This window comes from Tetrao urogallus (assembly GCF_951394365.1).
Source record: "Tetrao urogallus genome assembly, chromosome: 4".
Taxonomy (NCBI): domain Eukaryota; kingdom Metazoa; phylum Chordata; class Aves; order Galliformes; family Phasianidae; genus Tetrao; species Tetrao urogallus.
In genome coordinates this window covers 36,282,180-36,426,358 of record NC_136817.1, presented here as the reverse complement: position 1 = coordinate 36,426,358, position 144,179 = coordinate 36,282,180, and the positions used below count along the sequence as shown (strand labels likewise).

The 144,179-nt window shown below is 39.8% G+C and overlaps 2 protein-coding genes across 2 annotated transcripts in view; one reads left to right on the top strand and one right to left on the bottom strand.

The window, feature by feature from the left end:
• Window positions 1-846, top strand: part of UGT8 (UDP glycosyltransferase 8) — a gene marked incomplete at both ends in the record, with an annotated part of 25,129 nt that extends 24,283 nt beyond the window's left edge. The window contains one exon of the mRNA XM_079535050.1: window positions 495-846. Within this exon, the coding sequence (XP_079391176.1) occupies window positions 495-846 (352 nt within the window). The remainder of the gene's footprint in view (window positions 1-494) is intronic.
• Window positions 847-54,827: 53,981 nt separating this feature from the next.
• On the bottom strand, window positions 54,828-138,883 carry LOC306945533 (bifunctional heparan sulfate N-deacetylase/N-sulfotransferase 4; the record flags this gene model as incomplete). Its single annotated transcript, XM_079534255.1, has 13 exons — window positions 54,828-54,947; window positions 55,266-55,368; window positions 59,331-59,440; window positions 62,803-62,973; window positions 64,060-64,234; window positions 66,146-66,269; window positions 67,988-68,084; window positions 70,416-70,598; window positions 94,848-94,976; window positions 96,936-97,121; window positions 104,945-105,099; window positions 110,098-110,185; window positions 137,903-138,883. The coding sequence occupies 13 exons, from the start codon at window positions 138,881-138,883 to the stop codon at window positions 54,828-54,830; spliced, it is 2,622 nt and encodes an 873-aa protein (XP_079390381.1).
• Window positions 138,884-144,179: the final 5,296 nt, after the last annotated feature.

The window sequence follows — 144,179 nt, the reverse complement described above, 5'->3', positions numbered from 1 at the left end:
GTGATCCTCTGCTGGAGGTAACCCATTATGAAAAATCAGTTTTAGGCTGAACTCTGGGCCAAAGAGTTAGTATAAAACTGAGTTTCTCTAATAACTTAGTTGCACAATAGCGTGAGTGGCCTGTTGGAGTATGTTGCCACTGTGAGCAGGAAAGGCAAATCCATTCACTTGGGATTAGATACGATTCCAGCCTGAGAGCAGATGGAATGGACACTTTATCCCTTCTACTGGCCTGCTGTTGAAGGGTGGATTTCAGCCTTCAGTCACCCGTGGTTTTGTACTTTTGATAATTCTTTGTCAATGAGCTGTAATGACAGATGTAAAGAGATTATGCCTTGTATATATTCTTCTGTAGGACGTTTAATGGGACAGTCCTGCACTAGAAGGACACCTTTTGATCTCCTGTGTGCATTTATATGTTTACAAAGACTTGCATTGCTCAGCACTGGCTATGGTTTTTACCTTATTCCATTTTCTTCATCTCTTTCATACAGCTACAGGCAACGGGCTCAGAGGCTGTCTGAAATTCACAAAGACCAACCTGGTCATCCTGTTAACCGGACTGTGTACTGGATTAACTACATCCTCCGTCACAATGGAGCGCAACATCTACGTGCTGCTGTTTACAGCATCTCTCTATATCAGTATTTCTTACTGGATATTGCCTTTGTTGTATTAGTGGGTGCTGCCTTATTTTATTATATTTTGGCCAAGCTAACAAAATTTATCCGCAAACAAAGCAAACATATTTGGTCAAATGATGAACATAGCACTGTTAATGGACATTACCAGAACGGGATACCAAATGGCAAGCATAGAAGAAATGGCCACATTAAGCATGAATAAAAGGTGAAATGAGCCAACCCCTCATGTAAAGTAATTGAGTTTTATCGCTGTAACTTAGTCTAACAAGTACTTAAAACATCAATAAGCAGTTCTAACACTCCCCTTCAGTATGTAATAATATGTGACAAAATTCTGTGGAACTAAGGAACGTATTTAAAAAAAAAAATGAAAAAAAAACCAAGCACAACCTAAAACAGAAATATTTTATTCTTAATACCGATGCAGAAAGGTTATTTTGGCACTGAAGTTTTTAGAAGCCTTAATCCTCTAAAGTTATATAATGATCATATTTATGACTTTTCAGTTTTTTAAAGCTAAATGTGTGTGTCCCAAATGAGGAAAGGTCTCTTTTTATTTGCAGAGGTTTTTTTCCCTTTTATTTTTTTATTATTATATCCATCTTTAGATGAGAGAACTTAGTGCTAGCTCTGTGTTTCATATGTTGAAGGTTCAATATGTGTAAGAATGCTCTTTAAAAAAAAAAAATTCCCGATGCTTGTGCAAGAAATAGGAAATTGCAAATTGAGAACACAGACGTTAAAAAAAAATTCTTAAAATAAGCACTGAAGAAAAATGGCAAAAATATATACTGTGTTTTCTGGTAAGCTGCATGACTCTTCTGCTCACTACCAGTGCTTTAGAGAAACGAGTACTGAGCAAGTCTACAATAAGTCTTAATTTTTAATTTATACAAAATTGTATTTGTTGCCTTTCTCTACATATGTAATTTATGCCATGAAAATGTTAGGGAATTCTATTTCAGTTTAAATATGGCTGTGTGGGAAGTAGATTTGCATAAGTAAAATAAATGAAACAAAGCAAAAAAAATATCCACCCCTGTGCTTAATGCAGAAGGTTTTGTAGTGGCCTGAAGCAGGGCAGAATCAAACTGCTATTTGGGATTTAAGAAACAAACAAGAAGATGCTAAAAGTTGAATGTCTTTCCTATAAATTCTCATTATTTTTCTGTGGATTTTTTTTTTTTTTTTTCTAATTCACAATGTTGTAGACGTTCTCTTTCAATGGTTGTATCTGAGAAACTATTACTTTCTCTTAGCGTGGGCCGCGCAATCCGTATTTCCCATAGTTGCCAACGTCCCTTCTGAGACCGCGGGGCAGGAGGCTGCCTGCTGGGAGGCACCAACCTCCAGCTTAAGGCTCAGCGGGAGGCACGACATGGAGTGCAGCTGAGCCAGTGCAAAGTGTGGGGCAGCTGTGCCTCCTGTCCCCAGCTCCGGACCCTCCCTGCAACAATCTCTTTCAATCACTGCAGCTGACACGGAACCCTGTGGTGGTGCAGTGCTAACCCAGGGCAGGGAGGCAGGGCACCTAGTGGCAAAATCAGCGTGGCCCTGCCAAACCGGAGTTGGCAACTATCCATTTATTTCCATGTCATTCTGTTTACTTGGAATTTGCACTACACACGTTGTGAGTGTATGCTTTATTTATTTGTAGTTTGAAATCCCATGCCTGGAAGAGGAAGGAAGGAAACCCATTTTACTTAGTGTTGTTCACTAACATGGGAAGAGTTGTGACAGTAACAGAGTGCTGAGATCATCCTCATACACAGTGATGCAATATTTCATTACCATTCCATCATGAGCCTCTATCCTATAGCAATAAATAACAGTACAGATATCTTTCTAATACGTGGTACAGTTACTTGTACTGCATTCTGAATACTTGAAGAAAATGGTGTTATAAATAAGCCTATTAGCTAGACCTTTTTACAATCTTACAGTTTGTGTCAACTAAAGGAACACAAGGAGGCGATGAATGGTGGGATGGTAGTAAGACTTCGAGTGTATGAATGACTTGGTTTAAATGTTGGTTTTTTTTTTTGCATTGAAGAAGGTACAAAAGCACTGACCGGATGATTAAGCGTAATTTAATCTCCACTGTGATAAAACTTAAGCAATAAACATGAATTTAATAGAGAAAATCTGTTGTTGGAAGTATATTTTTATTCACATGGATGGTATTTTGAAGTACCCAGTGCATGTATGTGTGCATATGTGAATAACTATGAAGATTTCTTGTTTTCAGTATATGCAGCGACGCATGGCGTGTATTTGAAGTCAAACATTATTATCTGCAGAACTTAGATGTATTTCCTCTGGGACTCTTGCATCAATTGGAAGAGAGTAAGTGCTTACCCAGAGTTCTTTAGGTCAGTTTGCATGTGAATTTTTCTGTGTTGTACATGTTAGATTTGTTTCCTAGGAAGCAAAACAAAAAAGCAGTGATACAAGAGATGAGATGGTTGTTTCTAAAATACTCTCTCTGAACACATTTCAATTCATTTGCATGAGGAAGAATTTCCCGCGCTATCAGTTTCATTACCGAAGTCCTAGATAGGTCTAATCCACCCAAACTGTAGAAGTACCTGTTCTGTTCTAATGTACTTTCTTCTAAGCTGTAATATCATCTAGTGCTGTGGTTACGATTCGTAATACAGGAAGCTGTGTTAGAAGAAGTAGATGGCTGATGGCAATTATTTGGGAGGAATGCTGCCATAAATGTGTCTGAGAGGAGAGTATAACTGCTGCCAAATCATTTCCTAGGGTGTGTTGAAGTCACTGTGTGGAATGGCAGAGCTATATAATGGATAGCCCTTGCACTGCTTTCTTGAGTTTCTTGCTTTCCCAAATAGGCACTTCATAGCGTGCAGTAAGGTAATTGGGAGAAAATGAAATAAAATATTATGTGGGCAAAACCAGCAGCCAAGAAATAGCCACAATAAGCAGTGAAGCAGACATAGGTCACTTCCATAAAGGTTTTCAGAGGTGCTTGAGACTTGGGCACTCGCCATAGACCTTAATATTCTATTTTTTTACTTCCTCTGAATATCTCAACCGTTAAGGAATAAAGCAGCCTTAAAAACAAGATCATTTATTTACCATCTGCAGAAACGGGTTCTGGAGATGGTTATCATATATTCATAGTTTAGGGAAATTAATAAATGTGCCACCATTTTTTTTTTCTTACTCCCTGGTTCACATGAAGGACCAAGTTTTTAATAATACTGTGTTAATTTTTTTTTATATTCTTGAAAGGTACTACTTTTCATGTAACCAATTGCTTACTCAGTCTATGGCAAGGTAAGAGCTCAGCATTTGCTATAGGTAGCCTGATCTGTTACAGCAGAGACAGAGTTAAAATACTGTTGCATATCTTTACGTAAGCAAAATTACAACCCTGTTATCTCCAGGCTGCTATTTTTTCCCCTTTAATTTGTGTGGGTCTACAAGTGAGTTTATTTGTATATTAATACAATGCACATTTGTATTAGTAAGAAACAGAAGAAGAGCATTTAATTCTATTCTGAAAGTGAGCTGTGCTTCATTTTTTCTGGTGGTTTTTGAAAGACTTGAAAACCTTCAATAAATTTTGGGTGTCTTCAGTGTCTTGACAAGTGGCTCCCACCTTCCTTGCTGTACAACACTTAAGGCAGCTAGTGGCCAGCAAATATGGGATATGATTCTGCTTTCACGTGACAATTTTCAACATGCTGTAATTTTTTCCTGCAATGAAGTTACTTGTTTTTCTTTGAAAGATGTTTCTATTCATGGGAGGGGAGATGGAAGACATAGCTGATATATACACTAAATCCAGTTCTATATAAGAAATAGTGCATTGGGATACACAGAATGCATGTGTGCATGCTTGCAAAAAGAAAAAAAAAAAAAAAAAAAGTGGGCTGTAGCTCTTTCAAATACTTCTGGGATTTCCTGGTGTAGTAAAATTCTCTTATTTCCAAGAAGGAAGGCAGCAATTTTTATGTGAAGATTCCATTACAAGAACATGGGAGAAAAGTCTTTGAAATCACATTCCTACTCTTTGTGGTTTATGGATGTCAGGAAAAGGATGTGAAAACTACCCTGCTGCTGCACTTGGGTCTTGAAGAGCAGTACTCTTTTTTTTTTATATATTCGTAAATAGGATGGAAGGATTGGGATGAAGATCATCTGAGGGGAAGAAAGGGTAAGAGAAATGAATTTTCCTTAGAAATGTCGTGCTGGTTTTCTATCAATTGTTCCATTGCAGAGCTGTAAAGAAACTCCAGTAATGTTTTCTATTTTCTCCTGCAGCAGTGGTAGGAGAGATTTAGCTATATTCAAGAAGACTGTAACTTGACTTCCTTTCATTTGGATAATTATTTTACTCAGGAAATACAGAAACTGCATTCCAGCACATTCCTGTTTGAGGGTGAGCTTAATATTGTCAATGACAGCACAAGGTCATCCGAAGGAAGCTGTACGTGCTCCATGGACTGGCTCACACTTAACAGCAAAAAACTCCACCCTGTATTTTTTGATACATATTCCAAATCTGCATTGTAGACAAATGGGGAGTGGGGGGAAACCACTTTGCCATAGCAAGCAAATGTTTCTGTATTTTGAGGCAGAAGAAATCCATGAGTGTTTGGTATCAGCTTTCAGTCCGAATTTCAAACAGTCGTTGTTTAAGTAGTGTTAAATGTGCAATTGTGGACTGCACACCAAGTGATGTTACTAAATCTGAGATTCTGGTAGTCTACTTAACCAACATTGTTGGTTAGTATTAAAACAGAGAAAATAGAGGAGGGAAAACCGAAAACCAACAACGATCTTTTGAGATAGCCTTTTGTCAGTGATCAGTTTGGCAAATACCAGGGCTGAGAGGAAGGTTATTTTATCCTGATGAAAATTACTCCTGTCAGTTGTATAAAAGTGCTACCTCTAGTTCTTTTCTTATTTTAAACAAAACTCCTATATTTGACTTACATCAGATAAAGTAACAGGAATAAGATTGTGTCATGCATTTCTATCTTGGTCTTCTCCGTTACTCTGTAATGGAACAAATTGGTTACTAAAGCAAAAAACAAGAAGGGTAGTTAACTTTTTGCAAATGAGCATGCGGGTTTCTGGCAGTCAAAGTATCCAGTACTCTCTCATTAGTATCTTTAAATTGGATGTTTGCATCCTTCTGCTCAAGTGCAGGATGTTTCCATAATGGCAATTTTAACACTAACAGAACTGACTTGTGGGCAATTCTCAGTAGAGAGCCCAAATGCACAACTGTTCCTCTATGGCTGTGTCTGATGCAGTGCTCCCAGGCCTGACCTTGTGTCCTCTCTCCAAGAACATCAACTTTCCTCACAAAAGGAATCGCGCTGTGGCCCCTGGAGGAGACAATGTGGTGCTGGAGCTGAAGAGCTCAGTATTCATTCCTGAGCTATGTGACATTCTGCTCCTTCCTGGCCACTGTCAGTTGGCTGTGCTCCTTATCCTCACGTAAGATCATCCTACTGTGATGATGCAGGAGGTGAAGAGAAAGCTACCCTTTTGTGCTTCTACTTATGGAGGCAAGGAAAATAGATTTATCTCATTTTATTTGTGATAGGTAATTGATTTCTGCACGACAAAGTCAAGCCTTATTAGAGTACTGTGGAAATACACATTTTACTACATTCCTGCATCCTTAAGAATCATATGGGACAAGTTTAGTGTCAAAATCTTATGTTCCTATAGGCTACAAAAAATATGTTACCAGTTCTCATAAAATGGAAATTACTTGGGCGGGCTGTGAGGTAGTGTAGCTGAATATGTAGGAATAGCCAGATTCTTCCTATTAGAGAAATATTTCACGTGGAAAGCAAATGGTTGAAGCAGAGATTAGCAAAGCAAGTATGTTGGTATGAACTGTTAGCTGGAAATCAGGGAGGATTCCTTATCTTATTTTACCTTACAGTATTGCAGTGATTGGGCTGTGCAGCGTAATAATTAACCTGTGAGAGAGATAAGAAGTGTTTCATGTCTTTATCTGTTCTGGTGGTACAAGAAAATGCACAATTACAACAATTGTTCAAAACTGGGAATGATAAAGGTCATGTAGGAACTGCTGATCCAGCTTAGTAATTTGGGCACAAAGGTAAAGCATGAGAAAGAAAACTTTGAAGCAGTGGTTGGTTCAAAATTAGCTGCAACTAGTGAGTAAAACAAGCTTCAGCATACATCTTTATGTATGCATCAGCCCAGTGCCCAGGGATAAACATATAGGATTAAACTGATGATTTTCTCTGATCCCTTGGTTTTGGGCTACTTTCAACAAATAGAATGGGCAAAAGACAGTTTGTGGAATATTCAAAGAGAGGAGTGGAAGACATCCAGCCTGAGGAAAAACAAGAGGATGAAAAACGATCGTTACCTGATTTGTACTACCCCAGCATGAAGCGGGAGTAACCACTGCCACAACAGAACTGTAACCTTACAAAGGTGATGTATTAAAAGGATCTAAAACGAGACGGGGAAGCAAAACTGAACTGACTTACATGCCTTTCCCAATGACAACTCAGAAAAACTAAAGAGCATCCCATTTAAAAATGATTCAAGAAGATAAAATGCTATGTTGCATAATATGAAATTAATGTAAGCTATTGCCATGTTGTCTGTTAATACAAGGCTTCGGCAAGAGCCGTGAGTGTTGTAGATAACATGGTCAGTAAATACACTGAGATTCTTGCTGAGGTTAGAAGGTGGCAGATTTCCCTATCTGCTCAAGACTTAAGAAGAGCAATAGTGAGGCAGAACTGGGAAATAAGTTCCCCCTTTGTCCCTTTCCTTAGTGTCTCAGGTATCTCTTACTTGGAAGACAAATCATTAGCTTTGGCCTATAAACTTTCAGTTATGGGCTGAATCTGGAGTGATGGTGTATCAGAATTTAAAAACCATTAATTGGACTTGGTTTGACAAGTTTGGCCTAAATAATAAACCCACATAGAGTGAAGGAAGAAGTGATAGATCTCTGCTTTAGATGCTCAAGTTCTTTTATAGCATGGGTTTTCAGTTATCTGTACTTTTCATAGCACTGCTAAAACTTAATGGTCATTCCCAAAATTCATTGTGAATGTTCAGTGAATTCCTCTCACAGATATACAGAAAGAAAACGTTACCATCTTTCAAAACACAAACAACTTGTTTACTTCTGGAAACTAAATATTACATACGTGATTATCTTAGATACAGGCTTTGAATAAATTCCTTTCTTTGACTCACGAGATTTAGAGCTAGAAAATTATTCTGAACTCTAGGAGATGCCCACTGAGAAAACTCTTTGTAAATAAAACAAACACAAAGAAAACATGGAGTTCTCGAGGAATTACAGCATTTGCCCTATATTTACGTTGTTCTTCTCTGCTGTGCCTTGCTTTTCTAGTTTCAACCTTGCTTTCCTGCTTCCTTTTCTACATGTTTCTGTATATTCTCTTTTTAGTGCAACAACTTTTCTTACAAAGGTGTTTGTATATGATTTTTTGTATATTCAGCATTTTTTTTTACTTTACTAAGGCTCCTTGGCATTTAGCAGTCCACCCGACACTACTTTCTTGGTAGTAATGTAATTGCCAGAAGCTGTACCAGCAGCCCCATCCTAATTCTGCATGTACAGAAAGCTTATGTACATCTTACTCACTGCTTGCATCTAGGCTGGACTCCGCTGGCTTTCTGGTCAAGTGGAGCTCTTGCTCTGAAAGGTGTTTTCAAGCTCAAATCTAAGTAAGTTTGGTTTCATTGCAGGTAATGCCTTTCAACACCATGAGGCTCATCTTTAAGCGTGCTGATGACAGAAGAGTTTATTTTGCCTTTCTGTGGCTTCTGTCTGATGTTACAGAAGGAAGTATGATGTTGAGTTTTTCGGTGACACCTAACATAACATGATAACAAATCTGTCAATTATAGAAGGCATGTTAAAGTTCTGTGTTGCTTTACTAAAAATATAATGCCAACATATTTGTTTTTTTATGTCTTAAATTAAAATCCCATTGAATTTGTAGTGTGAGTGATCACCGGGAACAGGAAAGGTACCAGCTTTTTGTTTCCAGGATCACAGCAAGGTGCAAGAGCTTTCTACATTCTTTCTTTCTTTCCTAAGAAATCCTTGCCATGAAGTACAGCATGCTCTCTTATTGGTGCAGAGACACTCTTCCTTTTTTTCTCTTTTGGTTGGGGGAGGTTGAGGGGTGGGTGCTGCACCATGACTTTAATCACTAAAAAGATTAAGGTTAAAAATAACCCTACAGAAATAAAACCTAGGTCATTTCCCTGTTTGTTTCTTTTTTCTGAGCAGTTTTACAGAATTCCTATTAGAGTAACAGATGGAGCAGTGAAGAATGCAATGTGTAAGACATGACATGTAATGAAGGGCAAGGACCGTATGATGATGCTTTTGCCAAAAATGCAAATGCATCCACACCTGTGATTGGCACTTCAATTCTAGAAAGACTCACCGGCTTCCTTTTCTATATAAAAATACATAGTTAATGGATAAGAGAGGAGCATCTCAAGCCAACAACAGGAAATATTCTAGCCTGTCTGTGGGATCACTCATGGGACTACTGTAAGATATTTTTAAGTGAGTGAATTAAAAAAAAAAAAAAAAGGTTTTAGCTAAGAAGGCTAAAGTAATGTTTTGTCAAGGCATCCCTTCAAATGATAAACAAATTGTCATCACTGATCAGTGATCTTGTAAAAAGCTGAGGCTTGCCATTATCTGGAGAATTTCTAGGAAGAATTCTGGAGAAAGAATTGAAGAGTTTCAGGAGTCACAAACTGCACCTCCTGCACTGTATCTGGTTTCCCTAGATTTATGGATTAGTTGCTCCCTATATTTCTGTAGCTTCCTCTAGGATAGGTTATTCACAGACCTGTGACCGACTTCTTTGCCACTAGCTTCTTTCATAAATACCCAGCCCTCAGGAAACATCCCATTCTTGGTTTTCAGGGTCTTAAGAAAATTTGAAGAATCTCAGTGGGTAACTTCTTATACCTGGAGACATGGAACCAGACCAGGCAAGAGTTTCACAGCCCACTGCGTTTTGACCTCTGGGCAGTTTCAGAGCAAAGAGCAGCTATTTAGCCATGACTGGTTCTGCTTTTATGCTTGCCTTTCATCACACTGTCTAGACAGGCCACGGTGGCCAGATGTCGATGTCTTCTGGTGAGTAGGACAAGTGAGCACTTGTTCTTCTCAAAATATTGATCAACCTTCTCCATGACTTCTTCCATCTGTTGTTTTATGGGTGAAAGGGAAAATACATAGCCCAGGACTGCTCATGTGCTGATAAGATCAGCCACAGCTGCTGGAAATCAGCTCCCCTCCACAGAAATACTGCTCCTTCATTAGCCTGGAAAACAATGTGCAAAACAGACTCAAGAGTTTTAATACAGAGCTGATCCACCTGGATCCTGATGATAGTTCATCCTCATCACCTCTGCTCCGTTGGGATGTTTATTTGAGTGTGGCCTGTATAACTTGCTGTCCTGGAAAGTATTTTGAGGAGCTTCTCAACTGATTCAGAAGGGTGGTGCTGGTGGCAGCAGTGGCGGTGGGAGGCAGCTGAGGCTCCCTCTCAGGGCAGAGAGGAGAGAAGCCCTTTCCTTCTGGATATAAACCCAAGTAGCTTCACCAGCTCTTTTCTCAAGGACAGTTTCTGGGCAGTCCTACTCTCCTGGGTGTGGGAGGAAAAGGCTAAGCTGATGGCAAACTTTGATGCTTTTAGTTTGTAATATAAGCCAACTCACATGCATCTGTGTGGCTTCTCATGTTGAGGACACACCTTGGTGTAAGAGCAATGCTGTTATTGCTGTAAGAGAAGAACAGAGATCATTTTCAGCAGAGGTATGAACCTGTGGCCTTCTCTACTCTGCTCTTCCATCTTACAGCGTGATAAGCATGATTGTGTGGGCTTACAGGACTTCAGGCCTTTGGCTATCCCATTTTTCCCATTCTGGTACTGGAAAAATGGGCTATTTCTAACGTACACCAGTTGCTCTTGGGCACTTTTATGTTCTGTGTACAACATACTCACAAATTCCACTTGTGTCCTCTTATAGCTTACCCCTTCACTGCCTTTTGCTTCTGACTGACACCTAAATTTTGCTAACGATGCTCCTGACTGCCATTCTTGAGCTATTTACTGAGTTTTAGACCTGCACTCTTCTGTTCAACATCTTTTTTTTTTTGGTATGTACCTGCAACATATCAGCTTGCCGCCCCACCCATATTAAACATGATCTTTCAGTGCAGTCCCTTGCAGGATGCACAATTTCTGGAAATTAGTGACTTACTCATTTAGTTACGCTATCATGAAATAGCTCCACACTGCTCCATTTCTCTACCAAAGGTGAGAACTGAGGAGTTCTGCGCCATGCAAGAGTCCCTGAGCACTGGGTAAGTGACGAGGATGATCTGGGAGCTGGGGCAGCAGCACTGCAATTGTCTGCAGTCTCATGGAGAGGTGTTGGAGGGTTTTGGACAGCTCTGCCAAAAACCCAGCACTGCTAGAAGGAGAGAGCCCTTTTTATTTCTGATAGTTGGGAACATTGGTGAAATTGCAGAATGTGTGTAAGCATGACCAGAGGTTGCCCTGCTGGTCATGTCGCACTAAAAGGAAAATATCATCGTTCAGGCTGAAGTAATTCAGGAGTATACTTTAATATTTAAGCAGCAAATCATTTCTGACACTTTCTTTCAGATTCATTTCCCAAGCTTTTAACCCTTTGACTATAAACTATCAGTTTAAAAGATATACTAGACTGATACACCTGAAATCACCGTGACTCATAAAAGGAAGGCAAAGCTTTAGGTCCATCTGCAGTTTCCACTGAAGATATGCATGTGCAGATACAGGTCTTTTAAGCCTCCCATTTCTGTATGGTTTAAAAATTGCTCAACACAGTACTTGATTCTCAAGCTGGGAGATCTGCAAGAACATTGTGTGCAGTCACTGCCCAATACAGGGCCACAAACAGGTATGTCACGTGCTGTGGGAGAGAAACCATTATCGATTCAAAGATAGCAGTCATGCAAAGCAAACTGGTGTAGTGCTTATTTAGTTTGTGTGTGTGTCCAGCTAAAAAGAAAAATCCCACAAAGCCAAACAGGAGTATATTTCTTCTCCTGAGCACATCGAAGACGTCTGAAATGCTCCAGTGCACGTGGAATCCATGTGTAATTCAGCCCTGTTCAGTTCAGCTGAGCCAAATGCAAATATTCCTACAAACACTGAAGCACTGCTGCCCTCTCCCTCTGCTTGTTGCCTTTATTTGCGTTTTCTTCCTCATAGTTGACCTCACTGTGGCCTCCATAAGAAAGCTGGATAAATAGTGGCCTCCCAGAAAAGTTTCTGCTAACTGGAAGCTCACCTCGACCTCACCAGCACCTAGGATGTTAAATATGTAAATTGACCACACAGAGAGGTTACACTGGTGGGAAAAGGGAGAAAGGGTGCTGCCTCTATGTTAGGTTGTGCAATGAGATATTAAATAATGAGTACATCTTTTGTGCTGCTTTGTGATTAGGTTGCTACAGCTTGTGTTCAGTCTCTGCTTACCAAACTTCAGACAAGATTAGTAGCTGAGCAATTACTTGGCAAATATCCAGCCCTGCAAGAGAAGTGAAGTGGCTAGTGGCATGAGGTGAAATCCGCAGTTCTGCCGGACTTTGTGAGAAAGAAGCTGTCAGGAAATAAGTCCTGAAATCCCCAGTGACCAGAGGTGAAGTGGGCCACATGATCCAAGGGCAATTGCTGGGGACTTGTGCTATTTGAGGCAGACGAGGTGTGGTCTCGAAAAAGATCTTATATAAGAAGATGAGTTGGGTGGCAGCGTAGCTATTACTAAAGCAGAAGAGGTCGTGCCTGCCTTCCATTTGGTTCAGGGTGGTGTTGCTTCACACAGCTGTGCAGGTCACCTGGGTGGCCTTTGCTTTTTACTCTGGGTATTGACAAAACCCTGCATCCAGTGAATAAACAGCCTTAAAGCTAGTGATCTAGGGGACTCTGCCAGAGCTGCTCCCGTACCCATGTGTTGTGTGGGAGCTTTCCAGCAGGAAGAAGCATCCCGAGGCCTCGGTGTTGTGACCTCAGCCCTCTCTACGCGGCCTGCGCGGGGCCCTCAGCCAGGGCAGGCCCTGGCCCGGCCTCACACAGCTTTCCAAAAACGGAGCTGGCCCCGAGCTTGCAAGCAAATGTTTCTCAAAATGAAAAAGAAAAAAAAAAAAAAAGAAGAAAAAAAAAAAGAACTCGTTGATGTTTAAGGTATTTATGAGGAAATGTCAGTCTCGGGAAAGGAGAGACCGGTTCCCAGGAAGGAACGCGGGGTTCAGCTGAGCCTGCCTCACCTCAGCACGAAGGAGAGGAGGAGCCGCGGTTCTCCAGCAGCGCGGCACACACAGGGCTCGGGGCCGCGTTACGGCCAGGGAATGGCGTGCAGGGAACGCAGGTGGACAGGAGCTGGCCGGCAGAGAGCGTAAGTCGGTCGTTTTTTAGTTTTAGTGCGTGGGTCCGGGACGGCCCTCTAGGGGCAGTGACGGGAGAAGAACGCTCTGGGCATCCCTGCAGAGCTCGGGCCTTGCCGGGCCTTTCTGGCCCTGCTACCGGTAGCCATTTCTGGCGTTGGAAATGGAAATGATCCGGAGAAAAGGATTTCACTTTAAAGTGAATCCGCGTCTATATTTTCAAGTGGAACTTTTATCTCTGTTACCTATTTCGAAGGATGGTTGTGTTTGGAAATGAGTGCAATCTGCCTTATAAAAAGACATTTTACAAGGTTTAAACCTAACCAAAGCTTGTGGCAAAGAAGGAGAGGGTATGGCTGGGGCGAGAGGACCCCAAAAGGTCAGCTTTTTATCCCACTTCCGAGCTGCTTCCCCCACGCAGACCTGCGGCTTTTCCTTCCCTGCCTGCACCGCCGTGGCCGGGGCTGCGCTGCCATCTGGCGGCGGCCGCCTTCCCTGCGGTAACAGAACGCACGGCAGAAGGAAATAAAGCATTAACGTAACACGTAAAAATAAAATAAACAAAACTGCGGGAAATGAGAAGTAAAAGCATCATAAAACAAAACACACACCAAAAAAAAAAAAAGCAAAAAAAAAAAAATGAAGCAAGGCTGGGAAATTTCCTCATTTGCAGGAGATTTTTATTAGATGTAATTATTAGATGTAATTATTAATCCTTTACTGTATATTACATATCTAATAAGATTGATCAGCTGGGATTTGAGCAGTGCTGCAGTGTCCTGTCCCTGCCCCTACCCATGTCCCTCTCCGTATCCCTATTCCTATGTGAGTCAGTGCGCTGCAGGTTTGGGGGGGGCCCGGTTTTGGATGCCTGTGTTGGCTGCAGATAGCCCTGCTTTGGTTCTGCTACTGGCAAACATGATGCCTTGCGGTCACTGCTACTTTGGGCCAGTAATGTTTTCTATATTGCTGATATGTTTGTGAAATAATTATAAAATTCCATATAGACTATAAGAACAAATAATTTAAGTGGAACTGTCTCTGTTATGTCCATGTTTTTATTACCTTTCTACCAAAGAATGCGTGTGACTCAGAAGACTGACTTTCTCACTAATTTCACATATTCAAATTAACTGTGTTGTGTGAGTCTCTGAGACTTACAGAATTAGGCCTTTGCTGACAGATGTAAAAATCACCACGGTTAATATGCCTGACTTTGGAGTTGAAGGCTGCTGAAAGTTGAGGATAATATTTATTTTTCCATAGTGAAATATGCAGTGACTCTCTTTTACAAATCTTGTAAACCTTGAGAATTCCAGCTTCTGGCTTCAGCTCTTGCTGGTTTCTGGGATGGTGCCACATCTCCAATGGGTGAACAAACCTTTTGCTGCCTGAGAAATCCTCACTGGGCTGTGCTCCTGAAAAATCCCAGCTCAGGGTGAACTCTAGGCCAGAAGGATGCAGCACAACCATCCTTAGGCAGCGAAAACTCTAGCTATTGCTCCTGTTTCCAGACTGCTTCACCCCAAATGTTCAGTGGGAGTCAGCCCTGCGCCTGACACCGATGACCAAGATATACTTGGTCACGTTGTAGTTTCCAGTGAGAGATCCGGCTGCTGCAAGGGAAGTTTAGGTCTAAATAATGCTGACTGAAGTCCTGCAAAATTAAAAAGCAAACATTTCTCTCTCCTCCAGCCCTGCCTGGCTTTTCTTCCTGGTGTGCTGGGGATATGCTCACAGATGCCTTTTTGCTAAAAGCCAGATAATACTGAGTGCTGTCTGTGACTGAGTACAAGGCAGCAATTCAGGCGGATGTTTCTGTTGCTGCCATGGAGCACAAAAGCACAATTCAAGTGGAGCAGCCGAGTCTCAGAGATGAAATTGCAGCCCTTGTATTGTGCTGAGTATGGGGTCTTGTTTTGCTAATCTATTACAGCTCTGGAGCGCTTTCAGTTTTAAATACACAGAAAAGAAGATCTGGATGTAAATGCAGTGTGAGCAGGGTTACTCATGACAAAGAAATGTGATACAAAAAGGTAGCCAGGCAGAGGTTTATTTTGTATAGGAGAGTCGCGTCCATTCCTGCATGCACAGAGGCAAACCTCCTATTTCTCTCAGTCTTAATCTGAGTGTGGTGCTGCCTCCTCCGGTAGGGTTGATGTAAAGGTACACAGGGTTGTGTCTCACCCCTTAGTTATGCTGGATTCTCACTCTAAGAGGTGTGTATGTGTTAAGCTGTATTGCCACCCTCCTCTTTTTTTTTTTCTTTTTTTTTCTTCTTTTTTTTCTGTTGAGGAATTTCTCAGCTTCCTAGGTGAGAAACAAGCATATTTTTTCGTTGTATTTTCTCTTGTGATCAGATGCAAAACAGAGTAGGCACTATTGAGAAGATAGTAAAATTGTGTGCAAAGTACTGAAGGATGGTCTCTGTTTCAAGGCTTTCATGCATTCCTTTCCTATGCCCTTACTTAGGAAAGATGCAAATGAGCTGTAGATTGGAAATCACTGTATGCTGCAAATAATATTTTGCTCCCGATAAATTAATACCCTAACCTCCTCAGGGTGGTTTTGAAGGTTGTTCAAAGCACTGCTGGCATTGTTGAATTGCTTTTCTGTGACATTAATCTCCAATCCTAAAAGATTCTGAGTTTAAAAAAGAAAAAAGTGAGCAGTACTTTAAAGGCTCAAGAAGAAATCTGTTTAGCTGGACCTTGCTCATGGTAAAGTCTTCAATCACAGAATGGCGTGGGTTGGAGGGGACTTTACAGACTGCCTAGTCCCAACCCTCTGCTATGGGTTTGTTGTCCCCCCACCAGCTCAGGCTGCCCAAGACCATCCAGCCTGGTCCTGAATACCTGCAGGGATGGGGCAGCCATAACCCCTCTGGGCAGCTGTGCCAGGACCTCACCACCTTCTGAGTAAAACATATCTTCATAACACTTAACCTAAATCTCCCCTCTTGTAGTTTAAAGTCATTCACCCTTGTCCTATCTCTGTCAGACCATGTGAATGTTGATCCCAGTCCTTGACAGCTCCCTTCGAGCACTGGAAGGCCACAGTGATATCTCCTCAGAGCCTTCTCTTCTCCAAGCTGAACAAGCCCACCTCCCTCAACCCGTGAGTATCGGTGAACACTTTATTTCTTAGACACACCCTCATCAAGAGCTATTATTTTGCACCAAAACATAGCTGCTCCAGTGTAGGGAATCAGCTGTGGGTGCTGACATGGACACAGCTTGCTCCATCTCTGCAGGCTGAGCAACATGGAGTGACTGCTGCTCTGCACATCTGGCAGGGCCAGACTGGGGCTGCCACACCTGGTGGCTCAGTCAGGTTCAGGCAGAAGCCGCGCTCCGTGCCTGGATCACAGCAGCCAGGATTGAGAGAGACTCTGTGAAATGGAGAGAATCTGCCATGAATAATCATTCTTCTGAGATTTCAGATGCATGTAAAGCCACAAAGCAGGGGCACAGTATTGCAGGTTTTATAGCTTAAACAGCACCTCAGGTCTCTTAACAGCAGAAATGAATCAGACGGTCACAGAAGTGAGGGATTTTAATTCTGTGTTCTTATTTTGATTTAACCCATGTACAAACCATCCTGCCATATCAGTGTGGTTTGTTTTGCGACAATTCCTGTGGCAGATGAGATTCCCCCAGAACACATTTCCTCCTAATTTTGTTTGCAAATGCATACTTTTGCTCTAGCATCGCTTTTTGTTTCAAACTTCATTAATACCGTGAGGTGCTAACCCATACCAGACTGTGCTACTCGACTGTAAAAGGAAAAATTATTGCAGAGAAGATTAAAACACATCCTAGGTACAGCCTGAGGTAGCTGGGGCTAGTTTCTATTCAGAAGAGTAGACAGCATAGAGGAAGAACAGCTTTGAGAAAATGCAGGCCCTAATTCTCCTGTGCAGCACTGTCCTGATGGCCTTGCTGGAGATATTCCTGCATTATAGCAGAGAAATCTGGGACTTTCTGAAGCAAAGTTGAGCTTCAAATTGTTTAGGTGTGGATGCTGTCTGTGCTTAATAAGTCTCAGCTCCTGAACTTTGTTACCTGCAGTGAAGATGCACAATGCCAGGCAACTGGTGTCTAAGTTTTTAAAAACTTTTAATAAATTTTGCATCGTCAGTTGGCATTTTAATAGGCTTTGGGCTGAAAAGCTTTTGGGCTGAAAGCTTGGACTGTAAAAGTGTAGAGGGGCTGATGGGTATAAATTGCAGAACGAAAGGCCTGTGAGGCTGGAGGATGCAGGAGAGACATTTCCATCGTCTATTCTGAGGAACTGGACTGTGAAATTAAGCATATGTTTTTGCAGCCCTGTTATTTTGCCTTTCATTTCTTGGAGCTCCATTGCTGTGGACATATTCAATTTATGAAGACACTCAAATAAATACAAAATCCTCAGTGACAAAGACAAAAAGCCAACAAGCAAACAAAAATGCTGTAGGAAGGAGGTTAGAGAGCACAAAAGTCTGGTATCGCTTTAGAAAAGCCCCCTCAAGAAATACAGATGTTATCCAAATGACATATAGAGTACTGCATCCTTTTCATCTTCAGGAAGGATAAATGTATGAAATATCCTCTTCTTAAATACAACGCAGGAAATGTTCCTCAACACATGTCAAATCTCATAGCTCAGTGTAATCCTACATGTACGGTGTTAGATTGAGTTGTGCCCCATTTTCTCAAGTTGTTCTGAGATACTGGCTTAAAGATTCTCTCCTTGGCTCTCTGTGGAGCTCTTTATCTCCTTCCTTGGCCTCAGACTTTTGTTGTTGCATGATGTAGGATCTGACAAAATTTTCCACGTGGGAAAAAGCATTGCTTTCACTGCACTCTACGAGCAGTGGAAGAGCTGGAAATGCAGCAGTGTGTTACCATTCCAGCCCCACTGCAAGGATGCTTACTGGGCTGCAGCACTGCCTGCCTCCCATCCTTCCCATCTGCAGCCTTCCTGCCCCTCCACCTGCAGGTTGTCCCTAGGGTCCCTTCCAGGGTGATCCACAGGGTTGAGTGAGGAATAATAGGCTTAATTTGCTGTAGGAGAGTCTGGCTAGGATACTGCATATTGACAAGGACATCAAGGCACTTCCGAGTCTTGCAGGGCTCTGGTGTCAGCAATTGCCTTCAGTTATTCAAGACAAATGGGTCAGGCACCTTTCTGTAGTGCCATGGTTGCAGTTGAACTTGGTCTGGGTCAAGAGGATGGACTAGGTGAACTTTTGCACTCCTTTTAAGCTTTTTTCTTTATTTCCTTGATGATGAGAGGAGGGATTCTATCTTCATGAAGTTCCTGCTAGAAGCTACTGTGCATCCCAATATCAAAGTTACTACATCTTCTGTAGTAAGGTACATGTCTGTAGCTTTCCCCTGCACAGGTGAGTTTCAAGTCTTTTCATTATTATCTCACTATATTAATGAGGAAACAATCTACTGTGTTTTTCTAATTATTCTATAAGCAAACAAAACAAAAATAATCTTGTTCTGCATTGCTTGTGACCCTTAGTTTTGATAACAGATAATCAAGATCCACAGTTCTAACTGAAGGAAGGCAAGGGGATAGCATGGGCAGAAGATAAGTGGACAGAGATCAATAAGATGCATTGCAGTTTGAGGAAGTCAGTCATGTATACTGAAGTAATGTAATTGTGGTGTTTTGTGGCTGTTGGTGTCCACAGAAAGCTAAACACTGTCAGGATGGCCAAATTTCTGCCTTGCCCTGCCAAGGTTATACTGTACCTTCTCAAATACTTCAGATGAGCAAACTTTGCTATCCTCTCTAGGAAAACGTGCCCTGTACAGGCTCTGAACTTTGGTTTAGTATTAATGTTGTATCAAAGTAAATGAGGTGTATAATAAACAGTGATGCGTGGAGGCTTTTCTGGTCATTACTCTCAGCTAGGAGAACAGTCTGCCTTACGCTACCTGCCTGAAACCCTGATGGCTTACATAAACTTCCTGGCTGAAGGATGTGAAAAGAAAAAAAAGTCAAATTTCTGATTATGGCAAAGAGGTAAAATAGTCAGCACTTACACATTACAGGAGTAATTTCAATCACTCTTCTTCTACAAAATGAGCAGTCAAAAAGACAGTTGACGTATAATTAAATAAAAAAAAATCCACAAAACCTCAGATTTCATGTTTCTTGTGAAACAGAACCTTGTGGCACTCACAGCAGAGGCACATGGGGGGGAATAAAGAAATTTTCTGACTTTTTTTTTATAATATCCCAATGCACAAGATGTTCTGCCCCATCTTGGAGATGAACCAAGTAGATTATAAAGAAAAGGTTCATTTACTCTGGATGGATGGCACTTTCTAAAATAAAATGTCATCAGATAGATTTTCTCTGACACAGAAGCTGCCTTGTAGACAAGGTCTTCAGGATGGATGAATCTGGAGCTCTAAGCCCGAGCAATTTGGCAGGTCTCCCAAGATGACTGGAATTGCGCACACTGTGGCTATTTTCTTTGTGTTTTGTGTGTAGTGCAGCTGTGCTGCATGAGCATGTATGCAACATGAGTTTGCTCCTGGGGCCTGGTGGTCTTGGGGTCTGTTTGGGGCAATTTGCTGAAGATGTGGTCTTGTAGAGATAATGCTAAACTTCCAAACTCTGTGGAAGTTTGGGTAGTATTCTTGCAGCTGACCGTGACTGGTGGCACTGCACTGCAGGTCAATGGAGGGCTCATCAAGAAAAGGCCAGAGCACTGGAAAAGGGTTAGTTGGGTGGCATTTATTGCAACTTTAGTTCTATTAATGACTAAGAGAAAAACTAACAACTCCCTTTTTTTGGGGGGGGGGAGGGGAGGGAAGGGGGGCGGGGAGTAAAGGAATGGAGACTGAGGGGGAAGGGGCTATTCCAGTGGTACTTCCTTAATAATCCCATCCTCAGTTATGCACTGAATGAAAACCCCAAGAAAGTGCAGAAGATATGTGCACTTGTGAATCTGTAAGACATTTAAAGACCAAATGATGAAGGAAGATAAGGTGGAAATAGAGTGGGAATAGAGCACAACTGACGAAGAATGAACTTGACCAAAATCATAGACTCATTTGAGCCGGAAGGGCGCTGTAAAGGTCATCCAGTCCCACTCCCTTGCAATAAACAGGGACCCTTGCAGCTCCATCAGGTGCTCAGAACCCCTCCAGCCTGACCTCGAGTGTCTCCAGGGATGGGGCATCCACCACCTCTCTGGGCAATTGAAACCATTTCCCCTTGTCCTGTCACAGCAGACCCTGCTAAAGACTCTGTCTCCTTCTTTCTTATTGCCTGCCTTCATATCCTGAAAGGAAAATGTCTTTTCAGGAGCAAAACTTCTAAGCTTGTTTAAGATTTATGTGAGTTCTGAGTTGTTGTTGTTTTAAAAAAGGCATTGCACACTGCTGGGATTTAAACTGACTATCTGATTGACAATAAGGAGTGACATCTGGTGAGTGAGTTTAGTCAGTGGCTTTATTCACAGAGAAATTAAGCCCTCAAAAACATGAGTCAAAATTCATACGTATAAATGAGGATGCACGTGCTCAGTGCACCGACCACCTCACGGTTCATTCCCCAGCTTGCCACTATCTGCTGGAGTGCCATCAGATGCATCCTGCTCTCCTGAATCATTGCCTACAAAATGGAGACACTTCTGATATGGATAATAAACCCATATGGAAGATCTGGGGATTTGCTGTCAGACAAAAATAGGCCGATGCCAATAGTGGGGAGTGAAAGCTGTACTTTTCATCTGATTCTTGATTCCACAGAGACAGCTGACAGAATGGTGATAGAAAGATGACAGTTTTTGTTATTGCAAGGGGCTACTGCTCTGCAGCAAGCCAGAAAAATGAAAAATGCAAAGTGAGCAAGAGATTGTCTGCAGGACGTTTCCTACTGTTTTCACTTTATGGCATGTTTACTTGTCAAGAGCCCCACAGGTGGTATAATGAAACCTTGTCAAATTATTCTTCTGTAGTAGCTGGGGACATGGAAGCAAGAATGCCCTAATTGCAGAAATCACTTCTCATGGCAGAAGCCTGGCTAATACCTGTGAAAGTGCTCCCACAGCTCTAGGAACAGCAAGCACCAACCAGGCCACCCTGGTACAAATCTGACGAGAGCTGACAGATTTGTTATGCTTGTTAACCTGAAGCTGGTCATCTGAACTGCTAAGGACATTTGCAACCAGATCGTGACCCAAATTCTTAACATCCTTCTTGGAGCTAACAGAAGAGAACATTATGGCTCCAAAGAGCAAATAGGTTGTTCAGTCATGCATTATGAAGATAAATGGGGCCGGAGGGGTGAACCTATGAAATCACCAACCAGAGGATGCTGTTTCATATAAACTGAGCACATGGGATTGCTCTGGCCAGACCTGGTGCCTGATTCCCAGTAGAAGAGTTGAAGTATCTTCTTTCACTATTCCAGCTCTGAAGAGGGATACAAATTTGATTTTTTTTTTTAAACTGTGTCTGCACAGGTAGAGGAATCAACAATTTATTTTTCTAATGGATCACCAAATCACTATTTGCACAAATAAATATTTACAGAAATTATCTAACAGATAATTACAAAACACATGCTAAATGTAAAATAAAATGTATAAATATTTGCAAAACGAATTCCTGTGGATTGCCAGTGTAGCAGATGCAAAAATTTGTTAAAATGTTTTTTTTTCATTTCTCTCTCTCTATATATATAATGAACATATTGAAATGCTTAACTTAGGTTACTTTTTCTTTCTTTTCTTTGCCTGTGTGTCTTAAGATTTAAATCAGAATCAATCTTTGTATTTGAATGCAATCCCAAAGAAGCATAATACTAAGTAGGCTTGGATCTGCATTATGGAAAACATGTTTAAAGTCACATATTTTGAAAAATTACCTAACTTTTATGAAAAGAATGAATAACCTTGTTTATTCATTGTCTGAAGCATAATATAGCGACAGAGAGATTTATAATAAAGTACACAGGCAGCTATACAGTATTACACTCTCAGTCCAGTTTAAATATGAAGCTACATTAGTTTGCTTTGTTGATCTTTGAACTGCACTGTAGAAAACTAGGCAGGTGGGAAGGAAACATTGCATGGTCTGTGATGGCCAGAAGAACTTGTGGCATCTGCAGTGAGTTCATAGTCACTTGACAATGGATGCAAAGAGAAGCAAATCCGCTTGTCATCAAGTAGTTTATGGGAATTAGGGAACAAAACCCATTTTTGCAGATTAGTCATGTGGGGAAGAAATAACCTGAAATAAGATTAAGGAGTCAATTGCCAAAAACCCAATTCATCCAGCTGTGGCTGAGAGATGCACTTGCCACCAGAGGACTGTCCTCTGAGTTTGCAGAGAGTTCAGCCTGGCCTAGCAATTGATAGAAGGCATCTAACTTCACAAGGGCAATCTGCAGAGCTATGGTGAAGTAAGGTCCCTCTGCTTCTTCTGCCTTTTTGTACTGGAAGAGGCAAAGTGGGCACCCATGAATGAAACCCTGGCATTTCTTATTCTCCAGAGGTTATGGGACTTCTTTGATCTCTACATACCTCTGGGTTCCTCACCCTGAGCTGGTCTGGGTCCCAGGAGCCGTCTCACATATCCATCCTGGGTGCTGTGGAGCCCACAGTGAGTGATGGGGACACATAAGCAGGATGGAGAGCTCAACTCTTTCCAAAACTAAATTCCTTTCCAAAATACAGATTGAAACTGGATGTTGTATGGGGTTTGCATTCCTGTTCTCTGCAGACCGTGTGACACACACTGTACATGTCTATGAGGAGTGGCTGGCTGGGCAACTCACTAATATTATGACTTTGAAGCTATCATTTTGTTTTCCGCTGCTGATGTTCTCTTGCTCTGAGGAAGTCCCATGGTGGCAGAATCAGAGCTGATCAGATGCTGTTGAAGCTTTGTTAGGTTTAACCCGTGTTCTTCTGTGCTACTGAGATTTCACTGGATTTCTTTTCAAGGTTTAGTTTATCATTCTGTAGAAAATGCACAGATGTCCTTTCTTAAGAGTTTCTGGGTAATGATCTGCTGTATAGATTTAATACTCTTAACAGTTAGATGAAGACTACAAAAAAGGGAAAAAAAAAATATGTCTTGCCTAAACCTAGGAAGATTTCCTACAATGCTTTACAGGCAGTGTATTAGTCCATTTCTGATACTAAAGCCTTGCAAAAAACAAAACAAAACAAAAAAACAAAACAAAACAAAACAAAAAAAAGCAACCAGTATTTCTCCTGGGTGGCCATGAATGGCAGTAAAGGGAACAACCCTCACTCTCAGTCTTGTGATGTGGCTCAGAGACCGCATGTCAGCTGTATTCTCATCCCCACACAGTCCTAAGCATTTCTTCCCTTTCTGGAGCAGGACCTACGTTCCTATGGACACTAGAGAGCCCTACCTTTCAGAAGCAATAGGATTGAAATAGAGTTTGTGCCAATCACCCAATGGAGTACTGTTTTTGCCCTGCTCAGGGAACTCTCCTACTTAGTTCTGGCTGAACCTCATAAACTCTGGAAGATGACTGGAAACTGGCATGGCTGTGGGTTTTGTACCTTCTGTAAATGCAGTGAAGGAACGAAGTGTGTTAAATCCATGGGGCTGTAATTCTGAGCATCTGTCGCTGATCTCCTTGTGATTTCACAGCTCTGTAAAGCCTTCAGTTAGCCTCTAAATAGCCTCACTTTGGTTTAGGCTGATCCTTTACTATGAATCGTTCTAAAAAAGATGGAAAACAAAAGCCAGAGGAAAAAAAGAGGCAAAGAACAATGTGATTCTCCTTGAGAAGAACTTCAAAATGTATCTTAAATTAATGGAGGAATTCCAGCAAGGATCGACACCTCATCTGATTACACAACCTGCACTGATGCCATTTATCTGCCTCAGTATGAGAACTCTTTATGTTAGAAGAGTAATTTTGCCAGTGCAGTCACTGAAGTCTCTTACATAAAATGACAAATACTTTTATATCTCTCATGCCTGTACCTCTGCTGTAGAAGTCTTCATTTCACCACACAAACTGAAATTAGGAAAAGCCATGGCTTTACCTGATAAGTGAAGCTTTTGAGTTTGTGTCTCTCTCTGCTTTTTATTTCCACATCCTCCTGGAGGGGCTGTTCTATCTATAAAAGGAAATTGCTTAATGTGTTTCAAATAATCTCCAAATTAGAAGCTGAGTGGGAAATGTTCCTGCAAATGTTCCTTGGAATTCGTGAAATCTGGACATCAAAAATTATGAAATTATTTGAGGTTTTTGTCTCTGCAGCTAGAACAACACAAGATAAACCAGAGAAAACAACATAATGTCTTCCAAGTGTGTGGATCCAAAGCTTTTGCGATTCTATTTGCATCTGTATACCAGAGACCATCTCTACTTCCCTTTCATTCATATGCAGATTTTTCTCTCAGTACGCTGAGAAACTAACACATCTGATATTTAGCGAGTAAACATTTACAGAACAAAGAAACATAGTTCCCAAAATAATTCAAAAATTGGCCTGGCTGCAAATTACTTTGAGTGATGATCACCTGCCATCCCGACTGGATGCAATCAATGTACCCCAAAGTCAGTGGCGCAGTGAGCAGCAGGGCTGGGCAAGGAGCTGATCCCTTGCAAGCAGCATCCATTTGGAAGCAGCATCCATTTGAGAGCATTGCCTCTTTTGGAAGCAGAGCCCATTGGGGAGTGGCGTCCACTTGGGATGGTGGTGGCTGGATTTGTTGCTCAGGAAGCAGCTGCTTGATAAACTGGAAACAACATAGATAAGAGACAAAGCGTTTGTCATTGGAAGTGGTGATATCAGTTCTGTTTAGAGTTATTCAAGAGACAGTGTGCCCTTCCATCTTAATAGCTACCCTCCCAGACAGCTATGATGTGAGGATGTGAGAGTCTGCTCCCATTAACTGCAAACAGCAATGGCCAGTTTTTGCCAATCACAAAGCAAGGTAACTTTACTTTTGAGTAATTTAGGCTTTTGTTTCTGAAACATAGTTCAGTTATTTTCAGACTTTCGTAACTTTTCCTTGCTGGAATGTTACTGGAATGAAACGATAAGGTTGGCTATTCAGTGTTCTCTGCTGGTGGAGACTTTGGCAAAAATAAGATTTCAATAGTTTATATCAGGGTTCTGAAATCCCCCAGATTAAGGAAGCCCAATTAGAAATTAAGAAGCCTCTTTTTAAGGGAGGGTTTTATGAGGTGGCAGGATATTTATGAGTATAGTGGATGCTAAGCTGTTCTCCTAAGCCATGGCAAAGGCAGATGGTGTTTGGATCAGGATGGAAGCCGGGAGCCCTGGGGCTGTGTGGACGGTTCTGTTTTGGCTGTAAATCTCTCAGTGCTTGTCTTCATGCTATCACTCCTATAATTCACATGTACTGCTAGGCTGTCAGTACATTTCTTCTTGTTAATAATAAGTCTAAAAGGGGTTTTATTTTTCATTTCTCAGAGTGGAAGATTGCAGATGATGATAAAAAAACAGGTCGTGACATTTTCCTCACAGGACACCAGACATTGTAATTTTGTATTACAGAGACACATAAGGGGAGAGAGAATTAATTACAAGGAAATTAACTGTGAAAACACGTATCTTTTTAAGAAAGTCATCTTTATTTTCCATATGAGACCAAGATTCAGGTAGGCATTTAACCATCTGTCCAAAATTTAAGGTCAGGAACATTCCAGTGTCACATATTGTCTTGCTGTAAGCTATACATGTCCTTCTATGTGCCTTGTTTTGCAAAATGGAGCTAAAACTTATATGGCTGACTGTGCACAGACAAAAAGGTCAGGTTGAAGATGTAAGGCCAAAGCCAAGCTTAGGACTCACTGATCTCAAGAGAAAATGTGCTCCCCTGTAACGGTGAACAGTTGGGCTCTTTCTAGAAGAGCCATCTTCAACAAGAGAAAAGAGTAGTAGTGTGCCCAGGTTTCTTGCAAACTACCATCCCAAACTGAAGGCAAAATTCTGCTTAGAAATCTCGTTTTTCAAATGGACCCTTCATGGGTTCACTTTCTTTTAAGAGAGCAATGCCCATTCAGCAGTACAAACGCATTCCTGAAAATTGCTTGGACTGGGCTGTATGGCAGCAGCTGCTTGGGACAGAGAAGTCATGGCACCCACCAGCACACTGCTGTGTGCTCTGAGAACTGCTGCCACCTGTGGGAATTGGTACAGGGAACTGTGAGGGGTGTGAAGCTCATAACTCACAGAAGAAAGGAAGGAAAAAAAAAAAAAAAAAAAGGAGCAGTAGAGTTCAGGGCAATTCTGTTGACCACTTATTAAGTTACATCCATTGTATGATTTGAAAGGATTCCTCCTTTTATCTGGACAGCCATCAGGATCGAAACAGTAATAAAACTCTGCTGACAAGTGACACAAAGGTGACTTTGTTTCCACAGCCTCTCTTAAATTTTGGCTTGAGCAGAGAACAATTAAACCCCATGAGGTTCTCACTGAGCAATTTTAGGAAAAGAAGAGTGTTCATTTTAGTTTTGGCTGAAACTCTGCTGGAAGACAAAGGTGGTGCTTTAATAGCAGATTATGTGTATATGTTAAGTCTGTGAGAGACAGAAGTTGAGGCGGAGAGGGTGATGTACTGGTGACAACTTCATGCAGATGACTCACAGGCTCAGGCTGTTCAGCTGGTGCTGTTGAACTCTACTGTTATTTATGCTTCCTTGGGCAAACAACATCAAATTCCTAGTGGGGCATGTGGGTGTGGGAGTGCTGCCTGAAGCCAAGTGAATGCCAAGCAGAGAAGAGGAACAGCCCTGTTCACTCCCTGCCCAGCCCTGATGGCAGAAGGCACTGTGATTGCACTAGGAAATGCAGTCTTCATGGGCGTTTTTGGGTAAGCATAACAGGACTTCAGGAGGCTGTGCATGAGAGTGTACTTCTTCTCCCATCTCTGTGGGGAGGGAAGATGGTCTTATTCCAGAGCCTGAGGCTCAGCCCACTGTGATGGCTGCAGTGCCACGAAAACACATAGAATCATACAATCCTTAGAGTTGGAAGGGCCCTTAAAAAGACACCTAGTCCAACTTCCCTGCAATGAACAGGGACACCTACTGCACCACCAGGTGCTCAGAGCCCCTCCAGCCCGACCTTGAATGTCTCCAGGGATAGGGCATCCACCACCTCTCTGGGCAATCTGTTCCAGTGCCTCGCCACCCTTATTGTAAAACAACTTCTCCCTGATACCAGCCTAACCATTTTCCCTTGTCCTATCACAACAGACCCTGCTAAAGAATCTGTCCCGTTCTTTCTTACAGTCCCTCTTTAGATACTGATAAATGCCCTCTCTATGGCTGGATGAAGTCATTGGATAGTTCATCACATTTTTGGACTCAGTACAAAATATTTTATAACCAGACTGGTAGGTGGCTCTACAAGAGCAAACCCTCCCACCTGGCAGCTTGTAATTAATACATAAAAAATAAAGCCAAGTTCTCTCTATGGCAGCTTGTAAGTATTCTAGGCATCACAGTGTTAAATGCTTTATGACAGCTTTGATCTTAAGGAATAAAAAATCCATGTTCAAGAATTTAATTTGAAGCATTTAGAGATCATAAACATCCAGAGTGGGGTTTTCTGATTTCTTGTGCAGTGTCTGCCAGAAGCAGATCTCTGTCCCTGCCTGCCCTCAATGCATGGGGATGAATGCCCACCTCCAAATTAGGGCCTGAATTCAGATTAATTAGTGTAAATGTAGAATAAGTACAGACACACCAGGAGAAGAGCAGGACAACCAAGCTCTGCAGTTTTATGCAACACAATGGGAAAGGTCTGCCAGGCACCGGGAGAAGGGTCCTGACTGTGATGATTGCAGCACCAGAAGATTTCCTAGGTCAGTGGCTTCCTGAACTGCCTTTGAAAACTTCCCACTGGAAGGCCCAGTGTGACCTTTTGTGACAGTTTTGCAGGGAGGAAGTTCTATCATCCCATTCCTACACGGTTGGTCACCAGCCAGGGATCCAGGCCTGTGCACGCAGGAGGTTGCTGTGAGTCAGTAGGTGCCAACAACAGAAATTTCACTTGGATTTATGCCTTAACATTGAATGATTGTTTTTTTCTCCTTTTTAATGCTGACTCCTACATATTTGGAGCAGAGATTTGGCTGAAGATTTGGAGTGGTCACAGATGGCCCTGTCTCCCCTACTCTTGACACAGATCTGTGTAAAGGGTGTTTTAATGGCTGGGCTTTGGTAGGGCTCTACGCAGCTCTCCAAACCAACCTAACTAGTAACCTGTGGTAGCTCCACACCAAGACATGAGATGCTCTACTGTACTGCACTGGCTTGCTGGAAAAGATTGAGAATTTTCAGACACAAAGCTTTAGAAATTGAACACATTGGACTGAAGACGTGTGATTCCCTGTGCAGATCAGAGCTAGCTCTTACCCTTGTAAGCTCTGTGAGTTATATGTTTATTTGTTAACCACAAACCACCAGTAAAACAAGGCAAGATTTTATTGCTCAATTTGTGGGTAGATAATGAGTACATGGATACATTTGTAGTCCTCAGGACATGTACTAAGAGCTCTTAACTATCCTGAAGTTCACAAATTTAACACCATATTAAATTTATTAAATAAGTTTCAAGATTTTATGACCTTCCGACTTGTGGAATTTTTTTAAAGGGCATAAAAAAGATAGCAATCTTCTCTAGCATTGCCCCAGAGGGCTGACCTTCCTGTAAAGAGAGCAGTCTTTCAGAGGGAAATGTTTGGGCATGTTTCTCCTGCCCTTCAAATTGATTCTGTTCAGCACATCCTTGCAGTCTCAAAGCAAGAACAGATTGTTGCTATTAACCTCATGATGAAACTTGATATTAACACATGTATAAGTAGTATATAAATGATTAACAGATGTTAGAAGTCTGTAGTGCCTACAGAGTCTGGAATATATGCACACTGTGGCATATATTTGGAAATCAATTTGGCTGGCCAGCCTGCTAAAAGGACCAGGCACAGCACTGTGCTGGTATTACCAGTCAGCCATCCTTACTACTGGGAGCTCCCGATCCTGTTACTTATCCTGAAACCATCCCCTCTGTGCATTTGTGAGACTTTTTATTTAGCTCAGCATACATTTCCTGGCCCGGGGGAATTGTATTTATCAAGGCCTTTACTTCATCATGCCACACATGCTAGTTTGTTGTTTTGCACCTGCTCACAATTTGTCAAAGTCCCTTTTAAATGAATTGGAAGGTGTGAAAGGCAGAAGCTGTTTAGCACCTTCTGGATAATCGGAGGTATGTCAGGCACCTAATAATAATGTATGCACCACATTCCTCAGTGTGATTTGCAATGCAAACTGCAAGTGTAAGGGCAATTTTCCAGAGTGATTCAAAAATTTATGAATTCGTTCAGTGCTTTTGTCAGCCTGAGCAGCCAGTACAATGGCTGTACACACATTGAGTGTGAGGAGTAACAGCACTGCTGCCCCCATGCTCCTGTGTTTCCCCAAATCCAGGTTGGTGATGTTTATGTTTTCCTATCCTATTCTTCCACTGGGAGCTCCCTGCTAGATGTGCCACAATAAGCTCTGCCACTGACACAAACAGGACAGGTAGAAAATGGCAGCCCTCTCTACCAGTAAACCAGAAATGCATTGCAGAAGTTACAGAAACTTTAGTTATCAGTGCACTGACCATTTGATTCATATGTGTATTTATTCTACATGGATGCAACATATGTTAAAAAATAGTGGAGATTAACAAGTCCTGCGCTGGAAACCTTATCTGGAATGCTGTGTCCAGATGTGGAGTCCTCAGTACAAAAGAGACATGGACCTGTTGGAGCATGTCCAGAGAAGGGCTACAAAAACAGGGAGAGCCAAGGGATTAAACACCTCTATGAGGATAGGCTGAGAGAGCTGGGACTCTTTCTGCTTGGAGAAGAGAAGGCTCCGAGGAGACCTGAGAGCAGCCTTTCAGTATCTAAAGGGGAGCTGTAAGAAAGAACGGGACAGATTCTTTAGCAGGGTCTGTTGTGATAGGACAAGGGAAAATGGTTTCAAACTAAAAGAGAGAAGATTTAGGCTGGGTATCAGGGAGGGGTTGTTCTACAATAAGGGGAGGCATTGGAACAGATTGCCCAGAGAGGTGGTGGATGCCCTATCCCTGGAGACATTCAAGGTCGGGCTGGAGGGGCTCTGAGCACCTGGTGGTGCAGTAGGTGTCCCTGTTCATTGCAGGGAAGTTGGACTAGGTGTCTTTTTAAGGGCCATTCCAACTCTAAGGATTGTATGATTCTAAGTCAAAAAAGAGAACTGAGGAAGTTTGGGATCAAAAGTTACTGACCAATGTGTGGTGGTTTCCTTACTGATTGCATGGTGTTCAATGAAGATTTCACTGTAGGGCTTTTATCCTGACATCTCCAGTGCCCTGAAGGAACAGGGCCCCTCACCTGGGTGCCTGTGTCCATTTGCTGGAAACAGAATTATTTCCCTGGAGGCTTCCCTGTGCTGTATGTACTCCAATGTGCAACACTGCACTATGCTAACTGAAGTGCCACAGAAGTATGCGAGTTCTCTCACAAGTAACTTGTGCTTTATATACTAACAACTTCTATTTTACAGAAGCTATTATTATTTCCTACAAATGGGTAAGAAATCAAGTCAGAATGGGCTGATTCATTCTGAATACCAAGCAGGGGTTTCGTTTTCTAGAGTATTTTCCTTCATGCATCTCCCTCCATAATTCACGAAGATCTGCAGGTGCTCATGCTGCAGGAAAGGCTCAGAGGTGGGCCACTGGGCTAGGAGAGAAGACAGGGAGAAGACAGCTCAGAGCAAGGTGCTCTAAAGCTGCAATAGGGACATCAACCCTTCCATCTGAACAAAGATGCAAATTGCAATGGTAATTCACAGTTTTTGTGAATAGAATGACTACAGCATTTATTTCAAACATCTCTCCTCCCACTGCGAACGAGTTTTGGATAAAAGCCTGCTGGGGAAAATTTCTATGCTAATGCAAAAGCCTGGTGACCTCCTCTATATGCCACCCCTCTAGCCCTACCTGTAATAAAGAATATAACCAATGTTGTTGCTCTTCTGGCTGGATTAGGAAGGATATTCCAATTTGAGATATTCTGTGATTCTATGAGTCTATAATATCATCACAGGAATAATAACTAAGACAATGGGCATTTCTGCTTTGATTACAACCCCTTTCTAAAGCTGCTATTCACACTGTCAGAAATAGCATAAGATTTTACTTCCAAAGCCCTCCATACTTCATGTTGTAGTTTTTAGTAAAAGCTTTTGTAGAAGCTATATATATATTTCTGTTCATTATTTTGATTTGGAATTAGTTGACTCCAGATCTGAAGGTATATTGCTGGGTATCTCAAATTTGCAATTAGAAATGTTAAGAAGACTGTCATGGTTCTATGTTTTTTTGTTGTTGTTGTTTTTGATTTTTGTTTTTGGGTTTCAGTATTCCACATCAAAACATCATGTAGTGTACGGGGCATTAAAGTGTCACTGCCCCAATTCCAAGTACCTATCCCTGTACATTACAGCAGTCACGGGATCTGACCCTTCCGGGTGGGGGGGGCGCTCTCTTACTGCCTTGCAGTGGGTGCTGGAGGGTGCTTTCCTAGCCGTTCCAAGCTTTTCAGGTTTGAATCGGTCCCGGGAACTCTCTCTCTCTCATCTTGTCTGATTTATTAATCTCAATTTCAATTAAATTGTATATATTGTGTTATTTTGTATTCTGATATTATAGTAAAATAAGTTTTCCTCCATAGATTGTTGCCGCTGCTCTTTTCCTCCCTTCCTTCCTTCCCATTTTTGTGGGACTGGGGTGGGGGGGGGGAGGGCAGAGGCCTGTCGCCCCTGTCACGGACATAGATTGATCTGGTCAACTCTGTGACAAAGACATGTTTATTTTTTACTGAAAGTGTTGTAGTTTGGAGTTCAAGTTCAGAGTCTGCTTTTAAGATATAAAGAGTGGTGTATGGATGCAAATTTTGTGATCACACGCGTATAGGTGCAAGAAATTTTATTACAGAATTTACCTTTCAGCTTTAGGGGTTTTTTTTGGTAATGATAAATGTTTTATAAGGGTTGAGGGTTCTTTTTCTTCCTAAGGTGTAACAGAGTCAGGCAAACATGGAAAATTTTGCTGATATTTGAAATGAAACTGCAAAGTGACACCAACAGCTTCAGAGAAGGCTCATGGAAAGCTTTCCACATGGAAAGCAAGTTGTTAGCACCCCACAGAGCGACAGTGCTATGTTGATCTCTTTTGTATTAAGTTCTGAATACCCAAATTAGGGTGTGAGGTTTTGTTCACCATTCAGATTGCTCTAATGCATAGATGATACTGACAACATTATTTTTCCCCCTTTCTATCTGCTGAAATGCTGCATATGTGATATTTAAAATTAATAAGGCTGGAAATTCTGAATACCAGACAAGACATATGCAAGCGCTATGACCACTGCTTCTTTCATAGCCATGAAAACAATACCCTGACCTTACAATTGCTGTGTATTTTCTTGTGTCTTGAAATAATGAGCAAAGAGGTCAACAGTGGTGTTGTGCATGATTTCATGTGCCAGATCATATGCTGTGGTGAAGGTTTAAACAAAGTCTGGAGGTCCATGCAAAGGTGATGGCCTTGCTTGTGTGACTGGTGGAGAATTTGGAAAATAAGCATGCATTCCTGCTATGCATCACTGCAGTGCTTGGTGCAGGCAGAAAACGCATTTCACTGGAGGCTGACAAAGTTAACTTTGGACACTGTCACCATCCCCTTCTACCCTCCAAAGCCTTATCCAATCCCATGTGATTATTTGAACCCAAAATAGTGGTTTTTTCTTTCTTACCATTCCCCACAAGATGGGATTGACGTGAAGGGGGATGCTGTCCTGCTGGCAGCCATACTGCCCATCTCCATCACTGATCTGAGGCCAGAGAGCCATTGCATTAAACAAATGGAAAAAAAAAAGAAAATCCATGTAATTGCAACTTTAAATTACAAGTCTGAATCAGTAGATCTTGCCCACTCTTCTTAAGCTTGAGGTTACCCTTATTTGAAACTTGGCATAGACTCTACCCTGAGTAGATAACCCTGCTGCTTCATGCCCTACAAAACACACAGCAGACATAGATCTCATCCCCAGAAATTCTAGATAGTGAAAGAGGTGCAAAACACCAAGGGTCTTATTTGGCCAGTGAGGAAGTTGATGACTGGGCTGGTTTTCTTTTTGTCTTGGCAACCCCAGCTTAATTTATATCTGAAGATAAACCCTTTGCCCCTCTGCAGCTTTAATTCTGGCTGCCTGCTGTTCCTGAATCACATCAAGAATGGCTATGAACAGCATGGGATGTCAGTTAAAACTTGAGGTATGCCAGGACCAGTGACAACAAATGTATGAAGGCAATAGCATGGAGAGTGCACTCTTGAAACTTAAAGCTTAAATTGGTTGTCCTGTTGGTTTTCCTCAGTGTGGCTGGGATATCAAGATTAGAAAGATTTAGAAATGATTGAGAGGGAAAAGTTGGAGAAAATGAATTGATTTTGTCAGGCAAGGGGCAAAGAGCTGGGTGAAAGGAGAAAGCTGGAAGGGGTAACACTATGCAAAAAACTACAATAAAATGGGAAAGAAATCAGCTGTTTTCCACAGATGCTAGAGATCACTAAGATGTCATGAGCTCATTTACTGAGAAATGAACTGGTGGCACAGGGCTAACAGGCCAGGTCAGAGCCATGGAGCACCAAGAGCAATAAGGCAGGGAGAGGGCTGCTGAGCTTCCTTGCAGGAGGCTTAAAAGAGAAGGATCGGACTGACCTCCGCTAGTATAAACCTGTGTAGTCCTGCTGCTGCTTCTCTGATCACATGTGTGAAGGCTCAGTGACATTTTAATAGGTTTTTTTTTGTTCTGCAGTGCATACTGCTCCCCCATTAAGCTATTTGTAATATCTGTATTATTGTTTTCCATGGCCCCACTCTAAATGTGAGTGGTGTTGTCTCTCACGTCTCTGTATTGCTGAAAACCCATGCTAGGCAATTCTGGATATGTTAATATGTAAGAGCTGAAATGAAATTGTTACTAGGAGTCCCATATAAAACCGGGGAATTCAATGAATATAATAAATGCTGCACTCAATAAATCCAGTAAGCTCCACTGTGCTGTTTCTGCTCATAAATGCCATACTGAATAGGTATTTGGAGCGCTGCTGAATTATACATCACTGCTTCAGCATCCTGCACAGAGCTCTGATGCAGCTCCTCGTGGGCATGGCTTTGTGTTTCTGTGCAAACTGGACCTAAATCCTGCACCACTCTCCTGTGACACCTTGGAAATTTGTCTTTTTCCGTATTCTTTATAAGAATGAATAACACAGCTTGACTTGTAATTACTTCAGTGTCCTGTTTTACTTTGCTGGGTTTCAATGTTAAATTAGTTGCTGTTTCCACTTCCCAGGTTTTCATGCAGCTTATGGCTGCAGGTAGAGACAGTCAGAGCAAAGGAAGCTTTGCAGACTGTGGGGAGGTGGGCTGTGTAACACAAGTCCATGAACCACCACATCTCACACCTAGAAAGGACACGGAGCCTACCCAAAAAGATTTTAGGTCACAAACTGTGCTGCTCTCCCCTGTTCCTTCAATGGATAGAAACACCATACTTTGCAGGTCTTGGAAGAGTCTCCTTTGTATTTCTTCCCTCTCTTCTCACAGGTCAACACAGCTGAAAAAAATATGTGTGCCTGTAAAAAGGGACATAATTAGCTGATTGTAGCATCTGAAGAAGAATTTGTAATACTGGGACAGCTCCTAGTTCGTTCCTAATTCGTTCCCTGATTTGGAGATTGTGGTCTGCAGTAGGGTTGGTTGCTACTGGAAAGGAAACTGTTGTTTTTGTTTTTTATATAATATGGAGAATGAAGAATGCATGAAGAAAATACAGGTGTTATTTGAAAGGCATGGTTGTTTCTGAAGGTTGCTGCAACTACTCTAGGAAGGGTAGATCCCATTTAGAGTTTAAGAGAGTGGAGCTGTGTATTCAGGGTGCTTCTAGGGGAAAGTAAGACAGATCAGCCAACAGAAGCTGTAGCAAGGGTTGAACAATAGCAATGTTATTAAGAGGATCATTAATAAGAGAGTTAGTGTTGTATGAGTCTACTGCTACAGAGTGCTGCAGGCACCCTCCGAAATGATGAAGATTTAGCTAACTGAAAGCCCATAGATTTAAAAAGGAGCAAAGCTTTTCTATCAGTGTTGTGTTGCTTATATCATGTGTGTAGATACTTATAATTAAGACATCAAAAGGAAAAGGATGACATCGCATTGCCTTCTGCTAGGGTGGTTCTTATATACATATTGGCTAAAGGCAAAGTGGAATACAGCGCCTACAGAAAGCTTACAAGCTCATGGAAAACAGCAGCAGGCACTTCCATAAATAATATGGGGATAAGCAGTGTGCTTGGACAGCAGTGCAGGCACACAGTGAAACCTGAGCAAAACACTTGGTACTTCATGATGCACAGGCCTGTGTGGATTTATGTAAGCTTGCACTAGGTGCTTTCATGCTGCACTGTTATTGTGGTGGAGTCTTCTGCAGCAAAGATGAGTGCATTGGTTTCCAAGGGTTCTAATATATGTTTTATCTTATGCAGATTTTGAAGGAAGAAGTCCAGGTAACATCTGCATACTCACGAATGAACCACGTCTTTTAGTACAGAACTGTCAGTATTATTCTGTGGGGAGAAGAGAGGGTTTTTTATTCCCCACTGTCAGAGACAGAATGAATCTCACCATCCAAACAAAGCTTGAGAGAGCTGACTGAATACCAAACAGATTTTTTCTAAAATGAGCCATGCTATTTATTCCCAGGCTGTGTTCTCCCTAAATATCAGACCCCTGTAGTTATCAAAGGTTCTTCCAACTAAGGAATCGTGCCTTTGACATAAACAAAGGACAGGCACCAAGAGATCATTCTTCTGAAACAGTTTTATAGCTAGTTAATCAATACATCGCCACAGACATATCGCCTTTCATTTTCTGTTTATACACCACCCTAGATCCTTGTATATAGTGTTGATGCTAGCACAAGGATACACAACCTTAGAGATCAATATGCAACCCTTCCTCAGATATATTGATTGCCAGCTGCTATGAGAAGGATGATGAAGAATTCCTGTGGATTTCCTTTCTGCCCATTAAACCTTCATCCCATAACTGAGCTGTGACAGATGCTTATGCCCACAGTAGCACTACCCAAGGACATAGTAGGTGGTGTGGAACCAGAAGCAGGGGCTTCACATGCCCCCAGGAACTCACCTCTCCTGCTTGCTGAAAGGTTTAGGAACAACTTTGAGACTGGCAGCTTCTTGGTGTGAGAATCTGGGCTCTGAAGGGTGATGCTGCTGGGCAATTCCTAAGCAGGTGTTCTCAGGGAATGTCCCTGGGTAGGTGGGTTCAGCTGGCTTGGGGACATCACCCTGTCCTTCTTAACACCATAAATACCTAAATAATGTAATTACTTTTTCCACACTCCCTGTGCAGGAGGGAGGATGAATCAGCACAAACACCCATACTGGTTAGCTGAGGATGGCTAGCTCTGTGCTGTGTCCCGGACGCTTGGCAATTGTCCCTATCACTGTATTCTGACTCTGCAGGCAAGCATCCAATTAATCACAGTCTGATCACAGTGGGACAAGGATCTCACTGCTCAAATAACAGTGAGGCAATGCTATGCTGGTGGTGTAAATTATGCAGTCCAATCTCAGGAAGGCTGCAGGAAAGACAGTCTATCAAAATGCCATTACGTGGTGTGCACAACTTGCCGCCGGTGTCTGGGCAGGCAGGTAGCAGTGGACTCTGTTTAATGACAAATTTAATGATGGACTCCTGAAGAATTACTGTCGATTACTCTTCTCATATACATTCAGCCTTTCTCCCTGTGGACACACAGTGAATGCATTTCAAATTGCCCTCCCTGGCCCTGTGAACAACTCTGAGTGCCAGCTGGGAGTGGTCAGATGTGGCTCTGAGGAAAAAATCTGTATTTCAAGGGCACAGATCCTCCTGCAGGAGGTAGGGGTGCATATGGGCTGCAAGGTGGGCTAAGAACACCTGGGGGGTATAGAGGCGAACGTTGTCACTCTGAGCCCTGGTGCCCTGACTGGGAATACCACCAGGAGACTTCACTATTCTGAGATGGTCACTTCGGATCTCTACCCTGTATGGAGGAGAAGCTGCTGTGCCAAAACCCCACATCTTTGTTCCAAGTACTCTGCTTATCAAGCAGTCCCTCAACTTGTCTTTGCAGAAACACAGCTCTTGGTGGTAGTCTTGGCCTAGGCTCTCATCCAAAGTATGCATGTGAGTGAGACTGCTGGCTTGGAGGGACACCAGGCCATTTGTTTGGTTCTGGATATGTAATAAAGAAGCTCCTATATGCGAGTATGTGAGATAATGGCATCCACAGAATCATGTCCACGAGAGAAAGATGAACTTGTGCCATTATGCTTTATATGGCTAAAAACTAAAGCTCTGTTGAACTCTTCAGAATAGCAAATATTTTTCCATCTCATTGGAGAATCTTCTCCAAAAGCTGAATGAGGGTTCTGTCTGCTTTGTGCTTTATATGGGGACAGCATTTGGTGAGAAATGAACAGCAATAGAACCTTAACCTTAACTTTTTCTCACTCCCTTGCAAAAAAAAAAAGGGATATAAAAATGTGTATTTTGTCAAGATAGTAAGATTAGAAAAGGAGCTGGATCTGCAGTGCAGACCACTTGAAATAACATTATCTTGTATCATGGATGCCTCCTTGAAACTTTATTATCTCTGTTCCCAGTGCAGTGTGTTGCTCTTTCATGGCCTCTTCGTATTCCCCAATCTGACCAATTCAGCAACTAAAAATAAATTGTCTGTTTTATCAGGGAATAAAAGCAGCTGAAGTATCCTGGGAGCTGTTTCTGCTCAGAAAAGCATAAAGTTAGAAACTACCTTTTTACAGACATTCATATTTTTGTTACAATGCATTTTGGACTATGTATTCATTAATCTTTTTCCAGCAGTGGCCATAATTAAACTTTACAGTCAAAGTAGTCTCAGGAAAAAGATCATGACTATGTTTCCTCAAAAAGTAAAAGTAGACAATAAAAGGTGAACACAAGGAAATAATATTCAAATTTAATCCCCGTGGTCTGTGCACTAACCTTTACCTTATCTCTGTACTATGCAGTATTAGCTATTCCTTTTTTATTTTGGTTCCCTGGTTCTATTAGCTGATAACTGTATCACAAGGCTGAAGATATGTGAGTTGAATGTTTGTGACTGACTGTGAGATGGTTTCATGCATGGCTTATTGAAGACAAAGATGTTCTTACACAGAATCTGGCCCATACTGGTGCCCACTGCAATGATAGTAGCCTCTTGGAAGCAGAGGAGGCAAAACATTTATGCAGGGGTGGTCAGGAAGACGAGTGAAATTATGGTGGATCCTAATTGGTGTTGCAGATCACGGCAGTACTAAAACACGTGCATGAACCTGTCTCTCCTGTTTAACTGTATTTTAAGACTGACTGCAAGTCCTAAGAGTATCTGTAAGTAGTGGAATGGGGGACGGGGTGGGAACGTTTGAGATGGAGGGCTGTAATCACTTTCTCACAGAAGTCTAACTCAGGATGTGGAAGGGCAGAGCTGGACATGAAAAGGATTCATGGTGGGTTTGACCCAGTGTCAGCAGTTTTATTGACTTAAAGCAGACTTTGAATGAGGTCTGGGAGCCTACATGTCACTGAATCAGGCCAATCAGAATGATTTGTAAATGGAGATGAATGAATTCAAGCAAAGTTGTGCTTCTTTCTTCTGTTCTCTAATGCTGGTACACTGAGATTATTAAAACACACATACAAATATAGATTTAAAAATAGTATCTTCATGAATGCTGTCAGATTTTGCATTTTTTTATGTGTGAGGAACAGGCTTTTGCTCTAATGTTCATTTATAGTTTTTTTTATAGATTTTTTTGCTCACTTTTTATTTTCTTAATGATTTACGAATGGCTTTGTAATCATTTCATTCCTTCTCAAAAAGCTTTTCTTTTTTTGAAGAAGCTGCAGTGTGTCAGATTAAAGTGCAAATACCCACTTGAAGACTCTTAGTGTCACAGAACTTGTTAGAGCCTTTGATTTCTGCATTTAATTATGTCTCATTGGATTATAATAATCTTATTCCTCCTTGTTTCTTGAACTCAGTTTTCCATACTTGTCTTGCACTTAATTAAAAGTGCCTCCTTTACTGCTAGGCTGGTAGTGAGATTAAGGCTGACACTCGAGGGAACTTTGCATCTGGAGGAATCTTATTTTTAACCTCTCCAGCTCAGCACCTGTAAGGCTCCTGGCAGGTGAACTTTATTCTAACATTGTGAAATCAACCTCTCCAGCTCAGCACCTCCGAGGCTCCTGGCAGGTGAACTTTATTCTAACACTGTGAAATGTGCCAAGAGAGTAGTCCCATCTGCATTGCAGGAAGACTGGAAAAAGCTCCTTTGAGACCTGTGTCAGATGGTGCTGCCTTCCAAAATGGTTTACAATTAGTGCTGTACATTTGGCCTGGTTTCACTCTTCAGACCTATCACTTGAGGTGCATCTGAGAATTCAACATGGGTAAGTTGACTCCAATGAAGAAGAGCCAGAGGCTGACAGGGCACTTGAGTGGCAGAGCTGGGTATCCTGGTAGTGCCTTCTGAAGAAGCCAGATGTGATGGGGTGCTCTTTGCTGGCTGTGGTTCCCATTATGGTTTGGGTGGTTAAATGCTTGCGAGGCTGTAGGATCATATCCTTTACCAGATGGACCCAGGAAGCAAGGGTTTGCAGTGTTACCAATCAAAAAGAAGTCTTGTTTCTTCATTTTCTTCCCATAAATTTAATCTATTTCATATTGTTTGTTATGACAATAACAGCCAGCAGTAGTATACAACAATATGGGCACAATCAATCATCTCAAAAGTGTCTTCTTACAGCCCATTTCGTAAGGTAGAGCTGATTTTCTTTCTTCCTCTTCAGTAGTACATGAACTGCTTAAGAAATGCCCCTCTCAAAATTGCAATAGTTGAAATTCAAAAATTTGCATTTTTCTATTTTTATTTTTTGTGCAACCAGATTTTCAAAAGTTTAGGAAGCCTGCAGCTACTCTCATATAAACATAAGGACTATCTTGTGTTTGGCTCCCTATTTTTGATTTTTGAGAGCAAAAAAATGTATTCTAGTTTCCATTCTTTCCTTATGTATAGAACAAATCATCACAGATCTAAAAAAAATGATAAGTTATTCTGGAAATCTGCTGTCAAACATTTGTGATATATTCAGAAGTGAAAAGAAAACAACTTCAATGTTCTTTCAAAACAACCCCCTAGACTAGGCTGCCCAAAGCCACATCCAGCCTGGCCCTGAATGCCTTCAGGGATGGGGCATCTACAACCTTCTTGGGCAGCCTGTTCCAGTGTGTCATCACCCTTTGTGTGGAAAAAACTTCCTCTTAATATCTAACCTAAACCTCCTCAGTCTCAGTTTAAAACCATTCTCTCTTGTCCTATCACGATCCACCCTCGTAAACAGACGTACTCCCTCCTGTTTATATTCTCCTTTCAAATATTGGAAGGCCACAGTGAGGTCTCACTGGAGCCTTCTCTTCTCCAAGCTAAACAAGCCCGGTTCCCTCAACCTTTCTTCATAGGTTTGACAATAATGCTTTGCAAAAGGTGAAATCCATGGCATTAAGTGCATCTAAAGATGTTAGTTATCTCATTTGTGTGCCTCTTAAATGCAGAGCTTCCATTGCTTTTTGTCCACCTAATGTTCAGCGTATGTGAATGCATCAGAAAAAGTATACAGATTTTTAGAGAGATTGTGCATTTATTTCACAAACATACTAAAATGTTCACAGTGCTTTCTCGAGAAAAATGGTAGCTAATGCAGTGTAGAAAGGAGTGCAGGTCAAGTATTTTCAAGGAATTTTTGCCAGAGCTGTGCGCTAGATAGCATTCTATTAGGCTAAGTCAATTATACAATTAGAGTCTGGTTCGTTTATTATCCACCTGCAAGAAATGCTGCAAGGGAACAAAGTAAAGAACGTGCTTTTTGGCATTGTATATGTAATTGTGGCTGCTTTGTGAGACACAATACTCACTTTGTGCTATTTGTTTTTAACTTACTATCCAATAACTTTTAGCTCAGGTAGCTGACAAAATTCCTTGCTGTTCCAAGTACATGCACTTGTTTTTGGTTCTGATTGCCTTATTTTCCACTTATTCCATTCAGCTCTATTCAGCTGAATGGATTTTTCTACATGGCCTGTGACTTAAGACCCTTGAGTCATGCAGCTTCATGGGATCAGCCAAAGGATTTCAGTGCATTAACACTAAAGTGGTGAATTGATATTTTTGTGAATTAATGCAGCTTTTTCCTTTGATCCTTGTTTTCTCCTTCCTGTGCTAGAGATGCAGAACTGATCATGGTCCTCCTCCACCCCAACTGTACCCACAGGTATCCAGCAGGCCCCTCCAAGGCATTTCCAACTGAGTCTGACTGCTATGCTGCAGGGATCTGGTTGTTATGCTGGCTTTAATCTTTCTTCTGGTGGCTCAGAGAGAGCTTAAACTCTGCCACTGTAATGGGATTATGCTTTTATATCCTGAATGATTCCAGCTTCAGAGAAACGCTTCTGAAATCAGATTTGGATTCCCATGGGCTTTGCTTGTTTTGGGAAGCTGATGAGTGATAGTGCATTGAGCTAATTGAGGAACGGCATAAGTAGCACAGGTTTCACGCTGGTCAGAGTGAAGCTTGCTGGAGAAAATAAGTTTTGACTTTCCCAGTAAATCTGTAATCACTTCTGCAAGCTTGTGTCCCCTCCTTGCCAGGTGTTGCATGCTGCCATCCCTGAGGGCTTTGTGCTGCAAGCAAAATCTCTCGTAAAATTTGGTCTTGGTTTTGCTTCCAGCAGGCTGCATCGGGTCCAGGATTAGTTACCCCTTAAATGCTGCCAGAGCATCAAACAATATGGAGTATTTAAAATGGCAGATGCTCTCTGGTCCTGTCACTGTAGAAGTCCTTCTTAAGATACAGCATCAAACTTGACTGCCACTGAGTTCTCTTTAAGGAGTTCTACTTTCTGCTCTCACCTGCTGAAATAATAATTCCTTGCCTCTGCTGAGTTGGACACACTTAACACTCTAATAAAGTTCACAATGGATAGACTTGCAGTGAGGAGAGACTTCGATATGCTTGACTTCTTTTTCTTCGTTTGGGAAACACCACATGTTGCAGGTCTTGTAAGCTGACTTGAACATAGCAATTGTGGGGCTTGGTTTTAATGAAATGTTTTGCTGGAATTCATGAAGTTTTCTTTGCCATATATTAAATCTTCTCCTAGAAGGGCTTTCTATTTCAGGATGTTGGTCACTTCTCCTTTGTTATGTTTTTCAAATGCTTCCTGCTGTCATTATGGTCTCTTCATTAACACATGTTTTACAGTGGTGATTATTATAGTGATGCAGGAAATGGAGCAACTAGCTCAAACTGAATCTTCTAGTTTACTTACTCTCCTGCAGTGTTTAGCCTCTGCAAGTAAAACTGTCTGGTAGCAACTTAGCCACTGTAGGAGAGATTTCTGTAACACAGACACACAAAACAACAGCATTTTCCTCTGCTCATTTATTACAGAGAAGAAAGATTAATGTCTGTCCCAGAATTCAACTTGCTTTTTGTTGGAAAAATAAGAAAGTTATGAAGGAATAAATTTTTAAGATATCAAGTGGCAAAAGGAAAAGGCAGCCAAAATGAACTGGAGTTATCTATGGAGAAATGAATAATTTTAATTTGGCTCTAAGTTCTGTAATCAAAAAGTCAAGATTGGAAAAAAATTGCACTGGAAGAAAACCAGAAAATGGATATATTCAGGGTTAAACATCTATGAAAGTAGTTTTATTGCACATTACGGAATTTTAGTGTCTTCATTGTGTCACTATTAAGTATCCAGAATTCTTATTTTTTAATGAGTAAAATAAAAATGTGCTTAATGTGCCAGTATTAAATAGGGCCATGAAAAAGACAAGTCTGAAAAGGATAATTCTACTTTAATACTCAGCATTTGGTCAATTGTCTTACAGAAAACAAGGAAATACAGAATGAAGAGTGGGCTTTTGGTAGATGCTTCACTTAGCTCTTAGAGATTAATATTCTGGGGGCCAAAAATCAATTTTATACAGGAAGAGTGTAAGAACTGCAACAAATATGGCATGGAGAGGTCTATGTCTTAGGGGTCTTTGTAGTGTCTAAGACACATGAAGAGAAATTGTGATCGAAACCATCCAGACTGTTTACAACATCTGTTCCAAATAAGGACTAGAAACCCTGAGAACCTTCAGACGTATTGGCAAATTCTGACTGCAGAGAGAAGGGTGAGAGATCTCGTAGCATGTAGTTTCCTGTCTATTTCTAACAGATCTAGTTTTCAGACAAGTTAGAAGTGTAAAACTAATAACATTTTTGCACAAATTTTATTAACGCAACTGAAGATTAGAAAATATACAACTGTCTCTTAAGTATTTTCCTTTAAATCTTTTTCTGAATCACTAAATAACTCTGAGCATTTCTCTAATTTACACTTTTGCTCTAGATTCACTTACTGAATCAATGTGTTACCAGCAGTGATGTAGTGAGACACCAGCTGAAGGGAATATAACTTGACACCAGTGCCGTATGAGCCAGTCCATGGTGTGAAGGTGGTCGTTTTGGGGTTCAGTGGATGTGTGCTTTCTCACACTGGTTGCAGCAGAAGAGCAAGTTCAGCCACCATCCTTTTCTGTGGGATGGTGGCTGCTTGCTGTGCATGCACTTCCTATGCACTTGGTCTGGATGTGACCATTACCTCTGTGTGACCATAAAGATGAAATGGCCATGTTCCCTATGCCAAAGGCAGCCCAATGATGAAATATCAGCCCACTGAGGAGCTGCGTGCCAAACACTTTGGAAAAGTGGAGATTTTCCATTTGTTACTGGAGAGGTTGGTTCATTTTGGATGCTTTGGACACTTGACTTTATTCCGTGATGGGTAGTTCACTTCATTACACAAATATGCAGAAACTTTAGCAAAAGTACACAGAGCAATGCTGGAAAAAAATAAAAAAAAAGCTACAGCACTACGGAAGTGGTGATTTAGGATCTGCACTAAAACTTTCAGCTGCTGAGCAGGCTTCTGTAGTCATAAATATCCTCCTTCATTTATAAGTTTTCCATGTCAGAGGAAAAAAATGCTGTTGCAAGATGTCATCAATATAAAACATGTTTGTAAAAAAAATATATATATATATCAGCTACCCTGTGTGTAAGGGGATTGCTTCTAATAAAGTGGGGTTTAGAAACACCAACAACATGGTTGTTGTTCTAGCACTTACAGTTTCTCACAATGATCCAGGCAAAACCTGAAATCTCATCTTCAACCGGATGATGTAACAAGAGGGGAAAGAAGAGGTGGCTTCCTGGCTGTGCATTTAACCCTTGGTAAAATGAGTTTTAGTGTTAAACAAGGGTGTTATCCATTCTGATTGTCCCAGCTGCTTTGGATTGCTTCCCTATATCTCCCTAAGCTGAAAATATTTTTATCTTGAGTTATTGAATCATATCTTTTAAGAAGATTGAAGGGAATTAAGTCTCCAAGCTCAACTCTCTCCTCTTCCAAGCAGCTGAAAAATTTGAGTATGTTCAGCGTTGCAGTTACTGGAAATAGATGAAGTCTGCAGAGGATGAACTGGGATCCATAAAAATGTTCTTCCTGCTTATGATGACAGTTTATAATTTAACTTCAGCTCCCAACTTAATGATGGCAGATTTACACATGGTGCCATCCAACGCTGTCTTGCTTTATAGCTGAGTAGCTCCCTGAATCGGAGCTGGGCACTTGAAAGAAGTGTAGGAATAAAGCAGAAAACTAGCAATATCTAAGAAAACCTCATCACACTCCTAGTACGTGTTACGTCAGTTAATGAGGTTATTCAAAAGTAATTAAAATGCATATAGTTTATGAAATGGAAGATGGCGCCTACTTGTGAATTATCTTTTTCCCCAGTGAATGCTAGGAACATAAGAAATTGGTACAGGAAAACATGGTTGCTATTGAAATATTACAGGCAGAACAGCAGATATTGATGTTGAGATGCAGCCCCAAGGAAGATGGATAGAGAGAAAGAAACAGTGAAAGCATACTACAGTACAGCAATGAAGCTGTCCTTTAGCAGGAGAAGGAACAAGATATACCCGAGACAGAAAACCTACGATATTCATAAGCCCTGTATATCCATACAATAAACAAATAAGTGAAGACAATACATATTTTTATTTTCCTGTATAAAACACCTTTGCTACAGTTTATGCTGGGTTTTACTGCACGTGGTACAGAAATCTCTTGCAGTAGTAGGTGTGGTACCTTGATAGGATTCCACCATCCTTCTTAGGCCTGCTGAGCTGATTGGAGGTTCCGGTGTCTCTTGGAAGGGAACTCAAGTTCAATTCATGGATTTAGGTGCAAGTGACAAGCAACTGCTTGTTACATGTGGGTACCACATGGGGGGTAATCACTTGGTAACGTAGACCAAAACTGCTGAATGCATCTGAAGGGATAAAAGCAGAACCTCTTAAACTGTGGGTTTGTGGTGTGCAGCTGGAGGTGTGCCTTAGGTCACTGGGAAGCATGGGCTTCCTCACTAGCTGTGAATCTTAGCAGTAGCAAGTTTGGCTCTGGTGCTCAAATTGAACTGCCTGGTTATGTAATGCATGGAGAATTTCATGTCAGTAAAATCAGGGTTTTTTTCCAGCCCTTAGTCATTATGGGGTAACTGAAAGGCTTTTTATGTAGCCAAGATTGCTTATAAAATCTTAAAAGCTTCATGCTGCAGAACAACTTTTGTTTGCTTACTTTGTGTGATTACACAAAGCTCTGAAGGAAGATGTGCTGTTACTATAATATTGTTAAACAACATTTTCTGTTGGTGAGTCTAATTTCTCCTTTATGAGAATATCAAATCATCATCGATGTTACTGGGAACTATGTCTTTGGAGGGCATGCAGATTAACACAGAGATGATTCCTTGGCCGGGGCAAACACAGTGAAGCAAAAAATATTAAAGGAAATGTCTATAAATAACTGACTTGCAGGAAGTTCTGTAAGAACTCATCCCTCAGATATCCAGCTCTTTCTCGTAATTTAAATCATAGTATGGAAGGAAGTTAAATTACTCAGAAGGGAATGTGGCTTACAGATAAGTTCTGCGAGGCAGCAGAGTTAGAGAAGTAGTAAGTACAAAGTCAATTGAATGGCAAGCAATTATCTCCCGAATTAGAGAGCTTTTCTGAACCCCCCATAGCATTTTTATGGAATTGCAAGTTAGACAGATTAAGGAATCCCCCTCCACCCACCGCTGACCTTCCTCTGGCTGAAAATAACCTCTGAAAAAAAACACAGGATAATTCTAACTACCAGCTCATAAACCTAGTTGACCTTCCGTGGTGAAAACAGATTTGTGTATTAACATGTTACAGTCCTCTTCCAGAAGAAGGAGGTCTATAAAACCAGCCCATATTTGATTAGACTTAGCTGCATCAGGAAGAAATGGCTTTGTAAACAAAAAGTGGAATGTATGAGTTTATTTAGATATTTAAAATGGTTTTTTTTCCCCCAACCTAACAGCTGCAGCAGACTGAAATGCAAGTGTCAATCTGGTTTCTGTTGGAAATTGTTAATTCTTCATGAATTTGATGATAAATTACATCTAGAATTAATTTCTGTAATTTTATAAATCAGTTTCTAACTGGAATGTGGTTATTTACATGCATGAAGAAAATGGCCTTCTACATTTCTCATGAACTGTGTTTAGAAAGAACCTGAGCTGAGAGCTTTTAACGCTTCCAGATTTCTCTTTGTCTGGGAGGGAATAACGTGATTCCAAAATCTGGAAGGGGAAATGCAAGCATTAATGAATGTAATGGAAATAGGGCTTTTATTGGAAGAACCCCTCTATACTAAATAAGCTTTTTCTTTTAGGTAAAACTACAGGTGCTGTTCAGATTTGTTGCTGGGTTTTGGCAGTGATTTCCACAGGGCTTCGTTTCCCCACTGGGAAATAAATAGGAAAAATAAGAGGTGATTAGGAAAGAACCGAATGATAGGAAAAAATAGCTACATTTGTTCAGTAATCTCTTCATTTAGATGTATAAAGGCATTTGGGATCCAAAGAAGCAGACAGGCGAATGTCTGTGCAGGCTTTCGAAAGAGCCTGGCTGTCTGATTCAATTGCTAACAAATAATTACAATAGAAAGCCAATCACTCGGTTTCTGAGGGCCTGAAAGTCATTTTTGAAAAGCTGACTTGAAGCCCGAAAATATTTTGAAAACTTTACCTACTACATCTCCCTTGTCTGAAAGCATCAACCAGATCCAGAAAGAAGCCAGACTGGTATTAAGATCTGGTCTGCAGTGTCACTCCCAATTCACTTAACCAAAAAAAGCTCTAGTGAGACATAATCTCTTTAAGGTTTGCACTAGGAATTCTTGGCTGTAATGTGATTTAACCTCATTCTTTCTGACATAGATCTATAAAACAAATGAATATTGTATAATAAAAAATAGAAGCATCATGATATTTTAGGGGGGAAAAAAGACCCTTGATGACCCCAGACTTGACTTAGTTAATACTGCCTGCCAGGAGGGAGGCAGCTGATGGGGAACTGTGTGTCCCAGTGTGTCCAGGCTGCTGAGGGAGAAGGTGCTGAGTCAGTGTGCAACACCAAATACACCGCTGAGGCCATTAAAGAGCAGATTTTAGCTCAGAAAGTGCGAGAGAGGAAATAAAAGCTCTCAGTACAATATACCATTAGAAGTGTTTATTCTGCAGAGGTGAGAAAACTAATAATAAGGTGTATTCACATCAATTATTTAAAACAATTCCAGCAAATATTGACTTTGACCTCCCTTACCACCCCCCAACAAAAATATTTTGAGTGATTAAAATGCATTTTGATTTCTTTTTCTTCAACACCAAGTACTTGTTTATCTGGATTTGCTGTCGTCACATGGGGCAAGAAGGAAAAAAACAAAGAAAAGGCTTGGGCAAGACTGTGAAGTTTTTCCTCAACTCTATCAAGAGAATGTCTTTTGTTTTAAATACTACAGAAATGATATTAAGTCTTAGAAAAGTTATCCAGTCACTAGAACATTGATCACTTCAGAATCTGTGTTGTTTGCAAGTCCTCGTTTGGTTTTAGTAGCTTTTCTAGATAGGATAGTGATGGAGACAAATCCATAGGCAGGTCCACACCTTTGCAGTTGCACTAAGAGGATGAACTGGAAGAAAAAAGAGAAAATAAGGACAATATAGGAATTTTCCTGCAAGAAAGCTTTTCTTAAAATAAAATCTTTCAAGCAACAGTTCCAGAGATATTTGAGCTAATACAGTGATGGATAGACTAACATTTAAAGCTAATTTTCATGTTCTGATACTGATGAGGACAAATCTAGTGAGGTGCCTGTATGAGTTTTTAGCCTTTTCAAGAGAGAGAGTATCTACTGATAAGAGAGAGAGTGACTACTTTAATGTGAGAGCTGAAATGGCAAAGTTAAATAGCATGTGCAAACAAAGCTGCTCACGACAGCAGTAGTGAACTTAAACTTACTTAAATACAGTAAAATTGGACACTTAATCTCTGCTGATTTATATACCTACGTTGCACCTGTTTGAATGGTATTTTGCTTACCTATTATAAACATCAATTTTATACCCATTATAAAAATAATTTGCTACTGTTGGAAACTAAATAATGAGTTGGGAGTTGAGGTCTATCTTTAAGGTGGCCCAGCTCAGCTGAAGCAAGCTCCTTGCACCCCATTCTTTCTTGGCTGATGGATCAGGAGATGGGCAGTATTCCATCTTCTCACAGGCTCTGCCTGTCATGTAATTTTCATGCACTACTCTGGTTCAAAAGTTAACATAAGCATGGAGGAAGGAGAAGGGAAAATATTCAGCTCTTGCCTTCATATTCAGGGCATGTCCTTGCTGCCTTATCGCATCAGAGAGCCTCAACCCATCGGTGCTTTCATTATTCCACATTTTCCTCCCCCAAGAATTTATAATGTCACTATCTTAATTTGTTTTGGGGACACTTGGCAGTCTGATTCCATATCAGAGAGAAAATTTGTTTTATTAGAAAACATCTATAAGCAGTTAATCTGGCAACTTTATTCCAGACCTTGAGAGGTCAATACATAATTTAGAAGTTTTTGGATGCCGCTCTAATTGCTTCTTACTCGAAAAGAACCTCAATTACACAGACTTGGTTTTCTGAGGGCTGAAGTCCTACTTCAGTTATCAAAACTGCTGTAGTAGACCCTGACACCCACATCGGCCTCTGAGGTATTCGATTTGTCATGGTCAGAGATGGAGGAGATGGGAGCAGATAGAGACCTGTGCTGTGGGAGGACACACAGATCACCCTGTGGGGTGCTGGGGTGGGGGATGGTGCACAGCTGGTGGCAGTGACATGACAAGGCTGGCAGCAAGTCAGGAAGCCCCAGCTATGCCACAGCCATGATCAACTAACAGGATAGGAAGAAATTGCACTCCGTAATAGAAATCAAGCTAATGTTGGCTTTCCAGCAGTGATAGGGTGGAGTGAAACTACAGTCATGCAGACTGTGCTTGACAAAACCAGACCCTGGCCAGCCAGGGTCTCCTGGAATTAATGAGAAGACTCCTACTTGAGAAGACTCGTCCCAATGGGCAGGAGGTCAGGTTCTTAGTGCAGCAATACTACTTCAAACCTATATAGGAATCAGTATTTCTAGGGCAATGGGAGATAACTGCAGCCCTCAAGGCCTTTGGGATGTGAAACTCAGCGTGATTTACAGCTTGCACCTCATGGAAGTATTGCAGAGACAAAACCTGCAGCTTATGAATAGGAACGAAGGCCCAGAATTATCTTTCAGAGCTACAGCCCCCTTGCCATGAATAAATGTTTCATTTTTATTGCATTTGTTTTGCTGGTCTTTAAGAATTCCAACAATTACATGGTCAGAGATATCAAAGGCATAAAAGAAATCGAGATTATTTACAGCTAGTTCACAAAGGCTCCTCTATAATGTGCTGATCTGGAGAAATTCTGTGTTGATGGGTCCTATTACAAGTGGAAGGAATGAAACTTTGAAATGCTGTTATTTCATCTTTATGTGACACATAATGAAGTCACTTCAAATGTCAGTTTTCAATGGAACACGAGATCTCTGGGTAATGCAGAGCCCATTCAAACCAAAAAAATAACGATGAGATATAAAAAAAGTCCTATGCGTTTTAAGGACATGATGCTATTACAGAATTGAGAGTTGAAAAGATTAAATCCTTTTTTCCTTTTTTTTTTTTTTTTCCTAGATGAAAAGCTAAAAACAAAAAAGAATGTTCTGGATTTTATGACATTTGCCTCATTTCCTTGAAAAAATCCTGAAACTTTTTTCATGTTTCTTCAGCTTGTAATTTGAGGACTAATTACGAATTCATCTTTTCAATGATGATGAGTCACTTTTAGATGTTTTATATTTTACTTTACATTTTACATTTCAGCTCACCTCGCTTTATACTTCTTCATCTGGACTCTCCTTCTGAACAAGTTGCCTTTAGCAATCATTGACGAGGAAGAGGCAAGATTAATCTCACTATTTAAGAAATCTACTTTGAGATTAAGTGAAATGAGTCCTAGAAATGTTATTTCCCTCTATCACCTGTAAAGTGAAGTCTCACTTGTGGGACATGAATATCATTTCAGTATTTGAAAGCAAATATGAGATTAGACAACATTTGCCTTTCAGGCTTTCCTGTATATTCATGCCTTCCTCTATGCGTGTAGGCATTGGATTGGTGATGTTGGATAAGTTGTACCCTGTGGCAGCAGGAGATGCCTGACCCTGTGCCTTTCCCTGCTGTGCTGTGAGTTCTTGTGCAGAAAATGTGAGGCTTGAGGTGGAGATGAGGAGCACAAGGGGCTGTACAGAGACTTGGTGCTGGTGGCACCTCATCTGCTTCCCCATGCAACTCCACGGGCTGTGTGTGGAACCAAGGAGGGCAGGGCTGGCTCCTGGCTCCTCATGTGAGATAGGGACCTAGACCAGGGTGTCATTGAGACTGATTAAAGAGCTGAAGGGACACGAAAGAAAGTCAGGTGAAGATTGTTGGGCAATGGTGGAGGAAAGCAAAGGACACGTGAGAGGAAAACATGTCAGCAGGTGGTGCCAGAGGACACTTGTGAGAAGTACCATCACTATCTTGCCTTTGCTGCGGGCAAAATGCAATAAAAAGATAGCTGTGGGAACCCCTGGGCTTATCGATGCAAAAAATCGTAGAAAAAATGGTGTTGTGATGCATCACCTGAAAGGGCTTGTGTTTAGAAACTATCACAAGGAAATCTGAATAAAGAACGTGTAGCAAAACTTTTGTTTCTTTGAGAAAAAGTTGTTACAAGACTAATGCGCCCAAATATTATTTTTTTACCCAGCTCAAGTTTCTCAGTGAATTTTTGCTCAGCCTTGTCAACCCTGCCCACACAGATCTGACAAGAAAATGTAGTACATAATATTATATTTTTAGTAACAAATTCTTTCATTTCCTTATGGGCACAAAAAACCACAAGTATTTGGAACTAAGTGTATACCTCATCTAGATACATGCAATATGTGGAAATGTAGGCATAAAAACATATTCATCATAAATGTGTCTGTGATACACAGTGGATATACCTGTACATTCAACACTATTAAGATCTACAGGAATACTCTGTTCTTCAATGGTCTTTGTAGATTTTTTCAAAAACTTAATAAATAGCTTGGGTCATTAGAGGTTTTTTTCTGTAATAGTTTTCAGATTGCGACCTGATAAATGACTAACCCATCCTCTTCTTTTGAAGGCTTCAGAGCAAAAACTTTCCTTTCCAGTTAAAATCAAAATTGACAACATTAGGTTGTTGTCAGTACATTTCTCTAATGGCCTGTTCAGCTTTTAAATGGTTTTGATAATGTTTTAAAGAGTCCCATGGCATTATGAAAGAAATATTTAATATAACTTCAGATCTCAGAGCTCTATCACAGCTGCTATAGGAACTGAGCAGATTTGATGAATAGGGAGGCAAAGCAGTCCCATCAAGATGAAAGTGAACGGATTGCGTTCAGATCTAAGAGGAGAGCCACCTATCTGAGCTGTACACCAACAATACTTGTAACTAAGTAAATAAGGATATATCTTCTTGTGAAGCAGGAAAGTGTGCAACAGAAGTAAGAACACAGACTGTTGTGAGTTATGACAGGAAATCCAGAAGAATAGAATCATAGAATCATAGAATCATAGAATCACCAAGGTTGGAAAAGACCTAAGAGATCATCCAGTCCAACCGTTCACCTATTCCCAATAGCTCCCACTAAACCATGTCCCTCAGCACAACATCCAGCCTTTCCTTGAACACCTCCAGGCTCGGTGACTCCACCACCTCCCTGGGCAGTCCATTCCAGTGCCTGACCACCCTTTCTGAAAAGTAATACTTCCTAATGTCCAGCCTGAATCTCCCCTGCCGTAGCTTGAAACCATTCCCTCTGGTCCTATCACTAATGACATGAGAGAAGAGGCCGACCCCCAGCTCACTACAACCTCCCTTCAGGAAATTATAGAGAGCAATGAGGTCTCCCCTGAGCCTCCTCTTCTCCAGGCTGAACATTCCCAGCTCCTTCAGCCTCTCCTCATATGGCCTGTGTTCCAGACCCCTCACCAGCTTTGTTGCCCTCCTTTGAACACTTTCCAGGGCCTCAATATCTTTCTTGCAGTGAGGGGCCCAAAACTGGACACAGTACTCGAGGTGCGGCCTCACTAGTGCTGAATATAGGGGAACAATCCCCTCTCTGCTCCTGCTTGCAACACTGTTTTTGATGCAAGCCAGGATGCCATTGGCCTTCTTGGCCACCTGGGCACACTGTTGGCTCATGTTCAGCCGAGCATCAATCAATACCCCCAGGTCCGTTTCCTCTACGCAGTCCTCCAGCCACACCGCCCCAAGTCTGTAGCGTCGCCTGGGGTTGTTGTAGCCGAAGTGCAGGACCCAGCATTTGGCCTTGTTGAAACTCATCCCATTGGCTTCAGCACAGCTCTCCAGCCTGTCCAGATCCCTCTGTAGGGCCTCGCTACCCCCAGGCAGATCCACACTTCCAGCCAATTTGGTGTCATCTGCGAATTTACTGAGGGTGCACTCGATGCCCTCATCAAGGTCATCAGTAAAGATATTGAAGAGGACAGGCCCCAGCACCGACCCCTGGGGAACACCACTCACGACCGGTCGCCAGCTGGATTTGACTCCATTCACCACCACTCTCTGTGCCCGGCCTCCAGCCAGCTCCTCACCCAGCCAAGAGTGTACCCATCCAAGCCTCGGGCTGCCAGCTTCTGCAGGAGAATGCTGTGGGAGACAGTGTCAAAGGCTTTGCTGAAGTCTAGGTAGACCACATCAACAGCCTTTCCCTCATCCACCAGATGGGTCACTAGATCATAGAAGGAGGTCAGGTTGGTCAAGCAGGACCTGCCCTTCACGAACCCATGCTGGCTAGGCCTGATCCCCCGCTCATCCCGCACATGCCGCATGATCTCCCTCAAGACAATCTGCTCCATAACCTTCCCTGGCACCGAGGTCAGGCTGACAGGCCTGTAGTTCCCCGGATCCTCCTTACGACCTTTCTTGTAAATGGGAGTCACATTGGCAAGCCTCCAGTCTTCTGGGACCTCACCAGTCAACAAGGAGCGCTGACAGATGGTGGAAAGCGGCTCGGCTATCACCTCCGCCAGTTCCCTCAGCACTCTCGGGTAGATCTCATCTGGCCCCATCGACTTGTGACAGTCCAGTTGGAGCAGTAGGTCTCTGACTGTTTCTTTCAGAATCACAGGGGGGTTAGTGTGCTCCCCAGCTGAGATTACCAGGTCATAGGTAAATGACTTACTTGCAATAGGTACAAGTAACATCATTTTGTCCAACCATCAGCCCGTTGAAGCAAGAGGTAAGAAGAAAGAGAAAGGACAAAAAGCTAGTCTACCTCATTTAGTGGCAAAAATAACAATAGTATGTTAATCCTGCATATATCATAAACACGAGGGACTCAGGCTGCATAGTGCTCAATTCCCCAGTGAAATATTAGGAAAACTTGGAGTGCGATTGAATGGGAAAAAAACAACAGGAGTCGACCAACCTCACAATCCAGCGAGAGATGTTCCCATCCTTTGACTGTGTCCTGACAGACTGCAATTTGTCATACACACTGAAGTCAATCTGTCCTACACACAGTTTCTGGTACTTTCTGGTGAACACAGGGACTAGACTATGCACGAATCCTGTTCTGGGTAAAGAGTGATGCCACATAGCTCCATAATATTTCCTGGAAGCTGACAAAAAGGGTTGATGCTAATAACTGTCAGCACGTGCATATAAACACTTGTTGGTTTTTTTATTCTTTTCTATTGTTGTTTTTTTGTTTGTTTGTTTGTTTTTTGTTTTTTAAAAAAGAAAGAGCATTATTCACGAGGTCCTCTACTGACGATCACAGGTGAGTCGGAGAAGCAGGGGTTTCACGGTGAAGGAAATGATCCTTGGCTGGACCCCTGCTCGCGTGTGCTACCTGACCTTCTGCAGCTCCTGTCTCAGCCAGGAAGGCAGGGGCTGCCCCAGCCTGTGCAGCAGCTTAGACAGCTCCACGTTGTGCTCTCGGTAGTAGCTTGACAGGAAATCTCGGGACTGTGAGGGGGGAAACAACACAAACAGTCAGACAAGGAGGCAGAAAATGGTGGCTTTTGTGCTGCCGTGCAATGGGGTGCCTGGGAGCTATGCTTGCCTCCTAGGGAGAGCCTCTTCTAGGGGTTCCTACTATTCAGAGATCATTGACAAATTTTGGTTTTTAGGAATACAAAGCCAGTGATTTTATTTTATTATTTTATTATTTATTTTATTATATTATTTTATTATTACTGTTTTTAAAGTGCTTGCTTTAGGATTCAAACATAGCACCTGTATTAAAAAAAAAAACATTAACTTAAATCTCTGTGAAGTCTTTACCTCTTGGTCCATGGGTGGGTATTTTCGACCTTTGCTTTTTCCCAGGCACTTTGTTTTCCCTCCTTCCAGTAGCTGGCACCAAAAGCCCTTCTGAGGGTCAAACCTATAAAAGATTATAATTATATGTAGGATTTAATTATGGAAGAATCTCACAGCTACTATAATATCAGAGTTAGCTAACAATTATGGCTGCACACATCTCTAGATGACATAAATAGTGAGAACAGAGTGGGAAATTGCTTTCCTCTCATGAAAACTTTGGGAATTTAATGTTTTCCCCCAATTCATTTTGAGAGTGGATCTAGGCAATAAGTTTTTCACACTGTACTTTACCTGTGCTTATTCTGCTAACCTAGCACATAGAGTACACGTTTCAAATGTAGAGCTATAGGACTCCATTGAAGGACAACCTCAGAGATCTTCCAGACTCTTACTCACATTTTGTAGTCTGTTTTTGTTCAGAGGTGTTATCCATGTCAAATGAACGGATCAGTGCTTACATTTTGATCAGTTGACAAAGAGCGAAGAAACCTTTGTTGGAGAATTACTGACCAACCCTTTTTGCTGGAAGTACGCACACTGAATAATATTATCATTTTGCTCTAGAAAAGTGCTCCAGATGGCCAGTAGGAGCTGATAATATTGTAGGTCAGTTCTGTGAAAGAGGTTAAAAAGAGCAATCTGATATATTTAGCAGACTTTGACAGACACAGACTCAATCCTTAAGTATATTTCTAAAGTAAAGTGTGTGATTGGATTATGAAATGATAATAAATCCAATATAAAAATGTTTTATGTTGATTTTTTGAGTGAAATAAATAGTACTTATGTTTTCTGATAGAATGTTGTTTTCTTGTTGTAATTGAGCTCCACCTGAGAACCTGGTTTGTTCCGTATCGTTAGGACTAAGCATCACTTCCATTCCAAAGAAGGGATTAAAATATAAACATTGTCTTAACAATATTATATGAAATATGCAATTTGATTTTGATGTCTAAAATTCAAAGATATAGGAATCTTAGATTAAGACATTAAAGCACATGCTCACTAAGGAATGAACAACAGTGCTGAGTTCTGAATTTATTGCAGTGGGACTTGCAGCATGCATAAGGCACTGAAACTGAAAAGTTTCTGCTATTCAGCAGATGTTTGAGAAGGATGAAGTATAATTGTCTGGAACATGGAGTTAATTAATTACAGACTACCTTTCTGCCCTGGATCTGTCCATATAACATGGGCATACCTGTGATTTGCTGCTGTACAGAACTAATTTCTGGAGAAGAGTGAACGTTCTTCACCTTTTTTTTCCTTGCCTAGCCTATTATTGCAAGCCTGACCCTTGTTTCCTAAATTGTTTCAGAAGCTGTATCAATTTAAAATAAATAAATCATTGATTAAATTGATATATTGATGATAGAATCCTTTCTACTTGGCTTTCTCCTTCTGCTCATTGCATACAGAAGCACGTTAGCTGGCTTGCATTAATTTCCCAAGAGGAGAAGTAATATGGTGTGTGACGTAAAAGTTAAACTGCAAAACTGTGCCCCAAACAATATTTCTGCCTCAGACTTAGCATACTGAATATTATTAAAAGAATGTATAAGTTTAGATAGGAGAAGAGAGGGCTTTTCTGGATAGAGGAAAAAGCATCTCAGACTTAATTCAACCTACTGTGTCCAGGTACTGCAAAAATCTCAGGGCTCCTGTAAACATAATTGAGTAGAATAGAAACAGGTGGGAACTTCATGAAACACCATGGACTTCTTTCCCTCTCCTAGCACTTTGCCTGTTGATCGCAGTGTTTTCCTACCAATGTTATGTGTTAAGTCCTTGCAATATTTGTTCATTTCCCATTTGGGTTTTACTACTTCAACAGGAAGAGCGTGTCCTGATGTATGGAAGAGATGGTGCTCCAGCTGGCAACCCAGTGTGATATGCACTTCCTTGCTCTGTTCACTCTGCAGCTTGAGAAGGGCTGGTTCTCTGGTCCTTTTATGAATATTACTTTCCCATGGGATGTTTATGTATTCATGATTGATAATGAACTTATTGCTCGCTAGCATTTGCAGGACTGGATCCTTAGGCTGCTGTGTGATAACTTTAAAACTGTGTGGTATGCAGTTATTAGGCAGCAATGACTGGGAATTATCCTATTGCGTTGACTGTTCTAAGATAAAGCCACTACATCATTTAATGCATTTTCATTTTCCATTCTAAATCCTTTCAGAGGTGTGGGCTTGCATCACACATTTGCATTCTCAGTGTCTCTAAATGGTAACTGCATAATTTTATAGAACTTTTTGCAATATATTTTTTTCTGCTCAAAAACATAGGAGATGGCATTTTTTCCTCTACATGTTACTTCTCTGACTTTAATTTAGTTACAGAAAGGAAGCCATATGCATGTAGGTGTGTATTACTAGAGCAAAGCAGAAGGCCCTGCAGATGTGTGGCAGCAGTTGTTTGCGCACCAGTAGTTCAGCTGTATTTCCTCTGCTTCAGAAACTTAACAACTTAAAAAATCACATTCTGAAATCCAATACTTCTCCTCTAGAAAAGAATTTTGGCAGTGCAATGTCCCTGAGAGTCAAAGAGCAGCAGACCTTCAGTTCTCACTTCATGACTGTAGTTTAAATAAGTATAACCCTCCCACCAGAGACAATACTGAAGGCAAATTATAGATGGAGAAGAAACTGTGTGGGGCCAGTGTGGCCTTGGTGGCCTCATTTTTCTGGCAGTTTTCCTGTTGTCAGTATGCAGGAAGGGAAGGCAGATGCTCTCCCTTGTGCCAACCCCTCTGTCATGGACTAGGAACAGCCTTGATCTGGGCACAAGGCTTCTCAGCCCACGAATGTGCCAGGATTCCTCCAGTGCAGCTCTGCTTATGATGACAGGATCCTTATACAGAGATGTTCAGTGCAAAAGCTTCTTACAATTTGCTGTCGGACTAGGAAGGTAGAGATAAATTCAGCCCACTCCCACCTCCACAAAGACTCTGCCTTCCTGCAGGGAATTGAAACATGTCAAAGAGAAAGTGCCACATAGGCCATTAATCCCCTATTCTGGGGAAAGTCTTATCCTCCGGGTGGCAAGGATGAGAAATATGATCTAGGCTCATCGTAGCTGCAGTCACTAGTTCCAAGCCAGAGGCTGCAGGCAGTCAATCACAAGGCTTCCACTCTGTGTAAGGACCTTGATTTGGGCTCCTGCAGAGCACCTCAAGTTGCAGCGCTGGTACCCCAGGCAACAAAGGGTTTCCAACTTCAGGTGAAAATCTGAGCTTCCCCCATATCCCAGGTTGAGGTCTGCATGTAGTGGTTCATAATTGCACCCAAATGGCAGCATACAGATGAGATCCACCCATGCCATGTGCCTGACTGCTGCCAGGGAAAAAGGCAACAGAACTGGCCCGACCACTTATGGAAAAAGGATTAGGGAATGATGTATTTGGTCTGCAATAAAAGCAAACTTTGTAAGCAGATGAATCCCACCATACTGAATGCTGTTCTCCTAATCTGCCATTAAACAGCTACATAAATGTGGTAAAAATGTTTAAACTAATCTTTTCAGACTTAACACTGGGGGTCTTCAGCTTCTGGAGGATAGCATAATGTTCAACAGTGTGATTTGCAAATGTGTGCTGGGCTTGTACATGCACAACTTACATCAACTGAATCCACATATTAATCACTGCAGCTAGGAAAGCAGCGCTAGAACCAGAGAAAACATCTTGGGCGTCTGTGGTGTAACACTCAAAGGTAGCAGACATTTTTTACATGAACATGGGCCTTCATTCTGTTCCTAATACAAAATACTGAGCAATCATTTGCTCTGTATGTTGTGTGAAATAGAATTTGCACATGGAAATGTATGCAACCTTGCAATTAAATTCTATAGTACATATATGCAAGTTAGGGGAAAACTGAATGCATCTTAAACACAACTTTAAAAAAAATGCTTTTTTCTTTGCAAAATTGTTTTTCTTGTGAGTTTTTCTTGTTGTTTGCAATTAACGATATACTAATCTGTAATTCCATAGAACAGATGATAAAGAAACAGACTCACGTTAGAGCTTCAGAGTAATTATAGTGAGGAGAGACTCCAAGAAACTTTTGCACTTCATCCATCACAGTAGCTGGGTCACTTCTTAACTGCTGTCCATCAATAATTAGCAACTGTAGGGATAAATATGCCAGTCTGTTAGAAACAGGCTGAGGTTAAAGAAAGGAATAACATTATTTCCTTCTTGTTCAGAGGAAGAGTTAGATCTCACAAACCTAACCCAAGTACCAAAGAATTCTGAGTCAGAGAGATAAGGAAGGAATGCAAAAATATTTCAGGGATTTACAGTGTGTCCATAGGAAGTCTGGCATGGAATAAGAAAAACGATAGAATGCTTGTGTCTTAGAATTAAATCTTCAGAAGCCAAACAATTAAATGTTCAAAAGTGATGTGGTAGTTTATTTCAGAATTACCATCAGTCTTGCAAAATTGTTAACAAAGGTGTCTCTCTCTCTCTCTTTTTTTTAAATTTAGAATTGTCATGATGTAAAGGTACATTGACCTGGACAAGCAAATGTTTAGAGTATGCATCAAAAGTCTCCTAGAACCAAGAAGCAATGCTAATAACTATTCTGGACAGACGTGTTTTATATTTATCATGAGGGCTTATTATGAATTATTAAGTTTTTGAGTGCTCAGGCTGAGTGAATGCACATTACTGACTACACATTAGTAAGCACTGTGAGTGCACTCTCTGCGCACCTTATTAAGAATGAGTGCATTTTGTTGTGCGTCTTGTAAAATTAATCACTACAGCTATGCAACATGAGTGGTTACCAGTTTTACAAGAAATATGTCAGTGTGCCCCTGCATGTTTAATAAGAGGTGTTCATTTGCTTTTTGCTGTTGTAGGAGAAGTAGAGAAATCTTCATGAGAGATGGCAGCAGCCCAGTCCAGAAGAAAAGAGAATAAGGAGCACAGGTAATGGGGCATGGGAGACTTGGTACCCTGTGCATGCTCCAGATTTCCCAGGACAGACATACTTATTCTTTAAATACCCTTTAATATTTTTTTCTTACAATAGGCAGATATAGTATGTAAGCAATGGACCATGTACACAGGTAAAGAATGCCCCGATGTGTAAGACTAAATCATTTTCTTTAGGTTTATATCACAAAACAATTGTTGTTTGGTAATAGGCATATTTCAGACCAGTTCTTCTCAGAGTACTCAGTCTCATGACTTGATGGGGAGCAGATTAAATCCCCCACGATAACTAAGGAAACAGAGATTCCACCTGGACTGTCACAAGTGCATGGGGCCAGGTGGAATCCACCAAAGGTGGAGGTGATTGCCAAGCTGCTTTGCACCATCTATCAGGAGTCCTGGTCAATTAGAGAGGTCCCAGAGGACTTGAAATTTGTCAGTGTGACTTCCATATTCACGAAGGCCCATAGGGAGTATCTGGGAAACGACAGGTTTGTCAACCTGACCTTGGTGCCAGGGAAGGTTATGGAGCGGATCATCTTGAGTGAGATCACACGGCATGTGTGGGACAGCCCAGAGATCAGGTGTAGCCAGCATGGGTTCACAAAAAGCAAGTCCTGCTTGATCAACCTGATCTCCTTCTATGATTGAGTGACCCACTCGGTGGATGAAGGAAATGCTGTTGACATAGTATACCTTGACTTCAGCTAAGCCTTTGGGTCTGTTTCCCACAGTATTCACTTGGAGAAGCTGTCAGCCTGGGCTGGACAGGTGCACTCTTTGCTGGGAAAAGAACTGGCTGGAGGGCTGGGCCCAGAGAATGCTGGTGAATGGAGTTAAATCCAGCTGGCGACTGGTCATGAGTGGTGTTCCCCAGGGGTCAGCATTGGAGCCTGTCCTATTAAATGCTTTTATTGATGACTTGGATGAGGGAACTAGTACAAACTCAGCATGATTGCAGACAACATCAAGGTGTAGTATCAATCTGCCTCAGGATAGGAGGGCTCTAGAATGCCACAGGAACATGTATAGATTGAATCAGTGAACTGAGGACAATGGGATGAAGTTCAACAAGACCAAGCGTTGAGTCCTGCACTTTGGTCACAACAATCCCATGTAACACTACAGGCTTGGGACAGAGTAGCTGGAAAGCTGTATGGAGGAAAAGGATCTGAGAGTGTTGGCTGATGTTCACCTGAACATCAGCCAGCAATGAGCCTAGGTGGTCAAGAAGGCCAATGGTATCCTGGTTTGTATCAGAAATAGTGCAGCCAGCAGAAGCAGGGAAGTTATTGTCCCTCAGTACTCAGCTCTGACCTGTGTTCAGTTTTGGGCGCCTCAGTGTCTTTCTTATAGTGAAAGAAAAAAGACTTTCTTGTCTTTCACTACAAGAAAGACAAGAAAGAAAGACTATCAGAAATAGTGCAGCCAGCAGAAGCAGGGAAGTTATTGTCCCTCAGTACTCAGCTCTGACCTGTGTTCAGTTTTGGGCGCCTCAGTGTCTTTCTTATAGTGAAAGAAAAAAGACTTTCTTGTCTTTCACTACAAGAAAGACACTGAGGCCCTGAAGCATGTCCAGAGAAGGGTAGCAAAACTGTGAAGGATCTCGAGCACAAGTCTTACGGGGAGTGGCTAAGGAAATTGAGATTGCTGAGTCTGAAGAAGGGGAGGCTCAGGGGAGACTTTACCAATCTCTACAACTGTCAGAAAGGAGGTTGTGGTGAGGTGGATGTCAGCCTCTTCTCCCAGGTAACAGTGAAAGGACAAGAGGAAATGGCCTCAAGTTGTATGGGGAAGCTCAGCTTGGACATTTGGAAGAATTTCTTCTCAGAAAGAGTGGTCAGGCACTGGAACAGGATGCCCAGGGAGATGGTGAAGTCACCATCCCTGGAGATATTCAAGGAAAGGGTAGATGTAGCACTTAGGTACAGAGGTTAGTTGGCAATATTGGCGGTAGATGGACAGTTGGTTTAGATAGTTCAGATGATTCTATGATTGTATGATATTGCTTAGGCCTATATGTTTATGTTAAATGTTCATGGAAAGGTTTGTAAAAGACAATTCAATAAAACATCTGAAGGAAGATGGAGCCAAATATAGAATTTCTGCTCCATTACTGAGGAAGGCTAATTCCCTATCAGCCTCAAATAAATGTGAAATGAAATAAAGTGAGTGGGAGGGGTAATTGAATTTGTGTTTTGATAAAGCCTTGGCATTTTCTGGATGAATTTGGCAAAACTTCCTACAGTGTCTCATGCTACAAATGCTTGTTTCTTGAGACCCAGAAGCCTTGGCAATCCTGGAAGTAAGGTCCTAAGTCACTCATTGACTCCCTGTGGCTACAGGCCAAAGAGTTTTCCTGTTGCATCTTAACCAACAAAGAAAGAAAAATCAAAATATTTCTGGTAAATGCTCTGATATTGACAAATCTGCACTTCATAATGGCTAAGAATTCCAGTGGGAAGCATCCCGTTACCTCTATCAGTGAGGCCAGTACTCATTGCAGGACCTTCTGCAACCTTGGTGAACTAACAGATTGGAAGTTACCTGTGAAGCTGGGTAGTGAGTTAGCCATCGTTCAATGTGGACAGCATACCATCCAGGCATCAGACACCTCTTCTGGAGAGTCCTTGTCTCTGAGGGTGCCCAGGGGCTTGACGTAATGACTTCATAAAAATTGAATTTCAGAGCAGTGGGGTCCTCATGAGAGCGCTGATGCTAATGGGAGATATTTAGCCACACATCACTATGACTCTGAAGATTAAGCCATGATCAAAGAGAAAAAGAGGAACAAATTGCTCTGGTACTTCTAACTCCCACAAAGAGCAAAATCACGACTCCTTACAGCCTCCTTCCCAGTACATCCTATAACTCCCCATTCAGAAGGCACAGTTTAGATTTTGCAATGTGTGAGAGACAGAGGTTGTGCCTGCCCTTCTCTGCACCTTTGTCTACTCCGTGCTGGAGCCAGGGGTGAGAGAAGAGCTGAGGAGGTGCTCGGCCAAAGGAGATTTTACTGCTCCACATCTCACATCAGCATTTGTACAGATGCAAATTAGAAAGGGTGCAAATTGCAGGTGTAAGCCACAGTATCAGAAATATTGTACTTTATGCTTATTGCAACAATATCTGTATCCATTTTAACCTCGTTTTTAGTATTTTCTTCATTTCTGTAATCACACCATATTTTGCATACTAAAATATCTCTTTAAAAAAAACAGTGTACAGACTTTCTTATGGAAAGGTATGGACATGATAAAAAACATGAAAGAGCATCCTAGAGTTTCCTTAGAAAATTAATATGCTTTGTTTTATTTCCACAAAAAGAAAAAAACCCTCTACACTACTCTTCAGACACATCTCTTTTCAGCTAGGAGGAAACTTTAGAAGACATCACATATATTTGTACACTACTCCATGTTACTCAGCTTGCAAGACGGAGGACTAGATGAGGAACCAGATTCTCAGCATAAAAAGCTCTGATTTCTAGCTAGGCTATGCTCATTTTCCCCCGTGCATCTCCCTGGGCGAGGAACATTGCTTTTTCTCTATATAGTGTCAAATGTAATTGAGATTAATATGCTTGTTTACAGCTAGTGGCAGCTCTGTGCTGAGAAGTTTCATCATTTATGACACTGGTGTAACAGGTGCCAACTTGCAAAAGCTGGCATTCAGCATCCTTCCACTTTTACACAGTGCAAATAAATCCTGTTCTTGCTCAAGGGCACAAATTTTCCCCCACATAATGGTCATCATCCCCCGCTGTTGATTTCACTGTCTGTTTCTTGAAGGCAATGTCCATACCTGATACCAAGAATAGGCACGGTCAGATGGGTCGATGAGGATGGTGATGATCTTGGCCTTGGGGATAAGAGAAGCTGCTCGTTTAGGAGCTTCCTCAGAATGAAAATAGTTGGCACTTTTCTCAAAGAGAAGGTCGGTGGTGGTATTGGAAGGAGTGGGGAAGAAATCCATGTACCTGGGAGGTAAAGAAATTAATTAGAATTAAAAGGGTCATATGCATCTGCATCTCATTTCATGGTAGGTCAAAAAGTAGATTTTCAGACATAATTCATAACAAGCAAAATTAAATTTTTCAGCTCCAGAAATGGAATAGGGGGAACAGATTCTGGCTCTTGGATGGTACTGGTAATAGCTAAATCCTCCATGAAGTCAGATAATTAGGTTTTCCCTTTGATGGATGGGATTTTTCTAATAAGTTAAGTGTCACAAGGAAATTTTTTGCCAATTCAGTTTTAGCCAGAGAAAAAAAATGAGAGAAGCTTCAAAATGCAAACCATTTAGTTTTAACATTGTTGAAATATTTCATCTTTGAACTGACAAATCTTTTTGCCATTTTCAGAAAGCAAGATTTCAAGTTTTGGCTTTGATGATCTTTCCCATTGACATTTGATTTGAAGTAAAAATGAATAGCATAGGAAGTTTAATCCAAAGACTGGAGAATTCAGATGGAGGCATTTTTTGGTCTTATTCGTTTGGCTGAGTACTCCAGAAACTTCTGTTTTGATGTGGCAGGCTGTTTTTAAGAACTTTCTACTGAAACAAAGTGTGTAGGACCTTACTCTGTGTGCAAAACTCTACTGACATTTAAGCCTAGCAGCCAATCCCAGTGAAATGTGCCAGAAGAGGTCTCAGCAAGGCCAGCTTCTTTGTGTGCACAGTGCTGCAGAGGAGAGATTCACAATCTCACATGGTTCTTAGGGAATAAAGGCTGCTTCATGGGTATCCACAGCACTTCAGCCCTGCCATGCTGGGAGCCAAGCCCTGATCCACCAGCCTTGCTCATCCCACTCTTTCTCCTTCTTGTGTAGTATACCATATACTCTGTGATATCTATGTGTGAGCTCTTCGCTTACACACTATGAAAAATGAATGAGAAGTATTTCTTTCTCCTCCTTTTTCATGACAACTCGGAAAAGATTGATCTGTTTCTGTATAATGTGATGTTTGTCTTGTATTTTGGTTTTCGTATAAAGATGAGGAGTGTAATTCCCCATGGAAACAAAAGCCTTCCAAAATTTTTTTCTTCAGCAAAAACAATAAAAGCAATGTTTAAAATTTATGAGAGGAGAATCAGCTGAAAATCTTTATGGCGAGATTTTTTTCTTCTCATGAAAAGCCAATTTTTACTTAATTAAAAACACTGAAGAAAAAAAGTATAATTCATCCCTTTCAAAATACGTAGTTATGAGATCACAGAGATGTTATTCAGAAAACAACCATCATATCTGTGCTTGCTGTTGTGAATAGAATAAAAAAATTGTTACTGCAATACTCCTATGAAGAAAGGTTGAGGGAACTGGGCTTGTTTAGCTTGGAGAAGAGAAGGCTTTGGGGAGACCTCATTGTGGCCTTCAATATTTGAAAGGAGTGTAGAAACAGGAGGGGGTACATCTGTTTATGAGGGTGGATAGTGATAGGACAAGGGGGAATGGTTTTAAACTGAGACAGGGAAGCTTAGGTTAGATATTAGGAGTAGATTTTTCACACAGAGGGTAGTGAAGCACTGGAACAGGTTGCCCAAGGAGGTTGTGGATGCCCCATCCCTGGAGGCATTCAATATCAGGCTGGATATGGATCTGGGCAGCCTGGTCTGGTGGTTGGCGACACTGCACATAGCAGGGGGTTGAAACGAGATGATCTTTGTGGTCCTTTTTAACCCAGGCCATTCTCTGATTCTATGATTCTATGATTCTATGACGTGAATAAATGTCCTATCATTAGAAGCGAGATTCTCATTCTCTCTGATAATGCCAAGCATAACAAATTAGTCACTATTTATGTAGATGTCATACATGCTACTGTTATTGTGTCATTGTGACTCATCATGTTTTGATATTGAATACTGCATTTTTGTAATTTTTCTTACCAGTCAATTCCTTTGTGATAGTTGTTCCCATTAAAGAACTGAACTTCTTCAAAAGTTTTTGGGCTAGGGAGATTACTGATAATAGAAGGATGCATCAGAAGAAATAAATAAAGTGCTGTTGTTCCTACAAAAACGCAAAGAGATATCATTAGGATACATAAAAAAAACACCATTGAGTTAATTGATGTAAGAAAGTACTTCTGCCTCAGTTCATACTGAGATATACTGGAAAATTAGGAAGGTTTCCTTTGCCTATTTGTGAAAGAGGTATGTAGGCGCAAGCTACTTTCAGATGAAGTGGGGAATACTTGCAAATTTTTTCTGTGCTTCGTAAACTGTTCTCATTTCTGGATTCTGAATTCTGCTTTCAGAGGCAGTAATGATACTCTTGTTGGTGACATTGCTTTCTTGACTTTGTTAACCCAGTGACAAAATTTGGCCTGAACATGTTTGTTTTTAAATTGTTTGCTTGCACAAAAGTTTTCCAAAGTAGTAATTGTGTGATTGTGCTTCTCTTGCTCCCAGAACAGCACCTTTTTCCTCTGTGCATTTCTCCTGGGGGGAGTGTCTGCTATTGAGGAATAAAAAGTCTGTTAAGGAGGCATGGTGTATTTTATCTGTACTGTCTACCTGCCAACAAACCTACAAATAATAAGTGTACTTTAAAATCCTCATAATTTTTTGTTGTTATTTATTAGTTAAAAAAACAACAACAACAAAGAAACAGAAATGTAATTCAATACATAGTGAAATTTCTGGAGAATGTGTCTTCCAAATTACTCTTCAAAGATTTTATGCTATGCAAGCTATCATTGGACTATGAATCAAGACCTTCTGTCTCTTTGTCACTGTCACAGTATCTACATAATCTTGGATTATTCATTCATTTCCCTGCCTCAATATTCACTTTCTGTAGTATGTCAACAACAGTAACAGCTAGCTTGGGGGTGGGAATATGTGGCTCAATTTAAATAATGCTGAGACCCCCAGAGGAGGCCTGCAAAGAGGTAAATATGTTGATTGGCAATTAGGGTCTCAAACAGTGAGGAAACAATTTGTCAAAGAACTTAGTAACAAACTTAACTTACAGCATCCTGACAGCATATTTCTTTATGGTGAATGTTTACACTGCCTCCTCCTGCACTGTCTTATTACCAGTGGGTGGAAGTCAGCAGTGAAATTAGATGTGCACAGCCATCAAGTACCAGCTTTGAAAGTGCCACAACACTCTACTTCAACATCAGTGCACAAGGCAGGTGCACACATAGCTGCTTGTGGCTCAGAAGGGGCTGCCATCAGCATCTCTGTTTTCATGGGGATGCTGGGATTTCCACCCTTTGGCTGCCAGCAAGAGCCAGCTCTGGAGAGCATCTGAGCACTGAGCCAGTGCTGCCCAGTCCCTCCTGCAAATGGGGATGAGCTCATGCTTCTTCCCAAAAGCAAATCAACTAGAAGTATTGCCAAAATAATCTATCTTCACATCTTACAGTGTCTTCAGTTTTTGGAAAGAAAACCATAATTGAAGGCAACAAGTAAATTGTAGTCTGAGCCTTTCCTGTTTAAATAAATACAGTATTGGGAGAGATTAATAATACCCATTAGAATAGAGACTGCTGGGAAATTTTGGTGCTAATCCCATAGCAGACTTCTGGTAGCAGTGGCTAGTAGTGGAAAGAGAATGCAATATTACGATCCACTCCATTCCCCCTCTTTGTTAGTGGTGGAGGAGTTACTATCTGAATCCTATATGGATGAGGAATGCATTTTCTACAGCAGGTCATAGTTTACACACATAGATACAAATTTGGGATTTGGTTTAGATTAAAAATTCATGTTTCTTACCTGTTTTCTGGGGTCCTATCACAAGAAATTTGGGTAGATGGTCACAAGTTTTGTCTCTGGGCCAAATATCTCTGTGTCGTTTGTCATCACATGGATTCTGAAGAAGAACAGAATTGTGGCACATCATGCCAGAGACGTCCTAAACATTTTGCACACATATGAGACTTTGCAGAATCTAAATCTTACACACTAATACCAGAGCCTTACACAAAATAGTAAGAACCCAAGGTATTGCACTTGGATTGAAGCAGTCTCATATATGTGTAAAGACTGAAAGAAGAACTCATTGAGAGCAGTCCTGCTGAAAAGGACGTGAAAAGCTCTACAAGAACCAGCAATGCATGCTTGCAACCCAGAAAGCAAACTGTATTCTGGGCTGAAACAACAGAGGGGCGCTCAGAAGAGAAAGGGAGGTGATTGTCCCCCTCTATTCTGCTTTTGTGAGGCTACATCTGGAGTCTTGTGTCCAGAAATGTGGCTGCCAGTACAGAAAGGATGTGGAGCTGTTGGAGTTGGTGCAGAGGAGGGCCACAGAGATGGTCAATGGACTAGAGCAGCTATCCTATGAAGAATGGTTGAGGGAACTGGGCTAGTTCAGTCCAGAGAAAGAGAAGGCTCTGGGGAGACCTCATTGTAGCCTTCCAGTACTTAAAGGGAGCTCTCCAATACCAAAAGGGAAGATTTAGGTTAGATGTTAGGAGGAAATTCCTTATGCAGAAGGTGGTCACAGTCTGCCCAGAGAAGCTGTGGAATGCCCCATCCTTGAAGGTGCTCAAGGCCAGGTTGTAATGGGGCCCCAGCCAGCCTGATCAAGTGGGTGGCAGCCCTGCCCATGGCAGAGGGAGTTGGAAATAGATGGTCTCTGAGGTCCCTTCCAACATGATTCATTCTATGATTCTGTGATATTTCCCCATAAGAGTTTATTCTTCATAGATATTGAGGTAATTGGTAGGAATCCCTGGAAATCTGTTCATTGTACTGGGCACCAGAGTTTCCAGGTATACAGAGACTAAGTTCCTTGATACCATTCAGGACTGGTCCTTACAGGGGCCCCAGTGAAATCAGGAAAGCTGAGAAACTCTGTGAAAACTGGAAAGATTGGTTTCAAAAGCCACACCTTACAAGACTGCTGTGTTTCCCTCTATCCATTAGCCTGGTGCTTTTCATCAGCTCAGAGCCTATGGGCATTTAGGCAAGCATGTGTGTTGTCCCTTTTGACAAAAACTAAATGTGTGTATAATGGTCTTACATGACTGAGGATTAAGTTCAGTCATTAGAGAAAAAAAAAAAAGAAGAAGAAAAGAAATATTAAACCATTGATTTAATCAAGTTTTCATTTCAAGTTAAAATGGAAACCTCTGTTTGAATAGCTTTGAGGCATTACTTTCAAAGGTGATGAAATGGTTTCAGATGCATAGTACTCTTAGTACCAATTTTAAATTTACATAAGAACCCAAAAGGAAGGCAGAATAGAAATGTGGGATATTACTCATCATCTTCTTATCTTTTTACTGCCCATGAATGCAAAATAAAAATGTGTGACAAAAGACCCCACAAGAAAGGTTAGGACTTATCATATGGATCCTGCTTTTGCATAGTATTGGCCAGTAATAGAATATACAGTTTGCTAGAGAAAAAAAGTTAGCAAAATATAAAGGAGAAAATCATTAAATGATGTGAATCATTGCAGTTCCACTAAACTCAATGGGAATATTGTTGATTTATACTTCTTTTGCATCTGGGCCAAAAACAATAGCAAGATTTTCTGCTCCTTTGTATGAACATAAGCTTGATAAAACTGCTTGGATCTCAACTGCTTGGATCTTGGATTGTCACTCTGGATTTAAGCCTACATAGCTAAAAGCACAGTGTAGCATATCATATTCTGAATAAGAGAAGAGCCAGACAAGTACAACGATTGGGAAATTACAGCATAGGGATTATAAGCAGCACTGTCGTACATTTGCAACAGAGATAGAAAACAGCCATTTGTGGACTGTGTAGAAACCCTTTTCCTTTCCTAAAACAGCCCATTCTACAGCACTCACCCCTCTGTCCCTCCCTTCTTGTTTCTTTGGTGAAGGAGGTTCAAGTGGCATGAAAACCCTGTAGCTGCTTCCATTGATGGGCACAATGGACACGTGCTGTTTGCCTTGGGATAGCTCTTGCTATGGGCTGTCTGCACTCATCTTGCTGGTACTGTAACTAGTTAACACACTGTGATGCATCAGCAAACCTGCAGCTAACAGGGGAAGGAGCTTTCGCTCATGTTGTTGCTTTTAATATGCCTGATTTGAGGTGAGCTGAAAAATAACTTTTTAAAGTGAAGCAGGCACTTTACCTTTTTTAATTATTATTATTTTTACAGGAACAGATTCTTTTTTTGACAAGCAATGTAATCGGAGGCAGGGAGAGGTCAGGACATTACCTGCCAAAGGGGGTCTGTCTGCTCAGGGAAGAGCTCAAAGTATTTGTGTGCCAGCTGGATGGGTGGCAGTGTCTGTAGTTGCAGGTTGGTTGAACTCTTCACAAAGTTGGCCAGGTTTGAGAAGGTGTACAGCCCCAGGCGGTCATTCCCATAATTGGACAAATGGGTCATGAAGATGCTGATCTGGGAGAGCAGAGAAACCTTTCAGTCAGAGCAAGGGCAGGTATATGGCTTTGCCAAACTCTCTCACAGCCACTTAAAAACAACAGAAGAGGAAAATGTTAAGTCAATCCTAATTCCCCACCTCTCTGCCAGCTTCAGGTCTAGACGTAGTTGCATATGTGCCATGTCTTCAAAATCCCCCCTCTCACCTCAAAGACTGCCTGTCTCTGTTCAGGAAATGCGTTCAGGGGTTCTTTATTCCATTTTGATTTCTTTTGTCAAACTGCATCAAAGTTGTTTCTTGCACAACTCCTGCTTGCTTCCTCATCCCCACACGAGGGCCTGTGAGTTCAAGTCACACACATGGCTGGGCCCACCACCAGCTTCCTGGAGCACCAGCTGTTGCTTCTCAGAAAAGCATTAATTTCAGAGCTGCAGGACTAACACTGAAATCTGACTAATTTTCTGCCTCATTCAAACTGAGTCTAGCACTAACACTAAAATCTGACCAATAGACAGTCTCCTCCAACTGGGTTGGCCAGTTTGTTTTAAATGGTGTGACTGTAGAAAGATAAAAAAATTCTGAAATGTAAAACTTTCAAGCATTTATAGATTATAATATCTCAACTAAATATCAGTGCCATTGATTTCTTCTTAAAGGCAGTAAAACTTCTGTTTGTTTATCAGTCTTCTTATAGTTCTCCTTCACATGGAGAAATTTGCTTTTTAGATCTCATCATTTATTTCCCAAGGATAAAGAGAAGAATTTGTAAGAATAATGGGCAGAATATTTCCCAGTATTTTCTTTATACGAGGTGATTAAACTCTGTTTCCGTGCTGCAAAGGCCCAGTTTATCTGTAGATTGTGATTATTTAGCTTTCTGAAGATGCTGCCAAATAGGGTATTGTTACTCAAATGTTTTGCTCGGTACATTGGCCTCAGATATGGTGCACAGTGACAACAGAATTTAATTACACCGTCATGGAGAAAGAGCATCATATTGATAACTAGTGTATATGTGTATATATATGCATATATATATATATGTAAAAGCCTTATATATATATATATATATATATATATATATATATATATATATAACCGCATCATACTTTAAGGAGGCCTTAATGTGAAGTAAAAGTTAGAGTTATAATGACAGTTTACAACAAACCTCAAAAGATATGGTGGTGGAGGAAAATGGCATTTTGCCATCCTAACTCAATGCAAGAATTTTGGGAAAGGTAAAATAGAGCACTGGCTTTGTGTGCTCAGTGGTCAGCTGGTAATGCATCCAGAGTCCATAAGAGTGTTTCACTTTTCCTCAAGTCTTGTGTATCTATCACAACTGCAACAGATGAAGAATTCATGCAAGGGCAATGTTTCCTTACGTATGAAGCTCTCCTTTATGTGAAGTTTAGAATATCTCCATATGAGATGTATTTATGGATGACCTTTAATGGGAGCACTTCTTTATGCTACACTGAACTCCTGAAGCCCATAAGCAAAACGTGGCCTGAGCCAGACCCCTAATGAAGAAAAAAAACAATGCTGGGCAGCAAATGTTAGCTTGTGAAAGGATCGGGTTCCCATCACCCTGACCATGTGTTCTGTTCTTGCTTTATACAGCCAGCTCACATGCACTCTACAGCTCACAAAGCATTTGCTTTCAGGTTGGTCTGGACTTAGAAGAGGGGCATAGGCTCAGCACTCCATTTCATAGCTCTTTTATTCCTCATGTTATGTTATGGAGCTGGGTTGTAAAGTCTTGGGGGTGTTTGGTTGAAGACTGATAAGAGAAATGACCAGTGTGCTAAATCTTTTAGGCTACCTGTGTTAGGCTAAGATGCAACTCTGTGTATGCATCTTGTGGGACCTTTTAGGTTTTGGATCACCAGAATTGGAAGAGATTAGTCACCGACAGTAGGGACTCCTGGTTCACAAGCTGTTTACTTTACTACTGGATACCTAAGGCCAGGTGAGTCTCTTTTTGTATGATTAGGAATGGGAACTGATAGCAAAGCTGAAGGCTCATGGCATTGGGTGTGAGCTTACAAAGTCCCATGTGGGCTATGAGAAGGAAGGGAATAGGTATGTTTTCCTCTTCTCAGAGCTGTAGTAGGAGATCTGGTATGCCCGGGTCAGTGAGATTTCTGTCTCTGTCTTGAAGGTGGGAATTGTTTGTGTAATATTTTTATGACCTGGGCATGGAAGAGAAGGATTGGGCTGCTATTGTTTGAGGTCAGCTTGAGCTTTGGCTCCATACACTGTGGCCATAGTGCTGTTCTGCCTTCCAAGATAACCACAGGACAACAAGCCACATACTTCCCACTTCTACCACTGTACTTTGCTACCCTGGTGCTTTTTAAGTGGCAGACCACAATGTTTAAAAACCTACCCATTAATGTGTTCTATTATTTATGAGGATTTTAGTACTTCTCTAAGGTGAAGATTAATGGAGCTTAAGAGAAGGTGTCCCTCGTGGCCTATTTGCAGTGTGTTTGTGCAGTGCTTGCTCTACTCCATGCAAGGCAACTTATTCTTTGCTCATATTCTGTTCTGAGCCATCTTTGAGAAAAAATTGGATTACTGCCTTTCCTTCCACCTGATTTGGTGGAGTTCAGTGCCTATGTATCATGTGACTGAAAATGTTTAACAAAGCCAAACAACAAAACTGCCCCAGACCTCATGCTTTCCCATATGCTGTACCCAAGAAACTTATAAACAAGATGGTCTGTCTTTTCCTTTGAATTCCCAGTCTGCTGACCCTTTTCCCCCTGCTTCCCTATCCCCAGTACAGACAAAAACAACAACAAAACAACATACAAGTGTGTCTTTTCTGGTTTACACTTGTGTTCCTATAAATGTGATAAGTGCTTCATACGAACAATTTAGTAGTGATGAAAAGGCAAATCCTTATAGGAAATCTTGATAGAGAAGATCATCTTGTCTTTAAGTGGTTTGTTTTTTTTTTAAGTGTCAAAGTGTCTGTAAATGGCATTTAATATTATTACAGCAATTTAATGTTATTGCAGCAAATAATGTAGGCACATAAATCTATAATTGTTATTTTGTTTATTTATACTTGAATGTGTGTGTGTAGCAGTATGCTTAGAAGATGGATTTCAGCTTTTTTTGTTATTTAGTCTCATTAGGCTTCTGTCCAGTCTAGAAGATTCTAGTATCACTCTTTATGGTGGCAAGATACCTTAGATACCTCTTGATTTCTTTTGCTCCACTGATATTACTTGAAGTGGATGTGAATGTGATGTATTGTGCACTGATGAAACCATATCTGATTCTTTGCTATCTGTTTCCAAATATTTTGAGACAAATGTGGATGGTTATTAACTGTTCATATTTAGAGCATGGATGGACACAAAGCTGTGTTTTCCTGCTGATGCATCAATACAGATAAATGTGCTGAGCAAGCACAGTGCTGCTGTATGCTTTGGGGTGGCACTGTGCTGCACAACACGGTTGCACTGCTTTGCTGGCTTTGCTGCGCTGTTTTGATCGACACAGGAGGGATAAGGAATCAGTCTTGTGGGCAGCAGTGAGGAAACCAGTGAAAACTGCTTAATATCTCTTCTCATAGTGCTCAGAGCAAAACTGGCGAATAAAAGAGAAAAGACCATGTTTCTGCACTCTCCATGACAAAAAGCAAGATACAACACAGGCTGACAACAACCAGCAGCTAGTACTTCATCATGATGGGGTAATGCTTTTCAGAGGGAGGTATGATACTGCTTGTGCAGCAGTGCAGTATAAAGGCAATAAATTACTTCAGATTCCTGGGGGCTTTGGGAAAGGACCTGGCTGCATGGCATTACTCTTAGGGTTAAACTAGCATAAGCAATGTGTATCAGACAAATGTGCAGAGAAGAGCTGAGTACAAGCTCTTGCTACTGACATACAATCTATTGACACCAAGATATGTGAGACAGGATTGGTTGTAAATTACTTTGCTGGTTGTTTTCCTCTGTGCTGTGCTAGAGCACAGACACGTGGAGAGCAATGCTCAAATGATTCTGTAGTTTGTACCAATGCAATATCTCTTTAGCTTTGGCAGTTCACCTCTCTCTTTGCTCCTGTAACTGGGATCACTAACAATTTGAGATCTGAAAGGGAGAGAATGCTGAAAGTTTAAGTCAAAAAAGTTTTTTTCCTCTTTCTGCCATCCACTCTCTGACTAGGTCTTGCTTGCTGCCTACCTCTCGTGCTCCACAATGCATTTTTCTAAAAATCACTTTCCTTCCTCTTTAGTCAGGGCCCTTTTTTTAATTGAAACATTGCCTTTATTTTTTAATCTCCCATTTTATTGTATGCAGATAAGAAATTTCTACAGCTTGTTAGCTGAAAGTTATGGCTTTCAAAATCTTTCATCGGAAAAGGGTATGCTGAGATTTATATTTTGCTGGTGGAAAAAAATTAAGATACAGAGGGGGTGGTATGATTTGCAAAGAATTAATTGGGAGGCTAATGAAAGATTTGGAATGGGAAACCAGATAACCTTTGATCCACCTCCATATCTGCTGGACAGAAAGATGGACACTGTCTCTTTTGAAGAAGAGGACTGCTATCAGGTTCATTTTGAAAGGCTGGATTTCTCTGTATATATCTAAGTAACATATACCTGGGGTCAGCATTTCAAAGTCAATGAGAATGCTTTTAAACCTGTCCTCCATTTAGGGAGAAATGAGTTAACATGCAGTCCTCTTTCCCAGGAGCTGCTTTAAGGGCGGTTCATGACAATAACTTTAGCTTCTATGCATATATATAAAATATGCAATCTTTAGTCCTGCTTTTTGTTGTTCAATACTGTTGCTGTTCAAATAGATGCAGGACCAGTTGGCCCCATCTGAGATGCTGGAGCTACCACCCAACAGTGAGGCAAGAGCAGCTGCTGGGAATGCTACAACTTACTGGTCCCTCTGTGTAAGGCGACCCACACATATCTTCCAAGAGCATCCCATTTATACTGTGTTAAATGGGAATGAATGGAGAGATGTAGGCTACAGTCTGGATGGAAGTTATGATTGGGATTGCTTCTTCTGGAGAAGAGGAGGCTCACTGGAGATCATACATCTCCCTGTAAGGAGGTTGTGGTGAGTTGGATGTCAGTATCTTCTCCCAGGTAATACTGGTAGAATGAGAGGGAACAGCATCAAGTTGTGCCAGGGGAAGTTCAGGTTGGATATTTGGAAAAGGCTTGCCTGAAAGAGTGGTTGGGAATTGGAATAGGCTGCCTGAGGAGGTGGTGGAATCATTGTCCCTGGGAGCATTCAAGAACTGTGTAGATGTAGTGCTAGGTGGTTTACTGAGCAATATTGGTGGTAATTGGGTGGTTGGTGAAATGATGGTGTTTTCCAACCTTGGTGATTCCATGATTCTATTTTACATTTGTTGGAATTCTTTTTCCTCTTATTTTCTGTTACCCAGTCTGTTAACAATTCAAGTAGATTGTAACTGTTCTGTAAGAAAGATGTTTGAGGATAACAGGGGTCCTAATTTTTTCAGACTGTGTAGTTAATGTGCAATTCTAGTGGGTAAATCATGGTTTTATTCTGCTAGACTGGGTGGGGAGATGGAAAAAGAATGCTTATAGACTCATTAAGGTTGGAAAGACCAATAAGAGCATCTTGTCCAACTGTCAACCTATGCCTATGTCTGCTCTAGTCCACGTTGCTCAGTGCAACATCTATTTTCTTGAGCACCTCCAGGTATGGTGACTCCACTATCTCCTTGGACAGCCTATTCCAGAGCCTGACCACCCTTTCTCAGAAGAAATTATTCCTAATATCCAACCTGAGCCTCCTCAGCACAACTTATGGCCGCTCCGTCCTGTCCTGTTGCTGTTCACTGGAAGAAGAGACTCCTTTCAGTGAGTTGTTGAGGACAATAAGGTCTCCCTTGACTTCCTCTTCTCCAAACTAAACAATTCCAGTTAAGATTGCTAACAATAAATGAAGATTCTTTTGAGTACTTCTTTGGGGAGCAGATGGGGTCCAAGGGAAAGCAGAAGCAGAGCTGGTGGATCATTTTTCTGTGCCTCTGATGGATTCTCTACTTTTGGCAGTGCTCTTAATTCAATAGATGCAGGTTTTACTTCATTTGGTTCACTGGGACACAGATGCTTTACTTTGTTCTCCACTGTTGTTTGGGAGCAGTGGAATGGGTAATTTAAAATCAGTATCAACTTCAACTAGAATAGTTAATGGCAGAAAAATTACCACACAGAACTGTTGAGAATGTTTTACATCTCCATATGACATGATCCAACAGTATCTACATCTGGTTATTTACCAGCTTCTCTGTTTCTAAGTCATAATATTTGGTTAGTCTGTTATTAACAAACCTGAACTGTTGTGACCTGCGACAGCTGAGCATGTGAGCTGCTTCTCCAGAGCAGAGAAGCTGTCAGCAGCTCTCAAGCAGTTCCTGGCTTCTCCAGCAGGGAACAGGCGGCTCCTGCTGTATTTCCAAGCGCAGTCAGGTGACAACACACTTTTCTTCCCTTGGAGAGCTGGCCAGGCTAATTAAAAAGGCACAATCTCACAAGCAATGGGGTAATCAGTGTGAGTGTAGACCTCTAGTGGAGCACTTTGGGAAAGGAGTGTAAAGTGGTATCTGGATTAGCTAGTAGGGCGAGAAGCTTGTTTCAAAATTATTAAATAGAAACTCATGCTTTGAGTGCACAGAAACTGCATTCTGTACTTCAAGTTAATGCCCTTTGTCCGTAAGTACAGCCCATGTGCCTATTTATGTATAATCTGGACGTTTATTTACTTTTATAAGGGCAAAACTTAGTGGAGTCTTAACAAAAAGCACTCACAGCTATGTTACAATGTACCTGAGTAACACACGTTGGTAATGAATTATTAGCAATATGCAAACTCATGGTAATACTCAGTTATGTATTTGATTGCTGGATAAATCTTCCAGTTTATACTGCAAGGGTATAAAGATGATTAGATTTAGAAGCTTTACCCTTTTAACTCAACATCAACAGGAGCTTACGCTAAGCACCATGGTAAAGCATCACAGGAAAGTCTGTCCACAGTAGCATACCTGGATATGGGAATTGAGGTGTGTTTTTTGCTACAGATACAAACAGCATCAGGTATACTGAAAAAATACACAGCCTAAGCTATAAGAACTCAGTCCTGTCACCTTGTGTTCAGGCTTGTGTCCAGGATCCTTATTGTGACTCCGTACTGCTGTAATGCCAGAAAAATTGCAGTATCTTGATAGGAAATGGTTGCAGCAGAGTTCATGTGTTTGGCCTGCTTTCTTGGCTGCAGGTTTTTGAGCGATGGCTGCTTACCTGTCTCTAGAGGGCACTAGGATGCTGGTCTGTTCTAAGCCAGCAATTTATATTTGCCTTTTTGGGAGGATCAACCCAGAGAACTGTGAACTGCTGTCGGTTTTGCAGTGTAGATGCAACTTAAAGGAGAAGTTTGCAAAAGATGCAGAACTCTAGTGGGACTTTTATCCTGGCTGAGCGATCCACATCATGCTCGTAACATCCAGGTAGCTATGAAAATCCCATTAGCTTTATTTTCAGGGACTTAAATTCCTCAGTATATAAGACATCAGGAATGTGAATTTCCTGAATGTCAAAGGGCAAAGAGACTTCCTAAAGCAGAGCCCAGTTGCTTTCTGACTGCTGTCCTTAGTGTGCGTTTGTTTACTACAGGATTTTGTTCACCCTAAACAAGCAGCTTTGAGTTCAGGAATGTTTGATGTTTCCCTTTAAATCTGCACCTTTAGGGGGTGAGGATGAGTCCTGCCCTCAGCTGGTTTAAATCTCTCACCCTGACTGAAGACTGCAGCTGTGCTGTTTGTACAGGAGCTGATATTAAACAAGGCTTCTTTCTGCATGTTTCCTAGAAGCTTTGTGTTCCACAGCCACTCAGGTCCTTGCTATCTTTATTTCATAGTAATATCTATCATAAAGTTTGCTTTCTGCTTGAGAATAATATGCCCACATCTAGAACAAATTCCTGGAAAATGGGCTGTTAGTGCTCCAGTGTCCAGCTAAAGTGTCCCCAGCCAACCTCCCTGGTATTGCAGCACATTGGGAATTAAGTATCCATAGGATCATTAAGGTTGGAAAAGACCACAAAGAAAAGATCTAGTCCAAACAATCGATTGCCATCATGCCCAGTGAACTATGTCCCAAAATGCCACACTGTCTGTCTTTATGCAAATACTTGAAACAGTGCCTATCCATAAAGCCATGCTTCTTGTGGTGAAAATAATTTACAAAACTTGTGTACAAATTATGTGCTCTGTCTCATCTTAAAAGACAGTCAGTAATAAGTAGAAGCAATTTTTCCTCTCAGGTTACTTCCTCCTGCTTTTGCTGGTGCATTACCCCTCTGCTGGGAAGCCCAGGGGTCAAGATAGGTCTTGCACAGGTATCCTCTATGAAAAACTTGTTTTGCACCATCTTAAGTAGCTTTCCCTCTTACTTACGTGACTCTTAAATGAAATTTAGCAAGATGGAGTGAATTTGTGTAAAATAAACTAGGTTCAACACTGTGCATTGGGAAATGAGTGGTGCAAGCATCCTTTCCTGTAGAAAGTTGGTAATGTTTACTGCCCTTCTCTGTTCCTCTTGCATGAATGTTTCCCAGAAAAATGAATTTTGCTTTCTGTCTTTTCCTATTGTGCTTGGAAAATACTATGCAGTTGCTCCAAGAGCAAGCTCTCATAATTGGATCTAGATGGTAGCATGTTGTATTTCTGAATGTATAAATGGTATGTCATGGCTGAGAAATGCAAAACTGTCAAGTGTCCATTTACTAATACGAAGTAGCTCTATGCTAGACTGACCACAGAAATACCTCTTTCAATTTCAAGTGTTCAATGTTTCAATTTCACATCCTGACAGCCTCCTGTTATGAATTGTAGACTTTTCTTGTACCTTATGAGCCAGAGCTCCATTCACTGATAATGAATCCCAGAATGCTGGGCCCTTAATGCAGCTGTTTGTGCAATAGCACAAAAAGGAAGCTGGAACTGAGACTTTTGTGTTGACAAAGCACTAATTTTAATAATGACAAATTGTTTCTCTAGAATTCAGCACTATTCATATTCATGGCTCTTCTGCTACTAAGCAAAGTCATCCACATGCTTGAAAATCATTTAAATAATTTTTTTTTTAAAACAATTTCTATGCTATTTCCCCGTCTCACATCTCTTTCTTTTAGCATTCCTCACAGGATAATCAAATATTTTCCAAACGTGATAGCTCTAAAGGGAGCAACAAAAACAGTGTTTGGCAAGTAGCATTTTTCCCCTTGAAAGGAAAACAAAAATGTTGAATGGCACTTTATTTCCCATGCCCCTATTTATTACCGTGGCGTGTATATGTGTATATATATATATGTATATATGTATATGTATATATATGTATGTATATATATATATATATATATATATATATATATATATATTAGGGTGGTTATATTCCACCCTTAGTGTTTCCAGTGATAGGTCAGCAGGCTGTTGTTGGTCAGTGGTAGTACGTGGCTTTGGTAGAACTGTACAAATGCTGTAGTGTTTCTATGTTGTTCTAAAATTCCCTATTCAAAAAGTAAAATTATTTTTTACCCAGGAATGCTTTCTGCTTTTCCATTATTTAGTTGATATGGTTGCATAAATTATTAACAGAAAATTCATGTCCTTTCCTATTCTATTCCCTATGCAAGCAAAGTTGCTATGCTTGTTTCTTATTTTAATCTTCTAATATCTACTGAGTGTCGTTTCTTACTTAAAGATTAATCATGATCATATTTCAATACAACAGCCATCTCCTGTGTTATATATATTTTTGATACTCCCAGTGCCTGTAGTCCTAGATGAAGGAATCTAGTTAGGTGGTTCCACTCCATTATTTTGCAACTCCTATCATTATTTTTCACTACTTTTTCAGGTTCTGACAGTATGCCCTTAAAAAAAAGCCCCACCAAAAATGGGGGGAGGGAAATAGCCCTAATGCTTTCGACTTTATGCAATCAGTGCAGAGCTGTATTAGAGTGGAAAAAGTAAATGGATTTCTTTTTTTGTTCATTTGTCACACTTGTATAAGTGATCAGCAGTACATCTAATTGTGGCTGAAGTCCAATGAAATCTGTGCACATGTGATGCTACAAGTTACATCTGTGGGCTCTGTGAAGCCTTAGCAGAAGTCTAGAGCAATAAATCCTTCTGTTGTAAGAAAATATTTACATTTTTAGGTGAACTACATGATATGGGGATTTTCTTTGTTGCCATCTATGTTTTCTTATTGAAAATGTTTCCTTAAGCTATAAACTTCCTCTCTGAAAGAAAAATCTATTCAGATTAGGCTCAAGAATAAACCCGACTTCAAATTTAAAAAATGAACCAGATGAAAAAGGATGTGGGCTATTGTCTCAAGTCAGATTTGTACACCAAGACTTTCCGAAGGAATAATGAAAGTGTCATTGTAGAAACAGCTCCAAAATCTCTGACAGTTTTAGTCTTCAGATTTCAGAGATGATCAAAGAGTTTGTATAAGGAGATAGATATCAATTTCTCATTTCCTTGCCTGTGTACTTTGTGTGTTCTTTAACTCCTATCAAGCAACAGCATAATGCTAGTTGAGGCTGTCATCTCCTTAGTTATAATCCTCTGCAGATGAAAATCAGTATAGCTTCAATTATTTTGTGCCAATTAATTTGAATATTCCTTGGCATCAAGAATGCCTAACTATATCCCATGCTGACTGGCTTTATTTACAGCAAAATGTGAAGTTCTTCCTATTACTGCACTGAGGTAAGGATAGACCTTCCTTACTGTTAGTAATGCTCCAGCTCTCTCCTGATGCATTGTCATGGCAGAAGGGTTGATCTGAGCCAGCAGGTGAATGGCCATCCTGGGTCAGCATTAGCCTGAGTTCTTTTCAGTGCCTTGGAGTGGAGGGCTGTAGGCAGCATTAAATAGTGCTCTTACAAGCTCTGCATTCACCACAGCATGTCTGAAAATTTTAAATAATTGTAAATAATTCCCTTATTTTGTATTATAAAGGAAAAAGAGAAGAAGTATTGGGTCAGCCTTGTTCTTCACGAAGCAGAATGGGCTGAAAAGGGCTGCAGATAGAGGAAAGCCTTATGTTAGCCAGCTTGTTGGGCCTTGATTAGTCCTCTGTTTGGGCAGGTGAGGGGGACAGCTCTGCCCAACTCTGTGGAGATGATGAAGTGGCATCATCTAACCCTGGGCTACTGTCTACTTCTTTGTCTGAAGTCTATGCGTTTGTTTCTCAACCGGTGTTAGCTGGTGAAAGGGACTGTGCACAGAGCCTTAAGACCTGCATTCTGCTCTGCAACGTGGAGCAGGGCTGCAGAGGACAACACATATCCAGGCAAGTGTTGGTGGTGTTAAAGACTCACTGGTTTAATTAATTGGTGGATTTGATATTAATGAATACATTTAGAGCAGCTTTGCGTGCCCATGTATGGGAAGATACATACATTCAGATGAACCTCAATGCTTAATCTGGAGCCATGAGTGCCAGCCAGCCTGGGTGCCAGCCGTTAAGCTTTTTTACTCTACCCTTACTAAGTTTTCCCACTGCTTAGCCTTATTTCTACAAAGGCATCAGTTTTGCCTTTTGTTTGTGTATGGTTGTTCTTAAATGCCTGATAGCTAATTAAATAATGACATATTTTAGTAGCATGTAGATATTGCAGACAATCCAGGAGGGATCACTTTTTAGCGTGGATTTAATATCTTTGCAATGAAACTAATTATTTCTGAAATTTGGAGAATATCTTATGGGGCTTCTTAACTTTTGAGTTGAAAAGAGTCAGAACATTTATTCCTGTTTGGCTTTTTATTTTAATGGAAATAAACTGCTCTTCCATTACCTTGAAGAAATTTAAATGCAATGCTTACATTTTAAGCAATGTAAAACCTCAGTTATGTAGACCCCAAAGGATATGATATGTAATTAAGAGACTGTTTGCTCTACCCATGTAATACTTGCATGGTTATGATTCTTGGATAAGAAGAGCAGACTGCCACTCAGGAATCTGTGTAAATAACTGGATGGCATTCAATGAAAGGAGCCAGCAGTGGCCAGGCTGCCAAATAACTAATAACAGAGGTAATAAATATTTATGAGCACTGTGTTTGAGCCTAGTGTTTTGCACAGGCCAATCTATGCGTTTGACTCTGATCTTTCCACTTGCTGTATGTCATCTGGGGATGCTCCATCAAATATTCTCTGCAATGGCCTGGGGTTAAATCTTGTCATCCTATGCCCTGGAGGTGTTCCCAAACATCTCAGTTTCTAGGGAAGAGTATTTCTAGGCAGAATGAAACTGTTAACTGAGTAACTGTGGATATTTTTAAGGTTCACAGGCAGGCCTCTTTAAGAAGAGAAGCACTCACATGAGCACTGAAAGTGCACTGTGTATAACCCATAAGTTCAGCATATGGTGTCTTTAATACATGAGGAGAAAGGTCAGTATTTCCCAGATCACAATTCAGTACAGTGGGCAAAGATGCGAACAACCCTATCCTAAACCTATCCAGCTATGGCTGGGTTCAGTAAATTCAGAGCTGATCTAGTAACAGAGCTGCTTTTTTTTTTTTTTTTTTTTTTTGACTGTATCTACAGCCATCTTTCCCTGTTTATCTTTCTGATCAGTGCGTTAAAACATAATCCTCCAAGGCAGCTGAGCTTCAGGAGGAATATTGCTCATCTATCTGCTGATAGTAAATAATGGTCACAGTGATCACTGGTTTGGATAACTGCCCATAAATGACTGTTTCTCTGAAATTTCTCTTTGTAAATGTTTAAATAGATATTTTCCTAATTGTATTTTGAATGATGGAATTAATCTGTAATCATTAATGTGACACATCATACTCTCCAAGGAGAGGAAGGTAAAAATCTCTGAGCAAGAGTGAATTTCCCTATGAAAATATCTGTCCAGGACCCTGTCTAGCACGGGAACAACTGTAAATCATCCTGTTTAAACTGAGTCCTCTTATAAAAACTGAGTCAGTATTTTTACTGGAATATTTTCTTTCAAACTACAGAGGGATAAATGTCATGTCAGTTGATATAGAATGGAGATGCAAGAAATTTATCATTTGTTTTTATAACTGTTCTACTGTCATGTTGCTATTCTTGCAGTTTTATGAAGAGCTGACTGTGTTATAGAGTATTCATAAATGATGATTAATTAATCTATTTTGGTGGCCTACTACAAGCAAACAAACCTCAGAGTTAATTTAATTCTCTACTCTTGGTTTCAGAGGGAAAAAAAAAATACAACATTTTCAGTTCACTAGAGGATATAATATTCTCAAATCAGCCACTTTTCAATTAATTTTAAATGACGAATAGAGCAAGCAAATTTTGTTCTTGTCCATTTACTTCTATTAAGGATTCATTTTCAATAATCAGAGAATTCTGAGTCAGCTCATTCTTACCTTAAAGGTTTGCTTCTGATACTAACAAATTATTGTATGGTGTGTGCTTGAAGGCAACAGATTCTTTTTCTTTTTTTTTTTTTTCCCCAATAACCCTCTTGTTGACACACAGCCATTTATTACTATTTCTGCCATCACCTAGCTTGCTGAGAAGTAATTCTGATAAAGTACCCAAACGTATGGTGTGGAGTATCAACTGTCATAAAGAAGGAAAATGTCATAAAAGAAAAAGAGAAAGAAAGATCATGTGTTATCCTAGAAACATTTTCTTTATGCTCTCAATTTCCAGCTAATTAGTTTCTAAATATGCTGCTGAAGGCCTGAGTTTCCATAGGATAATATTTTCCTACACCAGCTCTTTCCAGCTGGTATGACAGTGTAGGATGAAGAAAGAATTATTTTTAACGGAGAAAAAGGATTGAAAAGTCTGAGCAAGGTTGAAATGGATGTAATCATACACCTGAAGTTGAATGATAAAAGTGGTTTCAACTTCAATGTTTGTATTATAGTATTTCTATCATATTATCAGTGCTTACAGGGCTACTAGCTACAAAAGAAATGTCTGTTGGGGAAGGGGTGACTGTGGTAGATAGAGGCACTTTTGTAGCATGTTGTTCTTCAGTATTAATGCACGTTGGTTAAACTGAGCCTCGCTATGGACTGTGGCAGGAGGACAGAAGGTGTCTGCAATTCTGAATGTGCATGGGATACAAGCGTCTTTCTGAATAAAGAAGAGATACGGCTCATATCTTCAGGGAAATGTTACTGCTTCATGCAGTGACACTGCCCATATAGGTGGCTTTGGCTAGTGTGCTATTGGGGTGGAGTCTCATGGTCCTCTGAATTGGAACAAGCATCTGCTCACTCCTGTGCTTCACTGCAATGTCCACTTACACACAGTAAAACAGGTCTTTACATTGTCCATGCTGGTCAGAGGGCTGCAGTACAAAGAATAAGAACTGACTATATTTGTGTATATTAACTTGGTTTGATGTGTTTGTAACCATTAAAACAAATTCTGACATAGCTGGTTAATAATAAAGCTCCCTTTTATGTTGGTAGACAGAACATAATGTAATTAAAATAATAGGCACAGGCATGTCCCTCTCCCATATGCAGTAGGCTGCTAATGATGGCTCAACAAGTATTGACCTTTTCGTAGTGGGGAGGATTTTGTTTCTCCTGTTCCTGAAATATGCTGAGATTATTTATTCACATGGCCCTTATTAGAACAGTTATAAATTACTTATGGATCACATTGTATTTTCTACGAAGCCCAAGGTTATTTTTTATTCTTCCTGCAGTTATGCTCAATGAAACAAAGCAAATAAAAATATTATTAATGCTCAAGACGTTCCATAATAATACTCCCAGATCTCTTGTGGAAGGTAGGAATTAAACCCTCTTTGCATTTGCTTCTAATATTCTGAAGCAATAGTGTGATTCTCATCTACTCTTGTGAGGAGTTAAGGCAGGAAACAAGAACAAAGCATTTTGAGTATAGCACGTGGGAAATGTAGAATCTAGATTTAACAAACTAGAAATGAGCAGTAGCCTCTTTACACTTCCAAACACTCTCTGTAAATGCATTTAAGTGGCCATCAAAATTAAAAGCATCCCATGACACTTATGAAGAATTTGCCTTTCTGTGGTGTGCAGTCATGTTTCGTTTGCAGTTAGAATAATGATGTGGCTTATTTAGGATTAGTCTGCAGCTTCTCGTGAGTTGAGTTCAAAGTTTCCTTTCAGTCACAGGTCTTATTTCACTCTCAACAACCTACAAAAAAAGCTAATTTTCCTGAATTCATACATTACTTTTCATCTCAGGTTAAACTTTCTTGGAGTTGTTTGATTGATAAGAAGAGCTTAAAATAAATGTTCAATTTATTAGGTGTTTAACTTTCCCTTTTTTTATACTTTTCTCAACATTAAAAATTGGGTTGGTCTGTCAGTTGCCAGTATTTTGTTTTAATTTTGAGCACAAAACATACTTTTGCAAAGTGTGCTTGTGACTCGGGGCACTTTGTGGTGATGCAGATATAAATCTATAATTATATTTATAGTGGAACTATGAAAAAGGAAGCATCAGAGGACTGAATACCTTGCAATAATAAGAAAAAAGTTAGCCCGGTGTACTTCATCTCCATACCAGGGAGAAATATTGAGAAAGAATTGGAAGAGAGGAGCATCTTCTGAATTAAGGCACCAGATATATGGAATAATCTTCTTGATACAGACCTTCAATTTAACAATCTCTCTAAGGGATATTCTAGTTTAGGCTGCATAAAATCTTCAGTCATTGCAGTCAACATTGACTGGACAAAGATGGGAAAGCTTTAAGATTGTAGGTTCCCATTTTGTTTCATTTTCTGAAATCTTTTCTGCTTTTTGAAGGTAGCCTTGTGTACATACGTTGTGAAAATCATTGTCATGCTTGCAGCATGGTCTATAGCTATTTCTTCTGTTCAACTTAACTTGATACTATCTCTGAGGTGGGGTTGGTGGCTTTGGACCTGAGGCAGGTTTATAAGTGAACAGAAATTAGGAAGGATGCTGCGGTAAAAGAGATGATGGTGTTAAGGTTTATCCATCATCTTTTTAAGGTCAACAAGTAATGAGAGCAATATGCACCAGACTGGCATGTAAATCCAATTAACTGACTTTCTGTTTGAGCTAGTTGGTCTTGCTGAGGCTTTTCAAAGCCCGGTATACTTATTCTTGCTTTAGTGTTGGACTGAGGTGCCTCTTGTGCCATTACTTGCTGACTTAATAAAAAGCTGTCTGTTTAAAGAGAATTTTTAGAAGAAATGACTCTTGCTCTTGTTTGTAATGGTGATAATATTTAGGGCTGTATTTATTAGCTTATCTTGGCTGTTCAACATTTATGACTGTACTTTATCGTCTGTGAAGCAGGGAAGTAAAGGAGATGAACTAGAAAAAAGATACTGAAGACCTTGCCGATACTGCCGATGTGATATACAGGTTGCTGTAGATGTGATATACAGAACAATTTGTAAGAGTGGGCTTTAAATATGCCTCAGCATTTCTCAGGAGACTGAAGAAGGGTAATGGTCAGAGAACATGGACTGAACTACTTAGTTCTGAGGCTGACACGCAGATCTGGAAAAACCTCCAGAAATTTAAATTCCAGTGGAGTTCCGTAAGCTCTGTAGTGAGAAACCCACTTTTCTGGTGCTGAAAGTATTTCATTTTGGGAACAGTATACTATGAAGATTATTTTTTTAATTATAAATCTGCATGGACTGGCATTTTGAAGCAAAGTAGGTTTGCTCTGTTCTTCCAGCTTCCTCACTGCATTCATGCTCTGTGCTTGTTCATGTTAGCTTATGATAGAAGCAGCTGTGAGCATGCCTTAAAAATGTTACTCCAACTTTAAAGCTCTTTGAGGAGGAACTGCCTCAGTGCAGGATGAATTTAACACCAGTATACTTGTCTTCTCTTTGGACCAGGCACTTTGAGTACAGAAGTGCATGAATAGTTGGTTGACAACTGAAGGGAAGCAATTAAAAAAACAAAAAAGCCATGTGGAGCAGAGCCGGGGACAAACAACGATGGAGGGGGATCTAAAAAGGTATCCTATAAAGAAAGTTTCTTTTCCTAAGGAGAAATTAAGCTGGATAAATATTGAGAATTAGAATAACATATTAAAAAAAACACAACACAACAAAACACAACAAAACAAAACAAAACAAAAAAAACTGTCTGAAAATGACTGGAATGTTGAACTCTTTGAAATAAAATCTCCCTTGCATTTTTTATAATTACAGGAAACAATAAAGTCAACACTGAGAAAATAATACTTTGAAAGTACCTCAAAGAACTGCAAAATATTTCTAAGGAACTGGCAAGGCTTAGGAAAGGAGAAAAGGAAATTTGTGTTTGCTTAAAAAAGGAAGAACACAAAAAATAATCTTCACAACAATAAAAAACAAAACAAAACAAAACAAAAAAACTTACCCACCATGCAATCAAAACTTTAAGCTGACTTTGTTTTTGTGTTGAAGCTGTGGAATGCTCTACACAGGCAGAAATGTTTTTGTTTTTTTTTTGCAAAGGATCAGGCTTCTATGAGGCTGAGACCAGATAATTTTCTATCATGTTAAGTACATGGGCAGCGTTAGATTCAGATGTTAAGGCTGTGGTATTTCTCTCGCCTAGTGCTCTAAAGAAAAATCAGAACAAGTAGGCTGAAACAAACATTTCCTAATGGTTCTGGTGCTCTTTGACTTGGGATGCTGTGTTTGCATGTTGCCGGCTAATGCTGCTGTGCGTTCTCTGTGGGATGCACACCCTCCAAAGGACTTGGGTGTTCTCATATGGAAAGTTTGCATGAGATCAGAAATGACCAGAAATAAGCTTTCATTGCTGGGAAGGAAGCAGCCAGGCAATGCAGGAATGCACTCTGGTGGGTAATTCTTTAGTTACTGACTTGAAAGTGTCTTGAGTAGCAATGTATATCTGTTTTGTGTTCTAGATGCAAATAATACAAGTATGTATGCTTGGTGCATGGTGCAGAGATAAGAACTGTAATTCCTAGGAGGAAAGTTTTAATTTTGCTATCAAAATGAGATTAGGTACAAAAGAAGTTTTTACAAAACATTTTTGTATTTTTGACCAATTGATGTTTCTTCTTTTTTTTTCTTCCCTTCCTTATTTCTATTTGATTATGGTGGTTTTACTGTTTTCTCAGTGCTGGCATGAAAATGCTGACACTGCCTGTGTCCTAATTAGAATTTTTAGATTAACTGATTTTTGATGTCACTGTCAAATCACAGTAGCATTGTCAAACAAACAGCATTAATGATAATAACACAGCACTGATTGAACTGCTAGCTTTGGTCCAGAAAAGGAGATAAAATATCCTATTTGAATTTTTCATTGCTTTTTTTTTTTTTTTTTTTTTTTTTTTTGGTATGAAACAGTAACAGAAAACTCTTCATAGCCACAGTAAAGTCCCATTTTCAATCCTAAATTGTATGTGTGTTTCTAATTTTTAAATACATCTGAAGCTCCTTGTTATGTTTTAAGCCTTCAAATGAATGAAACTGTTCAGAGGGGAGCTAGATGGAAAACCTTTTGAAAGAATTGCCCTATGTAGATTTATTTCAAACCCAGTCTGTTCACTGAGGCTTTTCCTGCTACCTTTAATGAGCTTTGCTTTGAAGTGTTTATGCAAAGAATAAGTACCCCAAACTCTAGACTCAAGCAGCCTTCTGCATTAGCTGGGTCCTGGAAAGGTCTGGCTGGTATTCTTATAACCCTCATTAAAACTCAAAGGAAAGTTGGTTTGATTTCTGTCTGTTGGTGGAATTTATCCCTCCTGTGCATACCACTAAATCATCTCTGCCAGACGTGACTCATCCCTAGGATTCATAAATTAGAGAGTGAAAATATATATCTGAGCCACAGAGTATTCAGTAGAAACCATTTAAAAAAATCCATCAGAAGATCCTGTTGACAGTTTCTCAAGAAACTACCCTAATGCAGTGTCACTTGGGCATTTTCTAATTTAACTACTTTTTGAGGCATTTCTTTACAAAAGTGCAAACATTTTTGGTATATGAGCTTAATATGTATTTGTAATACATTTGCTGAAATTGCTTCATTTTGTGTAATGATCAGGGTTTCTGTATTCCCACATGCTTCTCAAGATTCAGGAGAGAAAAACAGAGAATTTTCCAGTAGCCTTCATTGGAGGTGCTTGAATATCAGGAAAGGAGAGCAGACATCCAGTTCCTTCCCTTTCCAAAATGTAAATGTATTTTCTTTACCTCAAACAAGAACTTAATTATCTTCCACCCTCTCTTTTCTATAAAAGTTTCCTATCTGTTACATTATTCCTATTTTGTAAATTTGCTACCTCACATTTAATTAAATTTGAAATGTGCTTCAGTAATCAAACTAATTGAAAAAGTGTTTAATCAGCACTTGATTATTTAAGTAGTGTTTGTACTTGCACTTGTTCAGGGCGGGGGGGGGGGGGGAAATGAGGTGGAAACCTGCTTCCTTAGACTACTAGTGGGTGTTATGATGGCCATATGGGTATCACTGCAGAGAGGATGTATGGACAGTGATTCGGGGCTTGAAAACTGGGCACTCCTGCTGGAGGCCAACGCTGATTGCTTCCATTGAGCCTGGGCTGCTATTCATGCTAAACATCCCTCGTTCCCTCATCATGCATGTGTCTGCTCAGAATGGCTTATGCCACCTCTTGCTCACACATGTTCAGGTTTGTTTCTTTCACCTTGACTTGGTAAGCTTGGAAGCTGGGAGAACAGAAATAGCTGACTTCTAGTTTGATTTTAGACAAAGAAATAGCTGTATTCCACGGCAAATTCCACGGTGATATGCTGATTTTAATCAAGGGATTGCAATTATTCCTGAAATTCAGAACAGACTGAAAAAGACAATCTTAAGTTGTGTGAAGCAAACCTGTAATAATTCTGTTTACTGGAGAATAAAGTATGGATTTTCACTACTGGAAGCCTTGTCTCAGGGTAACAGTGGACATGAAGTGATTTCAGCTGTACTCTTGCCCTCTCCATCAGATGAATAAATGTGGCACTGCTTGGTGCCAAGGGGCAACTTGAGTTAGTGGGGTGATGAATTAATGCTGTGAAGGGAAAGGGGCTGTGCTGCACAGCGCCTCTTTGCTTGTTTTGCTGGTGCTATTAGTCTATTTCTAAGCAACAATTTCAACTATAGCCCTTTCCAACAAGGCAGACAAAAAGAGGTTTCACATCAATAGAGCCCCAGCAGCCCTGGTTGCTTCCAAGCCCCATCAGAAACTGGCGCCAGCAGTGCTGTGTATAGGTGTGGGTATGAAATGGGGAGAGTGCCACTATTCTGTGCCCACTTGAGGGGGAAGTTCATGCCTGCATAGCTCCTGCCAAATGACACTTCTGCACACGTGGCTCAATTGCAATAGTTGCTTGCATGTCTGCTTTTTAAGCTCAGGGTACTTGAAGGAGTGACTTAAAGCTGTATCATTGCTTTAAGGCCCTGGTTTTATGGATAGCCCAGGTAACGAGTTGCATATTCAAGGACATAAAGACATGAGGAAGATGTGAGAATTCAGAGTTTCCTGTGGGTGGTGTTGGAGGTCTGCAAGAGCCAAAACACTCTTGTCCAGGTTGGCTTCCAGGGACAGTCCTGGGACAAACCATGCTCCAAACTGGACCTGATTTGCTTTGGAAGAAACTGCATATTCTCTCTGATAGTGAAGCCAGGAGCAAATAGGCACTTACGTACCTTGTGGGATACCAGTCACCAGGTCCCAAATGTGAAATTGGAAACTATGCTAGCCAAAACTGATGCAATTATTAGTTTCTGTATATGTATTCTCCTCACCGGTAGAAGTCTGAGCTGTTGCTTTTAGATTAAAAGAAAAATGAAAGCAATGTCAACAGTTCAAAAATAAACAATGGTACAGACAGTTACTTTTGCTACAAAACTTAGTGGGGTAACTATAGTGATAGGTAAAGCAGCTTACATGGCACGGGATGCTGTGTTATGGTTAGGATTTTATTTTATGGAAATTATTTCTATCCGTGAACTACATTAGGCATTTCGTTAAATAAGATGGAAAAAAATATGATTTTTTAAAGAGTCTTTGCATTCCAGACAGTTGTTCATTTCCATAATCCATTCAGACAGCACACACTGGTTTATACCACACTGCACTTGGTAAAGCCCCCAGATGCATAGGTTAATATCCAAATGTTTTAAAAAAGCATACTTGTTAATGAACATAGGTGTGTGAAAGTCTTCTAGGGTATATGCTGGGAAATCTCTCATTGCTATTCTTATGGAAGTTTGGAGAGTAAATCACATTTGCGGCATATTTTTTTTTTCAGTGGAGTTTGGAATAGACATTCTTTTGATCCTGTTCAGAAGATACGATGGATTTTAGGATACTAATTTCTATTGTATTTCTAATTAACCACCAAAACTCTACACCTTTTCTTACTTGGAATAAAATCAGACCTCCCCATTTGTTTATTTGTGCACTGTCCAAACTTGGTATTTAAAAAAAATGGATGCATTTTGCTGATTTCATTTTATTCTTTCTTCCTACTCACATCAGTAGCCTTCTGAGATAAGGCTGGATTTTTTTTTATTCTCATCACCACATATTTCATAGGGTAGTGTACCAACCTGACTTGAATGATGGTGGAGTTTTGTGGTGTATCTTCAGCTCACACATGATTAAATTATATTTCTTCCTGTCTGAATAAGCACTATATTGGAGTAGATTCATACTTAACTCAGAGTTAGGGAAGTGCATGTCAGTATTTCACTTGTGTGGCTCAGCTCAATAAAATATCGGTTTTGATGAGGTAGAGATAGAAAATCATAAAAGTAGAGGGGGGAAAAATCAAACATTAACAGTATAGAAATAAAGCTGTTCTTTTGAAATGCCACCCAATAATATATATTGCGATCTCAAGTTATTGGAACATAGTTTGGTCAAAACAAGCTCAAGTACTGAGAAAAAAAAAATCAAATAACACCTTACTCCTCCCCCTTTTTATTTTTTATTTTTTGGAAGAAGTCTGTTTAACTCTGTTTGTGAACATCACTGTTGCACAGTTAAATCTGGAATGCTTCACACACCATGACATACCACCTCCCTAGGAAAAGTCTCATCTTTGCTGCTGCATCACCTCTGAAACCTCCTACCATTAATAAGCAAAGGGTAGAGCTGTTTTTCTGGAGTTTTCTGTTGTGTGCAGTGTAACAAGTGGGACATTTAGTATGCCTGCTTGGCTGTGAACTCCTTTAGGGAGAGATTTGGTTGTTCCTGGAAAAAGACCAGTTGGGGGAAGCTTCCTGCTAGAAGGAAGGAGATGCTCTAGTACATGTGAGGTTGGTCCTGCTCAGAAGCAGCTCAGAAATTCCAGAAGAGCACAGTGAGGAGACTATCATTAAGTGTTGGGATAAGCCTATCTGGTTTCATCCTGTTCAAGATGTAATGTTCAAGAAGTGATACTTCTTGACGTCTATTGGAAAATTGGAGGGTGCAAGAAGTATTTTGTAATTTAAGGAAAAGATGAAAATGTTGAAGAAATCAGGGTGGCCTGAGCATACTCAAAAACTTGGTTGTAGAATAGGCAATTGATGGAAGAAATGAGGATGTTCTGAGCATCCCTCTTCTTGGGAGGAGGGCATACACTGCTGCTGAGTGCTCACCTGTTTAAATCTGGGGAACACTTCAGTTAAGTCAAAGATAGCACAGTATCCAAGTATGTGAAAACTCACAATAAATTTCAGCAGCATCCCAAGCCAGGTTAAACTAAATAAGCTATGGGGAGAAAAGCATGTCAGAGAGGTAAACAGGATAAAAAACAGCCTTTTTATTTTCAAATTAGTATTCTAAAGTAGCTGTCACGTATGATATAGAAAAGCTCCTAATAGACATGTTCATTTTCTTTATGATCACTGAATTGCTTTGACTCAGGCACCAACTTAGTTCCCCAGCCAAAATTTTCACACACAATCATCTAATTATAGAATACTAAATTCTATACTTAGGTCTCTACATAAAAGCGACCTGGATTTGAGAACTAGCTTCAACTGAAGTTTCTGTACCTCTACAAAAAAGTCAATGCGTACCACAATTGAAAACCACTGAAAATTAGGCCACCTACCAAGACACAAGTCATTTGTCTTGTGAGTAGAATACCTTGTTTGAGTGGAACAGGTGGAAAGGAGGACAACAGCAAAAAATAATTTGTATGTTTTTTTGTCCTTCTTCCTCTAACCTCTAAGCTACTGTCTCAAATGGCACCAGGCTGTTGTTTACTTCAAAAAGCAGCACTTGCAGTCATATAGCTTTCCTCCTTGATAAGCATGATCGTATCTGTGTACCTACATACATTGTGTTGTCTCAACTGTGGGAGCACATGCATTTTAGCATGAAACAGTTCAGACTGTTTTATTGAGAGACAAAATTGGTCACTAGCTATGCAAATCATCCTAAAGAATATGATGCTCGTGATCAAACCATATGTATGTAGATTGTTTGTGCACATATACATTTACATACATATGCATTGGGTTATGGTTTGTGTAAACTTTGACAAAGAAAAGGTGCAGAACTGAACACAACATATTCTTGGATAATACTGTTCCTGGTGCTATTCTGCAAGGATTTTGTGAAATTATTACTTTCTTACCTGTATGCGCTTGCCTCATTAGTAATGTTCAGCCAATTTCATCTTTTTTCTATAACTGCTAGGTGATGTGTAGGCATTAGAAGGCTATATAGTGCCTGAGGGTATTTTTTTAGCTACGCAGGACCTATTTTTAAGAAGTGGTGGTAAGGGAATGATATCGGCCCTGAGCCCAGGAGTTTCGAACAAGTTCTCTTAGGAGTGTACAGAACCACGATTAGGGAAACAGAAAGGAAAGCAGAATAAGGTCACTCAGCTCTCTCTACCCTTGCTGTTTTCTTTCAGTATTGGTTAGATATGGCAATGTCCTTTTCTCTTACAAGGACTCAGCTTCAGGGTGAGAAAAAGCTTGAAAATGACAGAAATGCATTTGCTGCATACAATCAGAATGATTTTTTTTTTTTTTTTTTTTTTGCTAATTTCTGTTGCTTTTTGCTTCGTTCATCTTAAAATGTATATTCCCTCTGATCAAGTAATCTTCTTTTAAATTTCCCAATGTAGATCAAAGGAAAGTAATGCCTTTCCCTTCTTCCCATTACCGCCCCCCTTGCCATTACTCGGTGTGTCCAAAAGTAGCAAAAGTAGCAAAAGAAGGGTACCTACAGGATTCAGGAGAATGGTGAGGAAAAGTTCACCTCCTCGGATACTTTTGTCCAGCTCCTGAGGACCCCCTGGATATTCCTTGTAAAAAATAGTATGAGTGAAAAGGCCACAGGTCTGTCGAGGAAGCACCTGAGAACAAAATGACAGCACCATTGTAATATTAACTTATTTCTGCAAACTCACTCTAACATATTCACTGTAATACTTCCAGCAGCTTGAGCAAAGCTGCAGACCTTTCAGACTCTGTAACCCAGTGTGTTTATAGACTCTAGTGCACCTTCTGCACTCTCACTGTAAGCAAATTCCTGCAGATATGATTTCCAGATGCAAAGCTGCATCACACATGCAGACTGCTTTAGCCAGCTTATCCAGTAATAATTAAGGGCTTGTTTCCTGGTGTTTGGAAGAGAAAAAAAACAACCAAAAAGCTAAATATTTCTTCCTTTGGCAAGGTTAGTTTATTAAAGGATAAATAATGCTTCCTGGCCGTCTTCACTATTGCAGGTAATTAATGTTATAGGGACACTGAAATGAGTTGTTATTCAAGGCTGTGGACCTCAAATGAGTTTCAGATTTTCCTCAGTTTAACATAACGTATTGTATATTACATAGTGTCCGAAAATCACAGTGAACCCTTCTCCTCTCTGTCAAACCTTTCCAGGACTGGTGGAGCATGCACGTGAGAGTGATCTGAGGTCAGGCCTCTATTCCATCATTAATCAGGAGGCTGCATGTCAGAAACTTGCAAGCTAGCAGATGTGGGAAGTAAACTGATCTTGGAAAGTCAGATGTTTTAGTTACATTGCTACCTAGTTAAAATCAAAAGGCTCTGCTGCACCGAGTAAAGACAACAAATGTCAGAGTTTATAGATACTGCCTAACATATGCAGAGACATGATTCACCTGGGGAAGGCCTTTTGTTTCCCTGCAGTCAGTGCTTTCATTTTTCTACTCAGTTAAAAGACAAATAAACCTCGAGATCAGTGAAGCATTTTAATGTGTAAACGCGTTGCTGAATTCAAGTCTATGCCAATCATAATTGGACTTTGTGCAGTAACTTGTTGGTTTTGATTGAGACATATTGAAGGAATGGCATCAAGCTGTGCCGGGGAGTTTCAGTTTGGATGTTAGGAAAAACTACTCCATAAGGGTGGTTGGGAACAGGCTGCATAGAGAAGCAGTGGAGTCACCATCCCTGAAGGTGTTAAAGAAATGTGGAGAAGTGGTACTTAAGGACATGGTTTAGTGGGCAGTATTGGTGGTAGGTGGACGATTGGGCTGGATAATCTTAGAGGTCTTTTCCAACCTTAATGATTCTATGATGCCATGTTTCCTTTGTCAGAATGTTGATCTCCTAAATAAGATTTTACATGTGTAGGCAATATTAGCATCTGTTAGGGCTTTTCTATGGTTAAGGACCCAGCTTTGAAAAATGTATTTCTAACTTAGGTTTTACAGATATAAGTTTAGCAGTTGCCTGTTTCAGTCTCACAGTCTTGTCCATTCAAACTTTTTTCCTCCAAGCTGCTTGCTGGGAGGATGGGTCAAATAATTTTACACAATTGCCTGCCTTTCAAAAAGGTGAAATATGCATGTGAAGAGCCCTCTCCCTTCTCACCCAAATGTGGGGTGTAGAAGAATCAAGCATGTGCCCAGTCCAGAAGATTCAGGAGCACAGCTCAGAAAGAAACTTTGGCCTTAGAGAAGTGCCAGAGAAGATTACTTCTACATGTTCGTTTTCTCTAGTGTTGAGTTTCTAATCCTTTCATACACTGACATGAAGCAGACCTTGAAACATAGATCTTAAGCAGTTTAATGAATTTCAAAATATGCATTTATATTTTGATTGATGGTTGGTAGTAGATCGGGTTACAAATGCACTTAGTTTCTGAAGATTACATTAACAGTTGCCTGAGTTTGTGTGACTTTTTAAAATTGCATAATAAATGCACTCTTTTGGCATCTTTACAAATCCTCGATCACAGAGAATTTTAATGATTGCTGTAAAACTTGAAACATTTGGTAAAAATAGCAGACTTTTGAATCACTTAAAGTAATATTGCTATGAAGCATGGAAATGCAGTGTACCATGATGCCATTGTGGATGAAGCCCCGTCTGTACCGTGCAGGCTTCAGGTGTGGGTATTCTTCTGTGCTGGTCACTCGGATATGCCAGACCTTCTTCCAGGCCTCATACAGCTGGATGTGGACTGGGTAGACTCCAGAGTGGTGTGGAGCCACTGCGTACCCCATGTCAGTTGGTATGCCATGCTCCTGCGACACAGCAGAGAGAAGGATATATTTAGGAGCAGAAAAAGAACACGTAATTCTTCAAAGATTTTCTCCTGTGGATAACAGCTTTGGAGAAGCTGTTGTCCTTGCACAGCCTTGTATCTATTTGTATGTAGCACATGCTAAAAACAGGGGAGAGGTGGAGGGAGCTGGAATTAGTTTGATGTCTGTAGAGTGATAAATCCTCTTGGATTACACTGTGTTACTGTTTTGTAGAGAACAGGTTTATCTGCCTGTTCATTAGATGTTGCATGCTTTATAATATATGTTCTGTTTGGTTCTGTTTAAAGAATCTTGTAAATTATCAAATAGCATTAGAGCAGTAAGCAGAAAAACTTGTTGCTGTGACATCTGTGGCTTGTTCTTTCCTATTACTTGAATAATAAATAGTAAGATGTCTTGCTGATACAAAACAAACAAAAAAATAAGCATATGTTCCCTATAGCTTCTGAATATACTTATGTTTCCCAAAGTATTAGGGTAGTAGCAAAAAATCTGGACTGAAAGACATATTTTCTGTTTCATAAATATTTATTCTGTTTTTCTAAGGAATTACGTGCATTTTCATGAATATAATCTGTAGGCTATACTGAAAATATCTCCTGAAGGAACAATGAGGTGTTTATATGCAGGTAGACAGAATTAAGGAGCTAGAGTGTTAAGTGTACTAACGTGTGGAGCATGTTCCTTTACTCCTGAAGATTTCTTGCCTTTGTTCTGCTACTAATTGCACCCATAACCTCATGTGGTCTATCCGAAAAACTCATCTGATGGGATTATCTGATGGGGCCCCTTAACCTTTTCTGTAGACTGGGGTGTTTTTAAGAATGCATGTGATTTGATTGAGTGATTAGCTTTGTTGGGCTGAGTGATGTAAAGAAATGTACCCAGCATTTTGTCACCAACTACTGGTGACAGGAAGAAAGGTTATGTTCTGCCTCTTCTTCCTTATCCTCACACTCATTTTCAAGCCCTTCAATTTCTAAGTCCTTTTCAACTCCCATGGGAGATCTACAGGGGATCTTTTTCTATGCTCTGAGTGTTTACTGCATCTCTTTTGCTCCCAGTGCCATGTGATGTGGGACAGTGCCCATGGCCCCAGTTTCTCACCTTCTCTCCTCTTCTTCCCTAGATGTCAATAAAAGCACTTGCTTCTCCTGCTGAGAGAGCTGCCACATCAGCTATTTTCTGTTCATATATAATTGATACAGATGAAAATGGTTAAAATCTGAGCTGGTGTGCTTGCCCTTCATCTTGCCCATATTATCTAATAACTGTTGATTACTTCTGGGAGTGGCACCTTCTGTAGGGCATCTTTAAGTACTTTGCAATGAAAGGCTTTTGGTTCAATGAAAAAAAAAATAAACCAACGGGGAACTTGAGAAATTTAATTTGAGAAACACCATTTAATGCATCCACTTAAAATTATCTGTTTCTTACTAACAAATATTTTAGTTACCTGCTGATCTTGGGGGAGGTGGGGAGAATGTATAAAAAGAACACCAAACACACTCTTTCGCAATTTACTGACGGAAAAGTGTGACTTTCAGTTATTAATGTTATATACGTGAAAAGCATGAGTCAGTTTAATGATGAATAGAAGTACAGTTAGAAGTGTCACTCTTCTCTTTTCTCTTTTCTTTGAACATGAATAAAGGAATAGGTTATGTCTAAGGGTTTTTGAAAAATCTCACTATTTATTAACAGAATGTCTGAACAGTCTATGATGCTCACAGTCAGATGTACTGAATTACAATGTGCAATAACAAAACTTCACCAAAACCTGTTAGGAAGTTCACAGACACAAATATAAAGCAAAAGTGTCTTGATCTAGCTAATGACTGCTACTGTGAATGTGTCTGAAAGGAGGTATCTGGATGAATACAGGCAAAACCCTGTTTGTCTACTTACTATTTGCAGCTGGTATTGCTATAGTAACAGAACCTCAAAACGGTAATCTACCATTCACAAATAAAATAAGGCACCACTTTGCAAGTTCTCAATATAAGAAGATAATTAACCTCTGAATAGACCTGCATACTATGCAGTTCATCATTTAAGTACATGTCACTCAGACACCCAATATGATTTTAGAAAGATATAAGCAATCATATGTGACTAGTTCCATGTTCAATTTACTTGGGTAAATTAAACATTAGATGTCCTATTTTAGTGATTTCTTTTATTTTGTTTTTTGTATTTTTGTTATTAAATTTAGTTTAGTGTTGAGAATTAATGTGCTAAAGGAGAAGCAAATACTGAATCCAAGAAGGACTTGCTCCAAGTTGTCAGGCAAGATGGGAGGTGCCATTAGTGAGTACACTCTTTGCTCTAAGGAACAGTTTCCTTATTTCTACATTCAAGACTTTGTAGATGTGCATAGTTTGGAAAATTTCTTGACCTTTTTGGCACTACAAAGAACAGTATTACATTCTTGAGCATGCTTGAGCTGGGACAGGAATCCAAAATAGGAACTGGAAATGCTCAGTCCTGCCAGTGCAGCCTGGCTCATCTGCACAGCCTTACGAGAGCCATGTGCAGGACGGGTGCTTCTATGAGTGGTTTGAAAAGCTGAAGTAATCTGCTGTGGCTCCTTTCCTCACATAATTATCAGTTTCTTTCAAGCAAGTGAAGACCTTGCTATTTTTACAGAAATGAGCTGTATTCATGTCAGCATGTACTATATATATTCATTCATTCTACGTTTGCTAAACAGAAGACAGGTAATGGAGACTCAGTGATTCATTCCAGGGCTAGGTGTATTCTCAAAACATAAGTTTGAGTTCTGTTTTCTTCTGTGAGCAGATCCTGGAGATTTTAGTTTAAAAACAAAACAACAACAACAACAAAACAGTGACAGGAAAATTGGCTACTTATATTAGCAGGATGTTGTTTGAGAGAGACTCAGTTCCCGATTGCAACAAATACTGCATTTACTTGTTAAAGCACAATAAGGATTAAAATTATGCTATATGACAATACTAAATCTGGTTTTTAAAAATGACTATTGATTTATTTTACAGAAATATATAATATTGGCCATTACTGGGGACAGAATAAGAAAACCCAGATCTTTAATTCAACAAATCTTATGTCTACTGTGGATTTCCTCATACAATCAATTGAACTGCAATAGTACTTTATATAACTTTCTGTAACTAATTCTTAGATGAAGAAGTTAATATAACCTCAGGCATGTTTTCAAAAATGTTTTGACTTTGTCCAACAGTAGGTGATAGAGAAAATATGGAGATGTTACCTTCCAAAGTTGAGATTTACATAAGCTTTACATACTTTTAGTACTGGGATATATTTTTAATATTGCTGCAGGTAGATGAGATTTCCTATGAGATTATATGTTACTTTGCAAGTTTAAAATACTTATTAAAGTTTTTTTGTGTGTGTGGTTTTTTTTTTTTAATTTTAATTTGATAAATGAATTCACCACTTACTTGTCAGCAATCATAAAAATATGATTCTAGACTTCCTGGACACAAAATCTTGTTTATATTTCTGGATAATTTTACTGAATATATACTTCATCCTTTTAGTTCCATTCTGAACTTTTAAAATCACGTTTAAAAATTCTCTAGCTAGACAAAATGATTCAGCAAATAAGAAATTACTGTTAAGAGACAGGAGAAGTGCTAATGTGAATCTAGCTTATAATCAGGAAATTGAATCCAAGGAGCAATACAAGAGAGGATCTGAATTGATTTGTTTCGTAAAAGTGCATCTTACTTCATATCAGATCATAGTGATGTTTTTACAGCCTATGGTAATTTTTGCCCTCTTTCTACCATACATGGGTGTATGTGTTCACAAATGAGAGCAGAAAATAATTAGAGAGCAAATAAATCAAGGCAAAAAAAAAAAAAAAAAAAAGCTACAGGCTTTGGATTAAATATATCCTAGTTTTTGTAAGATAAGGATATACAAGAGGGAGAGGAAGAATATTTTATGATTAAAGGTTGGCAGTGAAAATCAGCAGAACTTGATTTGTTTTATTTTTGGAATATGGGCTAGCAGAGACATCTGCTTACATGATTTGTTTACCTCTGTATCAGTTATCTGGCCTATAAAGACATAAGAATAATAATATCTGAGATCTTATCAGTTTGCAAAGCTTAATCCATTAATGTCTGTAAAGGATTTGGGGATCCTCTGGTAGGAGAAGAGAATAAAACAACCCACAAAATATGATTGACAAAACAAATTAATAACCAAATAAATATCATTTTCCTTTCGCTGAGCTTTGAAATATACTATCCATATATACATAAATAATAAGACGTTAGAATAGCAAAGTTATGGTTAGTCTGCAACCTGCTTTACTGAAGTTAAAATCACTTGTTCTGGTGTCTACTTGTTGAAGCTTTCTGGTATAAGTCTTCCCCAAACGATAACAAACAGAGATAAAGACCAGAATCTAAAAAAAAGGACTTTGCTCTTTGTCTGTGAAAAGTGAGGGAAGGATGAAACACGAGCATACTGGGTGCATCAGCAGTGAGAGTGTGCGAGGCTTGGGTTTCCTCTCATCCCCATGCAAGGGAAATGTCCTCTGAAACAGCAGAAACATGGGAGGCTGCATGGAATCCTACCAGGTGTTTGTTTCCTATAGCTGTTATGCCCTGCTCTTAGAGCGTGAGGCTGAGGATGCCGTGAGTGCTTGGGAAGAGGTGTGGCAGGGATGGGCACAATGGGCACTGGCAGCACAGGCACGTGTGGGCAGGGATTTTGTTAAGCAGAACTTCCTTCACTTCATGATAGATCCAGGGCTACGGGGCACCAGTGTGTGAAGGATGTCAGAAAACAACTTCCTCTCGCTGTCTAGATGTGGAACTGCAGAAATGAGGAAAGATGTGCTCATATTAAAGGTGCTCTCATTTAATTCACAAGCGGTTTACAGGCAAAGGGAATTCTTTAAAGACTGTTGATTTTATAAAGCCCCAGAGGTTTACTTATTCACAGAGGTTTACTTATCTACAGTGAAATCAAGGTAATTGCGCACCTAATTAGCAATTAGTTGTATTTATACAAATTTATTTAGCTATCTGATTTCTACGAGTATTTTGTGATGTACCTTTTTGAAGCAGGCTGCAATTGTAACCTCTCTATTTATAGAGCCTAACTCTGAGGTGCAGACATACCAGTGTAGAACAGAGCAAGGTGTTTTATCCAGCTGCCGCTGTAACACCTGCATTTCTTGACTGTATCCAGCAGACTGTATTTATGCTCAAGCTTCTGCAAACCAAAGATTATACACTGTGTAAATGCAAGAGCCAATAAAAATTGTGCTTGTGTACATTTATAGCTCCATGTGATAATATCCATGAAATACTGTGTTTCAGATAAACTGGCTTATGTTTGTTAAGCTTGACTTTAATCCACAGCACTCAGAGAACATTCCTTTTATGAAACGTTTTCTCCCAGTGAACATCACCACTCCTGAGCCTCACGCTTCCTTGCATGAAGAAACTGCTGACTGTGAAGGGATTTAGATCTAGCCTTTAAGGTCCAGGTTTCCAGTCCGTGTGATGTTTCTTCCAAAATGAAAATGCCCTGAGGAACTGACAGGTCTTAATGAAGAGATTTTTTTGTTGTGGTGGTGTTTTTTGGGATGTTAAAGCAGCCTTGATTGCTCTTTTCTGATATAATTATTTGCTCTCCCATCTTGAAGAATTCATTTTGTTCTCACCGTCTTTAAAAAATGAACAAAGAAATACATCAGGTGAAGAATGAATGTGATCGTACTTCTGAATAATTACTGCAACTTCCCTTGCACAAACTGGCAAAGTGTTTACTTACAGTTAAAACAGGAGGTGGGCAGATACGGTCAATAAATAGGAAATGTGTGAGAAAATGGCATAAACGTCAAGCTGCATTCCCCTGAGTATGGTTCTAAATAAAGATAATAGAGCACAAATAAGATTTATAGCACTAAGCGGATTTACTGTTTACTGTTCTGGACCTATAATATAAATTTGGAAACACGGTGTGAAGTAAGAGAATAATAAAAAGGACTCGCTTTCATTTTGGAAGACTTAAAGAAGTGCGATTGTAGAAAAGGGAATTCCTTTCCCAAACAAGACATGAGTCTGAGAATGAGAAAGAAGAGCACAAGGCTATTCTGGAGTCATAGCTGGAAGCTCTGTTAAATATCACGAAAGCTGTCATATCAGGAAGACAAATTTCTACCCCAGAGTGGACTTCAAAGGAAGCCTTTTGAAAAGAAATGTTCTCATAAGTAAATTGCAGAGCTCGTATCGATTCAAGGTTGAGAGGTTGGTACAACCCCTGTCCAAATGCTAGCAGGAAATAAAGCTGTAATAACTGCAGCCTTTCCCTGACATCAGCCTCTTATTTATAGGCACCCAAAGGAGTCTCTACCCTTCAATGATGATAGGAAGATGGGCTTTCTGTAGCTGATGATCTTTCTGTAGCTGAAGTTGCAAACATTCTATTACAAGCTCTGTTTTCAAGCTGCATTATAGATTTTATTTCTGAAGGTGATTTGATCTAAAAGACATCATGTTACCTGAAAATACTAGGAAAATTTTCCTGCAGGTTTTGAAGATGAATGCATACTTGAGATAGGAATTACTTAAATTGTTCTTGCATTTAAAATCTCAACTATATATAGATTCCTTAGACTGTTATGCCAGGTCAAACAAAAGACATGAACAGGCCATGCCGGGAGTGACACTGTAACACTGTGTTGTAGAAGAGAAAAGTCATCCAAAACGCCTCTGCACTGATTTCCTACAAAGAAGCAGATGAAGGAGGTTATCTAGAGAGAAGAGTGAGCGGTTAAGCCATTTTTAATGAATTTGCTTTAGAGGTTGTTAGGAAAATATTTTCATAAACAAGGGAATAAATTGCTTCCAACTGTTTGTTAAGACATCTGCCTTGGCTTGGCTTCTTGATGCCTCTTGGCTCATGTGAGGGATGGGGAGCAGGGTTTGCTGCTGGCTGCCCTTTCTGAGCTGTGAGGGGCTGAACTTTGTGCTCCCTAAGCAGCAGAGAAAGCTTCGCTGCGTACTCTGTTCTTCTGAGTGGCACAGGTTATTTGGCATTTCTGTGCCTTGTCAAAGTCCACACAAGTGTCTTTTCTAAAGAGAGCATTTTCAGACTTCAGCTGTTTTTTGTGATGCTGCTTAGTAGAATTACCCTGAATGGACTCTAAGTGGTTTCCACGTGACCTCTGTGTGTAAGTGCTCTGAGCTCTGGGCAGTGCTAGTAGGATGGCTCTTGTAAGTTAACAACAGAAAAAAGCAAAAAGGAAATGTTATCTGTAAACATTACTAAAAGCTTAGCTATGTGAAAAAGCATATTTTCAGGTCATCTAAAAAAGCACTCTGAAGTCCCACAGCTTCACTTATTTACCTCATTAGCTTCAAGGTTTCTCACAAACCATGCACAACATTTCACAAAGTTGATTGAAGCTTTCACCCTTACTTCTGAAGCTGTTTGCACCAGACATCAAGGAGCTGATAACCTGTGTATTATTCCCTTCCTAAAGCTCAAAAGGCCAAATGACATCTGCCAAGAATTCCCTGCTTCTGATCCCTGTGGTCTTGCAAGACAAGGTCAATGGGCTGCTTCCTATCCAGTAAGCCTGTGCCAGAGAAAAAGGGAAAATTCAGCCCAAGTTTGAGTCAGTGTGTTTTTTTTAGGGCTGAGTTACCAATCTTGAAACCTTATTTTTATACCTATCTAAACATATGTATAATACAACTAATATAGCCGCGCTTTCCTTGCTGTATTTATATGCAAAGGTGATCCATCTGGTAACTCTTACTTACCAGTGCAAATTCTTTGTTGAGGATCATCTGCTCCACCAGTGACGACTCATTGTGGAAGAGATGAGGCTGCATGTGACTCCACATATGGGGAAACCACCAAAATTCATCCACAGACCTCAACAGCAGGTCATCACCTTCATCTTCCTCCTCAGTGCCTGCAAAAGATCAAAGAAGAAGAAAAAAAAATAATAGAAAAGTAAAGCAGAAAATGTCTATAATTACTTTGGTGGGAGTTTTCTTGTTTGTTTTCAAGATAGAGGCTGCTATAAAACCTCGTGTCTGGCTCTGATTTCTCACTGTGCTACGGGCACTCTCTAAAATATCACAGAAGAAATCAGACGAGTATGGGTGATAGTTCTCTCTTTCTATTCCTGACACCATGTTAATTTACCGTAGTTCTAACACAGTGTAAGTTTTAAGAGTGAATTGCTGTTCTATGTAATACACTAGAGGTTTTTAGAAGTTCAGGCTCCCTGTGAAGATGATGATTGGATGGACTGCCCATGGTGGTGGTTGCGTCACTTTTCCTCAAAGTGTTCAAGAAATGTGGAGATGTGGTACTAAGGAACATGGTTTAGTGGGCACTATTGATGGTAGGTGGACAGTTGGAATGGATGGTCACAGAGGTCTTTTCCAACCTTAATGATTCTATGACTTGTATCCACCTGCTTTGGTCCTGATTGACACTGCACAGCTGAGGCTGGTGTGGTGGCACTGCAGAGTGCTGTGTACCAGTATCTTGTTAAAACTTAGTTTTACTGCTACCTCTTGAACCTCAGCAAAGTGAAATCTGATACTTTCTGGTAAAAAATGAAAAAAAGTTTCAAAGATGGTGATAAACACAAAACTAATGACAAGAGTTTTATGTGTTGTTTACTATGGTTCAATATTCTATTCTTGCCATGTTCAATCTCTAAGTAAAAAGAATAAAAATTCCTATGTTAGTGAAGAATATCTGCGTCAGGCAGAAACATGTATGCTTATAACAAATCAAACCCCCCTATCTAAGAAATGATACAGTGCTACTTCCACAGTATGCAGACATAGGTCTCCAGTGCTTTTTTAATCTAGGAAGGAAAAGTTATGTTTCCACTAACTTTACCCTCAAATTACTGAACAACATTCAATTTATTGCACTTTCCTGTCTTGTTCCTTTATCATCTTAATTTAAATGCCTTTATTTAGCTTTGGTCAAAGAAATAATTGTCCAAATCAGTCTACTGATGCGAACATGGATTGCTTTCTCTCTCTGGGCCTTTCAATTTCTGCAAAAATCATTGAAACAAAATGTTCCATGGATGTCTCTGTTTACCTTTGTGATATGAAGCAGGGACACACAGAGATAGCTGCTCAGTGCATGCACTGCATCTCTTTACTTTTCACTTTTACAGGTCTGTTTTGAAGAATGCTACTACACAAAGGGAGCATTTATTTGAAACTTTTGCCTAGCATCACTGAATCAATTTATTTTCCTTTGTAGTACTCTGCAAGTTCTAAGAAAGCATGAAGTTGCTCCCGCTGATGGGAGCACTTCTGGAAAAGAGGAAAACAACCTTGTTTTTAGGTGACTTCTTCCTCAGACAAAGGGACTGATGGCTGCCCTGTCTGCTCCATTATCCAAAACTTCTCGATGGTGCATTTTTTAATGACTACTCTCTTGTTTCTTGGAATATATTGTTCATTTGCACCCTCCCAGGGAAATGCAATCAGAAGGGAGATAATTAACATAGACATTTCTGTGTGAAAGCAGGAAAAAGAGAAAAGGGTAAATATAATAAAGAACTGTGATTATTTGACATACAAATAATTTAGTCCAAATGATAGTTTATTGCCTTATTAAAGTATGGTTGTTTAGATAGACTATTTTATATCACATTTTATAGTGATTTGTTTATAAATTTAGATACAATTCATCAAAATTTGCACATATTTATTTTACCATAGCAAAGATCAAACAAGATAAAGCATAAAACTTCCTAGCTTATACAGACAAAGTGTCAGAGTTGGAACAGAAAGGCTTGAAGTTTAACACTTGGTGAAGTTTTCACTTTTTGGAGGACTATTTTCTTTATAGGCTACGAAAAGAATGTTTGATTTTTATGAAATATCAAATAGAGGTATTTTTAAAAAGTGAAAAGTTTAATGCAATATTTGCAAAGTGCTTATATATTTTGAATATTTTTTGCCCAACATCTTGTTTAAAGTATTGAAAGCAAAACAAGAAATCGGGAAGTTTTCCATTCTTGTGTAATCAGTGTTCTCTGTGTGAGTTTCTATCTTCTTTTTAGTCTGAAATCTGAAAACTGCAGTAGGCCTACAATCAAGAAGATGAACATATATCTACTTTGAAAGACAGTATGCACTTTGCACAGGTGGATAATAATTCGGTGTTTGATTGCATGTAATAAATAAACCTTCATTTTAAACCTACAGCAACTTAGAGGTCTCAAGCTCAAGATTGAAGCAATGTTTGAAGTTGCGATCAATAATCTTATAAATTTCAAATGCAAATTCTGAGAGTATTTTCATTTCTGTTGCCATAGTGTAAACAAGCAGAAGATATTTGCTAGAACTGCATAACCAGTAGTCTTTACTCTTTTTTTTTTTCTTTTTTTCCTATCAGTTCCACATCTACAGTGTGGTATATACCTGTGCTACAGGAGGGAATAATGATGGCGTTAAGATGTGTCAGTTGTTGTACTGGTATGCAGGCAAGCCAGATAGGATCAGTATTTGTCATACAGAAGTCAGCAGCATCTTTCAATGAAAATGCTTAACTGTTTAATATGCCAACACATTCCCAAGATCATCTCCCTCCTGTAGATTTAAACTGATCCTAGTTCTGGAAAGGCAAGCAAAATCACAAATTAAAGAAGTCAATAAGGTACAACAATCTTGGTGCACTAATAAAACATGCTGAATATCTGATACTAAAAGCTTCTGGGTGTAAACAAGCCACATTTACAGTAATTAAAGAATACTTTTCCATGTTTTATTTATTATGAGTCAATAAAGTGTATATTGCATAGAGAATACTTTAGAATCTTTCCTCTAAACTGATATGACAAATGCCACCACTGACCTGTAAATGAAGTGCTCACTTAAAAACTTGAATACTTCACTGAGTATAGACAGCAGCACGTCCCTTAATGGAGGCAATGGCATGCTTCAGCTCATTAAGTAGTTTAGTGCTATTTTTGTATGCCTTGGGATCCCTAGGAGGACAAGCAAACATGCACATACTCCTGTATTCTCTCACTGTGGCAGCAGCAGTGAATCAGAAATTGGTCTGTGTTATACCAGCTGGGCAATGAAACCTGTCGGTTAGTAGGAACAGGCTTCACTAAGAAATAGTAACAGCATATGGAGACAATTGGGATTGTCAGAAAAAGTGCTTTGGCAGGTTAAGTGTTATTTTGTAGGAAAGCTTCATGTTTTCTGCCAGTCAGTGCCTTCATCTTATAATATTTCTAATAAGTAATCTTCTTTTCTACCTCTTCTCCTCCTTGAATTTTCTTTCTGTGTGGTGGATACCAAAATGCCTGATACCAGCTTCACTGCAATGGAGCACCATCCTGCTTCAGAGCTGTTCAGAGCCTTGGGCTATTTTGTTTATTTTGCTGTATTAAGTGTATGTCCAATTAATCTCCAGAAGAGCTAACTATACAGGCAGGTCAAGCTGAAGTGAGCAGAATACTGAAGGTTTGTCTCCAAAGTTCTTCCCTAATCACAGATCTGCCAGTGGCTTGTTATATGACTCCGGGCAAGTAATTCCATCTCTCTCTACATCTCATTTTTCTCAGACTCTGCTGCTTATTTCTTTAGTCTGTAAGGTTTCCTGGGCAGCAGTTGCCTAGCATTATGTGTCCGCACAAGGGGAAAACAGCTTGGACTTTCAGTGGTGCCTGAGAACAACAGTAACATGAACAATTTTGGTTTCCTTCTCTCTACTTATCTTTCAAATGATTTTTCATCCCCTTATCTCCCAGGGTCCTTTTTACTCTTCTAATTGATGACGAAATAGAGACATAAGAGGTAGATGACCTTGCTAGCATCATGTTCACATGCTGGCAATGGAAGGGAGAGTACTGCTGCACTTACACTGTGACAGAGAATCTTCATCTTCCTGCTGTACTACGCAACTACCTCGTGACCTGTTGCAGCTAGGACTGTGTCATTCCTTGCTTCTAAAGTTCTCTCATCATTTTGCTGCTGCAATGCCTTCACATCTCCTCTAAGTGATTCCCAGCCTACATAGTGCCACTCAGGCAAGAAGCATTAGATGTGGCTGAATGTATTGGCATTCTGGAGTCTTGAAAGATGAGAAAGGTGCAGTACAAGAAGGACAGTATATGTCTCTGTTGCAGTGAGTCTCTAAATATGTCTTTTTATGTTAGGGAGAAGAAGATGAAGGGGAAGGGAGGGAGAAAAAGGTGGGAAGGGAACATTGTGCAGCAGGGAAGTGGACCAAAAGAGAGAAAGGAGTCATAAAAAGAAGGAAATGTAAAAGCACCTAATCTTCCATGGAAGCATGGTGTGGGTATACAACTTGTTCCTGCATGCAGCACAGGGGTAACAGGATTTCAATTAAATTTATTTTCATCTTGTTTTCTCTTTTCTTGGAAAAAGAATGTACTTCTGAACTGTATGATTCTACCTTCATCATCCCTCCCAGTTTTCAGACACTTAAAATAAATAACTTCTAGTCATAACAAAATCTTATGTGTCCCATTTAAATACATCTGCCTCTTTAGAGGTTATGAGATGTTTTTTTTTTTTATTTGGTCTTACATGTTTCTTCATATCTGTGATACTGGTAAATCTTTAGTATTTCTTCTCTGCTCTCTTGCATTGTGCAGAATTACAGAGATCTTGGCAGCTCCTTTTCTCCTTTTACAACACTAATGTTTACTATCATACATCTTTCAGAAAAGCACCAATGACATCTATGTATTCCTAATAACTTTATCCATAGGCAATTCTTGCCCCAGTGGACAGCGAATGAGACCCTGGATCTAAAATGGTGGAGCATATATTTCCCACTCCTCCACTGAGAAAGCGCTTTAATTTAAAAAAAGCATGTCTAAAGCTGGGCTTAAAATCCTGTCACCTATTTATCTGTAGCTACCTGAGAACATGAAGTTCTTTCTTACCTGTGTGGTAAAATTTTCCTGAAAATCCAAGGTTGAAGGTAAAATTTGCAACCTGAGTGCGCAGTACATTTTGAGTCTCTAGTAAAGCCTGAAATAAATAAGAAATTGACATGCATTTAGAAAATGAGTATTAATTTTTGAATTCCTCATTTAAAAAAATCATGTCCAGCTGAGGAGATATAATAAAGAAGATCCTGTTTAATATTTCACATTTTATTTTGAGGTTATTCTTTTTTTTTTTTCCCTTTTTTTTTTTCTTTTAAAACTATTACCGTTAGCCTAATTTGCTCCGTCAGTTTGATGATCTAGCAATGCAAGTAGTAGATTCTAAGTGCTGAAGTACATGACAGACCAAAATACTATATATTATTTGCAGTGATCTTGCAGGACTTGAATCCAGTCATTGAGTCAGTGTACACTACATCACTAAGCAACTCACATTTGGCGTTATTAATGAGGCTTGATAAAATGTGCTTAAACTTCAAAGTTAGAAATACTGCTTACCATCCAGATGTGGAGGCATTAGGGTTTACTTACCTGCAGATACACGTTTGATTGTGTTTAATTACCTAATTCAGGATTATTTGTGAAAGTCAAATTTTGATCTATGGTGGAAGTAACATCCATTTTTCTCGACCAAAATCAAATTCATTTTTATTTTATCTCTTCTCCATGAAAGGATAAGACTAATCTAAATGAAAGAGAGGACAAGTATATTGCTTACAGAATAGGTGTAGTCCTGGTTGTCCATCTAATGTGCACGTTTTTTTCATGTGCACGTTCCCAGCAAACACAGAAAAAGGTAATGGTTCTGTCTGCATGAGCTGTCCACCTCTATTGTTGGGTCATCAACTCTGCGCTGCTTCTGAAGATAGTCCTTGCTGCGCAGATTTCTGCTTTGAATCAGCAGCTCACATAATCTGGATGTGCTACGTATGTGAGATGAATAGTACATTTATCTCCCTATTGGTCTTGCCATTGTTGAATGGGCTATAAACTCTATTTTCATCAATTTTCCATGTCTCCATTATGTGGCTCTCTAGAACTTTTCACATCATCTACTAATAACATTTCTATTGATCAAATGTTCATGTTCTAGTAAAGTTCAAAGACAAAGTGAACACAATGGTTTACACGCAGCCCAAAGTCCAGCTAATGTTTCCTTTAATTTCAAAAGATGACATTTCGTATGTTCATTAGGAAGTTCACTTTACATTATAGGAAGACAGGATCACTATTTTGTTCAACTTGCTGGTATAAATTAGAAAAAAGGAAAGAACTATTTGTGCCCAAAATGTAATTAGTCCGTTATAAGTGGTGAATCATGGATTTAAGAAACTGAAATGCAGATTGGTGGCCTGTGCAATCCTAATATAGATGGGAGCCAAGCAAAACAGATTTGTGGTGGCACAATTTCTGCTATCTCCTTTGTGTTGCCGTGGGTTAGGAGATGTCAACTGCTGTCAGCTATTTTGGTAGAACATTAATTTTCTAAAGGTATGGATCTCATGTTAACTACAATATATATTTAGAGGCTATGGACAGTGGAACTCTAGTCTTTTCTAAAGCTTCATTTGCTAACAGTCATTAACAATAATGGAATTGTTTAGGTGCCAGGCCGCTTCGGAGTGTAATATAAAAAGTTGTCAGAAAGTGCATCTTCGTTTTACTTTTGTTCCAACAGAAACATTGATTGAATGTTAAAGAAGACTTAAAACAAACAGTGGTTATCAGCCATTGCAGTCACCTAGTGGGTAGGTTGCTAAAGGAAATAAGTATGGCAATCATTGCAGTGAATCATGTGCTTGAGCATTGTGCATTGAGATACATGTAGGTCTCCAGCTTATACTGGCAGACATTTAATAAATTGATCATTTAAGTTCTGTGACAATTTCACATATTTTGGGGCTCTATCTACATACTATGTAAATATTCACCAACACGTTTAACCTTAGCTAATAGTGCTATTAATCTCTAGGAAATTGAGGAATATCCCCAGTTGATAAAAAAAAGTCACTAAACTGACTCTGTTGAAATCATAAGCAGAGAATCTGAATTGTTATATGTTAGAATATAACTTCCCAAGCTATGTAGAGTATTTTATATATGTTGAAAAAGACTGATGGGCTGAGAAAAATCAATTCAATTTTCCTTTGAGGGAAGAGCACCTTGAGAAATTATCTCTTAGCATATAGTACAAGAAGGTATGCAAAAGAACTGTCATTATATCACTTAATTTTTTTTCTCTCTAATTTCCCTCACACTCACGTTTCAATAAGATCACAGAACTGGAAGATAGGCAGAAGCTTTACATCCCAGTAAGGTCTCATTAAAATTTCAGAGTGAGGATTAAGATGTAAATCCTGTAACCTGCAGTGTGTCAAGCATTTTTCTCTGTCTAAAGGGCAAATCTGTCACTCAAACTAGATTTGTCTTGGTCCCAAATACTTGGTTTTATTGCCATTTCCATGTATGCATATTAACTGAAATGATATGTGCTAAATTTCATTTTCATGACCTCACCCTGTTTTAATACTAAGAGGATACTGTTAACCTAATGCATTTTGTCACTGCTTACTTTCTGTAGAGGATGAGAAATATCTTCTGATTCCAAAACATCTCCCTGGGTGATTAGGGTCTACCTTCTCTACTTTCACAGAATATGTATTTGAACAAAATTTCTAATGACCTACACTGCCCTCACCAGTAATTTTGCAGAGTAAATAGTAAGACCTTTATATCGTACAGGGTACAGACTGTAGCACAGTACCATGACAAGAAAAGAGCTGATGATTTGCAATCTTGTGAGTGATTAAACCCCTGCTTTTAGTGCTGAAACAAGGAAGGCTGTTGTCAAGCGGGGTTGCTGTCCACGGGCCTCTGGGTGTTGCAGCCTGGAGGAGTTCCATGTCCCTGCCACCTGGTGCTAGAAGTTTCTCTGGGGCTCACAGCCTTCAAAAGAGGTGGAAGGCATTTATTTTATTCTAATTATACTCATGGAAGGATTTCACAGGATGAGGAAGGACTATTGAATTTTAACAGCTGGAAATCATACCTGCCACCGGGTGTGAATACAGCTATTCACACTCTGCTCAGGTCCTGCTGTGCTCTCCCTGCCTCTCCTTGGCAGACCTCACTCCCCGGAGCCTCATCTGTCCCCATCCCTGTTGCCACTCCCATTGACTTTGTATCATAACCTCAGGACTTGCTGCTATCACTGAAAGAGAAACTTGGAAGCTTGACTGGTAGGCACTGCCCACAACCCACAACCTTTTTTTTTTTTTTTTTTAATATATTTCCACTGCCCATAGTATTTAAATGCTATCTGCCAATGTACATCTTTCCTTCAGCTTCAGTAGGATTATTCATTTTCCTTCAATTACTGAGTCTTAAAAGAGTTGTAAGTAGAAGGCTGTTTGTAAGCTGTTTGCTCACCATTCCTTTTTTGTTGAACAGTTAAGTAAACCGCGCTAGATAATTATTGTTTTCCAAGAAAAGAACCATGAAGCACATCTGCTCATGGACAAGCTGGCATGTCTCAGTGTCAGCCTAAGCAAATAGCTTTTTTTTTTTTTTTAGTGATTCCAGGTTGTTCTTTCAAGTACAAAAACCAATTGCCAGGAATATCTCAAAACTTGTAAGTTTCATTTTGTTAATTGATTCTTTATTTTGTCAATGAAGCTTCTCTCCGTGACATCCACAAGATGTTGGATGGTTTCTTCTTTATGCTACATTTATATTCAGCAGTATTCCACATTAATCCATGTAATAAATTTTTGTAGATTTGAAGTTGCTGTGGTTTTTTCCTTCATAATTGGTGCATCTATTGCGCAGAAGTGATATTTTTCTGCTATGTCCTTGTTAATTATAACTCTAGCCTTCATTTACATAATAAACTTTTTGGGGCAATTTCTTCAGTAACATTTCATGGCTAATAGGAAGCAATTTGCTTTCCTTTATTAAGTACATTAAAACTTCATGCCCCAGACATCACTGACTGTAAACATTTGATTCTGCTCAAATTTAATGCACCAAGGCATTTTGCTCTGCCATATTAGGTTTATTTATGTGCTATGTTCTGGATTGTTAGCTGCTAATGAGACTTCAGCTCTTATTGCTCCGAGGCCTGAACACTAACCTCATTTTAATGAGTTCATTATTTGCTGCCTTCTGAATGGAAGACAACAAATTTTCCTTTTAATTAAAGGTCAAAATACCTCTGGCTAAGAAAAGTGAAGAGGTTATCAAATCCTTAGAGAAAGTAAAAGAATGACTTTTTCTGATTTTGATGCCAAGCATGGGTAGGCCAAATTGAGGTAAAAGATATTTCTCAGGGGACTGAAACTCCAAATCTAACTAAGCTAAATGACAACAACACTAAAACATGGTGGCTAGCGTTTCCAAGATGTGGTAACCAACACCCACCATCTAGAAAAAGGAAAGAAAAGAATAAAAAGCAAAAGCAACAACAAAACGAAGCGCAAAAAAAACCCCACTTAAAGTTGGCCAGATAATTAAAGAGGTTTTCTTTCTAACTCAGAGGTCCTTGTGGATCAATACTACTACTAGAGTATGAGTCCTTGTTAGCATGTGTGGTGATTTATAGGATGCAGAGGACAGATGCTGGATGAAGCGAGTCAACAAAATTAATCTTATGTTTCTTCTCGTGGAAAGGGAGGCAAATGTGATCAGTGCTGGGGGCTGTTTGTAGTGAGAGAGGTATATGCAACTCGGTGTGTATGTGTGTGCATATGCAAGTAAAAGGGATAAGTGAACCCCTTCTTTGAAAATACATTGCGGAAATTTTAGTTAAATGAAAAAACAAAAAAGATTAATTAAAGGAATTAACATGTAGCCTGTATTCTTTGTTGTGCATTTGATACCTGGTTACCATCCTAACGGCAGCCTAACCTAGAATTAGATTGATTCATGTACCTCTTGTGTGAGAAGCTGCTCATGTCATAGGTAGTGGTGTCAGAGATGTGAAGAGCATTTGTGAAAGGACTGGTGTCTGTGTGAACAACTGGGGAAAAATGGTTAAAATTTGTTTTTGGAAGAAAATCCTAATGTTTTGTGAAACAGACATTGTTTAGGACAAAACCAAAAATTTCCAAAAATGCCTTATAACAACTCTAAACATTGATTCTGCAAAGACAAACCAAAATTCCTTACTTTTGCAGGTGCTTCCCTGAAGCAATGTGAATTTTTTAAACTAACAAAAGCTCAAGAACTTAGTAACTAGAGATTCCCCTCTCTATGGCAGGGATCTCTGTGGTCGAGTTGTCCAGAGTCCCCGGTGTGTGGGGCACTTTACTCACTAGATCTGCCCAAACTGAAACCTGGTCCCAGATTACTACAAAGCCTATCCACATGGTTGCATTACGTGGAGAAGGAATGAAAAAGGACACGGTTTTTCGTACAGTGTGGAAGGAGATCAGGGGAAGGAGGGGAATGTGGATATTTTTGCTTTTCAATGTGTCTATAACTTACTGTCGTCTTGAGTTATATTATTTCCGCTGAATCATACTGGGAAGCATTTCTGATGTTATGTAGGATGTGCCACTGCAGGCATCCTATGGCCAAGGTTATGTAGCCCCATCACCATCTCTGGGATATGACTAAGAATCTTGTCAAAAATGGGCTAACTTCCCATTACTCAAAGTCATAATTCATTTGGGAATAGAGCCTAGAGTTCCAGTGCTGCAGTTTTTTCTCTCTTTAATGTGTTTGTGGGCATAAAAAAAGTATATATGCTACCTATATATGTATTATTATTTATTTGTATGTACTGAAGATAAAAAATATAAGCAAATATGTAAGTGTAGATATTCTTTTGGAGAATATCTTCCTTTATATGATGTTTATATACACTGCTTAGCAAAGAGGACTTTTATTTGGGTCAGGTTGGCCAGAAAGGCTAAGGAATCTGTCCTTTGAGATGCAAAAAGTAAGGCATGGGCAAGACCCTGTGCAAAGTGATCTAACTTCGACATTACCTCTGCTTTGAGCAGGGGCTGACACTCAATTACCTCCAGAAATCTCTTCCAGCCTGAATTATTTTAAGGTTTAGTGAAACTTTGCCTTGTATTTTTCACTTCAACGTAGTTTCTTAAAGCTCCTGTTATACATACTTGCTATTAATACCAAGAAGTGTTTTTATTTTGTTCTGAACATCTGTCTTTAATGCTCTTGCAGCTATATAGCCTGAGGTTCATTTACCAGCTGTTCTGTGCAGAAATGTGCTGGTGGTCTGTGGAAAGATGGAGGATAACAAAATAGTAGTTCTGCTCCTGATTTCCAGCTGTAAATGTGTACGAAAAAATAGCAGAACAGCGTTTCTTTCCACTGCAAGCAGATGTCATCAGGATGTTATGTTTGATTGCCTCTTCCTGTTCTCGTTTCCTCTCCAAAATCTGTGCTAAGAAAAAATCTGATACCACCTCTTTTAGTCTTGGCAATTTTCAAAGCCAAAGCAATCTTCATAGCACTGGAAGATAGCTAATCTCTGTAAGCATTATGGGGCTAGAATGAAGTAGCTAGTTTCTCAGAGGAAAACTGAATTTGAAAGAAATCATGAGCAGCCTAACATCGCCAACAGATTTACTTGCAAGGCCAAGATTCTAGGTTCTAGGTTCCTCAGATTCACCTTTTGTTTAGAACAGCAAAATTCTACTGTGAGGACTAGAATCTCATCTGCTGCACCTATCCTTCTACAAGGACAACAGAGTGGTGAATTTGTAACCCCTGTGAAGTTGTCACTGATTTCTGTATGGTGAAGATTTCATCCCACTTCCCATTTTTATAACAGAACTTTCATAGAAAATTCATTAATACTACAGAGGAGAGATTATACAGAGTTAACATTGTTGACTCGCTAGATCTTAAAAGCAGTTTAGGTGATAAAGTCAGTCAAATCTTTAATGAGATTTTAAAATCACTTATACTATTTACCTTATGCCAAAACTGATTTGAACAGAAGTTAACCAGATGCCTGATCAATGTGCAGCACTTGACCTCACTGATTTTCTTTCTCTGTTATGGCATTTTTCACATAATGCAATATACAAATAATATGATTCCAAGTACTGACTGCAGACCACTCACCACACCCAAGGAGATGAGCAACTGTTCAGCCACAAATACACTGTTTTGTGAGATAGGACTTTACTTCTTTCCTTTTTTCAGATTTATTTCTATGGAGTACTATGCTAAACTGTAGCTCTATATAAATAATTAATAGGAAGGTCTCTGAACACAGCCAGCTCTGTCTGCAAATCTATTTTTTTTATTATAGAGCTATTACTTGAGTCTGTTCAGCATTTCCCCTGAGTAGCTGTCTTAGTGTGAGGTCTGGGAGGATATGCGGCTTTTTTGAAGCAATAAAAAAGCCATGTTTTGCACTCATATGTAATATGTTTATTGTAAACAAAAGATTTTATTTTTTTCTTTGTGAGTGGAATGCCCAACTTGTCAGATCTGTTTCTGCTATTCTTTCATAACCCCATCCTAAAGTCAGAAGACTGTCAGAAGTCTAATTGCACTTAATTCAGCACAGAGGAATGCATCTGTTCCAGTAAAGGTTTAGCTGCTTTCAGCTGAATAAGATGAATGGGGTGATATTGCAGCAAATTTACCAGCTACTCACAACTGTCTAATAGCATTGTTTGAGAATTCAGAAAGCAGCTTTTGGTGTGGTGTTCCTGGAGCGATGATGCCATGGCAGTGACACAGAAACACTGAGAGAGCCTTGGCCAAATGCATACCTGTGTACACAGGCAAATAGCGAAGGTATCTTCAGTTCCTTGCCCTAGGAAAGGGAATTCACAGCCTTAGAAGGCCTAGCAACAAAAAGCTCAAAGAGGGATCAAGGGAACAGTCTAATGGGGGTGAAGTGTGAATTTCAAAACAAAAAGCATTAATGAAAAGCAGGGGAATGCAATCCTTTCCAGTTCTCCAGCAGGACTTGACTGGGGAAGACCAAAGGCATTGGGTACAGGAGTAACCTGCAGATGTATGGTTGAAATAGCTACCTACTTCAACTGATTGCTGTTTTGTGTCAATGTTGTCTGCAGAAAAGATGTATGGACGTTTGGGAAATCACTGAGGGTCTTCAATATTGACCTCTACTGATGCTGAAGGATTTTTTAGAAATATTAAACTGGTCCACTGACAAATCATGGAAAGAGAAGAGCCAGCCTGTGCCAAGCTGTGGGTATTCCCTGTGCCCATAGGGGCAAGGTGGACTCCTGGCACTGGTCCAACTGCAGAGCAAGTCCCTCCTATTGGGTTGCATGCAGCCTGTAGCAATTAAAATATTCACATTCAGTAATCTGTACTGCAGCAGACTGTACCATGTCACTCATTAAGCTGCATGTGGCTAATAGTAAAACACAGAGATTTACAGTTTTCCTTCAAGAAGGGCTAATGCCATGCAAATAAATAAATAAATAAATAAATAAAATAAAATCAGTCTCCCCATCTTTCAAACAATGCAAATATACAGTGAAGGCTGAGTAACACTAATAACTACACTTTCTTTCAGTTGAATATTTTTTCACTTTTTTTCTTGATTATTGAGAATTGCTTCTTTGCGCAAAATACAGCAACAAAAAACTATTTGGTGTGTACTCAGTAGTTTTAAATTATTTAAGAGCTAGACTAATGGAGGCCACCTTATCGGTCTTCTTTAGTTTATGGATTTGGATTTACTGAGGTTTGATCTGATTGGGCTTTTGCTCCTTTACTGCCATCGGAAATCATTTACTCTGGTAACCTCAAATTCTTTCAAATTCTCATTGCAGACCTTTATCTCAAAATTCTGAACTTCTACCTACCCTGAATAAAATTTGTACTTCGAATTTACTGCTTAAAACCTAGCCGATGTAGTTGTTTTGTAGCGGAATTAAGCTTTGGTTTTGTCTTGTTTTTTAAGCACACATTCAGTCATACTTGAGCTTGGAACAGAGGTGGTGTTTTCAAATTTGGTCTGTCCTTCAGTTTTTAGAATGGGCGTTTGTGTGATGGTGGATATAAGCAGTGGCTTCTAAGAGGGTGCCTCCATTTGTATAAATCACAGTCTTCTAAAACTTGAGTCTCTTTGGTGCTTTTTGTCTGTGACAAGATAGTTTTAAAATCACACTCTCCGCATGCAAAGCTTTTCAATATCATTGTATTTCTTATTGTTAGTTGCTGTTTTCCCCTACAACCTCTACTGAAGTAGGTGAGTGGAATCTAAAGTTATTCACTCCCTTCTACTGTCCTTACACATTACTACTAGCACCTATACCAGCTGTGTCTGTGGGTTGTACTTTTCCATTTGCAAGTTGGTCCATTGCCATTCTCTCTGAAAATCAGAAACCAGTCTAAGGCAATGGAACACTGAGGAGCATCAACTTCAGCAGAGAGCTGCTGCCAGGCAGGCACAGCATTTCTGCTAATTACAGATCCCTGAATCCCTGTGGACTGCATAATCACAGAGGTAGTCCCAGAAGCATTGGAGATAGGTGGGAGCAATAAGACAGCCAGCAGACATTGTCCTTTTCAGTCCAGCCCTGCTCATCTATTTCACTGTGTTGTTCTTGGGGGAGAAAAAGATGGATCCTGAATGGGTAGAAAAAGTCATACTTTCTTGCACTCTAAGTTAGAACATCACTTTCAGCAAAGTTGTAACTTTTCTCTGGAATATTTCTTAGACAAAGTAAGTAATACCTTAAAATTGGGGAAGGTGTGTCTTTAAATATTTCTTAAGTTTCTTGATAATATTACAAGTGAAATATGTGTATCTCACAGTCTTTGCATTTATTTCCAATGATCTTTTATTTTATGGAAAACCCATTGTGTAGTTAATCAACATGTTAGTTTTATAGATCCTCTTTTAAAATCTTCAGTTGTTTGCAGTTTGCACATCTGGCTGCAGTATGTACAAAATGTAACTGTGCTAGAACTGGAGTCCCTACAATGAAGTAGTAGATTTACATGAATCTGCCAACACAATGATTTTCTTCACTCTTTAACAAAAGTCAGTCTCACTTGGAGACTCCCCTCAACAAGCTTTCCCTAGAAGGGCTGCGGAGACTTCTGTGCCTTTATTGGTTACTCTGAAAAATGCAGTTTGCTAAATCTTCATGGGCACAGAGTACTTTGAAAATCACTAGAATTAAATGTTATTTCATAATACTTCTGGGCTGTTTGCTACTTCTCTAGCAGAGCTTAACTTTTTTCACCCTCTGGCTTCTTCATGATGCTGTCTCGCTTTATCTAGGGAGATCACTTCAATGTTTGATTCTGTTTGTTGGCTGGAATTGGAAGTTTCTGTAAAATGGAAGGGGAATTGAAAAGGCAATGTTTTTGCTTTTTGTCACACTAATTTCCTTGACCAAAGTTCATGAAGGACATGCTATCTCTGCCATGACCTACAGGTTTCAAACCTAGAGTAGAGCAAAATAAAGCCTATTTTGTTTTTGAAAATGACTTCAAAACCCCTCCAGGCCTGAAAATCCTCCTGCTTAAAATTGCTTTATTATCCTTCCCAGTACTTACAGGCAGCATAGGAGATTGTCCAATGACAAAATCTGGAAGATTCAAAGCAAAATGGCATTGCCAATAGCAAGTTTGCTAATCCTTTTCCTTTCACACTCTGATAATGTTATTATTCTATTCAGTTCTCTCAAATGGTAATATCAAAGGCCAGTACATTCTCCAATAAACTCAAGCCAGATCATCAAATGTAGCTGACAAGTTTGAAATGAACCATTTTAGATGTTCCAGTAGGTTACTTCATCATAAAAGCAAGTAATTTTAGGTAAAATGGAGAACAAATCCCTACAAACTAATAGCCAGAGGAAATGTGTCAGGTTATAGATGTACAGTTAGAAAGTATTATCACGCTCTTTCAAAAAGAAAAAAAATATTGTACCTAGAGCTAGAGTACCTAGAACTGAAACAAACAAATGCACAACAGCAAGAAAACCTCATTTTATTGAGGTATTAAAGCAGTACACATATTGTCCCAGAGCATGAAGGATTATTTTAGCACTTCTAGTGACTAATGAGGAAGGAAACTTCTGATAATTGAGTCCTTCAGTCTGGCAGCAAAACCAAAGACAAATCCATTGGCAGCAGGTAGGTATAGGCTTCTAATGGTTGTGACAGATGAAGGTGGATACCTAAACTGATGGATGAGATCTTGTTCCCTATGTTATTTAGAATGTCAGGACAGTCCCCTTTGGCCTTCCCAGTTCACCCTTTCATAGGTGCCCGTGTCAAACTGGCACATTCTCAGCCACTGAGCTAGGGAGAGGACCAGCCTGGCTTGCATGGCTCTGGAGGTGACCCTAAGCAAACGGAGCTGCTGTTGGTGGGAGGTCTGGCATGGAATTTTAGCCAGCAGAGAGTAAAAGAGGATTTGGATGAATTTCCTAGTGTTTGATGGAGCTCATCCCTTTCTAGGTACTGCTAAATTATTCTTGACAGGGATGACTTATCCCCAGGGCTCCTAAAACTGCTTCTGACAAGCAACCTTTTTTGCTGTTGGAATGTGTTGAATTTCCCCAAGCATTGTGCATCTTTGAAATATTTCCTGTTAGAGAGGTATGCTTGTTCTCTGTTTGAGCTCTTCAATCCCTGCTTTTCTAAATTACACAGGAAGAATAGTGTGCTATGCCATTAGTACACAACATGAATTATTTGTAAGGAGAAGTAAACATTTCCAGAAAGCATGTTTTAATCAGAGGTTGTTTACTGATATCTTTTACTACTCGTTGGATGATGTCTGTATTTGAATGGTAAAATAATTTTGAAATTTCTTACTGTTTTCACCAACTGTTCATTTGTATGAGAACTTATTCTCATGGTATATAAATCTTCTATAGTTCATAATTTTGGCTGGAAGATTGAAACCACATCTTAGAAGAAGAGTTTGTCTTCCAAGCACAAAGTGTGATGACAGTGATAATATACTGAAAATCTGTGTTGCTGAAGTTTCTGAATCCTTTCATAAACCTTACAGTATACATACATATACTTCTGTTTTCACATCAGTGAGGACATCAGCTGTTAATCTTCATGGTGAATAACTTACTCTCAGGAACAGTCAAGAAGGCTCACCAGAATATTAAATACTGTCATAAAATTACTTTAGAAAATGAAAGATGCACAGAAAAGACAGGGAGATTGTTTCTTTCTTTCTTTCTTTGTGATTTTTGTTTTCTTTAAAAATATTCTTATTTTAAAGCTCTCATGCACATAGCTGGTAGGCTGAAAGTAGCATTACTGAGACAGATAACTTTTAAATCTTACCACTTTAAATCTTAGTCATTACAGGTAGCGTTTTTCTCTCTAAATATTCCCATTGAAAACAGTGTAGGCACTTGCAGTGTAAAATATGATTTCATGTAACTTAGGTTCATTAAACTGTGAAAAATATATTCAGCAAAGTATATGCCTTTTAATTATAGGCGTTACACTAAATTTCCAGTCATTTCTGGAGAGGTACTATTAGTCTCACAGCTGTGGGGGAGTGCCATAATTATATTTTATATGGGAGTAGCTGCTTAAAAATCATAAATACTGGATTGTTCTGATAGGTTTCATTTGGCTAATGCTCTGCTACCCAAATGGGATTGTTTGACAAGATATACATGCAAATTCTGAAAAGAATTTGCAACTATAAGATGAGAACAAAAATAGGTGTTATTTTCCATTGTGGAAAATCTTCCTTATTGCTTAAGCTCTTCCTTAGACTCTACATTCCCCCTCCTTTGCAGCTCCTCTCCTCTTTCAGTGTGTTTCATGCTCAGGCCTTTTTGGTTTGAGGTTTTAGGATCAGCAAACAGCCGCGGAATGAGTGAAAAGAGAGTATTTCTGTGTAAGGGGATTCAACTGTTTTATAATCAGTTTGCTGGTAGAAAAGATTAGAAAACTGATTTCAATTCTTCTATGCCAAACCTTTTCCAGCCTTCTTGTGTAGTGTAGATGTACACATGCACATTTGTGTCTGTATGTATTGCAGTGAATTGTAGTCTTTTCACATTCACAAGCTTGACACGGGTGTAACACAGAATATTGTCCAGTACAACAGTTGAAAAAGCAAGTTATGAAAAAAGCAGTTATGAAGGTACATGATTTAGCCAAGAATTTTCCCACAACACATTTAGCCAGTTAAATGGTTTCAAGTGACTTTACTCCAACCTGGTGAGTAGTAAAAGGATAGTTGATCAGCACCATCAACTTGTACCGTCATGTGAACATGTTGAGTTTTTGCTTTTGCTTGAGTTTGAGTTTGGAGAATGCCCTGTGGAGCTGGCTGGGTGCACTCATGCCCTAACAATGCAAACCATAACAGTAATGGCAAAACAGTAACAAACTCTCTTTACTAAAGACACTTTCTTTTTTCCTTAGGGCTTATCGCACTTTAATATCAACAATCAATACACAAAAGACAAGAAAGGAATTTTCCCTTACCCTCAAGAAATCTTGGGCAGAGAGAAAAAAAGTAGCTTGAATGTAAAGTAATGTTACATCCTTGTCTCAGCCAAGGTCTTTGAAAATTTCTAAGCTTCCCTCCAGCATCTTATTACATTTGTGAAGTCAATGTGTGTATCATCAGCTCAAAATGATTCCTTATATTAGGTAAACAAATCACACCATGTCATTAGTCCAAGGCTTTGCCTCTTGTTGCTCAGCTTTGGAATGGACCTGCTGCCTGAAGGCAGAGGGTGAAGCCTTTCCAGTCTATAACAGACCGGCCCTCTAGCACCCACTTCACAATATTTACGCCAGTGATGGGTAAGAGTGTATTTCCTGATAATGTGTCCAGCACGTTCCCAGTTAGAAGAGAAATAGCAGTGAAAGCATATGGGAAGCCTTATTCCCTTTCCTAATAACAAATACAATGGAATTACACTTTATAATAACACAGACATATTTGTTTATGATGCACATAAATCTTGAGCTATGCTGTAAGGAAGACACATGCAGAGCTTCTATATTAAAGAATTCACATTCTGCAACTGAATCTTTTTTTTTTTTTAATTTGCTTTTATTGTTAACCATGTACGATATAGTTTCAGCAGTTTACGTGTCTGGACCTTCATTAATCATATTCTAAATTAATTATGTTATAGACTATCTAACCTGTATCAATTACAAATAAGTATAAATTAATGTTTATTTATTCCTGTATAGTCCATTAACTTCCAAACATCTGTGATAATTTGATGACAAATCTACTGTAAAGATTTTACAAAGGAGTTTTTCCATCCCTGTAGCCCTTAGGGACACAGTATTACAGGAAAATGGTGAGAACACAACCCTCCTCCAGGGTCTGCTTTGACTTTCTTCCCTTGAGCCATTCTCCCACATTCTGTACTTTACTAGGCTGCTTTCCCCTTGGGATCCCATAGCCTCCTTCTCATCTGTGATTCCTGCCTTATTATTCTCCTTGTGCACTTGCAGCATTAAGCAAGGCAGATGTCATAGGTCTGGCTTGACTTCTGGACTGGAGTTTTTCATGCCTGCTTATAGCAGGAGGAGAGGGACTCGAGAATTCTGAGGTGGCCAGGTAGGACCATCTGAGGATCACAACTGGAGCTGCTTCTGCAGAGAATATTTTTGAGGCCAGCCTCTTGATATTTAAATCAATATCAAAACTTCTACCACCTAAAATGATCCTGAGCTTGGCTTTATGTCTGTGCTATTAATGAGCAGACTAATGTACAGGCCTATAGACTTGTGAGGAGCTTCAGGGAATGGAAAATTATACTGAGACAAACCCTGTTGAAACAATTGGACCTCAACCAAAAAAGCACTTGTGCTTTCAAGAATCGCTAACAGTTTTAAGAGCCAATATTTCATGAGTTTCAGGGAAGGGAAGCAAATACTGTATGCTGTCAACAATGTGAATTCAAACATTCTTTATATAGCCTTTACTCAAAGCTCTGATGTTTTGAGGTCGAAAACATAAGTCCTTGAAGCCTATGACTTTGATTCAATCTGATTCAGTCAATGCAATTCAACTATAATATCAAGCGAACTTTTAAAGATTGCTTAAATGTTGACATTTTTGATTTAATATGCGATGTAAAAGTTAAAGTAATAATTCTGGCTTTTACGTGAAATGAAGAGGCAGTACAAAACTGAAATACCCATTTTTTCTGGGGTATTCTCATATTAAAAATGTCTCTCAACACACTGTGAATTATTTTCATTTTTAATTTCTGGAAGAACAGCAATTCCAAAGCTGCATTTAATTATGATTTTTTGAAATTATTTTTTTTTTAATATTCTTCAAATCATCCAGTTTCTCTTCAGTCTGCCAGAGCAGATGAGTTAACAGAATGCCATTTTGTTTAAATCTCATTCCTGTGGAACATTCTGCATTTAATAAATCAATATTCTGCCATGGGAAACTGTTTCATTGGAGAAGTCCAAATTGATCAAATAAGAAGAATAAAAACTTCATTTTCCCCTGCCTTGCCTCTTTGCAGTTACAGAAGGTGTTTTCATCCCTTTAGTACAAGGATAAATAAAATGATAAACAGGTTGGAAAGAAGGAAAGCTATAATGCTGATCTTTAAATCTAAAAGGAGCCAGAAGTGGGATAATGCCTTTTTCATTCAACATTGCTGGCCACAGAAATGGACAAACTATTCCAACCTCAGGTGGGAAGGACACCACGCTGCCTGGGCAGTCTTTCTTTGCCAACCTTAACCAGAATTACTTGCTGTACCCCATACTATTCAATAATTAGTGCTGGAGTATCAAATCAGAAAACCTTAATCCATGCGCTATTTTGCAATAAATCAAATCCTTAAAAAAAACACTTTAGGAATTTCTGGAGTGTTTTTACTCATATTGGTTTTGTAGAAATTTTGAATTACTTTTTTCAATTTTTTGTTTATTTTGAAAGTAAAATTCAATTAAGGTTAAAAAAAAGGTTGTTTTTTTTTTTTTCATCCTGTCATTACTTGAGATAAATTCTTAACTTTTATGAAATATTTTGTATAAAATATTGCAACTTTCTAAGTTATCATTTTTGTATTTAATTTCTCTATTACAGGCACAGAATTTTCGTCTACAAGTAATGACACATTATAATATCATGACATGAGATTATTTAGTGTTTTAAATCAGCCATGAGAGAAAGAAAATAATCCTTATTTAATTTTAGCAACGAAAAATCATTTTCATCTGAATGTCGTAGAATTAGTAAGATTTTTTTACAATGTCATTTTCAATGAGAGAAGAAAAAAACAAGAACTTTTAAAATGCATACAGTTTTAATATTTGAAAAGGCGTTTAGCATAGGCAGGTCCTGTGCTGATTAATCTCATAAATACTTACAACACTTGAATCTAGGAGCACTGCGTATTCTGCCACCGTTAAGAAGATTAAATGTATAGAGGTGTATTAGGTGTATTAGGACGTGTTCAAGGCCAGGTTGGACGGGGTCCTGGGCAACCTGATCTAAATGTGTATGTTTGGCCCTGCTAGGCAGGGGGGTTGGAACTACATGATCTTTGAGGTCCCTTCCAACCCGGGTGATTCTGTGATTCTGTGATTCTGTGATTATTAGGACAGTGTTTCCAGAACAAAAGACTGCCACCTTTCTCTGGGTTATGATGCTCTATGGATATCAGTTCTCAAATAACTTTTACTTCTTTTATCTAAGTAAATCTCTGGAAAAGCATTGCCTTGTGCATTTGTACCAGGGGAATAGCTTTATTCTTCTCACCTTCCGCGTTTATGCAGTAATTGTGTTTGCTGTCTGCTGAAAATGATTACAGTTCGATAAAGAGCTACGCTACATGCATGTGCATCTCTTCAGAAGGGTACCGCTGTGCTTTTGGAACTGGCACTGTAAGAGAGATGTAGATAGCAATGCTAAGAAATGTACAGATAGATAAGACATAAAGGCCACAAAACGAAAATGAAGGATAAGCTGAAACTGATATTGGCATCCTGCTATTGAACTAAGAATGGGCTGGCAGTAAAAAAGCAGGGAGATTTAATGGAGAACCTTGTTGCTTCTAGCATGTGTGCAGCAGTAAATAAAAACAGACCTGGTGAGTGAGTAATCTGCACTGGCAGCAAAAACACATGAAAGAATTTAGAGTCTCTGAAGGGGCTCAAAGTAGCTGTGCAGCAGTGATTGCTGCAAAGAGAGTCAGGGTGCCCTGTTCAGCAAAGCAGGGGGCTGCATCTGACACATGTTAATATCCAGACCCTAGCAGGTCCTGCCATGCATGCACACATTACACAGCAAAGAAAGAAAATGAAGTGGTCTTACAAAACTCCTAAGCAAGGGGGCTCTGGGATCTGTGGAAGGGGAAGATTTTTCAGGAACCTCCCAGCACTGCAGTGCATTTTCACTAGTATATGACTTCTTGTGAGTACTGCAATTTGCTAGCCCCACATAACAGCTCTGTACTTTTCCTCAATAGGAATATTTCCATTCAAATGGAAACAATAGAGGCAGATGAAAAAGAACGTTATACTTGGGGCTGAAAACACCAATTGGCCCACGCTGAGACACGAGCAGTGACACAAGCCTATGGGATTGAGCCCAATGGTGGAGAATGTAGTGATTTTTCAGCTATTTCAAGTTCATTCTGCTATACATGAGGGCTGCTCTGAAAGTAATGTCTCCTATTCTGCTGGCCCACATTGATAGTATGGCAGTAGAGACTGAGCCTTCCCACCTCTCTTCTATTCTATTTTCTCTTCTATTTTGTCTCCATGTGGCAGATGGCAAGAGGGGCAGCCTAGCAGAATGATGTCTTACATGGAAGTGCATACAAAGCAAAGGAGAGTCATTGAATTCCTCCATGCAGAAAAAAAATGACAGCCATTGACATTCAATGGCACTTACTGAATGTTGATGGAGTCCAAACAATGAATGTGAGCACTGAGGTGATGGAGGTGTGTTTCAGCAGTGATGACACTGGATCACATCCACTGGTGCAGATATTTATGAGTGCTGCATGCAGGCTCTTGTTTGTCACTAGTGAAAATGCATAGCTAATGGTGGTGACTGTGTTAAGAAGTACTAGTTTGTAGCTGAAAGCTTGCTCTGTCAAATAGTGCTGTTCTGCTCTCTGTATGTGCTGTAGTTTCCACGGAAACAAATAGGAGGCATGATTTTCAGAGTGACCTTGCTATCTTGGCAATGATATGAGAAATCTGGATTCAATTGAAACCATAATGTGCAACTGAACTTGCACATAGAGATGAATGGATCAGCATTCGATACTGACAGTGTGGTGCATACTAGTCTTATTCAGGAGCTATAAGCCTGGAAAGTAAACCATTAGCTATGGATGCCAAGATTCTTGACATCCTTTGAATCTGCATTGCCCCAGGCTCTGACATAAAGAAAGAGTCTGAGAGACAAAAACTGATGTCTAAGTCCTCTAAATGTCTATCTTCCCAAGAGATCTCACAGATGGTGAAGAGTTAATCCATGTCTTGCCCTGGTGTTCTTGATTTTAAACTCAACATTCTTGCAGGTGATTTCCGCCTCAACAAAGCGTTTTGCGCTGTTGTTATGCCAGTGCTCATAGATAAAAAAGTGACACTGAGGTCTAGCTAGACTGCATCTGATGGAAAACCACAATGCATCAGGCAGGTTTATTATACTTTGTGCTCTCTTGGCAAATTCTGGATGCTTTGCTATGCATTCTCTTCTTTAGCTTGGCCAGTCGACATGGACACAGAATATTATTTGGTGTCATAAACGTAAAATACATAATGATTTTTTCATCAAATTTGACTCTGTGTGTGTGTCCTTACAATCACTGCAGAAAAAAAAGTCAATAAACTGTCCAATGCATGGAAATCCCCTTTGGCAGTAAAACAATTATATCAAATTGTCACTATTTAAAATGTTCAATGAGATCACTCTTCTTTGTTGTTTGTCTATTTCTTAGACTAGCTGCATATAAAATTTCCTAACTAAAATAGTTTCTTGAAAAGTGAACTTCTCCAGATGAATCAAAGTATTTGTATGCAAAGCTCTATTCTCCAACAGACTGCTGAAAGCAATATATGATTCACTCTAACGATTCCAAGCTATGCATGACTCATATTGAAGAATGGAGTCAGAAGGTCATTTGTTCTCAGGTCTCTGTGAAATTATTGGGACTCTGTGTGTGTCCAGAGGAAAAGGAAACCATTATGAAAAGTATCCAGCCTTTTGGAGAAAGCCTGTCTCCCAGCAGAGAAAGTCTTTGGAGAAAGTCTATCTCCTGACAGACGGACATGCAGCTCAATGAAAGCAATACTCGTATACCAGTTTTTGACCACTGTCATTTATTTTTCTGAAAGGAAACAGGAGCTTTGGTTTGAAGGTTATCCTATTATCTGCTACCACTATCTGTACTGACTCACCAGTTTTGAAGTTCTGCATGCTGATATGCAGTATCTTCAGGAATTATAACTAAGAGTCCACTTACTAGAATTTGATTTTGGACTTCAGAGTGATTCTGAGCCCAGAATCTGACATGCCGCTCACACTAGTCTCTTCTGCTGCCCTCAGGGATTTGGTATATTTTACTTAAAAGCTCTTACACTCTTCTGCCACTGTGATAAGAAGACAAGTAGAGACTTGCAACATTAGAAATAAAAGTATTAATTGTAGGCATCTATGACCACATTAATAGAAGAGACAAAAAAAAAAATCACAAATTTGTGTGGACGTATGCATATATGTGTAGATATGTATCTATCTAAGAATTCAAAACCAGACACAAACGAACATTTGTTTTCATACTGTATTGTGTCTTAAAGGTGTACAAAAAATTGCCAGTTAATTATTGCTGAATATTTTTAGTATCAACACACTCCTTATCTTTGAGTTTTTCTGTTCTCTCAGTATTTTGTCCATCCTTCTATCCAGTCACTTTTTCTGAACATTTGTGTTTTCAAATTGTTTAAATAATACTAATGATATTAATAATACTAGATTGAGATGGAAAGACAATGGCGCAATTGAAGTTGCTGAAGTAACACTGCTGGTAAAGCAACTGCAATGCATATAGGACATTCATAGTAATGTGCTTTTTGCTGCATCAGGTGCTTTTAAGGCAATAATTATGACTGCTTTTTACATCTGCATTGGCTAGCCTTTTTTGAAAGGTATTCCATCACTTAGAGTACTATTTTATCATACAGGGAACAATTGTTAGTGCACCTTTTTAAATAATATGCATTGTTTTAAAACACACGTTACTGTAGGCCTCTTGAGAGGTTGATATAAAGCAGCCATGCTTTTTGGCTCCTACTGATTCCCTAAATGCCATGAAAACAAATTAAATGAAATTAAATGAAGCTAAATAAAACAGAGAGAACCACATACATCTTCAAAATACATTCCAGTATGACACATCCTATGACTGCAGACTTATTTTGTTGAAGGCATTCAGGAAATAGGTGTGAACTTAGGAAACTCAAAGAATGGTTGACATAAGGCTGTGCCACATAATAACAATGCTAGGCACAGGCTACGAGCGCTCGCTGTTGCACACTAGAACTAGACTAAAGAGCCCATGCCCTTTCTACATGTTGAAATGTATTGTTCTGTGTTTGTTTGTTTGTTTGTTTAAGTCAGAATTCACTGTGTTTTGAACATTAAACTATCTACTTCTTACAGCTGCTCAAAAAGCAGGAAAAATTAAGGATTTTAATCTTTCTTCTTTTTTTTTTAAATTTGTTTTCTTGTTTTGTGAAAGCTTTTTCTTGAAAAAAAAAGTCTGTTTTCTGAGATCCTCCCACAAGCAATATCAAAGTGCACTGCACAAAAGTCAGTGTGATCTCTGGGAAAAGAGAGGTATTCTTAATATGTGAGATATGTGGAAGCAATGTAATTATCTAAATGAACAGGGTGAAAGTACTAGACAATTGGAGTTTCTTGACCTCGTTTTACAGTAAAAATACAGTCTTATGCTGAAGACCTATCATATCTTTAATGGGAAATCTATAACACGAGAGAACCCCAAATCTATTATAATTCAGATAAGGTGCCAGGGCAGACAGTCAATCCTCCAGGCTGCCAAAGAGAAAAATAAATGTTTTGCTGACAGCAAAGAAATTGTGTTTTTTCACTATGTCAGTGCTGAAATTGTGAATGAAAGGGCAGTCTTTACTGAAACCAAAATTAGAAAAGAGCTGAAGTATAAAATGCTTTGTGTGATGTTTCTAGACAAGGCACTTGAGCACTATTCAACACTGGACAGAAGGAACAGGGAGACTCAAGAGATATCAACAAGGAAAATATTGAAAGATCAGTCATCTCTGCTGAAGTAGAATGGCATAGAAACTCCCATTTTAAAAAAAAAAAAAGGTTGCTTGATTATTAATTTTTTCTTATAATGCATTCTCAACTGCTCTTAAAATTCATTTTTTAAGTCTTTAAGATCATCCAAATGGAAACTTCTGAATTTCTGTTCATTGTGTTCTTCACTGCCATTGTCAAGTGCTTTAAAGGGTGTCGTGGTGGTAATACTTAGGCTGTAATGACTAATGCTCAGCTGTCTGCTCTGACTTCCAATGCTTGTACATCTTCTGCTTTCAGTTTCTCCCTGTTATTGTCCATTGATGTGGTTACTTTATTGGCAGGAGTTTATTACTATAGAAGGACTACAGGAATGGCTAGTATATCTCACATTATCAGAAAGGAAATGATTGCTTCAACTTTTGCTGAAGGTAAAAGACACAGATGAATTAACAATCAAAAATAAGATTTGTTTCCAATTCCTATCTACAGCACCAGGAATTTTAGATTTTGGGGATTGATTTGGGGAACTGATAATGAGTACATTTGAAACTAAGTGGAGGGAGATGGAACTATTTGGCAACTGCAACTTCTATCATCATCTCTCCACAGTTGTGCTTGAATTCCAGGAAAGGAGGGCATCCAGAGAAAATCTGTAGAAACCTGAGTCAGAAATTCAGTTATCCATTATTGTCCTCCCAGACTCCTTTGTCTGCTCTTGACTACTGCTGCAAAACTTCTATGGAAACATGGGCATATGTTGCAAGACTAGATGCAAAGGGACGCAGAAATACACTATTGTCTGTTCTCAAACAGAGCTTCCTTATCCACATGCCTGGATTGGATCCTTGCTATCAATCCTAAACAGCATGAGAGGGAAGGGATTCCAGCAGAACTGAAGCAGAAATAGAGCATTGGTCCACAGCAGCTTATTAAATTCCTTCCTTCAAAAGTTGAGAGTTTGCATGAACATGTAGCACACAGTATTACCCATCCTGCGTCCACCTGCAGCTTTTTACTGAATACTGCTGTTATACCTGATAATGTGGCCCAGAAATTTCTAACCATTCTATCTGAAAGCAATTTGCCTTGCAGAAAAATCAGAAAAAGCATATGCTAGAGAGATTCTGTTATTGAGTGTAGACTCCTGCTGAGCCAGTACTCTTTAATTTGGAATTATCAGAAAAGATGTGACTCCAGCATGAGTTCTTGTCTTTAAAATACCAAAATGAGCAAGAAATCACACCTTTTAAGTGTTCTAGGCATTTTAATGATGGTTAAAGTCAAAGGCAAAGTGCAGACTTGTGGAAGTGAGGAGGTGTCAGAGATTAATGCTTTTTTTTTTCCTACTGAAGTGAGTGAACTGAAGGTTAGAGCAGGAGAATGGGGGAGAATACAGACAGGTTATTTGATGCTGCTAAGAAAAGCAGAGCCCACACCCAGGTAAGAACACATAGGACAATAACATTGCTCCATCATTTTATTACATCTCAGCACAAGGATGATCCTTGTGCAGCAATTAGAGGCAACAGAGAAAAGGGAAACATAACTTTTAGAGAAAGGGGCTTTGTGTCCTGTTGGTATTATGTTGAAAAATTTCTCTTTGCTTATTGGCTCCAGCTGGGAAAGCAAGGGAAGCAGGTGGCTTGCTCTTAAGAGGGTCCACCTGGAAGAAGCTTATAGAAGGGAAGCTGTTCTTCATTTTGTTTATTTATTTACTTTAGGTGGAAGAATGTTTGCTTTTAATGTGATCTTGGAGGTTTTTTTGTTTGTTTGTTTTTGTTTTTTTTTTTATTTTTTTTTTATTTTATTTTTTTTTATTATTTTTTTATTTGTGCTGTTTTAAATGATTGTTCCCAGATCAGAAAGTGTGGTTAGGGAGGGTGCTGAAAGTTTCTTTGTGGTTATTCTGGGCTTTTCCTAGGTGAGTATAAATTATATATTTTGTAACTTTGTACAATAACTGTAGCAAAGGAAAATCCTTCATGAGATCTCACTACCTGTTTGAGTAATGCTACTGTTTGTGCTCACTTATAAAGAAATTTAAAGATAAACATTCTGTATTCTTTCTTTGTGGCAACCCCAGAGACTGCAAAAGCAGATATTTCTAGTCGTTTTTGCTAAACCACTGATGCCTATCATAGACTCATCATACGGTCAGGAGCTGAAATAATTTGTAAGTACATGAATTCAGTAATTCTGCAAAGTAACTGAAGAGTTCTTGAGTCTTTTACCTTCTAAAATCAAGCAGAGAGATAATATACTGGCAGAAGGGAAATAGAGGAATTCATTTGTAGGGGCTCACTGAGCTCAAGATAGATCTCTGCAAAGCTTGGGAAAATAGCTTTCTGTGGCTGTGCTGAGTTCCTGTTTAATTACTTAGCCAGATATGACCTTGCACAACTTCTGTAATACAAGGGACTAGGAGATCTTTTGTGGTAAATAGAGCCCATAATAACTCTGTTTTCTAATCTCTGTTTCTCTAGCTGATGCCACCCTTTATAAAACTATATATATATCCTCGAAGCACCTAATTGAGGAAAGGCTTTGTGAGAGAATAAAAGCATTCAAGTTGCAGGAAGTAATTACACAGGAACAGTGTTACTAGTCTTTTTATTGCTACATATGAATACTGTTATCAAAAAACTCATTTCTAGTCATGTGTCCTTTGGATTGGCAATTATACACTTGGTCACTGGGAGGAAATTCCTAAGAGTGTGAATAGACGGATGTTATTTGACTGTATTTTCAACACGGTTTTGGAAGAGTGCATCTGTTTCCAGTTTTCTTGCATGCATCTGGGAATATGGTGCATATAAAAGCATTCCCAAGCAACACTAGTGTCTATGGCACCTTAAGAGTCTAACAGAATCCCAAATAACTTTGCAGAGTAAATCTGTGCCAGCTCTAATGACAAGTGCTATGAACTGAAGGAACTGAAGAAGTAGCAATGTGGCATAATTCAGTGAATTGTACTATGCTGAGAAACTTCTTCATTACAAACAGCACTTCATGTTTGTTTTGTCTGTGTTTTTAAAGTACTGTATAAATAAGTCCGTGTTGGAGATGCTGATGCTGTAAACATCTGTTACAGGAGATAGGATGAAATGAATGTTGATATACACAAAACTGTTCATACAGACTATGATTTTTGTGCTAAATATACCTGAAATATGCAGCTCGGAAAAGAAAGGAAATGGTCTAAATTTTTTGTTTGTTTCCTATTCAATGTTTGTTCTCATTGAGCAACATAAAGAGCCTGTACAATTCTCACAGGATCATAAGGGTTGGGAAAGTTCTCTAAGATCATGTAGTCCAACCATCCATCTACCACTGGTACTGTGCACTAGACCATGTCCCTCAATACAACGTTCAACCTTTTCTTGAATACCTCCAGGGATAGCAACTCCAGTGGCTCCCTGGGCAGCCTGTTCCTGTGTATCACCGCTGTTTCTGAGAAGAAATTCTTTCTCGTACCCAACCAACCTCTCTGGCACAAGTTAAGGCCGTTCCTTCTCATCCTATTGCTGTTACCAGGGAGAAGAGGCCAACCCTCACCTCACCACAATCTCCTTTCAGGCAGTTGTGGAGAGCCGTAAGGTCTCCCCCGAGCCTCTTTTTCTTCAGAATAAACAATCTCACCCTCTCAGCCATTCCCCATTGGACCTGTGCTCCAGACCCCTCACTGGTTTCATTGCCCTTCTCTGAACGTGCTCCAGGGCGTCAACATCTCTCTTGACACAAGGGGCCCAAAACTGAACATTATACTTGAGGTACAGCCTCACCACATATGAAAATGGAGGAATCACATACCTGCTCCTGCTTTCACTCTTACAATACACATACAAGGCAAGCACAACTGTTGCCTCTGTGTGCCACCTCCATGTATTTCGTGCCAGTCTCCCACTGTGCTGTGGAAACACAGCCCCCTTTGAACAGCTTGTCACAGTGCTTAACAATATTGACATTACTTAAGTATTAGCCTCCTAAATATTGTTTTCCTTTGCTATTTTGTGTTTTGACCAAGGAGGCTGCTTTGTTGTGAGAAGTGAAGCCAGGCTCACTGGCTCTTAATTGCTTTCTTTCCCAAGTGACTTCTGAGATTTTCCTCTAACTCACTGTAATTATCTTTCACTGTAAACTAACTAAAGTACACCCTGATTTTTTTTTTTTTTTTTTTTTTTGTCATATTCATTAGCAAGCATTCTGTTTTGAATGCTACTATATTCTGAGAATGTCTAGTCTGATTTGAAATGAAAGCTTGAGTTTGACATGCAGAATAGTAACGGATGGTCAAGGTGCAGAATCTCTTTATATGGAGCATCATCTAAAAGAGAAAGAAACTATCCCTTCCAAAAGTATGCCTGATGGGGAAGTCGATTCTGAGCATGTGCCTGCAAAAGATGTCTCACCATGGTTTGTGTTTGTTGTGTGATTTCTTCTCTGAGACCAAGAGAGAATTTATCCTGTGAATGATACTATTTGTAGTATTGCAATGGAGATGGGCTCCTTGTTTAACACTTGAGAAAGGTAGGAACAATGAAAGCTTCCCTTCAAAACTTGACTTGAATATAATCCATAAAGAGAAGTCTCAACATGCTTATTGTTATTACTATTAAAGTCTGAAGCCTAGCAGATCCTTTCTCTTGTTGTTAAGGTATTCAGTGTTCTGGACTATTCAGTTTTCAGATGGCTGAATGTGTGCAGCATACAGAAGTGATGCTGAATGCTTTTAGCAGCTAGAATTCTGACATTCAGCTCCTCACATAAGCCCTCAGATCTCCAGTTTTGTCCTGTACCTCCCATAAAGAATGATGATGGGACATGGCTGCTCTGCCAAGCATAAGTGAAATGTTTGTCTACTAGCGTTGTTGATTTCTGGATGAAAAGGAAAATGATATGGGGCTTTTCTTGGGGCTTGGAGATTATTTCAGATGACAGTATGGTTTGAATTCACAAGTGTCTTGATGTGGATGTTCTGTTCAAGTAATAGGGACTTCTTAATCAATGTAGATAAGGCTCTAAAAGCTGTGTGTGCAAAAAGCTCCACTTGGAAAAACTTGTTCCACAATTGCATTTTCAGCTAATTTCCTCTTTTAGATGGGCCCTTTGTCAGTGGGTTTTATCATACATTTCTTCAGAGGAAACACTTGATCACTTAGCTTGTGCATAGTGCTTGGATCACAAGACACCAGGAATATCTAATGCAGGCTCTTTAAGTGTCTGGATGCTGCTCTGATGATCTATCATACTCCTGATTTGTTTAATAGTTTTCCAGTGTTTTATTTGTATGAAACTACTCTTTTTGGAAGCTATTATATCACTCTCTTAGTGATCCAGATGAGTTGGCAGGCAAATGTAAAGCTCATAGAACTGGAAATAAGTATTAAGAAACAAAATAGATACCTAGGTGTTTAAAAAAAAAAAAGAAAAAAAGAAAAAAAAAGAATAAACAGTGACCAATTTATTGGTCACAAAAGCAGTAGAGTATTTACATGAAAATTCTATAATAAAGGCTAGAGAATGTAATGTTGCATGCTTAGGAGCTTCAGTTAATATCTGAACATGATTCTCATGCATGTGGAAAATCGCAATAAAGTAATTTTCATGCAGTAGACTTCTGTCTATTTGTGCAGTATAGACTTCTGTCTATTTACTTCTTTAAGTCTGCATGTCTTCCTATAGTGCATGCACTTTTAAGAATTAATCTAAACAGATATAATTGAGTCTCTGAGTATTAAAGACTATGAAAATAAGTTTGAAAAATCCTCCAAAAAATAGTCTGTGAACAGTTCATCTTATCAAATACTTAGGTCATTTGCTTAAGTGTAGGCTGTGCTTTCAACCTATCACTAGTAACTTTGGATACTTATCTGTTAATGAAAATTGTCCTGCTAAGCACTGAAAGTCAAACTGTGACCAATTTTTCCATTCCTTTTTTATTCTATTTTGATATAGTGATAGTTACGGGAGATTTCAAAAAATGAACAATCTTTCATTAATAATAACAGAAATAACAGCAAATGCATATAAATGGAATTTATATATATATCATAAGCAGACATACACATGTATGTATATTCAAAGGGGGGGGAAATTAATGCAGTGTAAAATGCATTCTTATCTGAGTTCAGAGTTCTCATCAGTAAATTTGCTCCAGAAATGGAGATGCCTTTGTCTTAGTTTGGAGAGAAAAAAAATGGTTATGTGAGGTATTCAAATGGTTTTGTTCTTTTTTATCCACTTTCTCAAGTGAGCAGGACTTACAGGAGTGAGAGGTGGTCAATATCTTTTCTATATACTTTATTGTTTGAGGCCATCTCCATGCAATCAAGATACTTGAATGCATCTCTGTATGCATATGAGTAAAGAGGCATTTAAAACAGCCTGGGGTTGTTGTTTCTGTGTTTGCTGGGTACAGTTATGTACTTTGAGCCTTTAAACAGAAGTGGGACTCTCAGTTTTTTCACCCTTTGTCTCCTTGTTACCAATGAACATGTTTGCATCCAGGATGGTATTCCCCAGTTCTTGCCTTACCTTCACATCGTTGACGTTCATCCTTGTTCCCTCTTTCCCAACAAAGATGTCATCAATGTCAACCAGAATGTATCTATCCAAGGACAGTGTGAGCTTCTTCCCTGACAGAAAAGAGATAGCATCAATAAAGATCAGCTTGTGCAACCAGAAGGTCAGGTTGTTTCCAAAAAGAACTCTCTGAATCCCATCATGAAGCCCCATGTCCTGGATGACAGTTGCATACAGAGCAGCCTTTGGCAATGCCATGGGGGTTGGCCTGGAAGTCTGCAGTTCAGTTAAAAGCACAGGTTGGTAGGTGGAATGGTTGAAGTGGAAAACTGTCCAGTCTTCACCAGGCAGTGGGCCTTTCTCAGTCCTTGGTGCTTTGGTAATGCGCAGAAGGGGAGACTGAGGGTTTACAACACAATCTTTGAGGGCAATGTTATTGTAAAGATGTAATGGCAAGCCTTTCAGTTTTGTACTTGGGGAGCTGTTCTCGTTGGCTTTATGAAAACCAATTATGCTAACACTGTATTCCACGCAGTATTTTTCCAGAAGCTCTCTGTTCCATGAGTCCATGGATACATACTTTAAAATATTCTCATATATAATAATCGTATATTTTCCTCTTCCATTGTCTGTGAGAGGGGGAATATCTCCCTTGGCAGGAGCAATGACCATGTGGTATTGAAATCTGCTGGATTCAAGGATGGCTATGATATCTTGTCCCAGCTGGGAGTACTGACTTTCCACAAAGAGAAGGATGGTGGGATCAGTTTTAGATGGATCAATTGGCTTAGCTGTTTTCAGCTCCATGGACCTGTATGGTAAAAGCTTGAGATCTTCACACTCTGCTTCTCCAGTGGTTTCTGCAAGAGTCATCTCCTGCTTGTAGCCAGTGTACAGGTAATAGGCAGAAATGACAATACTTGCTAGGCAGAAGGCAGCCAGGAGAATGACCAGGGTTCTGAAACTTCTTCGGAGCCTCACTATTAGATTCATCTTTTGTAAGACTTCCAACTTGACCTGGACTTGTTTCTTTTCGGTTTTCTCTTTCTAAAGTGCCATAATAACAGTGAGACGTGGAGGTGTTGATTCCTCTCCTGGGACGTTCATGTGACCATTGCAGTGCATTTATGAAGTTGTTGGAGAGATTATAAAGCTGTTGGAGCAGGAAATCAAAGGATCTGGAAAGCTAAATTGAAAGAGGCTTTCTCAGAATGCAGCAGTTGCCAATAATCAATGAAGAAAGCTCTTAACATTATCTGCAACAACAAGTAAAATAAAAGTAAATAAAATCCATAAAGCAATTAAAAATGCATGTTAATAAAGACAATGATATCAGCGATGTAAGTTGAGAGGGAGGCTCAAGCACTATTTGAACAGTTCAAATGTTGCTTGCTTTCGTTAACATACCAGAGCTGCTTCTATTTTATTATGTTGGCTCACAACATCAGTCGTGGATGTTGATGATACAGCAGTGGAGGTTGAACTTACCTGCCAATATTCTGTTACATTTTGTTGCAGTACGAGAGATGGCAGCAGAAGGGTTAGTCTGACATAATGGTGTCTGACATGGAAGTGCGTATGAAGCAAAGGTGTGCCACTAAACTCTTCCATGTGGAAGAAAAATGGCACCTGTTGACATGCATCAATGCTTGCTGAATGTTTCTGGAGACCAGAGGATGTGAGCACAATGAGGTGGTGCTGGGTAGCGTGTTTCAGCAGTGATGACAGAAACATGAAAGTCAAGCCACGTTCCAGCAACCGTGCACAGCTATTACACCACAAAATGCAGAGCATCTTGATCAGCTCATCTGATAAGATGATTTGATAGTCTGCCAAGGATTATGACCAAGGAACTGTGTATGGAGCTGAATATCAGCTTCAATATGTTGGAAATGTTGGTGGCGGTGTTGTAATATTGCAGCGTTTGTGCCAAGTGAATTCCATGAATGCTTACACAGGAACAGAAAGAACAACATATACAAATTTGGCAGGACCTATTGAAGCAACATAAAGCTGGAGGTGACATTTTCCTAGAACACATCATTACTGGTGGCAAGACGTGGTGTCACCACTACCAGCAGGAGTCAAAACAGCTGTCCATGAAGTGATGACATGCAGATTCTTCATCAAAGAAAAAGCTCAAGACACAGCCCTCAGCAGGTAAAGCGATGTGCACTTTTGAGATAGGAAAGGGTGATCCTTCTGGATTTTCTGGAACCTGAACAAACCATGAATTTGACCACTACATAATGATACTGACTAAGCTGAAAGTTCAATCTTTCAGAGTCAGGTGAGAGAAGAAGACAACCTTTCTCTTGCAACATGATAATGCCAGGCCCCATGCCTCTTTGAAGACTGTGGAGCACATTAGCCAATCTAGGCTGGACTATCTTACCATACCAACTGTATAGATCAGATTTGGTGCCTTCTGGCTTCCATCTGTTCAGGCTGATGAAAGATGGACTGCATGGGCGACATTATCCTAGTGACGATGCTGTCATAGCAGCTGTGGAACAGTGGGTCATTTCCGTTGATGTGGCTTTTTATAAGGCTCTTGCTCATTGCTGGCAAAAATGTGTAGCCAATGGTGGTGACAATGTTGAAAAGCAATGCTTTGTAGCTGAGAATTTGCTCTAGCAAATAGTATGGTCTTCTATCTGTTATAGTTTCCAAGGAAATAAATAGGAGGAATTACTTTCAGGGCAACCTATGCATTTTATCTTAATACAGCAGAATTCTCCCATGTTCTTAGGGTAAAAAAAAAAAGTCTAAACATAGTTTCTTGAGCACAATGGTATTTTTATTTATGGCCATTTACTGGCTAAACCGGTTTATTACTATTATAACTAGGAATAACTAAAGATTGTGTAATAAAATGAGGAGAAAGAAAATGTCGATTAACCATAGGGTCTAGTTCCACGTCAAATTCATAATTTTGCACTTCAGTATTCTGCAAAGGGTTTACAGATTCTCTTTTAGACTGTGAAACTAATAAAAGTAAAGAAAAAGATAGGAGTGCTTTGGAGAACTTGTCTCTCCAGTTTCTCTTCTGTACTTGGAGTGATAAGTACTTTACAGTCCCTTTAAGGACTGTCAATGATTAAAATTTCACATGAATTTTCCAAATGATTGAGTAGGTTGTGGAAACTGCAGCTACAGCAGTGCAAGCTCAATTTTCTGTTCTCCCAGGGATAAATGGGGAGATTGTATGGGACATGTGTAGTGTTGGAGTTGCTGAGCCATGAACTCACAGTTAGTCCTGTGAGTGCTGGGTGTGAACATAAGTGTGTGCCCTGGATCAAAGCATTTCTTACAAAATGCTGGGGGCTTTAGACTGTTTCTATTGTCTTGTATAGTTGAAATATGAGGTGCTCAAACCTGACTGTTTGGCCAGCTCTGACACACTCGTGCACTTCTTGATAGTTCTTCCTAAATTCATGAGGAACCATTGCTAACAATGAATCATATGACTCAGAAGCAATTAAAGTTAACTAAACAAATAGCCTACATTACTCTATGGATTTAAATAAGAATTAACGTCTGCCTGAGTAATTTATATTATTTACCTATTGGAAAAATGTGGGACTGTAAGCAGTGATTTTTGAACTGCAAGGAGGAAACAACTCTTGAGAAGATGCTTGTCAACTGACAAGTGTCTGTTGGATTATAATTGTGATTTATTTATTTATTACTATTCTGAAAGCTACTCATCTTAATTTCTATGTGAAAAAAAAATTGAAAAGAGCTTTCACAAAAGGTACTGAGGAAACTTGTTTGCCAGTTATATTTTATGACTTTGGTTTTGAGTTAGAATCATGGAGTGGTTTGAATTGTAAGGAACCTGTAAAGGCCATCTAGTCCAACTCCCCTGCAATGAAGAGGGACACCTACAACTCCATCAGCTGCTCAGAGCCCCTTCAGTCAGACCTTGAATGTCTCCAGGGGTGGTGCATCCACCATTTTTTGGGCAACCTGTGCCACTGCCTCATCATCCTTATTGTAAAAAGCCTCCTTCCTTATGTCCAGTCTCCTCTCTTTCAGTTTGAAACCATTTCCCTTTGTCCTATCACCACAGGCCCTGCTAAGTCTGTCTCCTTCTATCTTATAACCCCCTTTTAGACACCAAAAGACTGCTTTCAGCCATTAGTAATTGCTGAAGCAATTGTGAATTAAAAGGCCTATATATTCAAGAGAAGCTTGCTCCTGCTCTGGCAGTTTAGGTAGAGGGAGTTGCCGCTGAGGCTGGCTGTGAGTTTACTAGAGTTTTACTTAGTGTTAGTGACCCTGTTGTATGTCATGTGGCAGTTAACAAAAACAGTGAGCAAGGTGGGTAACTTCTGCATTGAGTTTAATGAGCAGTCAAAAAAGTGTGAAAAGTGTCCTGTATTTAGTAATGTCTACTGTGTGAAGGGAGAAATAGAAAAGAAATGCAGCTATTGCTAAGAAATTAAAATCATGGAGTTAATTGGAAGACTATCTTCCCTTCCTCCCCTCCCCCTCCCTGAATCCCATTGGTACTTCCTTCATTCTGCAGTTTGCTGTGTGCTTGTTGGGATCTCACTTCTTATTAAAGCTCTAATTAAGATTTTATAAAAAGATAAAACCAGATCAAGTGAAGCATTGTCTATGAGGCCGTGCTTCAGATGCAGTGACATTGATGAGTCACTCAGCCCGACTCTGAGGGTTTATTGGATTAGGAGAACTGCTCTCTCTGTGGGAAGGACAGCCTTGGGGGGGGGGGGGGGGGGAAGGGGGAGGGGGTAATCTCCTCACAAAACAGCTAATTGCAGCAAGTCTTAGTTTTGTTAGCATGTGAGATATCTTAAAACAATGATTAACACCCTCCCACGCACACCTTGGACTTTGCATCTTCTGCTTTCTTTGTGCACTAGAGGGCAATATTTTCTTGCTTTTTGCCAGACAGCACCTGCTCTCACCTCGGCTCACAGAGCAAACAGCCCTGTCCTCATGCTCTTTCTGGAAGGGTTTCACAAATCATCCAGGCATGTAAAGTACCTTAACTGAGACACTTATGTTTAATAAATATATAAAATAAACAGGGTTTCTGTTCTAAAAAATCTGCTGCTAAATTGCAATGAATACTAACTGAATGTCTCAATAAATATCTTAAGCACAAGGGGGAATTGCACGCAAGGAGACCTAAAACTGCACATTTCTCCTCACTGTTCTGTCTTGCTGGATCTCTCTCTGGCATTGCAAGCTGTCCAAATAATACATCTTGAGCTAGTTCTTCACTGTTATTATCACTTACATTGATGGGAAAAAAAAAAAGAAGCCTGCAAATTCATAAAAGACAAAACAAAAATATTTTTTAATCCCAAATTAGTTAATGTAAATACCACTACTAAAAATATCTCCTAGTTATCTAGAATAGTATGTAGTTTCTAGTTATGTGGAAGAGTATGCTTGTTATATACAGATATCATAGCAAGCACAAGTATTCAGTTATCTGTCTTGAAGCTGTGAATGTCCTGTCCCTGGAGGTGCCCCAGACCAGGTTGGCTGGGGCCCTGGGCAGCCTGATCTGGCGGTGGCAGCAAGCCAGACAGCCTGAGGGAGAGGGCTGGATCTGGGTGGTCTGTAAGGTCCCCTCCAACCTGAGCAATTCTGTGATCTAGACATGTAATATGAAGATTAATTAAAAATCTAAACTTCCAGGAGGAAGTCTGGATTTGGAGCAGGTCCCTTTTTGCTTTGTGTATTGCATTTGAGCTGATCTGCTGAACTGATTATATTGTTCAGTTAAAAAAAAAAAAAAAGTGTGAAGTAATTAAAGTTTATGAAAATAAATCAGTTCTATTAGCCTCCAGTGGGACATTTTCCAAAGCATAATTGGAAGTTAAGTGCTGTTTGTGCCTTTGAAACTCTCCCCCTCAAAGTTCAACAGCTTTATATTCACTCAAAAATTCAAAATTCTTTAGAGTGTTTCTGTACTATATTAATTTGAAAACATGAAATGCCGGTGAACCTGTGATCGCTGGTCAAAGCACACTGACTCTAGGGACAAAGTCTAGATCTGGGTACACTTGTCAAGGAATTCTGCTTATGTTTTCCCAGACTTGATCCTCTAGTATGTGTTTCAGTCTTGTGTTTAGCTGCCTCTCTAGACACAGTGTCTCTGGCCAGAAATTGTACAACTGTATGTTGAGGTGCCACACCTATCTGCAAGAATTGTCAATTTTCTTTAACTTAGGCATCCTGGAAGCTTGAAAAATTCATTTCTTTGCTAAATACTTGCTGCTTCCTCATACAGATGCACCTGATTGCT